The 144,179-nt window shown below is 33.7% G+C and overlaps 1 protein-coding gene across 1 annotated transcript; it reads left to right on the top strand.

Annotated features, from left to right (window-relative positions):
• The first annotated feature begins 32,093 nt into the window (after positions 1-32,093).
• On the top strand, positions 32,094-107,557 carry LOC149807741 (P-selectin-like). Its single transcript, XM_089959839.1, has 7 exons — positions 32,094-32,103; positions 33,898-34,017; positions 36,480-36,671; positions 56,585-56,677; positions 59,170-59,361; positions 104,753-104,872; positions 107,337-107,557. Exons 1-7 carry the CDS (start codon positions 32,094-32,096, stop codon positions 107,555-107,557), a joined length of 948 nt encoding a protein of 315 aa, XP_089815965.1.
• The last annotated feature ends 36,622 nt before the right edge of the window (positions 107,558-144,179 follow it).

A 144,179-nucleotide genomic window follows, 5' to 3' on the forward strand; every position in this document is an offset into this window, starting at 1 on the left:
GAAAATGGTATTGAGGGGATGAGAAAGGCATTCAATTCGACAGTTTTGATGACATGTGCTAAGGGATACCAATCATCTGGAGACACGCTTATGCGTTGCCTTGAGTCTGGATTATGGAACGGATCTCTTGGAAGTTGCACTGGTAAATGCAGTCGTTTTATAATTTCATAATGCTTCCGGTTCCTATCAGTACCAAATGATCCTAAAATCAAATGTATAGAATAAATAATATTTTGTTTGAAATAAAATATTTGTGATTCTTTGAAAATGAACAAAATTGCTGCTGACATACAATCAAAGAACACATTGTAATTACAATAAATATTTCAAGTAAATAAATCCTCTCAAATTAAAACCGGGAAAACTAAATTGATCCCATCAAGACTGATGATACTGTAATCTTATTTGTTATTGAAGAATAACTGCAGAAGGCGTTCTATGCTATTTATTAAATACAAGACATCAATACAGCTTGGAAGGGGAGAAAAGATTGCCCTGAGGGTATATTTACCATGGAACAAAAGCCTGAGTTTGCATCAAGTTTGGTGAAAATCTTTGCACGTGATAGTTTTGCAAGGGAATATTCAACTGATGGTATTGGATGGTTCTCTCTTTTAACCTATTCATTCAGTTTAGGTAGATCAACGCAAATTCTTACCGTACCGTTTGGCTTCGGAACGACAACCATTGCCGAGCACCATTCAGTGGGCTCATCTACTACGAATTTCGAAATAGGAGGGATTCGCGAGGTAATATCATTTTGTCAGAAAGACTTCCACTAAGCACTCGCCTGGTAAATATATATCAGTTGAGTTTACCACGATCTCTTCCACATCTCAAGATGTCACATATTTTAGAAATCAAGTTTCTAAAAACTTTGATCAAAAATCCTTGTCTGATCATCTGTGTATCTATTGCAAGAAGAAAGGACACGTTATTTCTTATTGCTATCAATTGAGAAATAACAAAGAATCAACACAGACCTACTCAAACTGTATTTAGTTCTAAGAGGTGAACGTCACGGGCATATGTTGAAAATAATGCATTTGATTATAGAGAATTATCAACAACTGATGTCTATATCACTCTTCGTTGATTCTACCAACCCAATCCCTGTTAATATTTGAAGGGACACGGAAGATACTCAGAGTATTATGAGAATCCTTATGAGACCAAAACATCCAGTGAGGTAGCTATTGGTTACGGGTGAGAGTTAGCTGCCACAATGTGGCTCAAACATTATGTAGATAGGACGCTCCTTTGGATAGGCAGATAGGGATCAATACAACTTATCACACTATCTTGAATCTCGTATGTACAAAAATAAAAGTGATGTTATAAAAGTTCAAGATCTTGTCATAATTGTTAAATGGTTGAATAACAAACCATTAGATCAAACGGCTGATTTACAGCCTGTTCCTGCATTTGACGAAACAATTATCCGAATAAATGTAGAGTGTTTCTGTCATTTACCGATGAACATATCAATAAACCAATATTTGTTGACCTTAGTCTGTGCATTTATAAGATTTCGAGTAGCAATTCCTGGAATTTTGCGTACCACCTCTAGGATCATCAGTTGACGTATGTATCAGTACGTAACGATTTTGACTCTATAAGAGCATATAACATATATGCCTCCAAAACCACATATGGCATATTTCGAGCAAGTTTGATAAAATTATCTGATGCATTAAAACAAAACACCATTTTGTTTTTAAAGTACACGCTTAACAATCCAATCATTTAGGAGATTAACGGCAGTTTTGGGACCACCATTATTTTCTTCAAAATATGTTAAGACAAACAGATATTCGCCTTTATCTATCTATCTATCTTTCTCTTTCTCTCTGTCTCCCTCTCTCTCTCTGTATATATATATATATATATATATATATATATATATATATATATATATATATATATATATATATATATATATATATATCTGTGGGTCTAGCAGTGAGAGCTTTCCTTTTTAAATCGTTCTTTCAAATTATTGTAATCTGTTTGATCTGAGCTCCTACGATGAAGCGCACAAAGAAACCTCTCATGAACCACATTTATTCCAAACAACAGTCAATAACGATCAGATGTCACTCTAAAACATATATGGTTCATAGATTATGCGTGTCACGTACCGGTCATTGAAATCGACCTTGCATAACCACTTTGAATTATCATGTTCATATTGCACAATATTAGGTTATTAGGGTATTCTAATTGATAAAGAAGAACATGTCTGTGGGGGCGGTGCTTCACTTTTAATTTCTGCGTTTGATAAAAAGACAATTTGGCTTTCGAAACCATTGTCTGTGTAATTACAGTAAATAAAAACTGGCATTTTAGGTTAATACATATTTTGAAAACATGCGAGATACACCTCCTTGTCAGAAGTTAATATCGGAAAAATATTCCATCTTAAATAACCATTTATGAAATTATGCATATCCACAACCCCGTTTAATAATAAGCGGGCGTAATAATGGTTATAGTAAATTTAGGTTTCTTAGTTATTGCCAGAGGGTTCAGTCTAAAAATGTCAAGTATTTTCCAGCATTAGCAAAACAAACTTTGCTATATACAGTGCAGATATCAACTTGGAACTTTCTCGGATGTTGATTAGAAAAGTATAATACTATAGAGAAAGAAAGTTGATAATAAATATTGAACATAGCTGGAATTTTAAAACAAAATGCCACAGAACCGCAACAACAAATCTAACTTTAAAATATCGTTTCAAACACTTGTGTGATCTAGAATATGAACTAAAGAAGTCAAACCCTAATTCAGATTGCATACGTCCTCTTTCACAAGTGCAATGGATGTGTCTTTATACGTCCTCTTTCACAAGTGCAATGGATGTATCTTTTGAAAACGAAATTGGTTTTAGCTTTCTTATTAAATTACACGCATTAAAGAAACATTGTGTCCATTTTCTCCAATCAGCAAGACCTGTTTATACTTAATTAGTACTGTTTGGGTCATTTGCTTTTTTAATGATCAAGATCAATATTTTCAATGTTAAACGGTGATGAGCAATCTCTACTGTGGCGTGTGATAAGCACTGATACTTCGAAAGAATGCAAGAGAGAGTGACAGAGAGATTAATAGAGGATACATCCACTAATTCTTGAGATATTTATCCCATCGTTACATCTTGTCGTTGTGATTAAGAAACAAAGGTAAAACGCCTAGACACAGGTATGCCATGAGATAAGTATTGACTAAATATATGACACCTTTAAAGTGGTATAAATTTGCTCAGTTTAGACATTACTTGCATGTTAGTGGTAAATATGATCCATTTTCACTGAACTTTGAAGCAATATCGAAAGGTTTCTCTTGCTTAGGTCACTTAGACAACTAAATGTAACTACTGAATGATCGTTGTAGGAAACGTTTCATTTTTCGTACAATTTTCTATCTTATTATGCATACTGTTTCTGATCTGCATTGTCGTTATTGTGTTTAGTCAGTTATCCTTTGTGAGTGTTTTTGTCTGTTGAGTGATGATGATGTTAATTATGTCTGCCTTCATACATCCCATTAGCGTTTTCAAACAGGCTTGGCGACTGGTTTCTCTTAGACGTAGAAAACATATATCTAATTGTTTTCTTATATAATGCATTAGAACACAGTCTATACAAATTGATGAAATAAGAACTCCAGATTATTTGATGGATACATTCCCTCCATTAAGATTCTCAAGTGTGTATGTTTTCCTTAACTTGGAGTATTAAATCATTCGTTTACAAGAAATCAGAATCGTGTAAAATTGCATTATCTAAAAGTGTGACGATCATATAGAAAGTACTAACAGATCTTGAATATAGTGAAAAATCAAATTTGAACAGCCATTCCTTCATAAACCACGACAGCTTCAAAGAAGAGTAACAGTGGTTTATATCTATTCTGATTACTAACATAAATTACTGTGGCTATATGTATACCTTAAATATGAAATAAAATTGAAGACCACGAGCTGGTTATTACCAGTAGCTAGTCGTTGAATGACAAAAACAGCCTCAATTCATTGGACCTCTGTACATATTGATTTAAAATATCTTAATGCGATATTCTCCATCATCTTACTGTGTTTCTTCATTTGTCGATTTCGGAGTTTACACACGGGATTTCACTATGACCTTTCCGTTGTACCAATACCTTGTAGTCTATATTATCAGTGTTTTGCTCTTCTTTAGATTCAGATTGGGAGATATGCCAAATGTATTACCAATGTAAGCATTATTACCACCCATAGAACAACATCATTAGCTTAGGTCGCAAACGCTCAACACAACGAACAATTCACTGATAGTAGACAACAAATAGTAGAAACATGTTCGAAGACGGCATCAAAAACATCTACATTATTAACAGAGTATAGTTTAATTTGGCAACAGCTTCAGATGGAATGGTTACAGCAGCTGCTCGTTTAGAAATCAGAAGAATAACAAGACTCTTTCTGGTACGACAAGCGTTTATTATATTTGATACAAGTTTGGTAGAGTTTGTAGCAAAATCTTTCAGTTAAAATCTAGTGGGTAATCAACATTGAAAGTTGTATTATTGGCAAACGCAAAGAAGATTGATATAATGTATACATAAATAAAAACGTAGGGAAAGATTTCCACATAAGCATGTTGTATTATAATAGCAGAAGTAAAAAGGCTAATTTAAAATATATATGTATTAATTTTTGAAACGTTAACTGTTTCCTTTTTTGTAACACAAATGAAAAGAGCCATAATCACAGCTGGGAAACCATACAAATGCTCGTATTTTATAAATCTGTTTGACAACAGGGATGGCAAAGTATAACATTTATTTCAGCGCGTAGCTCTTGTCATCGGTTATTAAGACATTTCATACTATGAGAAACGCAATGTTATATTACAATAATAACAATAATGAAATATACACCATATTCATTTCACCGCTCAGGTGGCCTAGTGGTTAAAGCTTTCGCCTCAGGAACGGGAGGTCGTGGGTTCGATCCCTGGGCGAGTCATACCAAGACGTTCAAAAATGGTACTAACAGCTGACTCGCTTGGCACTCAGTATTAAGAGGTTACTGTTAGGACTAGTCGGCCTGGTGTCAGGATAACATTCCTGGGTGGGACATCATGCTACATGTCTGCGGCATGATGCTAGACATCACTATAAACTGCCACACTGCAGACATCGTAGCGATATGACTGGAACATTGTTAAAGCTACGTTAAAAATCTAAGTCACACACACACACATCATATAAATTCATGGCTGATTGTATGTCTGCGATCAATGAGAGATGGAATGACTGATGCTAAAATAGTCAAATTTATTATTGTTGGGTGTTTAAAACCACATTTTAAAGTTATTGTCATTGATTGTAAATATAAGGCAGACTATATAACACATTACAAATCCTAGTTGGTAGAATTCAATAACTAACCATATCTAGAAGCAATTATTTATTCCGAAACATTTTGTGAAAGGTTCAAGCTTTAAAGTTAAGTATTTTATTAGACAAACAGATGACACCAATAATTACTGCAACGTAACGGGACATATTTGAAAGAGTCGTTCTCTTTTAAACGTTTTCACTTTAATGTTGTATCATATGCCGTAAATACCACATACCAACATGTCCAAAGTGGAAACGTGCATGCGTTGAATATCGGCATTATAAGTGGAGAAATCAAGGCGATAAGTTTCCACAGTAGTAAGGTCAGGCAAATTATTTTTCAGTGTCGCATTTAGTATAGTGAAAGCCGCCATGTTCGGTTTTAAGTTTTTAAAGGGTTCCCGCAAAATTATGCATTAGTGATAAACATATGTGATAAACATAGCATGCAAAATGCGTTTCAAAGTTTGATATGAGCATACTTTTCTATGACAGCTTATGATATAAATATAAACTTTGGTTAGACATTTGAGATGTTGCATTATATGAAACAAAATACAATAACTGAGACCTAAACAACCAACGAATTACACATATAGCAGATGCTATTGAACATTTTGATCCAGTTGGTAAAATAATTATTTCGAAATGGACATGTCCAAATGAAACGCACATGTTTTGAAGGATAATACATTGATAGGTACAAACCAAGAGGAGAGTAAGTTGACAAGACAATATTCTAGAATCAAAAACATAAAATAATCATGACAGAACTGCAGAATCACATCAGTGATCGTGAAGATTGCAGTTATTCAAAATGTATTTATTGAGATATTAATTACTGCCTCCCAGAGCAGTATACGTTTTGCAAACTTTTAATGTGATAAATACCCAAAACATGGCTGTAGGTAAGCAGTGTGATAACTGCCTTAGAGAAGGACATGGATAAAACTGAAATATCTTCTAGGTGTTACAATACGCTGCATGTGAATCTCCAATATCAACAACAAAACTTAAACATGTAGAAAAATAAAAAATGACTAAGGCATTTAAATGTTAGTTGACGACAATACAGCTGGTGCAACAACGTTGGAGATAAACGGGAGGCTAATGTCAATACATAATCGTAGTTACCAAACAAAAGAACACAATATTATAGCAGAGCTAGCCAGAAGGACGGATGACAACCAACAAAAGCACAAAATATGTGTGATTCAATTTATATAAACATCAACAACAACAAATATGACTATGTCAGCTACAAACTCACAAAATATATGTTATTCAATTTATGATAAGATCTAAAATAGGGACTTATGATTTATATATTGCTAATTTGTGTGAGAAAAATATAAACCTTAATGTCAGCCAAATTTAAATATTACAATTGATGTTTTTATTTGATGCACAAAGACTAGCCTTACACTTTCGCCCCAATTAGCCAAATACTGCATTTTACCGAACCATTTGCGAACATTCAGATGTTCGCATAACACATAATTGAAGAGATAAGCAAAGTTATAGCTCAATATCATACAAAAATTCTTCTCTCAAAAATACTAAGATATTGGATGGGTTCTGGAGTTCAGTCTAGATCCATTGATTAACCCATTGGTATCTTTGAATTAAAACACTATCGCTTTTGGTGTTTTCCCTCAACATATTATATCCCTTTTCCTCCTGTGACAAACCTCACATTATCGTCATAAATAGGCCGATTACGTCAACTTTCGATGTTGTGTTTCGACACTTTTGTTTTACATATAACTGAAATGGATACAAGAGATAAGAAAATATATGACCAATTTCCATAACATTTTATTTAAGAAACCACGTGTTTCATTGGTCAAACAAAGGCCGCAGCTCAATCCATGTTATCTACTCAATATATACTCCAAGAAGCTAATTAGAGCTAACATTTTAATGATGACTCAGTTGTTAAAAAAAGGTACTTACAATCCATATTAAGGACGATCAACATGCCTTGTGATTTTAAGTTACAAACTTGTATTATATTATGATATAATGGTACGAAATGTAAAAGTCCTTTAGCATAATGTCTTCAATCATTGCCTCTCATGTACACCGATTATACTAAACTGAGCTGTCATGTCACTTAGCAACGTCTGTGCACAACTACATTGCCCATATATTGTGATATCACTCTCTTAAAAAAGATGGGACATGGGTTATCAGTGGTTAAAATAAGACACAGTCAAACGTCCATCTGAATATCAACGCTAAACAATTTAGTTTTTAATTACTGAAGGTTTATAACATTTGTCAGCTTATGCTAAATATTAGTGCAAAGGAAGTCGTCAAAGATACGTAGTAATTATTGACAGTGATATATATGTGGTCATTAGAAATTTAAAACTAGCATAACCATCACTTCATGATGATATCTTGTTCTAAAACATATATCAATATAGCCACAAAGATAGAAATTTATGTTTGGATGGGACAAAATGTCAAGCATTTTATATAACGCTCCTGACGTGGATTAAGACGAGAAAGAAATGGGTTGAAGTACAAATAAACAACTTTGCAGCTTTATTTACCATAAACAAAACATATTTATTTATACGGATAACATTTGTTACCAATTATACTTTACAAGTATACAGTACTCTCATGGAATAAGACGGAAACTATAGTTTGAAGACAGAAAATGAAGCTCTATTCATATATATTTTTCCAGACGTGGATGAATGCAAACACGGAGACAGTTTTTGTAACAACAACGGAAAATGCATAAATACTCAAGGAAGTTTCAGCTGCGATTGCTATGGAGGTTTCACTGGAAAACATTGTGAAACAGGTGTTATTTTGTCTTTATGCAAACCTTTTTGAGTTAGTTTGAAGTAGTTTCTGGTTGAAGAAAATACGTCTCTGTTGAATTACAGACGTATAAATATATAAACATATAGACATCTGAATTGTAATTAATTAAATCGATATAAACCAGTTGATACGGAAGACAATATTTCTTTTTGATCTTTAATCAATTGAAAAGGTTTTATGTGACAACATTTAAGGTATCCCCTCTTATTTGACTTATACGTTATTAGTGAATTCATTTAGAGCTAAATATTTTCACATAAATAACATTCCATGACTATATTGGGTTAGAAGTGATATCTTTGAAGTACGAAGCTAAATCAATCGTGCTCAGAAACCTACGATTGTATCTAAAGTGGTCTCGACTTCTGGAAATGTAAAATACTGAGACAAATATGTCATACTAGACATAATATATTTATGAAACATTTCATTGTTAGTTTGCATTATTTTGTGTAATATTTCCTAGTTTTGCTATTTAGTTTATCTCCTTGTGTTATTCCTATTTTTTATCTTTTCTTTGACTTGTTTAATATTATGTACGGCTAAATCCATGTATTTGATAATGTAGGAAGAGGAAGAGGTCTATTAAATTATCCTTCTATCTCAAGCGAAACAAAACAATTATATCGCTTAATGTGAAGTTCAAAATAATGTTTATGAAAGTGCATTCCCAGTCTGGCAAGATACGTAAATTTGTAATATTTATCTAAGGTAAAACCGCATAAATGTAAAAAATATCAGAGAAGACACACATGATCGATTATGTATTATTTGACACAAATAACAATGGTTATTATACTTTCTTAATGGATGCTTTTCCTGCCAAACTAAAATCAGATATTTATAAATATGATTAATGGAAAGATGATGGATACATATAAATAGCGTTGATAACTATTAAGTCTATTTTAGCAAATAAATTTGGAATTGATTTATGACATTAAACACCACCAAATCAAGGTAATCTCAAATGCAGAAAAGTTTGAAATGTCATTTAATTTCTTTGCAAATGTGCAGCAGTCTGCAATCATGGACTTGAAAATGATTTTGTGAATAGATGTACACCTTTTTAACGATTTTAATTGTTTTCCTTTCCCTGAAGTGTAATTTTTGTAAATAGGATGAAAGAGACTTCATTGCTGTGCAACTTATTCTAAAGAACAATTATATGAATCGTTAAGGGAATGCTATGCTACTAATGTGTAAATGAGGCCAATATAAATTTAAATAAGAGTACCCCGAATGAATTTAAGCGGAATTCTGAATTAATTCTAATTTGGAATGCATTTATGTCCGAATAATATGACATAGTGTTGACGTAAAAATAGTGCTCGCATATGTTAATAGCATAATCCAAAACGTCATTAAAAACGTTCAAAATAAATCTAAAATATTGATTTAGTCCTAAAATCAAGTAGCACATTGTAATTACATTGAAAAATTTAAATACAAAATCCTCTCAAATTAAAACTGGGACAACTAAAAATAATCACACTAGTAATGATGGGACAATATGGAATGAGTAACTTTGTTTATGACTACCTTTATATACAAAATTAAATATAATGTCAGCAAGAGGGGGAGGGCAATGTTCCAATAAAATTCATTTCCTTAATATTTTACGTTCTAAACAAGGTCAGGTCCCTTACTAAACATTTAGAAAAGAACGTGTAAAACATAGGAAGAGCAGGTATCTCTCATGGATATTACCCATTTCCTTGATTCGGATCCAAGCAAAAATGTTTACCACCATAACAACGGGACGATATTTTCTTTAATAAATATTTTTTAAACGAAATGTCGTTAAAACTTTGATGTAATTTTACACTAGTCGGACTTCATTTTGAGGGCATTAACTGTTATATAATCTATTAATGGACATTTTATAATCTTCGAAGTCGGATATGATTGGAATATTATTTTAATCGTACTTAAGAGCCTCTCCGTTTGAACAGAAAACATCAATACCCACCACTTGAAGACTAGAATTATTATATAACGTGAAAGCTAAACGAACGAATTGTTCATATTACAGACGTTAAAGAAGGTAATGCTAACGCCATGGAATTATGAATTTTCAGACCATACGTATGTCGTTAGAATGCCCGACAAAAACGATATCAACATATCAACTGAATCTTTAGAACCAATGCTTAAAATTAAATAGCACTAGGATACGACCCTAATCATAATAATTACAATTAATACTTTTAGATTATTGAAAATATCACAATTGCTGGGAAATGGTAGTTTTCTTTTTCATTCGGAATGTCTTCACGTTGTTTCATATTAATATTTATTTCAGTATTTCTTCGTGTATTTGTTGAACATTATGTGCACCATTGTTAATGCCTGCACCATGTATCATATAGAACACATAGGAATATAATATTCGTGGTATGTATTTCATTTTAATGAATATATGCATAAAATAATTTAAGCAATACAGTGCATGGATCTAATGGCACCAACTCATGGCAATCTCAGATATGAAAATGGGATTGAGGGGAAGAGAAAGACATTCAATTCGACAGTTCTGATGACATGTGCTAAGGGATACCAATCATTTGGAGACACATTTCTGCGTTGCCTTGAGTCTGGATCATCGAACGGATCTCTTGGACGTTGCACTGGTAAATGCAGTCGTTTTATAATTTCATAATGCTTCGGGTTCCTATCAGTATCAAAATGATCCAAAAAGCAAATTTATAGAATAAATAATATTTTGTTTGAAATAAAATATTTGTGATTCGTTGAAAATGAAAAGAATTGTCGTAATATTCTACGCAGTTCACCCAACACTAAATTTTAGTTTCCTTTTGGTCCAATCGTCACCCAACCGATCCGAAAAAGGAATAATTCTTAAGTACTCGTTTAGAAATCTATTAGAAGCGAAAATTAATTCTTCAAAAGCAAATGCCTAGCATATATGTCACCAACACATTTATTGTCGTACCGATATAAAGGAACACATAAACCTTAATGCCCACAATGCAACTATATTTGTTTTCTTTTCTCAAACAAAGGATCCTAACTCCCACAATGCAGATCATGTTAGAAAACAAGGTTGATAAATCAGCCGGAAAATACATTATTTTAATTTTGCACTGACTTAACCCCCACCCCGTACCTTAGCAGTAACGAAGTATCTTGCGTCTTCTCTTATCAGATGCAATTTTGTAGCATCGTTAAATTAGAAACTGGTCGCATAGACCTTACGAAGTCATATAAAGCAATCCATGCAATGTACATTTTGTTACTACTTTATGGGCTTAAACTAAATAACACAAAGAGCAATCAAGAACAAATTCAAGAAACAACTTACTTATCTTAAATGCAAATTTAAACTTTAAAACGAACTTACTCTATTCTGAATTAATCTCAAATAGTCATAATAGCTATAGCGGAAGTACAACACTATATAGGTACTCCGAATGCATTCTAGCGGAATTCCGAATTAATTCCAATTTAGAATGTGTTTATGTGCAAACAATCTGATATGTTGACTTAATAATAGTGCTACCATATTTAGATGTCATAATCCAAAGCGGCATTGAATACGTTCAAAAAATATAAAACATTGCTTTAGACATACAATCAAAGAGCACATTGTAATTACAGTAAATATTTCAAATAAATAAATCCTCTCAAATTAAAACCGGGAAAACTAAACTGATACCAGTAAGACTGATGATACTGTAATTGTATTTGTTATTGAAGAATAACTGCAGAAGGCGTTCTATACTATTTATAAAATACAAGACGTCAAATACAGCTCGTAAGGGGAGTAAAGACTGCCCTGAGGGTATATTTCCCACAGAACGTAAAGCCTCGTGAATGTATAACATAAACCCATAAACCAGCTGTTGGTGTGGAATATCTGATTACTTTTGCTGTCAAGTGATATTTCAAAGCTAATTAAATTAAGGCTTACACTACATCTCTCCTCCTTGGAAGTTTACATTAAAACGAAACATGATCTGTTAACCACATTTCTAAACAAGCTACATCAGCTTCAATTTTACAAGTTTAGTCTCTCAGGTGGTTTTCACAATCTTCCCGAACACGTGAAATATCCGTTTGGACTAGCTGGCACTGCTTCGCTTTCATCTGAGTCATTCAATGTATCAGTGTTTCATAGTCACTTTTATAGGTTCCGATAATGTAGTAGGCATGTGAATTAAATTTCTCCTATTACGCAACCATTTTCGTCAACAACGTGTCCAATAAACCTAATGGATCGTCTGGAAAATTCACGTTTCAGCGTTCAAAGTGATGCCGGCCTTTTGAATTGATTTCATGACAATTTCTAGTCTTTCGTCATGCTGTTTTTGATTTTCCGCAAAAACAAGAACATCGTCCGTGTGACAGAGTGTTCCGTCATGTCGCTGCAGAGTTTCTGACATCCTTTTCTGAAACAAATTCAGGCGCGGAACTGATTCCGAAAGGAAGGTGATTCAAATAAAACCTACCAAAAGGAGTAATGAAAGTTGTAAAGCGACGTGAATTTTCTGACAGGTTTATCTGCCAAAAGCCTTAGTTTGCATCAAGTTTGGTTAAATACTTTGCACCTGATAGTTTTGCAAGGGAATATTCAACTGATGGTAGTGGGTGGTTCTATCTTTTAACTATTCTTTCAGTTGTGTTAGATCCACGCAAATTCTACCGTTTGGTTTCGGAAAGACAACCATTGCCGCGCACCACTCAGTGGACTCATCTACCTTTGAAATAACACGCATTTTTTCCATTCTATCCAACTCCTCTTGAACTTTATTCAATAAAGGGATATGAACCTTTCTTGGGGTAGGTAAGGCATAAGGTTTGGCATTTTTGTTCCAGAGTTATGTTATATACCCATTTTGTTTTCCCTAGAATTTTAGGCAAATTTAGATATTTCTCGTGATAATCCCTATCTAAATTTATAGATTTATCATGAATTTTACTTGCATTTTGTGAGTTTTTATCTGAGACATTTACTCAAGATATATTTACCTGTTCAATAATATTGAGAGCCTGAATCGCGGGCGTGCGTAAAAGTGCCTGATTCAGTCGCTTTTCAACAAATATGTCTTGTACACTAAACGCATTGTTTGATTCCGGTCCACATGTAAATTTACCCAGCACTTTAAGTTCAGAGTTTCCAGGCCCATACAGTTTTTGGTCTCCGATGTTTTGTAAATCCCTCTCAGGAATTACAGTCACATAAGCTGCACTATTGACAGACAGCGTTTGGCGTAGTTTCCTCTTTTCTTACACTTGTGGTATTCTGCTTCTTTTTCTGGACATTGGTCTCGAGAATGATTAACTTTCTTTCCACATCTCATGCATCCTCTTCTGCTGTCATCATTTTTTTAAACATTTAAGATTCTATGTTGTTGTTTCCCATATTTCAGTGAAGACGATTTTGCTGAATCCATTTCAGTCATTAGTTCTCCACTTGCTCGTATAGTTGTTCGTTGCTTTTTCACATCTTCATATTGTCGAGCTTGACTGACGGTACACTCTAGAGTTAGATTCACATCTAACTGCAATTTTTCTCACAGTTTTGAATCTCGTAGTCCAACTACGACTCGATCTCTAATCATTTCATCATATAGCGGCCCGAAATTACATCTATCTGCTAACACGTAGATAGCTGTAGCAAAACTGTCCACTATTTTCCCTCTTCCTGTTTTCTTTTATTAAATGTTGCCCTTCAAAAATTACATTCCTTTTTGGAATGAAATAGCACACGAACCTATCTGTCACGGGCTTCCACTTATTTTGATCTTCCTCTGTCAGGTTGAACGCAGACCAAATTTAATCAGCCTCACTTCCCATGGAATAAATCAAGGTATTCACCTGAATTTCTTCCTCTTTTTAACCAGGTCCAGACGCTTGACGAAAGCGTTCAAAACGCTGAAACCACTTTTCCCAAGTTTCAGGTCTCGAAAAGTAAAATTTGTCCGGATTTGTAAATTGAAATGAAGCCACTTGCAACTCTGATAATTTTAATCCTGTGCTTTTACTGCTGCCACCATGTAATGTTATTTGCTACTGAAGAATAACTGCAGAAGGCATTCTATACTATTTATTAAATACAAGACATCAATACAACTTGGAAGGGGAGTAAATACTGCCCCGAGAGTATATTTCCCATGTAACTTAAACCCTTAAAACACGGCATGTGTAACTTTGTCAATGATTACCTTTCTATACAAAATAAAATATAAAAACAGCAACTGGTGGACAGTCATTTTCCCTATCATTTCGTTTGCAGAATATTTTACGTTTTAAAAAAGATCAGGTATCTTACTAAACATGTAGCAAAGAACGTGTAAAAGATTAGGGAGAGCAGGTATTTCCCCTGGATATTAGCCATGTCCTTGACTCGGATCCAAGTAAACACGTTTACCTCCAAGTAGTAATCTTAACATATAATCTACAATCATACACGTATATTAGCTATATAATATAATGCATCCAGAAACGACACTAGTCAAGTAGTCAAAATCTCATAAACTCAAATATGGATAAAGTTGATTAACACAATGCAAATTAAAAATACATAACCAAAGACATGAACAAAATCCAAGACATAATACAGATTAAATATGTATACCAAATTATAATGTTCTTTTGTCTACGTCTGCAAATGTAATACCCATATTTCAACGTTAATAATTGTCATCTCACTGACAACTGACAACTATATTCATCATGCACTCAGCTATTATTTGATCAAATGATCATGGTTGGGTGTTTATCGATTTGTAAATTTATCTCATCACTCACAAATGTTAACTTTGTGAGTGATTAGATCAAATGTACACATCGATAAATACCCAGCAATGATAATTTAATACTTATAATTCCAATTCCTTTCTTTCCTCCAATCCACTTATTCCATCAACAATGCATTCCAATTTATGTTGCGCGTACTTTCTTTTCATTCGCCGCTTCACATCGCTCCATAATACATAATCCGTACAGAATCACACGAACATATTGACTACTGTCACAGTTACGTTTATTCAGAAACTTTATATTTTGCATCATGGGCGATGTCTACGATGGTTTCAACACATTTAGTTTATTTACAACAGTCTTGTTCAATTTTCGTATCGTCTGCTACGTCAGATGACCATGACCTTATATAATAAAAGCTAATACGAAACGAACAAGTGTGCTAGATTAAATTTCCAATCAAACCTGAAATAACATTGCATTTTATCAATGAACAACATGGAAATACGAAAACGACGATGCTATCGCTTACTAACATAAAGAAAACAATTAAATAAATTGTATAAATGATTAACATTTTATATCATTCTCAACAGCGTTAATGCTTGTGAAGACCCGTTCAGAGATATAATGTCAAATGAAATTTAACTACTGTCACAGTTACGTTTATTCTACAACTTCATACTTCACATCTAAGCCAATGGTTACCCGTGATGTAAGCACATTTCTTTTCATATAAAACTATCGTTCATTTTTAAATTCAGTATCTCCTAAACAGGAATAAGATGTTATATCTTTTTCATCAGCGCTAACACTTGACAAGACCCTTTCAGTTATCTATATGCAATTGAATGTGCAGTTGTTAAATGTAGAGTTGCTCGCACAACCAGCCATGTTTTGTTTAGTTGCATAGTTGAGTGCTGGAGTGCTGGAAGGAATTAATGACTACAGATCCAAAGTAATTTAAATTAGCGAAACAATCACATTTATGGATTATTATATACATTTTGTAACGGTGTTAAGTCAAATTGGTGGAGATGTTAATTTTACTATTTATAAACCTTATGATGTCTTTGAATAATGGTCTCATAAATATTTGTTTTTAGTTTTGTGTATGTTGTAGTATTTATCATAGAAACAACAGCCGCACACGTTTCGTAAATAAGCGAACAAATTTAAAATAAAAAATAAAACAATACCATTGAAAACGCCAATGCCCCATTTTATGTTTCGTTTAGTAGCCTCTGAGTATTGATTTATTTCAATAGATTTTAAGTTCTTTTCAGATAATTTCTCGAATCTTGGTTTATATCCCTCAGCGGCCTCAAACATAACCGGCCCAGTTCCCATGCTGTTATTGTTGTTGTTGTGTATGGCTAGGCTAAGTGAGCTCATCGGGTGCTGTGTGATTGAATTTTTAATCTTTGGTTGTTCTGTTTCATTTTCAGCGTTTGTAACATCTATCGCATTATTGTCAAGTCCATCTTCATCTGTTTCAATCGCTCCTATTATTTCTTTTAACTCCTTGTCATCTAATTGTTCAAAAATTCCGCTGAAAATTGCAAAATAACCGTAATCGGCCATTTTGCGTGACTATATAGTTAACGAACGCCAAATTGTAAAATATGCATTTCAATCAAAGAATATTTGAAAAAATATAAAAGACGGTATAATATGTATAATTATTTCTAGAATTCAACATTTAAAAGATGAGTCAGTAGTATTACAATTATGGGTCTGCATTGTTTAGGTATATTTCAAAAAGTATAAAAAACGAAAATAGTCTCAGAATTTATCGATGGGTAAAATTTTCAAATCAATATGAGGTGATTGCTTACAGCCAATCGTATTGCAGAAACTCCGTTTCATTTATAAACAAATTGGAATTATTGTTAATTGGAAATAATATATCTATAGTTAAAAAGTAGTGAACTTACCCTTGTGCAACGCAATTCAGCACCCCAGTTAGTAAAGAAATGGCAAAGACATATAAGGAAAATATGTAATGCTGTATGTAATTTGAGATGAATCACGATTTAAATTATGTATTGGAATTACAAAGTGCTGATATAATTGTTTGACCTACACAATATTTTGGGATCATTTTTAGATAATAAATAAAACCGTATACGATTACAAAAGAAAACTCCGTGAAATTACATATCATAAACATGCTAACAATAATAACGGAAGCAAACATTATTAAGTTGAAATGCTTATTACATCAGCATTTTCTTGAACCGGATGTATTCGGAAAGTTCATTCTTTAGGACGTGTGATGTAAGTTTCAGGACTACTTTGGATTTAACCCTCAATACTGGAAGTTCCTCCTAAATTCTCCATTTTATCACCTAGAAAATTAAAATATTTGTCACGTTTTATTAAATTGTTTGGTTTTTCTTATAGTTGTTCCTTATTTTAGGGTCAAAACAATGGGACGATATTTTTAAATAAAAATTGTTTCAACAAAATATCAAATCTTTGATGTAAGTTTACAATAATAGGAATTCATTTTGTTGACATTAACAGATGTATAATCTATTAATGGACATTTTATAATCTTCGACGTTGGGTACGATTTGAAGACTAGAATTATTATATAACGTATAGCTGAACAAATGGATAGTTAATAATACAGACGTTAACGAAGGTAATAATAACACCATGTAAATTATGCATTTTCAGATACACACGTCTATCGTTAGAATACCCGACAAAAGCGATATGAATATATCAGCTGGACCTTTGTAACCAATACTTAAAATGAAACAGGACTAGGATACGACCCTAATCATAATGATTGCAATTAAAACCTGTAGATTATTACAAACATCATAATTGTCCAGGTGCAACACTATAGAGTACTCCGAATGAATTGAAGGGGAATTCTGAATTAATTCCAATTTGGAATGTGTTTATGTGTGGTCATTATAAACTCAAACTTCGCATGACCAACACTTCATGATGATATCTTCGTACTAAAATATATGTTAATATTGCCAAAAAGATAGAAATGTATGGTAATTTGGGACAAGATGTCAAGCAATACCTACTCATGAGACGATCCTGAGGTGGATTAAGTCTGGAACGTATGGGTCGAAGTACAAATAAGCAACTTTGCAGCTTTATTCACCAAATGCAAAAATATATTAATTTGTACGGATAACATTAATTACCAACTATACTTTACAAGTATACAGCAGTCTCAAGATATAAGACAGGAAACATAGCTTGAAGACAGAAAATGAAGCTGTATTTATATTTGTTCTTCCAGACGTAGATGAATTCTGACATGGAAACAGTTTTTGTAACAACAGCGGAAAATGCTATAATACTCAAGGAAGTTTCAGATGCGATTGCTATAGAGGTTTCACTGGAACAAATTGTGAAACAGGTATTATTTTCTCTTTCTGCAAACCTTTTTGAGTTAGTTTGAAGTAGTTTCTGGTTATAGAAAATACGTCTCTGTTGAATTACAGACCTATAAATATATAAACATATAGACATCTGTATTGCAATTAATTAAATCGATATAAACCAGTTGATATGGAAGACAATATTTCTTCTTGAACTTTAATCAATTAAAAAGGCTTCATGTGAGAACATTTAAGGTATCCCCTCTTATTTGACTTATACGTTATTAGTGAATTTATTTAGAGCTAAATATTTTCACATAAATAACATTCCATGACTACTTTGGGTTAGAAGTGATATCTTTGAAATAGGAAGCTACATCAACCATACTCAAAAACCGACGCGAATATCTAAAGTGGTCTCGATGACGTTTGGAATCAACACATGTCGAAACAAACATGTCATACTAGAAAAAATGTATTTAAGAAACATTTCATTGTTAGTTTGCATTATTTTGTGTAACATTTCCTACTTTTACCATTTAGTTGATCTCCTTGTGTTATTCATATTTGTATCTATTCTTTGATGTGTTAAATTTTATGTAATTGCTAAATCCCTGTCTTTTATAATGTAGGAAGAGGAAGAGGGTCTATTAAATTATCCTTCTATCTCAAGCGAAACAAAACAATTATATCTCTTAATGTGAAGTTCAAAATAATGTTTACGATGAAAGTGCATTGCTAATCTTATACGACATTTGCAAGGTATGTACATTTGTATTAATTATAGAAGGCAAAACCGCATAGATTATTTACAAATTATTATCATCACAATCGAAACTTATCTTTCATTTTCCAGACGTGGATGAGTGCAAGGGTCGTTCAAATATCTGTAGCGGACGCGGAAGATGTAGCAACACTTTGGGAAGTTTTACTTGCCATTGCTATGATGGTTACACTGGAGAAATATGTAATGCAGGTAGCAATGGTCATTACACCTTTTATGGATGCTCTTCATGCCAAACTAAAATCAGACACATATAAAACTGTCTAATAGAAACTTGATGGATATATATAAATAGCGTTGATCATAACTAATTAGTCAATTTAGCAAATAAATTTAGAATAAATTTTTTATATTAAACGCCACTAGACCAAGGTAATATCAAATGAAGAAAAGTTTGAAGTGTCATTTAATTTCTTTGCAAATTTGCAGCAGTCCCCAATCATGGACTTGCCAATTTTGTATGGACAGATGTATATATTTTGAACGATTTTGATTGCTTTCCTTTCCCTGTAGTGTAATTCTCGTAACAAGTACGAACGACACTTCATAACTGTGCCACATACCCTAAGGTGCAATTATAAGAATCATTAGGGGAATGCTACAAATGTGCAAATGAGGCAAATATTAATTTGGTAGACATTCATTCATTTATAAATCAGAAAAAGACTTCAAAGAAGCGCTTTGACACATCTTTCCTGCGCAAGAATAAAATAACTATCAGAACCTTTAAGACGAAGTATGATATGAAACCTAGCAAGACAATCGGATTTCTATCAATATCAAAATATTCCACACAAAAAATTTGGAAAACGAACACAGTGTTTCAAATCAAATATGAATGATATTTTGGAAATGTACAATATTAACGTGATTCCACACAGTTCACCAACCACGAATTCTTAGTTTCGTTTTCCAAATACAACGGTCCAATCCCCATCCAACCGATCCAAAAAGTATAATGCTTCAGTACTCGATTATAAATCCATTAGCAGCAAATATTATTCCTTCATGGCAAATGCACGGAATACGTGACACCAGCACCTTTACTGTCATACCGACATAAAGCAACACTGTACCTTAAATGCCCACTATGCAACTATATTTTTTATGTTATCAAACAAATGATCCTAACTCTCACAATGCAAATGATGTTAGATAGTATAGTGCGTGAATCAGCCGCAAAATACCTTATTTAAATTGTGCACTGACATAACACCCTCCCAACACCTTAGCAATAACGAAGTATTTTACGTCTTTATTTGTATCAGTGGCATATCTTTATCATCGCTTAATTAGCGGCTAGTTACATAGCCACCACGTATTTATATTGATAAATATATCCAATGTACAATTTGTTACTACTTCCTCGGCCCAAACTAAATAATGAAAACAACGTAAAAGAACAAATTCAACAAATAAATTATTTAACTTGAATGCACATTTAGACGTTAGAAAGAACTTACACTATTCAGAATTAATCTCAAATAGTCCTAATGCTTATAATGCAAGTGCAACACTATAGAGTAATCGGAATGAATTAAAGCGGAATTCTGAATTAATTCCAATTTGGAATGTGTTTGTATGTGAATAATATGTTGCCGTAAAAATATGTTCATGTATTTCAATGACATAATCCAAAATGTCCATCAAAACGTTCAAAATAATTCTACAATATTGGTTTAATCCTAAATTCAAAGAACAGATTGCAATTCCAGTGAATAATTCAAATAAATTAATTCTCTCAAATCAAACCTGGGACAAATAAAAATGATCCCACTAATAATAATGGACGATATGGAATGAGTAACTTTGTTTATGACTACCTTTATATACAAAATAACATATAATGACAGCAAGAGGGGCAGAGTAATGTTCCCATAAAATTCATTTACATAATATTTTACGTTCTAAACAAGGTCAGGTCCCTTACTAAACATTTAGTAAAGAACATGTAAAACATCAGGAAGATTAGGTATCTCCCATGGATATTACCCATTTCCTTGACTCGGATCCGAGTAAAAATATTTACCACCGTAACAACGGGACGATATTTTCTTTAATAAATATTTTTAAACGTTATGTCGTTAAAATTTGGATGTAAGTTTAAACTAGTCGAACTTCATTTTGAGGGCATTAACGTATATATGATCTATAACAGGACATTTTATATTCTTCGAAGTCGGATTTAATTGGAATATTATTTTCAACGTACTTAATAGTCTGACCGTTTGAACAGAAAACATGAATACCCACCACTTGAAGGCTAGAATTACTATATAACGTGAAAGCTAAACAAATGAATTGTTCATATTACAGACGTTAAAGAAGGTAATGCTAACGCCATGGAATTATGAATTTTCAGACCATACGTATGTCGTTAGAATGCCCGACAAAAACGATATCAACATATCAACTGAATCTTTAGAACCAATGCTTAAAATTAAATAGGACTAGGATACGACCCTGATTATAATAAATGCAATTAATACCTGTAAATTATTGAAAACATCAGAATTGGTGCGAAATGGTAATTTTTCTTTCCATTCGGAATGTCTTCACATTGTTTCATATCAATATTTACTTCAGTATTTCTTCGTGTATATTTTGAACATTATGTGACCAGTGTCAATGTCTCCACCATGTATCATATAGAACACATAGGAATATAATATTCGTGGCATAGAGTTCATTTTATTGAATGTTTCCGTAACACAATTTCAGCAATACAGTGCATGGATCTTGTGACACCAACTAATGGCAATCTAAGATATGAAAATGGTATTGAGGGGATGAGAAAGGCATTCAATTCGACAGTTTTGATGACATGTGCTAAGGGATACCAATCATCTGGAGACACGCTTCTGCGTTGCCTTGAGTCTGGATTATGGAACGGATCTCTTGGAAGTTGCACTGGTAAATGCAGTCGTTTTATAATTTCATAATGCTTCCGGTTCCTAACAGTACCAAATGATCCTAAAAGCAAATGTATATAATAAATAATATTTTGTTTGAAATAAAATATTTGTGATTCTTTGAAAATGAACAAAATTGTCGTAATATTCTACGCAGTTCACCCAACACTAAATCTTAGTTTCCTTTTCCAAATCCAATGGTCCAATCGTCACCCAACCGATTCGAAAAAAGAATAATACTTCATTACTCGTTTAGAAATCGATTAGAAGGGAAAATTAATTCTTCAAAAGCAAATGCCTACCATACATCACACGAGTATCTTTATTCTCGTACCGAAACAAACAACACATAAACCTTAATGCCCACAATGCAAATGTATTTTTTTTATCAAACAACGGACCCTAACTCCAACAATGAAGGACATGTTAGAAAATATGGTTGATGAATCAGCCAGAAAATACATTATTTTAATTTTGCACTGACTTAACTACCACCCCATACCTTAGCAGTAACGAAGTATCTTGCGTCTTCTCTTATCGGTGGCATACTTGTATCATCGTTAAATTAGAAACTGGTCGCATAGACCTTACGAAGCCATATAAAGCAATCCATGCAATGTACATTTTGTTACTACTTTATGGGTTTAAACTAAATAACACAAAGAGCAATCAAGAACAAACTCAAGAGACAACTTACTTATCTTAAATGCAAATTTAAACTTTAAAAAGAACTTACTCTATTCTGAATTAATCTCAAATAGTCAGAATAGCTATGGCGGAAATACAACACTATATAGGTACTCCGAATGCATTCTAGCGGAATTCCGAATTAATTCCAATTTAGAATGTGTTTATGTGCAAACAATCTGATATAATGTTGACTTAATAATAGCGCTGCCATATTTAAATGGCATAATCCGAAATGTCCTTGAATGCGTTCAAAATAAATCTAAAACATTGCTTTAGACATACAATCAAAGAACACATTGTAATTACAGTAAATATTTCAAGTAAATAAATCCTCTCAAATTAAAACCGGGAAAACTAAATTGATCCCATCAAGACTGATGATACTGTAATCTTATTTGTTATTGAAGAATAACTGCAGAAGGCGTTCTATGCTATTTATTAAATACAAGACATCAATACAGCTTGGAAGGGGAGTATATTTACCATGAAACATAAAGCCTAGTGTCTGTATAACATAAACCAGCTGTTGGTTTGGAATATCGGATTACTTTTACTGTCATGTGATATTTCAAAGCTTATTAAATTAAGGTTTACACTACATCTTCCTTCCATAGAAGTTTACAGTTAAACGAAACATGATCTGTAGACTACATTTCTAAACAAGCTTCACGTTTACAAGTTTAGTCCCTCAGGTGGTTTTGAGAATCTTGCCGAAGGCGTGAAATATCAGCTTTCACTGGATGGCACTGCTTTGTTTTCACCTGAGTCAGTCCATGTATCAGGGTTTGATACAGTCAGTATTATAGTCTCTGATAATGTAGTAGGCATGGGAATTAATTTTTTCCTATTAGGCCTTTCGGTGTTTCCATATCAGTTATAGCTTTTACTTTATCCGGATCAGGTCGGCAACCATTTCTGGCAACAACTTGCCCAAGAAACCTAATGGATCGTCTCGAAAATTCACACTTTTCAACGCTTAAAGTGACGCCGGCCTTTTGAATTGATTTCATAACCATTTCTAGTCTTTCGTCATGCTGTTTTTGCCTTTCCCCAAAAACAAGAACATCGTCCATGTGACAGAGCGTACGGTCATGTCGCTCCTGCGTTTCTGACATCCTTTTCTAAAAAATATTCAGGCGCGGAACTGATTCCGAAAGGAAGGTGATTCAAATAAAGCCTACCAAAAGGAGTAATGAAAGTTGTAAGGCGGCGTGAATCTTCTGACAGGTTTACATGCCAAAAGCCTGAGTTTGCATCAAGTTTGGTGAAAATCTTTGCACCTGATAGTTTTGCAAGGGAATATTCAACTGATGGTATTGGATGGTTCTCTCTTTTAACCTATTCATTCAGTTTAGGTAGATCAATGCAAATTCTTACCGTACCGTTTGGCATCGGAACGACAACCATTGCCGAGCACCATTCAGTGGGCTCATCTACTACGAATTTCGAAATAGGAGGGATTCGCGAGGTAATATCATTTTGTCAGAAAGACTTCCACTAAGCACTCGCCAGGTAAATATATATTAATTGAGTTTACCACGATCTCTTCCACATCTCAACATGTCACATATTTTAGAAATCAAGTTTCTAAAAACTTTGATCAGAAATCCTTGTCTGATCATCTGTGTATCTATTGCAAGAAGAAAGGACACGTTATTTCTTATTGCTATCAATTGAGAAATAACAAAGAATCAACACAGACCTACTCAAACTGTATTTAGTTCTAAGAGGTGAACGTCACGGGCATATGTTGAAAATAATGCATTTGATTATAGAGAATTATCAACGACTGATGTCTATATCACTCTTCGTTGATTCTACCAACCCAATCCCTGTTAATATTTGAAGGGACACGGAAGATACTCAGAGTATTATGAGAATCCTTATGAGACCAAAACATCCAGTGAGGTAGGTATTGGTTACGGGTGAGAGTTAGCTGCCACAATGTAGCTCAAACATTATGTAGATAGGACGCTCCTTTGGATAGTCAGATAGGGATCAATACAACTTATCACACTATCTTGAATCTCGTATGTACCAAAATAAAAGTGATGTTATAAAAGTTCAAGATCTTGTCATAATTGTTAAATGGTTGAAAAACAAACCATTAGATCAAACGGCTGATTTACAGCCTGTTCCTGCATTTGACGAAACATTTAGCCGAATAAATGTAGAGTGTTTCTGTCATTTACCGATGAACATATCAATAAACCAATATTTGTTGACCTTGGTCTGTGCATTTATAAGATTTCGAGTAGCAATTCCTTTGATGAATATTACATCTAGAACAATACTATAAACTCTGATAAATTTGTATTGTCCACGATTTGGCCTTCTTAAATCTGTACACGTTAATTACGGGTCAAACCTTATGTCTGGACTTTTCAAGCAAGTTATGCATGAATTGGGCATCCAGCAGTTTGACATATGCCTCTCACCCTAAAAAGCACTGAACTTTAGAAAGATTTCATCTAACTTTGAAAACTAAGATTCGGTCTTATTATCTTGCGATAGAACAGAGTGGGGTGAAGTTGTTCACTTACTGTTGTTTGCTGTTAGGGACTCAGGATTTGGTCCCTTTCGACTAGTTTCTGGAATTACGGACCGTGGAGCATTGAATATGTTGTCAGATAAACTTCTTTTAGATACAGAAAGTAATCTCCTCAGTTGTGTTTCTTATTATAAAGGCAAGTCGCCAAAGGATTGTGAGGCTGCTAGAACTAGTCTACACTGTACGAAGCGAAAAACGAAATTAAGGTATGACAAGACTATGGGTTCGCTATTAGGATTATTAAATTTGCGTGAATCAAGGACATGGTGTTCATCGTGTTCTTTATTAAGATTGTATTAATAGACTTTCCGAATGTAATTAAGATTTTATCTTGTAAACATTGGGAACCTAATTATATTTGTGACTGAGCTCACGCAGAGGACTATACATTCTTGTCCATTGGTAATAGTATTTATTATAGTTATACGATCTCGAAACCGAATTATTGATGTGTCAATAATTTCAATTTTGGTGAAAACTTTTATTCAAAGTATTTAATTCAAGCTCTACTTCCCTTGAAATTGAAAGTTCAGCAATATATTATTATTTCAAAAAGGGACTTCATTCTTTAGTAAAAGTTCAAATAAGGATATATCATTCGGTTGTATTATTGTAATCCCAAAAATACTATTGGTACATCACTCCTACGTGGGTACAAGATGCCAACATTACTAGCGTTATATTTCATTTTGGAATACCGCTAAAGTCTATTCACAACTTTAATATTTATGACGCGTGTTAGTAATTCTAGGATTATTTGGGATTTCAATTCGCAATACCGCAATTTCCTTTAATATTTCTCACTTTGCATTTTAGGGAAAGGAAATGTTTGTTTAATTTTACAAAGCTTGATGTTTCTCACTGTTTCCTGTGACTTATTTTAGAACCATAACTCCATTAATTTTTTGCATTTTTGTCTTATCTGCGATTATCACGCCCAAAACTTCTCACTCTGATGCGAGATAAGTATCAGTTAAATGTATTGAGATAGACTATTCGCTGCAATCTGGCTATTACATTTTATTAGTAGTCTATAATGTGTCAGCGTCCTTTCAAGGACAAATTTATAAGTTCTTCTAGTTCATGATTGGTGGGGATAAGAATATAAAAAGGAGTTGTTCGGTCGTCTTAGTTACGATAAATGTCATAATTTATTCTGTATTCTGCTCCTCCTCATTATTTCTGTTTTGATGCACAAAAAGTATATATGTATCAACTCCTGACCCATATGTTCAACTTGCGTACTGGTTTACAACTCATGATTTTTACGACATAGTGCGATAACCAAATGCGTAATAAGGATAATATGTGATTTAACTCCAGAGTGTAAAAGTGTAAAATCGACGTGATTCAAGGAATCATATTTGCTAATAGTCAAGCGTCTTTGCCTGGTTTTTATGTTTATATGGGATATTTGGCTCTCGAACTCCTAATATACAACAATCGTTTTGAAATTTAAAATCATGTAAATGATTTTGCTGTGCTCATTCTTGCCAATATTCAACAACTTCTGTAGCAATAGCATATGCAATACATTTCTGGTTCATCACCATGTCGGCTATTAACTCCTCAAGCGCACATAATATCGCAAGTATGTCAACTGTTCTTGTACCTCTAGGTATTCCTACATTACTCTTACGTGCAATGTGTATCAGTTGTTGTGCTGTTATTGTATTAGCAACTATTGTTGTATTGGTAACTGATGGTGGAACAAGGCGATCAAGTGCAATTATCGGTCTTATCAATGTCCGATTATTACATACTGAGCAGCATTTGCATCCAATAGTGTAGTTCGATTTTGTTTCAGCTGAAGCACTGTCGGCATCGTCCTATAGACGAGAACTACATCTCTAATCAAGTAGTCCGCCAAGGACTTGATTTTTAATTGTATATTCTACCAGGATCGGAAACAGTGATCGCTTCAATCCTAGTTTGTTTATTTTTGTTACATTTATTTCTGAATCTATTTTATTTATTCCTGTATGTTTTATTTAGTTTGATATCTGTTTTATTTATTCCTGTGCGTGTTCGTGTGATTGGAATTGGAATTTGAATGCTAATGAGCTAGACCTGGAATTTTGCGTACCACCTCTAGGATCATCAGTTGACGTATGTATCAGTACGTAACGATTTTTACTCTATAAGAGCATATAACATATATACCTCCAAAACCACATATCGCATATTTCGAGCAAGTTTGATAAATTTATCTGATGCATTAAAACAAAACACAATTTTGTTTTTAAAGTACACGCTTAACAATCCAATCATTTAGGAGATTAACGGCAGTTTTGGGACCACCATTATTTTCTTCAAAATATGTTAAGACAAACAGATACTCGCCTTTATCTATCTATCTATCTTTCTCTCTCTCTCTCTGTCTCCCTCTCTCTCTCTCTCTCTCTCTCTCTCTCTCTCTCTCTCTCTCTCTCTCTCTCTCTATATATATATATATATATATATATATATTTGTGGGTCTAGCAGTGAGAGCTTTCCTTTTTAAATCGTTCTTTGAAATTATTGTAATCTGTTTGATCTGAGCTCCTACGATGAAGCGCACAAAGGAACCTCTCATGAACCACATTTATTCCAAACAACAGTCAATAACGATCAGATGTCACTGTAAAACATATATGGTTCATGGATTATGCGTGTCACGTACCGGTAATTGAAATCGACCTTGCATAACCACTTTGAATTATCATGTTCATATTGCACAATATTAGGTTATTAGGGTATTCTAATTGATAAAGAAGAACATGTCTGTGAGGGCGGTGCTTCACTTTTTATTTCTGCGTTTGATAAAAAGACAATTTGGCTTTCGAAACCATTGTCTGCGTAATTACAGTAAATAAAAACTGGCATTTTAGGTTAATACATATTTTGAAAACATGCGAGATACACCTCCTTGTAAGAAGTTAATATCGGAAAAATATTCCATCTTAAATAAACATTTATGAAATTATGCATATCCACAACCCCGTTTAATAATAAGCGGGCGTAATAATGGTTATAGTAAATTTAGGTTTCTTAGTTATTGCCAGAGGGTTCAGTCTAAAAATGTCAAGTATTTTCCAGCATTAGCAAAACAAACTTTGCTATATACAGTGCAGATATCAACTTGGAACTTTCTCGGATGTTGATTAGAAAAGTATAATACTATAGAGAAAGAAAGTTGATAATAAATATTGAACTTAGCTGGAATTTTAAAACAAAATGCCACAGAACCGCAACAACAAATCTAACTTTAAAATATCGTTTCAAACACTTGTGTGATCTAGAATATGAATTAAAGAAGTCAAACCCTAATTCAGATTGCATACGTCCTCTTTCACAATTGCAATGGATGTGTCTTTATACGTCCTCTTTCACAAGTGCAATGGATGTATCTTTGAAAACGAAATTGGTTTTAGCTTTTTTATTAAATTACACGCATTAAAGAAACATTGTGTCCATTTTCGCCAATCAGCAAGACCTCTTTATACTTAATTAGTACTGTTTGGGTCATTTGCTTTTTTAATGATCAAGATCAATATTTTCAATGTTAAACGGTGATGAGCAATCTCTACATTGGCGTCTGATAAGCACTGATACTTCCAAAGAATGCAAGAGAGGATGAGAGAGAGATTAATAGAGTATACATCCACTAATTCTTGAGATATTTATCCCATCGTTACATCTTGTCGTTGTGATTAAGAAACAAAGGTAAAACGCCTAGACACAGGTATGCCATGAGATAATTATTGACTAAATATATGACACCTTTAAAGTGGTATAAATTTGCTCAGTTTAGACATTACTTGTATGTTAGTGGCAAATATGACCCATTTTCACTGAACTTTGAAGCAATATCGAAAGGTTTCTCTTGCTTAGGTCACTTAGACAACTAAATGTAACTACTGAATGATCGTTGTAGGAAACGTTTCATTTTTCGTACAATTTTCTAACTTATTATGCATACTGTTTCTGATCTGCATTGTCGTTATTGTGTTTAGTCAGTTATCCTTTGTGAGTGTTTTTGTCTGTTGAGTGATGATGATGTTAATTATGTCTGCCTTCATACATCCCATTAGCGTTTTCAAACAGGCTTGGCGACTGGTTTCTCTTAGACGTAGAAAACATATATCTAATTGTTTTCTTATATAATGCATTAGAACACAGTCTATACAAATTGATGAAATAAGAACTCCAGATTATTTGATGGATACATTCCCTCCATTAAGATTCTCAAGTGTGTATGTTTTCCTTAACTTGGAGTATTAAATCATTCGTTTACAAGAAATCAGAATCGTGTAAAATTGCATTACCTAAAAGTGTGACGATCATATAGAAAGTACTAACAGATCTTGAATATAGTGAAAAATCAAATTTGAACAGATATTCCTTCATAAACCACGACAGCTTCAAAGAAGAGTAACAGTGGTTTATATCTATTCTGATTACTAACATAAATTACTGTGGCTATATGTATACCTTAAATATGAAATAAAATTGAAGACCACGAGCTGGTTATTACCAGTAGGTAGTCGTTGAATTACAAAAACAGCGTCAATTCATTGGACCTCTGTACATATTGATTTAAAATATCTTAATGCGATATTCTCCATCATCTTACCGTGTTTCTTCATTTGTCGATTTCGGAGTTTACACACGGGATTTCACTATGACCTTTCCGTTGTACCAATATCTTGTAGTCTATATTTTCAGTGTTTTGCTCTTCTTTAGATTCAGATTGGGAGATATGCCAAATGTATTACCAATGTAAGCATTATTACCACCCATAGAACAACATCATTAGCTTAGGTCGCAAACGCTCAACACAAAGAACAATTCTCTGATAGTAGACAACAAATAGTAGAAACATGTTCGAAGACGGCATCAAAAACATCTACATTATTAACAGAGTATAGTTTAATTTGGCAACAGCTTCAGATGGAATGGTTACATCAGCTGCTCGTTTAGAAATCGTTTAGAAATCAGAAGAATAACAAGACTCTTTCTGGTACGACAAGCGTTTATTATATTTGATACAAGTTTGATAGAGTTTGTAGCAAAATCTTTCAGTTAAAATCTAGTGGGTAATCAACATTGAAAGTTGTATTATTGGCAAACGCAAAGAAGATTGATATAATGTATACATAAATAAAAACGTAGGGAAAGATTTCCACATAAGCATGTTGTATTATAATAACAGAAGTAAAAAGGCTAATTTAAAATATATATGTATTAATTTTTGAAACATTAACTGTTTCCTTTTTTTGTAACATAAATGAAAAGAGCCATAATCACAGCTGGGAAACCATACAAATGCTCGTATTTTATAAATCTGTTTGACAACAGGGATGGCAAAGTATAACATTTATTTCAGCGCGTAGCTCTTGTCATCGGTTATTAAGACATTTCGTACTATGAGAAACGCAATGTTATATTACAATAATAACAATAATGAAATATACACCATATTCATTTCACCGCCCAGGTGGCCTAGTGGTTAAATCTTTCGTCTCAGGAACGGGAGGTCGTGGGTTCTATCCCTGGGCGAGTCACACCAAGACGTTCAAAAATGGTACTAACAGCTGCCTCGCTTGGCACTCAGCATTAAGAGGTTACTGTTAGGACTAGTCGGCCTGGTGTCAGGATAACATTCCTAGGTGGGACATCATGCTACATGTCTGCGGCATGATGCCCCAGTGCTAGACATCACTATAAACTTTACACTGCAGACATCGTAGCGATATGACTGGAAAATTGTTAAAGCTACGTTAAAAATCTAAGTCACACACACACACATCATATAAATTCATGGCTGATTGTATGGCTCTGAAATGTCTGCGATCAATGAGAGATGGAATGACTGATGCTAAAATAGTCAAATTTATTATTGTTGGGTGTTTAAAACCACATTTTCAAGTTATTGTCATTCATTGTAAATATAAGGCAGACTATATAACGCATTACAAATCCTAGTTGGTAGAATTCAATAACTAACCATATCTAGAAGCAATTATTTATTCCGAAACATTTTGTGAAAGGTTCAAGCTTTAAAGTTAAGGACTTTATTAGACAAACAGATGACACCAATAATTACTGCAACGTAACGGGACATATTTGAAAGAGTAGTTCTCTTTTAAATGTTTTCACTATAATGTTGTATCATATGCCGTAAATACCACATACTAACATGTCCAAAGTGGAAACGTGCATGCGTTGAATATCGGCATTATAAGTGGAGAAATCAAGGCGATAAGTTTCCACAGTAGTAAGGTCAGGCAAATTATTTTTCAGTGTCGCATTTAGTATAGTGAAAGCCGCCATGTTCGGTTTTAAGTTTTTAAAGGGTTCCCGCAAAATCATGCATTAGTGATAAACATATGTGACAAACATAGCATGCAAAATGCGTTTCAAAGTTTGATGTGAGCATACTTTTCTATGACAGTTTATGATATAAATATAAACTTTGGTTAGACATTTGAGATGTTGCATTATATGAAACAAAATACAATAACTGAGACCTAAACAACCAACGAATTACACATATAGCAGATGCTATTGAACATCTTGATCCAGTTGGTAAAATAATTATTTCGAAATGGACATGTCCAAATGAAACGCACATGTTTTGAAGGATAATACATTGATAGGTACAAACCAAGAGGAGAGTAAGTTGACAAGACAATATTCTAGAATCAAAAACATAAAATAATCATGACAGAACTGCAGAATCACATCAGTGATCGTGAAGATTGCAGTTGTTCAAAATGTATTTATTGAGATATTAATTACTGCCTCCCAGAGCAGTATACGTTTTGCAAACTTTTAATGTGATAAATACCCAAAACATGGCTGTAGGTAAGCAGTGTGATAACTGCCTTAGAGACGGACATGGATAAAACTGAAATATCTTCTAGGTGTTACAATACGCTGCATGTGAATCTCCAATATCAACAACAAGACTTAAGCATCTAGAAAAATAAAAAATGACTAAGGCATTTAAATGTTAGTTGACGACAATACAGCTGGTGCAACAACGTTGGAGATAAACGGGCGGCTAATGTCAATACATAATCGTAGTTACCAAACAAAAGAACACAATATTATAGCAGAGCTAGCCAGAAGGACGGATAACAACCAACAAAAGCACAAAATATGTGTGATTCAATTTATATAAACATCAACAACAAAAAAATATGACTATGTCAGCTACAAAATCACAAAATATATGTTATTCAGTTTATGATAAGATCTAAAATAGGGACTTATGATTTATATATTGCTAATTTGTGTGAGAAAAATATAAACGTTAATGTCAGCCAAATTTAAATATTACAATTGATGTTTTTATTTGATGCACAAAGACTAGCCTTACACTTTCGCCCCAATTAGCCAAATACTGCATTTTACCGAACCATTTGCGAACATCGAGATGTTCGCATAACACATAATTGAAGAGATAAGCAAAGTTATAGCTCAATATCATACAAAAATTCTTCTCTCAAAAATACTAAGATATTGGATGGGTTCTGGAGTTCAGTCTAGATCCATTGATTAACCCATTGGTATCTTTGAATTAAAACACTATCGCTTTTGGTGTTTTCCCTCAACATATTATATCCCTTTTCCTCCTGTGACAAACCTCACATTATCGTCATAAATAGGCCGATTACGTCAACTTTCGATATTGTGTTTCGACACTTTTGTTTTACATATAACTGAAATGGATACAAGAGATAAGAAAATATATGACCAATTTCCATAACATTTTATTTAAGAAACCACGTGTTTCATTGGTCAAACAAAGGCCGCAGCTCAATCCATGTTATCTACTCAATATATACTCCAAGAAGCTAATTAGAGCTAACATTTTAATGATGACTCAGTTGTTAAAAAAAGGTACTTACAATCCATATTAAGGACGATCAACATGCCTTGTGATTTTAAGTTACAAACTTGTATTATATTATGATATAATGGTACGAAATGTAAAAGTCCTTTAGCATAATGTCTTCAATCATTGCCTCTCATGTACACCGATTATACTAAACTGAGCTGTCATGTCACTTAGCAACGTCTGTGCACAAGTACATTGCCCATATATTGTGATATCACTCTCTTAAAAAAGATGGGACATGGGTTATCAGTGGTTAAAATAAGACACAGTCAAACGTCCATCTGAATATCAACGCTAAACAATTTAATTTTTAATTACTGAAGGTTTATAACATTTGTCAGCTTATGCTAAATATTAGTGCAAAGGAAGTCGTCAAAGATACGTAGTAATTATTGACAGTGATATATATGTGGTCATTAGAAATTTAAAACTAGCATAACCAGCACTTCATGATGATATCTTGTTCTAAAACATATATCAATATAGCCACAAAGATAGAAATTTATGTTTGTGTGGGACAAAATGTCAAGCATTTTATATAACGCTCCTGACGTGGATTAAGACGAGAAAGAAATGGGTTGAAGTACAAATAAACAACTTTGCAGCTTTATTTACCATAAACAAAATATATTTATTTATACGGATAGCATTTGTTACCAATTATACTTTACAAGTATACAGTACTCTCATGGAATAAGACGGAAACTATAGTTTGAAGACAGAAAATGAAGCTCTATTCATATATATTTTTCCAGACGTGGATGAATGCAAACATGGAGACAGTTATTGTAACAACAACGGAAAATGCATAAATACTCAAGGAAGTTTCAGCTGCGATTGCTATGGAGGTTTCACTGGAAAACATTGTGAAACAGGTGTTATTTTGTCTTTATGCAAACCTTTTTGAGTTAGTTTGAAGTAGTTTCTGGTTGAAGAAAATACGTCTCTGTTGAATTGCAGACGTATAAATATATAAACATATAGACATCTGAATTGCAATTAATTAAATCGATATAAACCAGTTGATACGGAAGACAATATTTCTTTTTGATCTTTAATCAATTGAAAAGGCTTTATGTGAGAACATTTAAGGTATCCCCTCTTATTTGACTTATACGTTATTAGTGAATTCATTTAGAGCTAAATATTTTCACATAAATAACATTCCATGACTATATTGGGTTAGAAGTGATATCTTTGAAGTAGGAAGCTAAATCAATCGTGCTCAGAAACCTACGATTGTATCTAAAGTGGTCTCGACTTCTGGAAATTTAAAATACTGAGACAAATATGTCATACTAGACATAATATATTTATGAAACATTTCATTGTTAGTTTGCATTATTTTGTGTAATATTTCCTAGTTTTACTATTTAGTTTATCTCCTTGTGTTATTCCTATTTTTATCTTTTCTTTGACTTGTTTAATATTATGTACGGCTAAATCCATGTATTTGATAATGTAGGAAGAAGAAGAGGGTCTATTAAATTATCCTTCTATCTCAAGCGAAACAAAACAATTATATCTCTTAATGTGAAGTTCAAAATAATGTTTATGAAAGTACATTCCTAGTCTGGCAAGGTACGTAAATTTGTAATATTTATCTAAGATAAAACCGCATAAATGTAAAAAATATCAGAGAAGACACACATGATCGATTATGTATTATTTGATACAAATAACAATGGTTATTATACTTTCTTAATGGATGCTTTTCCTGCCAAACTAAAATCAGATATTTATAAATATGATTAATAGAAAGATGATGGATACATATAAATAGCGTTGATAACTATTAAGTCTATTTAGCAAATAAATTTGGAATTGATTTATGACATTAAACAACACCAAATCAAGGTAATCTCAAATGCAGAAAAGTTTGAAGTGTCATTTAATTTCTTTGCAAATATGCAGCAGTCTGCAATCATGGACTTGAAAATGATTTTGTGAATAGATGTACACCTTTTGAACGATTTTAATTGTTTTCCTTTTCCTGAAGTGTAATTTTTGTAAATAGGATGAAAGAGACTTCATTGCTGTGCAACGTATTCTAAAGAACAATTATATGAATCGTTAAGGGATAGCTATGCTACTAATGTGTAAATGAGGCCAATATAAATTTAAATAAGAGTACCCCGAATGAATTTAAGCGGAATTCTGAATTAATTCTAATTTGGAATGCATTTATGTCCGAATAATATGACATAGTATTTACGTAAAAATAGTGCTCGCATATGTTAATAGCATAATCCAAAACGTCATTGAAAACGTTCAAAATAAATCTAAAATATTGATTTAGTCCTAAAATCAAGTAGCACATTGTAATTACATTTAAAAATTTAAATACAAAATCCTCTCAAATTAAAACTGGGACAACTAAAAATAATCACACTAGTAATGATGAGACGATATGGAATGAGTAACTTTGTTTATGACTACCTTTATATACAAAATTAAATATAATGTCAGCAAGAGGGGGAGGGCAATGTTCCAATAAAATTCATTTACATAATATTTTACGTTCTAAACAAGGTCAGGTCCCTTACTAAACATTTAGAAAAGAACGTGTAAAACATAGGAAGAGCAGGTATCTCTCATGGATATTACCCATTTCCTTGATTCGGATCCAAGCAAAAATGTTTACCACCATAACAACGGGACGATATTTTCTTTAATAAATATTTTTAAACGAAATGTCGTTAAAACTTTGATGTAATTTTACACTAGTCGGACTTCATTTTGAGGGCATTAACGGTTATATAATCTATTAATGGACATTTTATAATCTTCGAAGTCGGATATGATTGGAATATTATTTTAATCGTACTTAATAGCCTCTCCGTTTGAACAGAAAACATGAATACCCACCACTTGAAGACTAGAATTATTATATAACGTGAAAGCTAAACAAATGAATCGTTCATATTACAGACGTTAAAGAAGGTAATGCTAACGCCATGGAATTATGAATTTTCAGACCATACGTATGTCGTTAGAATGCCCGACAAAAACGATATCAACATATCAACTGAACCTTTAGAACCAATACTTAAAATTCAATAGGACTAGGATACGACCCTAATCATAATAATTGCAATTAATACTTTTAGATTATTGAAAATATCACAATTGCTGGGAAATGGTAGTTTTCTTTTTCATTCGGAATGTCTTCACGTTGTTTCATATTAATATTTATTTCAGTATTTCTTCGTGTATTTGTTGAACATTATGTGCACCATTTTTAATGCCTGCACCATGTATCATATAGAACACATAGGAATATAATATTCGTGGTATGTATTTCATTTTAATGAATATATGCATAAAATAATTTAAGCAATACAGTGCATGGATCTAATGGCACCAACTCATGGCAATCTCAGATATGAAAATGGGATTGAGGGGAAGAGAAAGACATTCAATTCGACAGTTCTGATGACATGTGCTAAGGGATACCAATCATTTGGAGACACACTTCTGCGTTGCCTTGAGTCTGGATTATGGAACGGATCTCTTGGACGTTGCACTGGTAAATGCAGTCGTTTTATAATTTCATAATGCTTCGGGTTCCTATCAGTATCAAAATGATCCAAAAAGGAAATGTATAGAATAAATAATATTTTGTTTGAAATAAAATATTTGTGATTCGTTGAAAATGAAAAGAATTGTCGTAATATTCTACGCAGTTCACCCAACACTAAATTTTAGTTTCCTTTTGGTCCAATCGTCACCCAACCGATCCGAAAAAGGAATAATTCTTAAGTACTCGTTTAGAAATCTATTAGAAGCGAAAATTAATTCTTCAAAAGCAAATGCCTAGCATATATGTCACCAACACATTTATTGTCGTACCGAAATAAAGGAACACATAAACCTTAATGCCCACAATGCAACTATATTTGTTTTCTTTTATCAAACAAAGGATCCTAACTCCCACAATGCAGATCATGTTAGAAAACAAGGTTGATAAATCAGCCGGAAAATACATTATTTTAATTTTGCACTGACTTAACCCCCACCCCGTACCTTAGCAGTAACGAAGTATCTTGCGTATGCTCTTATCAGATGCAATTTTGTAGCATCGTTAAATTAGAAACTGGTCGCATAGACCTTACGAAGTCATATAAAGCAATCCATGCAATGTACATTTTGTTACTACTTTATGGGCTTAAACTAAATAACACAAAGAACAATCAAGAACAAATTCAAGAAACAACTTACTTATCTTAAATGCAAATTTAAACTTTAAAACGAACTTACTCTATTCTGAATTAATCTCAAATAGTCATAATAGCTATAGCGGAAGTACAACACTATATAGGTACTCCGAATGCATTCTAGCGGAATTCCGAATTAATTCCAATTTAGAACGTGTTTATGTGCAAAAAATCTGATATAATGTTGACTTAATAATAGTGCTACCATATTTAGATGGCATAATCCAAAACCGCATTGAATACGTTCAAAAAATATAAAACATTGCTTTAGACATACAATCAAAGAGCACATTGTAATTACAGTAAATATTTCAAATAAATAAATCCTCTCAAATTAAAACCGGGAAAACTAAACTGATACCAGTAAGACTGATGATACTGTAATTGTATTTGTTATTGAAGAATAACTGCAGAAGGCGTTCTATACTATTTATAAAATACAAGACTTCAAATACAGCTCGTAAGGCTGCCCTGAGGATATATTTCCCACAGAACTTAAAACCTCGTGAATGTATAACATAAACCCATAAAGCAACTGTTGGTGTTTAATATCTGATTACTTTTGCTGTCAAGTGATATTTCAAAGCTAATTAAATTAAGGCTTACACTACATCTCTCCTCCTTGGACGTTTACATTAAAACGAAACATGATCTGTTAACCACATTTCTAAACAAGCTACATCAGCTTCAATTTTACAAGTTTAGTCTCTCAGGTGGTTTTCACAATCTTCCCGAACACGTGAAATATCCGTTTGGACTAGCTGGCACTGCTTCGCTTTCATCTGAGTCATTCAATGTATCAGTGTTTCATAGTCACTTTTATAGGTTCCGATAATGTAGTAGGCATGGCAATTAAATTTCTCCTATTATGCAACCATTTTCGTCAACAACGTGTCCAATAAACCTAATGGATCGTCTGGAAAATTCACGTTTCAGCGTTCAAAGCGATCCCGGCTTTTGAATTGATTTCATGACAATTTCTAGTCTTTCGTCATGCTGTTTTTGATTTTCCGCAAAAACAAGAACATCGTCCGTGTGACAGAGTGTTCCGTCATGTCGCTGCAGAGTATCTGACATCCTTTTCTGAAACAAATTCAGGCGCGGAACTGATTCCGAAAGGAAGGTGATTCAAATAAAACCTACCAAAAGGAGTAATGAAAGTTGTAAAGCGACGTGAATTTTCTGACAGGTTTATCTGCCAAAAGCCGTAGTTTGCATCAAGTTTGGTTAAATACTTTGCACCTGATAGTTTTGCAAGGGAATATTCAACTGATGGTAGTGGGTGGTTCTATCTTTTAACTATTCTTTCAGTTTTGTTAGATCCACGCAAATTCTACCGTTTGGTTTCGGAAAGACAACCATTGCCGCGCACCACTCAGTGGACTCATCTACCTTTGAAATAACACGCATTTTTTCCATTCTATCCAACTCCTCTTGAACTTTATTCAATAAAGGGATATGAACCTTTCTTGGGGTAGGTAAGGCATAAGGTTTGGCATTTTTGTTCCAGAGTTATGTTATATACCCATTTTGTTTTCCTTAGAATTTTAGGCAAATTTAGATATTTCTCGTGATAATCCCTATCTAAATTTATAGATTTATCATGAATTTTACTTGCATTTTGTGAGTTTTTATCTGAGACATTTACTCAAGATATATTTACCTGTTCAATAATATTGAGAGCCCGAATCGCGGGCGTGCGTAAAAGTGCCTGATTCAGTCGCTTTTCAACAAATATGTCTTGTACACTAAACGCATTGTTTGATTCCGGTCCACATGTAAATTTACCCAGCACTTTAAGTTCAGAGTTTCCAGGCCCATACAGTTTTTGGTCTCCGATGTTTTGTAAATCCCTCTCAGGAATTACAGTCACATCAGCTGCACTATTGACAGACAGCGTTTTGCGTAGTGTCCTCTTTTCTTACACTTGTGGTATTCTGCTTCTTTTTCTGTACATTGGTCTCGAGAATGATTAACTTTCTTTCCACATATCATGCATCCTCTTCTGCTGTCATCATTTTTTTAAACATTTAAGATTCTATGTTGTTGTTTCCCATATTTCAGTGAAGACGATTTTGCTGAATCCATTTCAGTCATTAGTTCTCCACTTGCTCGTATAGTTGTTCGTTGCTTTTTCACATCTTCATATTGTCGAGCTTGACTGACGGTACACTCTAGAGTTAGATTCACATCTAACTGCAATTTTTCTCACAGTTTTGAATCTCGCAGTCCAACTACGAGTCGATCTCTGATCATTTCATCATATAGCGGCCCGAAATTACATCTATCTGCTAACACGTAGATAGCTGTAGCAAAACTGTCCACTATTTTCCCTCTTCCTGTTTTCTTTGATTAAATGTTGCCCTTTCAAAAATTACATTCCTTTTTGGAATGAAATAGCACACGAACCTATCTGTCACGGGCTTCCACTTATTTTGATCTTCCTCTGTCAGGTTGAACGAAGACCAGATTTAATCAGCCTCACTTCCCATGGAATAAATCAAGGTATTCACCTGAATTTCTTCCTCTTTTTAACCAGGTCCAGACGCTTGACGAAAGCGTTCAAAACGCTGAAACCACTTTTCCCAAGTTTCAGGTCTCGAAAAGTAAAATTTGTCCGGATTTGTAAATTGAAATGAGGCCACTTGCAACTCTGATAATTTTAATCCTGTGCTTTTACTGCTGCCACCATGTAATGTTATTTGCTATTGAAGAATAACTGCAGAAGGCATTCTATACTATTTATTAAATACAAGACATCAATACAACTTGGAAGGGGAGTAAATACTGCCCCGAGAGTATATTTCCCATGTAACTTAAACCCTTAAAACACGGCATGTGTAACTTTGTCAATAATTACCTTTCTATACAAAATAAAATATAAAAACAGCAACTGGTGGACAGTCATTTTCCCTATCATTTCGTTTGCAGAATATTTTACGTTTTAAAAAAGATCAGGTATCTTACTAAACATGTAGCAAAGAACGTGTAAAAGATTAGGGAGAGCAGGTATTTCCCCTGGATATTAGCCATGTCCTTGACTCGGATCCAAGTAAACACGTTTACCTCCAAGTAGTAATCTTAACATATAATCTACAATCATACACGTATATTAGCTATATAATATAATGCATCCAGAAACGACACTAGTCAAGTAGTCAAAATCTCATAAACTCAAATATGGATAAAGTTGATTAACACAATGCAAATTAAAAATACATAACCAAAGACATGAACAAAATCCAAGACATAATACAGATAAAATATGCATACCAAATTATAATGTTCTTTTGTCTACGTCTGCAAATGTAATACCCATATTTCAAAGTTAATAATTGTCATCTCACTGACAACTGACAACTATATTCATCATGCACACAGCTATTATTTGATCAAATGATCATGGTTGGGTGTTTATCGATTTGTAAATTTATCTCATCACTCACAAATGTTAACTTTGTGAGTGATTAGATCAAATGTACACATCGATAAATACCCAGCCATGATAATTTAATACTTATAATTCCAATTCCTTTCTTTCGTCAAATCCACTTATTCCATCAACAATGCATTCCAATTTATGTTGCGCGTACTTTCTTTTCATTCGCCGCTTCACATCGCTCCATAATACATAACCCGTACAGAATCACACGAACATATTGACTACTGTCACAGTTACGTTTATTCAGAAACTTTATATTTTGCATCATGGGCGATGTCTACGATGGTTTCAACACATTTAGTTTATTTACAACAGTCTTGTTCAATTTTCGTATCGTCTGCTACGTCAGATGACCATGACCTTATATAATAAAAGCTAATACGAAACGAACAAGTGTGCTAGATTAAATTTCCAATCAAACCTGAAATAACATTACATTTTATCAATGAACAACATGGAAATACGAAAACGATGATGATATCGCTTACTAACATAAAGAAAACAATTAAATAAATTGTATAAATGATTAACATTTTATATCATTCTCAACAGCGTTAATGCTTGTGAAGACCCGTTCAGAGATATAATGTCAAATGAAATTTAACTACTGTCACATTTACGTTTATTCTACAACTTCATACTTCACATTTTTAAATTCAGTATCTCCTAAACAGGAATAAGATGTTATATCTTTTTCATCACCGCTAACACTTGACAAGACCCTTTCAGTTATCTATATGCAATTGAATGTGCAGTTGTTAAATGTAGAGTTGCTCGCACAACCAGCCATGTTTTGTTTAGTTGCATAGTTGAGTGCTGGAGTGCTGGAAGGAATTAATGACTACAGATCCAAAGTAATTTAAATTAGCGAAACAATCACATTTATGGATTATTATATACATTTTGTAACGGTGTTAAGTCAAATTGGTGGAGATGTTAGTTTTACTATTTATAAACCTTATGATGTCTTTGAATAATGGTCTCATAAATATTTGTTTTTAGTTTTGTGTATGTTGTAGTATTTATCATAGAGATAACAGCCGCACACGTTTCGTAAATAAGCGAACAAATTTAAAATAAAAAATAAAACAATACCATTGAAAACGCCAATGCCCCATTTTATGTTTCGTTTAGTAGCCTCTGAGTATTGATTTATTTCAATAGATTTTAAGTTCTTTTCAGATAATTTCTCGAATCTTGGTTTATATCCCTCAGCGGCCTCAAACATAACCGGCCCAGTTCCCATGCTGTTATTGTTGTTGTTGTGTATGGCTAGGCTAAGTGAGCTCATCGGGTGCTGTGTGATTGAATTTTTAATCTTTGGTTGTTCTGTTTCATTTTCAGCGCTTGTAACATCTATCGCATTATTGTCAAATCCATCTTCATCTGTTTCAATCGCTCCTATTATTTCTTTTAACTCCTTGTCATCTAATTGTTCAAAAATTCCGCTGAAAATTGCAAAATAACCGTAATCGGCCATTTTGCGTGACTATATAGTAAACGAACGCCAAATTGTAAAATATGCATTTCAATCAAAGAATATTTGAAAAAAATATTAAAAAAACGGTATAATATATATAATTATTTTTAGAATACAACATTTAAAAGATGAGTCAGTAGTATTACAATTATGGGTCTGCATTGTTTAGGTATATTTAAAAAAGTATAAAAAACGAAAATAGTCTCAGAATTTATCGATGGGTAAAATTTTCAAATCAATATGAGATGATTGTTTACAGCCAATCGTATTGCAGAAACTCCGTTTCATTTATAAACAAATTGGAATTATTGTTAATTGGAAATAATATATCTATAGTTAAAAAGTAGTGAACTTACCCTTGTGCAACGCAATTCAGCACCCCAGTTCGTAAAGAAATGGCAAAGACATATAAGGAAAATATGTAATGCTGTATGTAATTTGAGATGAATCACGATTTAAATTATGTATTGGAATTACAAAGTGCTGATATAATTGTTTGACCTACACAATATTTTGGGATCATTTTTAGATAATAAATAAAACCGTATACGATTACAAAAGAAAACTCCGTGAAATTACATATCATAAACATGCTAACAATAATAACGGAAGCAAACATTATTAAGTTGAAATGCTTATTACATCAGCATTTTCTTGAACCGGATGTATTCGGAAAGTTCATTCTTTAGGACGTGTGATGTAAGTTTCAGGATTACTTTGGATTTAACTCACAATACTGGAAGTTCCTCCTAAATTCTCCATTTTATCACCTAGAAAATTAAAATATTTGTTACGTTTTATTAAATTGTTTGGTTTTTCTTATTTCAGTTAGTTGATCCTTATTTTAGGGTCAAAACAATGGCACGATATTTTTTTAATAAAAATTGTTTCAACAAAATGTCAAATCTTTGATGTAAGTTTACAATAATAGGAATTCATTTTGTTGACATTAACAGATGTATAATCTATTAATGGACATTTTATAATCTTCCACGTTGGGTACGATTTGAAGACTAGAATTATTATATAATGTATAGCTGAACAAATGGATAGTTAATAATACAGACGTTAACGAAGGTAATAATAACACCATGTAAATTATGCATTTTCAGATACACACGTCTATCGTTAGAATACCCCACAAAAACGATATGAACATATCAGCTGGACCTTTGGAACCAATACTTAAAATGAAACAGGACTAGGATACGACCCTAATCATAATGATTGCAATTAAAACCTGTAAATTATTACAAACATCACAATTGTGCAGGTGCAACACTATAGAGTACTCCGAATGTAATGAAGGGGAATTCTGAATTAATTCCAATTTGGAATGAGTTTATGTGTGGTCATTATAAACTCAAACTTCGCATGACCAGCACTTCATGATGATATCTTCGTACTAAAATATATGTTAATATTGCCAAAAAGATAGAAATGTATGGTAATTTGGGACAAGATGTCAAGCAATACCTACTCATGAGACGATCCTGAGGTGGATTAAGTCTGGAACGTATGGGTCGAAGTACAAATAAGCAACTTTGCAGCTTTATTCACCAAATGCAAAAATATATTAATTTGTACGGATAACATTAATTACCAACTATACTTTGCAAGTATACAGCAGTCTCAAGATATAAGACAGGAAACATAGCTTGAAGACAGAAAATGAAGCTGTATTTATATTTGTTCTTCCAGACGTAGATGAATGCCGACATGGGAACAGTTTTTATAACAACAGTGGAAAATGCTATAATACTCAAGGAAGTTTCAGATGCGATTGCTATAGAGGTTTCACTGGAACAAATTGTGAAACAGGTATTATTTTCTCTTTCTGCAAACCTTTTTGAGTTAGTTTGAAGTAGTTTCTGGTTAAAGAAAATACGTCTCTGTTGAATTACAGACGTATAAATATATAAACATATAGACATCTGAATTGCAATTAATTAAATCGATATAAACCAGTTGATATGGAAGACAATATTTGTTCTTGATCTTTAATCAATTAAAAAGGCTTCATGTGAGAACATTTAAGGTATCCCCTCTTATTTGACTTATACGTTATTAGTGAATTTATTTAGAGCTAAATATTTTCACATAAATAACATTCCATGACTACTTTGGGTTAGAAGCGATATCTTTGAAATAGGAAGCTACACATCAACCATATTCAAAAATCGACGCGAATATCTAAAGTGGTCTCGATGACGTTTGGAATCAACACATGTCGATAAAAACATGTCATACTAGAAAAAATGTATTTAAGAAACATTTCATTGTTTGTTTGCATTATTTTGTGTAACATTTCCTACTTTTACCATTTAGTTGATCTCCTTGTGTTATTCATATTTGTATCTATTCTTTGATGTGTTAAATCTTATGTAATTGCTAAATCCCTGTCTTTTATAATGTAGGAAGAGGAAGAGGGTCTATTAAATTATCCTTCTATCTCAAGCGAAACAAAACAATTATATCTCTTAATGTGAAGTTCAAAATAATGTTTACGATGAAAGTGCATTGCTAATCTTATACGACATTTGCAAGGTATATACATTTGTATTAATTATATAAGGCAAAACCGCATAGATTATTTACAAATTATTATTATCACAATCGAAACTTATCTTTCATTTTCCAGACGTGGATGAGTGCAAGGGTCGTTCAAATATCTGTAGCGGACGCGGAAGATGTAGCAACACTTTGGGAAGTTTTACTTGCCATTGCTATGATGGTTACACTGGAGAAATATGTAATGCAGGTAGCAATGGTCATTACACTTTTTATGGATGCTCTTCATGCCAAACTAAAATCAGACACATATAAAACTGTCTAATAGAAACTTGATGGATACATATAAATAGCGTTGATCATAACTAATTAGTCAATTTAGCAAATAAATTTAGAATAAATTTTTTATATTAAACGCCACTAGACCAAGGTAATATCAAATGAAGAAAAGTTTGAAGTGTCATTTCATTTCTTTGCAAATTTGCAGCAGTCCGCAATCATGGACTTGCCAATTTTGTATGGACAGATGTATATATTTTGAACGATTTTGATTGCTTTCCTTTCCTTGTAGTGTAATTCTCGTAACTAGTATGAACGACACTTCATAACTGTGCCACATACCCTAAGGTGCAATTATAGGAATCATTAAGGGAATGCTACAAATGTGCAAATGAGGCCAATATTAATTTGGTAGATATTCATTCATTTATAAATCAGAAAAAGACTTCAAAGAAGCGCTTTGACACATCTTTCCTGCGCAAGAATAAAATAACTATCAGAGCCTTTAAGACGAAGTATGATATGAAACCTAGCAAGACAATCAGATTTCTATCAATATCAAAATATTCCACACAAAAAATTTGGAAAACGAACACAGTGTTTCAAATCAAATATGAATGATATTTTGAAAATGTACAATATTAACGTGATTCCACACAATTCACCAACCACGAATTCTTAGTTTCTTTTTCCAAATACAACGGTCCAATCCCCATCCAACCGATCCAAAAAGTATAATACTTCAGTACTCGATTATAAATCCATTAGCAGCAAATATTATTCCTTCATGGCAAATGCACGGAATACGTGACACCAGCACCTTTACTGTCATACCGACATAAAGCAACATTGTACCTTAAATGCCCACTATGCAACTATATTTTTTATGTTATCAAACAAAGGATCCTAACTCTCACAATGCAAATGATGTTAGATAGTATAGTGCGTGAATCAGCCGCAAAATACCTTATTTAAATTGTGCACTGACATAACACCCTCCCAACACCTTAGCAATAACGAAGTATTTTGCGTCTTTATTTGTATCAGTGGCATATCTTTATCATCGCTTAATTAGCGGCTAGTTACATAGCCACCACGTATTTATATTGATACATATATCCAATGTACAATTTGTTACTACTTCCTCGGCCTAAACTAAATAATGAAAAGAACGTAAAAGAACAAATTCAACAAATAAATTATTTAACTTGAATGCACATTTAGACGTTAGAAAGAACTTACACTATTCAGAATTAATCTCAAATAGTCCTAATGCTTATAATGCAAGTGCAACACTATGGAGTAATCGGAATGAATTAAAGCGGAATTCTGAATTAATTCCAATTTGGAATGTGTTTGTATGTGAATAATATGTTGCCGTAAAAATATGTTCATGTATTTCAATGACATAGTCCAAAATGTCCATCAAAACGTTCAAAATAATTCTACAATATTGGTTTAATCCTAAATTCAAAGAAAAAATTGCAATTCCAGTGAATAATTCAAATAAATTAATTCTCTCAAATCAAACCTGGGACAAATAAAAATGATCCCACTAATAATAATGGACGATATGGAATGAGTAACTTTGTTTATGACTACCTTTCTATACAAAATAACATATAATGACAGCAAGAGGGGCAGAGTAATGTTCCCATAAAATCCATTTCCTTGACTCGGATCCGAGTAAAAATATTTACCACCGTAACAACGGGACGATATTTTCTTTAATAAATATTTTTAAACGTTATGTCGTTAAAATTTGGATGTAAGTTTAAACTAGTCGAACTTCATTTTGAGGGCATTAACGTATATATGATCTATAACAGGACATTTTATATTCTTCGAAGTCGGATTTAACTGGAATATTATTTTCAACGTACTTAATAGTCTGACCGTTTGAACAGAAAACATGAATACCCACCACTTGAAGGCTAGAATTACTATATAACGTGAAAGCTAAACAAATGAATTGTTCATATTACAGACGTTAAAAAAGGTAATGCTAACGCCATGGAATTATGAATTTTCAGACCATACGTATGTCGTTAGAATGCCCGACAAAAACGATATCAACATATCAACTGAATCTTTAGAACCAATGCTTAAAATTAAATAGGACTAGGATACGACCCTGATTATAATAATTGCAATTAATACCTGTAAATTATTGAAAACATCAGAATTGGTGCGAAATGGTAATTTTTCTTTCCATTCGGAATGTCTTCACATTGTTTCATATCAATATTTACTTCAGTATTTCTTCGTGTATATTTTGAACATTATGTGCACCAGTGTCAATGTCTCCACCATGTATCATATAGAACACATAGGAATATAATATTCGTGGCATAGAGTTCATTTTATTGAATATTTCCGTAACACAATTTCAGCAATACAGTGCGTGGATCTTGTGACACCAACTAATGGCAATCTAAGATATGAAAATGGTATTGAGGGGATGAGAAAGGCATTCAATTCGACAGTTTTGATGACATGTGCTAAGGGATACCAATCATCTGGAGACACGCTTCTGCGTTGCCTTGAGTCTGGATTATGGAACGGATCTCTTGGAAGTTGCACTGGTAAATGCAGTCGTTTTATAATTTCATAATGCTTCCGGTTCCTATCAGTACCAAATGATCCTAAAAGCAAATGTATATAATAAATAATATTTTGTTTGAAATAAAATATTTGTGATTCTTTGAAAATGAACAAAATTGTCGTAATATTCTACGCAGTTCACCCAACACTAAATCTTAGTTTCCTTTTCCAAATCCAATGGTCCAATCGTCACCCAACCGATTCGAAAAAAAAATAATACTTCATTACTCGTTTAGAAATCCATTAGAAGCGAAAATTAATTCTTCAAAAGCAAATGAATACCATACATCACACGAGTATCTTTATTCTCGTACCGAAACAAACAACACATAAACCTTAATGCCCACAATGCAAATATATTTTTTTTTATCAAACAACGGATCCTAACTCCAACAATGGAGGACATGTTAGAAAATATGGTTGATGAATCAGCCAGAAAATACATTATTTTAATTTTGCACTGACTTAACTACCACCCCATACCTTAGCAGTAACGAAGTATCTTGCGTCTTCTCTTATCGGTGGCATATTTGTATCATCGTTAAATTAGAAACTGGTCGCATAGACCTTACGAAGCCATATAAAGCAATCCATGCAATGTACATTTTGTTACTACTTTATGGGCTTAAACTAAATAACACAAAGAGCAATCAAGAACAAATTCAAGAGATAACTTACTTATCTTAAATGCAAATTTAAACTTTAAAAAGAACTTGCTCTATTCTGAATTAATCTCAAATAGTCAGAATAGCTATAGCGGAAGTACAACACTATATAGGTACTCCGAATGCATTCTAGCGGAATTCCGAATTAATTCCAATTTAGAATGTGTTTATGTGCAAACAATCTGATATAATGTTGACTTAATAATAGCGCTGCCATATTTAAATGGCATAATCCGAAACGTCCTTGAATGCGTTCAAAATAAATCTAAAACATTGCTTTAGACATACAATCAAAGAACACATTGTAATTACAGTAAATATTTCAAGTAAATAAATCCTCTTAAATTAAAACCGGGAAAACTAAATTGATCCCATCAAGACTGATGATACTGTAATCTTATTTGTTATTGAAGAATAACTGCAGAAGGCGTTCTATGCTATTTATTAAATACAAGACATCAATACAGCTTGGAAGGGGAGTAAAGACTGCCCTGAGGGTATATTTACCATGGAACATAAAGCCTAGTGTCTGTATAACATAAACCATCTGTTGGTTTGGAATATCGGATTACTTTTACTGTCATGTGATATTTCAAAGCTTATTAAATTAAGGTTTACACTACATCTCCCTTCCATATTCGCTGCAATCTGGCTATTACATTTTATTAGTAGTCAATAATGTGTCAGCGACCTTTCAAGAACAAATTTATAAGTTCTTCTAGTTCATGATTGGTGGGGATAAGAATATAAAAAGGAGTTGTTCGGTCGTCTTAGTTACGATAAATGTCATAATTTATTCTGTATTCTGCTCCTCCTCATTATTTCTGTTTTGATGCACAAAAGTATATATGTATCAACTCCTGACCCATATGTTCAACTTGCGTACTGGTTTACAACTCATGATTTTTACGACATAGTGAGATAACCAAATGCGTAATAAGGATAATATGTGATTTAACTCCAGAGTGTAAAAGTGTAAAATCGACGTGATTCAAGGAATCATATTTGCTAATAGTCAAGCGTCTTTGCCTGGTTTTTATGTTTATATGGGATATTTGGCTCTCGAACTCCTAATATACAACAATCGTTTTGAAATTTAAAATCATGTAAATGATTTTGCTGTGCTCATTCTTGCCAATATTCAACAACTTCTGTAGCAATAGCATATGCAATACATTTCTGGTTCATCACCATGTCGGCTATTAACTCCTCAAGCGCACATAATATCGCAAGTATGTCAACTGTTCTTGTACTTCTTGGTATTCCTACATTACTCTTACGTGCAATGTGTATCAGTTGTTGTGCTGTTATTGTATTAGCAACTATTGTTGTATTGGTAACTGATGGTGGAACAAAGCGATCAAGTGCAATTATCGGTCTTATCAATGTCCGATTATTACATACTGAGCAGCACTGGCATCCAATAGTGTACTTCGAGTTTGTTTCAGCTGAAGCACTGTCGGCATCGTCCTATAGACGAGAACTACATCTCTAATCAAGTAGTCCGCCAAGGACTTGATTTTTAATTGTATATTCTACCAGGATCGGAAACAGTGATCGCTTCAATCCTAGTTTGTTTATTTTTGTTACATTTATTTCTGAATCTATTTTATTTATTCCTGTATGTTTTATTTAGTTTGATATCTGTTTTATTTATTCCTGTGCGTGTTCGTGTGATTGGAATTGGAATTTGAATGCTAATAAGCTAGACCTGGAATTTTGCGTACCACCTCTAGGATCATCAGTTGACGTATGTATCAGTACGTAACGATTATGATTCTATAAGAGCATATAACATATATGCCTCCAAAACCACATATCGCATATTTCGAGCAAGTTTGATAAATTTATCTGATGCAATAAAACAAAACACGCTTAACAATCCAATCATTTAGGAGATTAACGGCAGTTTTGGGACCACCATTATTTTCTTCAAAATATGTTAAGACAAACAGATATTCGCCTTTATCTATCTATCTATCTATCTATCTTTCTTTCTCTCTCTGTCTCCCTATTTCTCTCTCTCTCTCTCTCTCTCTGTATATATATATATATATATATATATATATATATATATATATATATCTCTGAGGGTCTAGCAGTGAGAGCTTTCCTTTTTAAATCGTTCTTTGAAATTATTGTAATCTGTTTGATCTGAGCTCCTACGATGAAGGGCACAAACGAACCTCTCATTTAACCACATTTATTCCAAACAACAGTCAATAACGATCAGATGTCACTGTAAAACATATATGGTTCATGGATTATGCGTGTCACGTACCGGTAATTGAAATCGACCTTGCATAACCAACTTGAATTATGATGTTCATATTGCACAATATTAGGTTATTAGGGTATTCTAATTGATAAAGAAGAACATGTCTGTGGGGGGGGGTGCTTCATGTTTTATTTCTGCGTTTGATAAAAAGACAATTTGGCTTTCGAAACCATTGTCTGTGTAATTACAGTAAATAAAAACTGGCATTTTAGGTTAATACATATTTTGAAAACATGTGAGATACACCGCCTTGTAAGAAGTTAATATCGGAAAAATATTCCATCTTAAATAACCATTTATGAAATTATGCGTATCCACAACCCCGTTTAATAATAAGCGGGCGTAATAATGGTCATAGTAAATTTAGGTTTATTAGTTATTGACAAAGTGTTCAGTCTAGAAACGTCAAGTATTTTCCAGCATTAGCAAAACAAACTTTGCTATATACAGTGCAGATATCAACTTGCAAATTTCTCGGATGTTGATTTGAAAAGTATAATACTATAAAGAAAGAAAGTTGATAATAAATATTGAACATAGCTGGAATTTTAAAACAAAATGCCACAGAACCGCAACAACAAATCTAACTTTAAAATATCGTTTCAAACACATGCATGATCTAGAATATGAATTAAAGAAGTCAAACCCTAATTCAGATTGCATACGTCCTCTTTCACAAGTGCAATGGATGTGTCTTTATACGTCCTCTTTCACAAGTGCAATGGATGTATCTTTGAAAACGAAATTGGTTTTAGCTTTTTTATTAAATTACACGCATTAAAGAAACATTGTGTCCATTTTCGCCAATCAGCAAGTCCTCTTTATACTTAATTAGTACTGTTTGGGTCATTTGCTTTTTTAATGATCAAGATGAATATTTTCAGTGTTAAACGGTGATGAGCAATCTCTACTGTGGCGTCTGATAAGCACTGATACTTCCAAAGAATGCAAGAGAGGATGAGAGAGAGATTAATAGAGTATACATCCACTAATTCTTGAGATATTTATCCCATCGTTACATCTTGTCGTTGTGATTAAGAAACAAAGGTAAAACGCCTAGACACAGGTATGCCATGAGATAATTATTGACTAAATATATGACACCTTTAAAGTGGTATAAATTTGCTCAGTTTAGACATTACTTGTATGTTAGTGGTAAATATGATCCATTTTCACTGAACTTTGAAGCAATATCGAAAGGTTTCTCTTGCTTAGGTCACTTAGACAACTAAATGTAACTACTGAATGATCGTTGTAGGAAACGTTTCATTTTTCGTACAATTTTCTAACTTATTATGCATACTGTTTCTGATCTGCATTGTCGTTATTGTGTTTAGTCAGCTATCCTTTTTTGAGTGTTTTTGTCTGTTGAGTGATGATGATGTTAATTATGTCTGCCTTCATATATCCCATTAGCGTTTTCAAACAGGCTTGGCGACTGGTTTCTCTTAGACGTAGAAAACATATATCTAATTGTTTTCTTATATAATGCATTAGAACACAGTCTATACAAATTGATGAAATAAGAACTCCAGATTATTTGATGGATACATTCCCTCCATTAAGATTCTCAAGTGTGTATGTTTTCCTTAACTTGGAGTATTAAATCATTCGTTTACAAGAAATCAGAATCGTGTAAAATTGCATTACCTAAAAGTGTGACGATCATATAGAAAGTACTAACAGATCTTGAATATAGTGAAAAATCAAATTTGAACAGCCATTCCTTCATAAACCACGACAGCTTCAAAGAAGAGTAACAGTGGTTTATATCTATTCTGATTACTAACATAAATTACTGTGGCTATATGTATACCTTAAATATGAAATAAAATTGAAGACCACGAGCTGGTTATTACCAGTAGCTAGTCGTTGAATTACAAAAACAGCGTCAATTCATTGGACCTCTGTACATATTGATTTAAAATATCTTAATGCGATATTCTCCATCATCTTACCGTGTTTCTTCATTTGTCGATTTCGGAGTTTACACACGGGATTTCACTATGACCTTTCCGTTGTACCAATATCTTGTAGTCTATATTATCAGTGTTTTGCTCTTCTTTAGATTCAGATTGGGAGATATGCCAAATGTATTACCAATGTAAGCATTATTACCACCCATAGAACAACATCATTAGCTTAGGTCGCAAACGCTCAACACAACGAACAATTCTCTGATAGTAGACAACAAATAGTAGAAACATGTTCGAAGACGGCATCAAAAACATCTACATTATTAACAGAGTATAGTTTAATTTGGCAACAGCTTCAGATGGAATGGTTACAGCAGCTGCTCGTTTAGAAATCAGAAGAATAACAAGACTCTTTCTGGCACGACAAGCGTTTATTATATTTGATACAAGTTTGGTAGAGTTTGTAGCAAAATCTTTCAGTTAAAATCTAGTGGGTAATCAACATTGAAAGTTGTGTTATCGGCAAACGCAAAGAAGATTGATATAATGTATACATAAATAAAAACGTAGGGAAAGATTTCCACATAAGCATGTTGTATTATAATAGCAGAAGTAAAAAGGCTAATTTAAAATATATATGTATTAATTTTTGAAACGTTAACTGTTTCCTTTTTTGTAACATAAATGAAAAGAGCCATAATCACAGCTGGGAAACCATACAAATGCTCGCATTTTATAAATCTGTTTGACAACAGGGATGGCAAAGTATAACATTTATTTCAGCGCGTAGCTCTTGTCATCGGTTATTAAGACATTTCATACTATGAGAAACGCAACGTTATATTACAATAATAACAATAATGAAATATACACCATATTCATTTCACCGCTCAGGTGGCCTAGTGGTTAAAGCTTTCGCCTCAGGAACGGGAGGTCGTGGGTTCGATCCCTGGGCGAGCCATACCAAGACGTTCAATAATGGTACTAACAGCTGCCTCGCTTGGCACTCAGCATTAAGAGGTTACTGTTAGGACTAGTCGGCCTGGTGTCAGGATAACATTCCTGGGTGGGACATCATGCTACATGTCTGCGGCATGATGCCCCAGTGCTAGACATCACTATAAACTGCCACACTGCAGACATCGTAGCGATATGACTGGAAAATTGTTAAAGCTACGTTAAAAATCTAAGTCACACACACACACACATCATATAAATTCATGGCTGATTGTATGACTCTGAAATGTCTGCGATCAATGAGAGATGGAATGACTGATGCTGAAATAGTCAAATTTATTATTGTTGGGTGTTTAAAACCACATTTTAAAGTTATTGTCATTCATTGTAAATATAAGGCAGACTATATAACGCATTACAAATCCTAGTTGGTAGAATTCAATAACTAACCATATGTAGAAGCAGTTATTTATTCCGAAACATTTTGTGAAAGGTTCAAGCTTTAAAGTTAAGTACTTTATTAGACAAACAGATGACACCAATAATTACTGCAACGTAACGGGACATATTTGAAAGAGTCGTTCTCTTTTAAATGTTTTCACTATAATGTTGTATCATATGCCGTAAATACCACATACCAACATGTCCAAAGTGGAAACGTGCATGCGTTGAATATCGGCATTATAAGTGGAGAAATCAAGGCGATAAGTTTCCACCGTAGTAAGGTCAGGCAAATTATTTTTCAGTGTCGCATTTAGTATAGTGAAAGCCGCCATGTTCGGTTTTAAGTTTTTAAAGGGTTCCCGCAAAATTATGCATTAGTGATAAACATATGTGATAAACATAGCATGCAAAATGCGTTTCAAAGTTTGATGTAAGCATACTTTTCTATGACAGTTTATGATATAACTTTGGTTAGACATTTGAGATGTTGCATTATATGAAACAAAATACAATAAATGAGACCTAAACAACCAACGAATTACACATATAGCAGATGCTATTGAACATTTTGATCCAGTTGGTAAAATAATTATTTCGAAATGGACATGTCCAAATGAAACGCACATGTTTTGAAGGATAATACATTGATAGGTACAAACCAAGAGGAGAGTAAGTTGACAAGACAATATTCTAGAATCAAAAACATAAAATAATCATGACAGAACTGCAGAATCACATCAGTGATCGTGAAGATTGCAGTTATTCAAAATGTATTTATTGAGATATTAATTACTGCCTCCCAGAGCAGTATACGTTTTGCAAACTTTTAATGTGATAAATACCCAAAACATGGCTGTAGGTAAGCAGTGTGATAACTGCCTTAGAGACGGACATGGATAAAACTGAAATATCTTCTAGGTGTTACAATACGCTCATGTGAATCTCCAATATCAACAACAAGACTTAAACATCTAGAAAAATAAAAAATGACTAAGGCATTTAAGTGTTAGTTGACGACAATACAGCTGGTGCAAAAACGTTGGAGATAAACGGGCGGCTAATGTCAATACATAATCGTAGTTGCCAAACAAAAGAACACAATATTATAGCAGAGCTAGCCAGAAGGACGGATGACAAGCAACAAAAGCACAAAATATGTGTGATTAAATTTATATAAACATCAACAACAAAAAAATATGACTAAGTCAGCTACAAAATCACAAAATATGTTACTCAGTTTATGATAAGATCTAAAATAGGGACTTATGATTTATATATTGCTAATTTGTGTGAGAAAAATATAAACGTTAATGTCAGCCAAATTTAAATATTACAATTGATTTTTTATTTGATTCCCAAAGACTAGCCTTACACTTTCGCCCCAATTAGCCAAATACTGCATTTTACCGAACCATTTGCGAACATTAAGATGTTCGCATAACACATAATTGAAGAGATAAGCAAAGTTATAGCTCAATATCATACAAAAATTCTTCTCTCAAAAATACTAAGATATTGGATGGGTTCTGGAGTTCAGTCTAGATCCATTGATTAACCCATTGGTATCTTTGAATTAAAACACTATCGCTTTTGGTGTTTTCCCTCAACATATTATATTCCTTTTCCTCCTGTGACAAACCTCACATTATCGTCATAAAAAGGCCGATTACGTCAACTTTCGATGTTGTGTTTCGACACTTTTGTTTTACATATAACTGAAATGGATACAAGAGATAAGAAAATATATGACCAATTTCCATAACATTTTATTTAAGAAACCACGCGTTTCATTGGTCAAACAAAGGCCGCAGCTCAATCCATGTTATCTACTCAATATATACTCCAAGAAGCTAATTAGAGCTAACATTTTAATGATGACTCAGTTGTTAAAAAAAGGTACTTACAATCCATATTAAGGACGATCAACATGCCTTGTGATTTTAAGTTACAAACTTGTATTATATTATGATATAATGGTACGAAATGTAAAAGTTCTTTAGCATAATGTCTTCAATCATTGCCTCTCATGTACACCGATTATACTAAACTGAGCTGTCATGTCACTTAGCAACGTCTGTGCACAAGTACATTGCCCATATTTTGTGATATCACTCTCTTAAAAAAGATGGGACATGGGTTATCAGTGGTTAAAATAAGACACAGTCAAACGTCCATCTGAATATCAACGCTAAACAATTTAGTTTTTAATTACTGAAGGTTTATAACATTTGTCAGCTTATGCTAAATATTAGTGCAAAGGAAGTCGTCAAAGATACGTAGTAATTATTGACAGTGATATATATGTGGTCATTAGAAATTTAAAACTAGCATAACCAGCACTTCATGATGATATCTTGTTCTAAAACATATATCAATATAGCCACAAAGATATAAATTTATGTTTGTGTGGGACAAAATGTCAAGCATTGTATATAACGCTCCTGACGTGGATTAAGACGAGAAAGAAATGGGTTGAAGTACAAATAAACAACTTTGCAGCTTTATTTACCATAAACAAAATATATTTATTTATACGGATAGCATTTGTTACCAATTATACTTTACAAGTATACAGTACTCTCATGGAATAAGACGGAAACTATAGTTTGAAGACAGAAAATGAAGCAATATTCATATATATTTTTCCAGACGTGGATGAATGCAAACATGGAGACAGTTTTTGTAACAACAACGGAAAATGCATAAATACTCAAGGAAGTTTCAGCTGCGATTGCTATGGAGGTTTCACTGGAAAACATTGTGAAACAGGTGTTATTTTGTCTTTATGCAAACCTTTTTGAGTTTGTTTGAAGTAGTTTCTGGTTGAAGAAAATACGTCTCTGTTGAACTACAGACGTATAAATATATAAACATATAGACATCTGAATTGCAATTAATTAAATCGATATAGACCAGTTGATACGGAAGACAATATTTCTTTTTGATCTTTAATCAATTGAAAAGGCTTCATGTGAGAACATTTAAGGTATCCCCTCTTATTTGACTTATACGTTATTAGTGAATTCATTTAGAGCTAAATATTTTCACATAAATAACATTCCATGACTATATTGGGTTAGAAGTGATATCTTTGAAGTAGGAAGCTAAATCAATCGTGCTCAGAAACCTACGATTGTATCTAAAGTGGTCTCGACTTCTAGAAATTTAAAATACTGAGACAAATATGTCATACTAGACATAATATATTTATGAAATATTTCATTGTTAGTTTGCATTATTTTGTGTAATATTTCCTAGTTTTACTATTTAGTTTATCTCCTTGTGTTATTCCTATTTTTTATCTTTTCTTTGACTTGTTTAATATTATGTACGGCTAAATCCATGTATTTGATAATGTAGGAAGAGGAAGAGGGTCTATTAAATTATCCTTCTATCTCAAGCGAAACAAAACAATTATATCGCTTAATGTGAAGTTCAAAGTAATGTTTATGAAAGTACATTCCTAGTCTGGCAAGGTACGTAAATTTGTAATATTTATCTAAGGTAAAACCGCATAAATGTAAAATATATCAGAGAAGACACACATGATCGATTATTTATTATTTGACACAAATAGCAATGGTTATTATACTTTCTTAATGGATTCTTTTCCTGCCAAACTAAAATCAGATATTTATAAATATGATTAATAGTAAGATGATGGATACATATAAATAGCGTTGATAACTATTAAGTCTATTTAGCACATAAATTTGGAATTGATTTATGACATTAAACACCACCAAATCAAGGTAATCTCAAATGCAGAAAAGTTTGAAATGTCATTTTAATTTCTTTGCAAATGTGCAGCAGTCTGCAATCATGGACTTGAAAATGATTTTGTGAATAGATGTACACCTTTTGAACGATTTTAATTGTTTTCCTTTCCCTGAAGTGTAAGTTTTGTAAATAGGATGAAAGAAACTTCATTGCTGTGCAACGTATTCTAAAGAACAATTATATGAATCGTTAAGGGAATGCTATGCTACTAATGTGTAAATGAGGCCAATATAAATTTAAATAAGAGTACCCCGAATGAATTTAAGCGGAATTCTGAATTAACTCTAATTTGGAATGTATTTATGTCCGAATAATATGACATAGTGTTGACGTAAAAATAGTGTTCGCATATGTTAATAGCTTAATCCAAAACGTCATTGAAAACGTTCAAAATAAATCTAAAATATTGATTTAGTCCTAAAATCAAGTAGCACATTGTAATTACATTTAAAAATTTAAATACAAAATCCTCTCAAATTAAAACTGAGACAACTAAAAATAATCACACTAGTAATGATGAGACGATATGGAATGAGTAACTTTTTTATGACTACCTTTATATACAAAATTAAATATAATGTAAGCAAGAGCGGGAAGGGCAATGTTCCAATAAAATTCATTTACATAATATTTTACGTTCTAAACAAGGTCAGGTCCCTTACTAAACATTTAGAAAAGAACGTGTAAAACATAGGAAGAGCAGGTATCTCTCATGGATATTACCCATTTCCTTGATTCAGATCCAAGCAAAAATGTTTACTACCATAACAACGGGACGATATTTTCTTTAATAAATATTTTTTAAACGAAATGTCGTTAAAACTTTGATGTAATTTTACACTAGTCGGACTTCATTTTGAGGGCATTAACGGTTATATAATCTATTAATGGACATTTTATAATCTTCGAAGTCGGATATGATTGGAATATTATTTTACACGTACTTAATAGCCTCTCCGTTTGAACAGAAAACATGAATACCCACCACTTGAAGACTAGAATTATTATATAACGTGAAAGTTAAACAAATGAATTGTTCATATTACAGACGTTAAAGAAGGTAATGCTAACGCCATGGAATTATCAATTTTCAGACCGCACGTATGTCGTTAGAATGCTCGACAAAAAGGATATCAACATATCAACTGAACCTTTAGAACCAATACTTAAAATTCAATAGGACTAGGATACGACCCTAATCATAATAATTGCAATTAATACTTTTAGATTATTGAAAATATCACAATTGCTGGGAAATGGTAGTTTTCTTTTTCATTCGGAATGTCTTCACGTTGTTTCATATTAATATTTATTTCAGTATTTCTTCGTGTATTTGTTGAACATTATATGCACCATTGTTAATGCCTGCACCATGTATCATATAGAACACATAGGAATATAATATTCGTGGTATGTATTTCATTTTAATGAATATATGCATAAAATAATTTAAGCAATACAGTGCATGGATCTAATGGCACCAACTCATGGCAATCTCAGATATGAAAATGGGATTGAGGGGAAGAGAAAGACATTCAATTCGACAGTTCTGATGACATGTGCTAAGGGATACCAATCATTTGGAGACACATTTCTGCGTTGCCTTGAGTCTGGATCATGGAACGGAACTCTTGGACGTTGCACTGGTAAATGCAGTCGTTTTATAATTTCATAATGCTTCGGCTTCCTATCGGTATCAAAATGATCCAAAAAGCAAATGTATAGAATAAATAATATTTTGTTTGAAATAGAATATTTGTGATTCGTTGAAAATGAATAAAATTATCGTAATATTCTACGCAGTTCACCCAACACTAAATTTTAGTTTCCTTTTGGTCCAATCGTCACCCAACCGATCCGAAAAAGGAATAATTCTTAAGCACTCGTTTAGAAATCTATTAGAAGCGAAAATTAATTCTTCAAAAGCAAATGCCTAGCATATATGTCACCAACACCTTTATTGTCGTACCGATATAAAGGAACACATAAACCTTAATGCCCACAATGCAACTATATTTGTTTTCTTTTATCAAACAAAGGATACTAACTCCCACAATGCAGATCATGTTAGAAAACAAGGTTGATAAATCAGCCGGAAAATACATTATTTTAATTTTGCAATGACTTAACCCCCACCCCGTACCTTAGCAGTAACGAAGTATCTTGCGTCTTCTCTTATCAGATGCAATTTTGTAGCATCGTTAAATTAGAAACTGGTCGTATAGACCTTACGAAGTCATACTAAGCAATCCATACAATTTACATTTTGTTGCTACTTTTTGGGCTTAATTTAACTAACACAAAGAGCGAACAAGAACAAAGTCAAGAAATAATTTACTTACCTTAAATGCAGATTTAAACTTTAAAAAGAACTTACTCTATTCTGAATCAATCTCAAATAGTCATAATAGCTAAAGCGGAAGTACAACACTATATAGGTACTCCGAATGCATTCTAGCGGAATTCCAAATTAATTCCAATTTAGAATGTGTTTATGTGCAAACAATCTGATATAATGTTGACTTAATAATAGTGCTACCATATTTAGATGGCATAATCCAAAACGGCATTGAATACGTTCAAAAAATATAAAACATTGCTTTAGTCATACAATCAAAGAGCACATTGTAATTACAGTAAATATTTCAAATAAATAAATCCTCTCAAATTAAAACCGGGAAAACTAAACTGTTACCAGTAAGACTGATGATACTGTAATTGTATTTGTTATTGAAGAATAACTGCAGAAGGCGTTCTATACTATTTATAAAATACAAGACGTCAAATACAGCTCGTAAGGGGAGTATAGACTGCCTGAGGGTATATTTCCCATAGAACTTAAAGCCTGGTGAATGTATAACATAAACCCATAAACCAGCTGTTGGTGTGGAATATCTGATTACTTTTGCTGTCAAGTGATATTTCGAAGCTAATTAAATTAAGGCTTACACTACATCTCTCTTCCTTGGAAGTTTACATTAAAACGAAACATGATCTGTTAACCACATTTCTAAACAAGCTACATCAGCTTCAATTTTACAAGTTTAGTCTCTCAGGTGGTTTTCACAATCTTCCCGAACACGTGAAATATCCGTTTGGACTAGCTGGCACTGCTTTGTTTTCATCTGAGTCATTCAATGTATCAGTGTTTGATAGTAACTTTTATTGGTTCCGATAATGTAGTAGGCATGGGAATTAAATTTCTCTTATTACGCCTTTCGGTGTTTCCATTTCAGCTGCACTATTGACAGACAGCGTTTTGCGTAGTGTCCTCTTTTCTTACACTTGTGGTATTCTGCTTCTTTTTCTGGACATTGGTCTCGAGAATGATTAACTTTCTTTCCACATCTCATGCATCCTCTTCTGCTGTCATCATTTTTTTAAACATTTAAGATTCTATGTTGTTGTTTCCCATATTTCAGTGAAGACGATTTTGCTGAATCCATTTCAGTCATTAGTTCTCCACTTGCTCGTATAGTTGTTCGTTGCTTTTTCACATCTTCATATTGTCGAGCTTGACTGACGGTACACTCTAGAGTTAGATTCACATCTAACTGCAATTTTTCTCACAGTTTTGAATCTCGCAGTCCAACTACAAGTCGATCTCTGATCATTTCATCATATAACGGCCCGAAATTACATCTATCTGCTAACACGTAGATAGCTGTAGCAAAACTGTCCACTATTTTTCCCTCTTCCTGTTTTCTTTGATTAAATGTTGCCCTTTCAAAAATTACATTCCTTTTTGGAATGAAATAGCACACGAACCTATCTGCCACGGGCTTCCACTTATTTTGATCTTCCTCTGTCAGGTTGAACGAAGACAAAATTAATCAGCCTCACTTCCCATGGAATAAATCAAGGTATTCGCCTGAATTTCTTCCTCTTTTTAACCAGGTCCAGACGCTTGACGAAAGCGTTCAAAACGCTGAAACCACTTTTCCCCAGTTTCAGGTCTCGAAAAGTAAAATTTGTCCGGATTTGTAAATTGAAATGAAGCCTCTTGCACTCTGATAATTTTAATCCTGTGTTTTTACCGCTGCCACCATGTAATGTTATTTGCTATTTAAGAATAACTGCAGAAGGCATTCTATACTAAATGACTGTCAGAATAAAAAAAGAATTGCTTGCTTGTCCTTTTTAAAGGAATTTTAAACCCTGTACATACAATATCAAGTTTAATAAGAAGAAGCACAAGAAGTTGTAAAGTGAATCATGTTGTACTAGTAAACGTACTAGTAACAATACTACATGGTTAATTCCCAAAGATATGCATTAACAATACCCTATTTCCCACCACTGATTTTGTGATCTCTAAAACCTGATGTAGCAACAATACTACATAGCTCTCCACCAAAGTCATGTAGTAACAATACCCTATTTCTAGGCATTGATTTGTTTTCTTCAAAATCTGATGTAGTAACAATACTACATAGCCTTCCACCAAACCCATGTAGTAACAATACCCTATTTCTAGGCACTGATTTTGTGATCTCCAAAGCCTGATGTAGTAACAATACTACATGGCTCTCCACCATACCCATGTAGTAACAATACCCTATTTCTAGTGCACTGGTTTTGCGATTTACAAACCTGACGTAGTAACAATACTACATAGCCTTCCACCAAACCCATGTAGTAACAATACCCTATTTCTTGGGCACTGGTTTTGTGATTTCCAAGCCTGATGCAGTAACAATACTACACAGCCATCCACCAAACCCATGTAGTAACATTACCCTATTTCTAGGCACTGATTCTGTGATCTCTAAAACCTGACGTAGCAACAATAGAAGATAGCTCTCCACCAGACCCATGTAGTAACAATACCCTATTTCTAGGCACTGATTTGTTTTCTTCAAAATCTGATGTAGTAACAATGCTACATAGCCTTCCACCAAACCCATGTAGTAGCAATACCCTATTTCTAGGGCACTGGTTTTGTGATTTCCAAGCCTGATGTAGTAACAATACTGCATAGCCTTCCACCAAACCCATGTAGTAACAGTACCCTATTTCTAGGCACTGATTTTGTGATCCCAAAGCCTGATGTAGTAACAATACCACATAGCTCTCCACCAAACCCATCTAGTAATATTACCCTATTTACATGTGACATTGTAAAGCAGAGTCTGTGATCTCCAAAATATGATGTAGTAACATGCTACATTGTCAATCACCAAATTTGTGTAGTAAGATTACTTTATTTCAAGGTCACATTGTAAAACTGATTGTCTTTATTTCCAAAACTTGATGTAGAGATAATACTACATTGTTCATTTAGTTGTATTACCCTATTTCCATTTAACAGTGTAACACTAACTTATTTGATTTGCAAAACCTGGTGTAGTAAAAATACTATATCGTTAATTCCAAAGCACAAATAGCAACATTACCCTATTTGCATTGGAACAGTATACCATTCATTTGGTTGTTTAAAATATCTGATGTAAGATTACTAGATCTATGCCTCACACTGCCTTCAGAATATAAAAAAATTATTTGTTGTTATTCCTATATAACTTGAACTTTGTGTTTAATATTAGTTGTAAATGCTTATTATATTATATTACTCTACTGATTATCAAATGTACTACCCTCCCAAGTGGAGACTGCCCATGGTAGTAATAATAGAATCCATCATATGCCTATGTTAAATTATGAAAATTCCATCCTTGGCTCAGAATTTAAAGTGGTACACAAGGTTGTGCTGAGTGTTTGATGCAGATCTGTAATCCCAAGGGGAAATTTTTTATCCCAGATCAAAGCACATCGATTATTATTTTCTGACACATTTTAATCAAAATGGGAGTCCATGTCAAAAAGGCATACTGTTAATATTGCAGCAACTTTGAAACATTCATTACCTAATGATAGAGCTTAAAAAGTTAGATTTACACTGAACTATTCAGTGGAAACTTTCAGTGATGTTCCTTTTAGCTTTCAAAGAACACAAACAGTAGTTACATGATACACATATGAAGAGGTCACAAAAATAAGTCCACTTTTATTGATAAGATTAATCAAGATGGACAAAAATAATGACATAGTTCTCATTCAACTTTGAGATACAATTGATTTACCCTTCAGAAAAGATACAATAAGAATGTATATTTTATAAACAAAACAACAATTACAACAGCAGCTTTTTCAGCTTAAAATGCTTGTTTTTACTGGGAAAATATGTTCAGGTGATGATGCAAATGAAGACATATTTGATATTTTGTGTGCTCCCAGTAAATGTTGTTGTTGTTGTAGGGTTTAATGCCATTTTTCAGCACACGATAGGCTATACATGGCGGCCAGTATTAATGGTGGAGGAAGAACCCGGGAAATCCCCGGAAAGAACCACCGACCCTCAAGAACCTACTGGCAAGCTTTCTCACATACCCACATTGGCCGCCCAGTAAATGTGTATATGAATGTGATAATATCACTATATTGCCAAACATACCATATACCTAATTAAATTTAAGGTGATTCCTGAATACATTTACATATCATTTGATATTTGCTTATACCAAGAGGTGCTAATGTTAAATGTGACTAGTTATAGATTTTATTTTGAAATAATATCTGGATACAAAGAAAGATGTCACCCCTACATCAAGTTTGTCATCCTGAAGATCATGCTAAGCCTTCTTTCCATGATCAATGCATAGATAGATACCTGACAAGTGTGTCACTTTAAACTGAATAATGAACATTTGTTCCAGATAATAAGGGCTGTTCCATTAAAACATATGTGGGACAAAGGGAAGGCACTTTTAAAGTGGGGTACTCACCCATAGATGATATTTAGAAATTTCTTATAATTTTAATATGAACTCGTTGAAATCAAAGTACCATGACATATATTTTTTAAAAACTGCCTTCCCTGGGTACCATGTATGTTTAAATGGAAAAGCCCTAATGGTTATAATAGCGCAATCATATCTTTGTAAAGAAGCAACCAGTAACAAGTGTGCATAAACTGTCTTCACAAAATAGTACAAAATACTTCCTATAGAGATTGTCATAAGTTTAATATTTTAGCATTAAAGATTGAAAAAGTTTGTAAGTTTTGTTCAAAATAGTGATGTCTTGAAACAATCAAATCGGTCTCAAAAGGAAAATAAATAACACAGATCGTACAGCAATTTACTTTTGTCATATGACTAATATTAATTTTGTAGTTTTGTGCCACAGCGACAAGATTGTTAGACTTATTTTAAATAATTTTTTATTCTAGTTTCCAGCCACTTCTTGTTAATATTTTTCATTGAAATTATATCTTTGGTGACATGTCCAAACAATTTACATGCTAGATAAGCTGTATATATAATATGTTTGCCTTTTTTATCTAGCTTCATTGACATTTTGCTGTATGCCAATTTCTTTTTTTGCACTTTTGCTATTGGTTCTTTACAAAATATAAAGTGTTTTCATCTGAAAAAATGGCCAGATACAAAAAATTGTGGGTGTATTCAACAAGAGCTAACTCTTGGTCTGTGCTTTCTGATCCTTTTCCTTCCTGCAATCAAAGATAGAAAAAAATTAATTTGTTACTTCTAATCTAAAAACCAACTGCATAAAATCTGTGAAGATGAAATAATTAAGGATATAATCTTGAGAAACATACACTTTAAAGCATATAAATGTTGAATTTTCGGTCACAAATGTCCTAAAGACAGAAGGCTCATAGACCCACTACATGAATGAGTAAACCTCTGTAAACTTTACATCGGCATAAAGATACATATCATGGGGATAAATGTTAGGCCTTATTGATTTGTATTGAACTGTACAATGGAATTTAATAAAGTTAGTCAGAATCATGCCAAAAAGTCACTAACATTTATTTGCAAAATTATAGGCAAAATAATGTGTGCATTTGGAATTAAGCTAACAAAGTACACCGCTCCCTCTATAACTCATGCCCTGATAACTTGCAAACCTGCATATTATTAATTCCAATTAATTAATTCATAACACGTGATAGGTTGTTGAAACCAGTTGGAACGATCTTTCATATGTTGGACATTTTGAAAATAAATGTTATTTAAACAGAATAAAGAACAACTTCATTAGAAAAAGCACGTTATTAAAAATTAATATCGACATGATTGTAAAATGAGGAATTGGTCAATAAACAGAACAGTTCCATAACACTGCCCCTCCCCCCCCCCAGTTTTCTTGATATCAAAGGGATTTTTTTTCCCAATTTTTGGAGTTCCCTTGGTAACTCACATCCTGCTTAAAGTGTGGTCTATGTTTGTGGACCTCGTTATGAAGTACTTTTATAATCATTTATCCAATATATAAAAAATTATGTCTTTTGTATTCTTCCTACCAGTGTCCAATATTCATAGCATATATTGAAGAGGTTCTTTTTTACTTAATTCTCCACAAGTGCTTCAAATATGAATAAATATATGGTCGAAGTATTTAACATTACCGGACTTGCAACTGTGTATCTTTCATAATGACCAAATGGAGAATATCTTCCAACTCTTATTACCCAGCCTAATGATGTTATTGTCTTTTAGACTAAAGGTCTGTTTGGGTTATTATTGTGGTACTAGTCACAATACATCAAATTCGTATATAAAATACCTTGAAAGAATATTTACTGACATATATAAGGCCATTCTTAAGCTTAAACTCAATCTGCAACTCAGTTAAAACCAACACATTTTACATACATAACTGATATAGCTAATCACATTTACTGTATAAATTGAAAACAAAAAGTATGACTTGGAAAATCTCATATAAAATATTCATCCATCTTTAAAAGAAAGTAATTTACTAGTTTATAATTAACAAGTTTGATGTCATTTTGTTTATGGAAATTACATTATATAAGATTAAAAAGTCAACTGAAAATATAACTATCAAATTAAAAGAAAATATTCAATCAATTGTCAAATATCATGACATTGAAAACATACCTTTGCATGTTGTCTGACTGCTGTTGCATATATTGGAAGTATCTTCTTTTCTGTCATCAATACATCTTTCAAAACAAAAATATTGTCTTTTATCCCCCACTTATCTTTCTGTGCCATTTGGCTCTGCTGTTTATTGGTGTGATCCCTCTCATACTTGTATCAAAGAAGGGCCCCCCTATGTCACTTCACTAAGGATGGAGTTTCAGAAATGACCAGACAAAATGATATCAGTTTGCCTTTTATGAGAAACCCAATTACTGGACTGGAGGACATGAAGGCTATCATATTTCAGACTATCGATGTCAGTTTGTTGGAATCCAATTGACTGTAATTGCTACAAAGAGAAACCTGTTCATTATTGGCTATGTATGTATTTATGTAAATGTGTTGTAACTGTGTATGGGAAAGACTATATGTATGTATGTATGTATGTATGTATGTATGTATGTATGTATGTGTGCATGTGTGTGTATGTGTGTGTGTGTATGTATGGATGGATGGATAGATGAATGGAAGAATGGATGGATGGATGGATGTATGTATTTGTGTATGTATGTATGTATGGATAGATAGATGGAAGAATGGATGCATATATGTATGTATATGTGTGTGTGTGTGTGTGTGTTTGTGTGTAATTTCACCTAGTAAAACAACCTGTGATGGCTCATTTCATAGAGAATCAGACTCATAATCCTAGCATTCAAGCTTTGACAGTCTGCTCAAGCCAGCATTGGGCTAACCGCTTTAGTGTGTCCTTGGGAAAACTATTTGGTTATAATGGTGCTGACAAAACCAACAAAAGCAAAACACAAAAAAATCCGGCTCTGTCGGTCAACAATATAATAACTAATGAAGCAGACTCCAAGAACAAATACTTACATTAACAAGGAAAACAAAATTAACCTCTGGGTTTTTATCAACTCATTATAGTACCTACCTTGATATATAAAATCAAGTTATTGTATGTCATGCCCTGTCTTATCACTGTGAACATCATTTCATAGTCAAGATAACTTGTATATGAATTTTTCTACTTCAAAATTCTTGTTCCCAATTGCATTTAGAGATTACTTTTCCAAAAGATTTGCAATGATAGTTATATTGATTATTCTCTGGCTCATGTAAAGTTACAAATGGTTACATTGTTCAAGACCGCTCTCATGGCCTAGTGGTTAGAGCATCTGCTTTGGATGCGGGAGGTCATGGGTTCGATCCCAGGCCAAGTCATACCAAAGACTTACAAAATTGGTACTAACAGGTGCTTCGCTTGGCACTCAGCATTAAGAGGCTAGTGTTAGGACTGGTTGACCTGGTGTCAGGATAACGTGACTGGGTGGGACGTCATGCTACATGTCTGCGTCATGGTGCTGCAGTGCTAGACATCGCTATAAACTGCCACACTGCAGACATCATACATCATAGCGATATGACTGAAAAATTGTTAAAGCTATGTTAAAAATTCAAATCACACACACATAATTTGTCACACCAGCATAAGTTGTCAGCTGAGTGATATACCATACCTTATCTTCATTCTATATTCAGAGTGATGCTCTTTTCATATGGAGAGGGTTAACATAAGAGGCAGAATGGTTCAAACACTGACTCTGTTCAACACTGACCCATGGGAATTAGTTAATGAAGATATCCTTGACACACAGGGTGTTAGGCTGAAAATTATTTCAGCTGTTAGTACAAGTATCAACCAGAGTTATCTCTAATCTGTGTTACTAAATATATTTGCTGGTCCTGATTGTCCAATGATACATCAATCTCTGTTAATTATCAGAGCACCTGCCTTAGTTGCATGGTTTTCAAAGCATCAGTGGTTGTAGTTCCCAGTCAGCCTTTGTTTAGAGAAGATGACAATAAAGATCTAAACATAATGAACAATTTCATGTGCATGACTCCCCTATACTTGTATAAACGTGTACAATAAATAACAGATTGGAACTTGCTGTTTAGTAAAGGCATTCAAGTAAAAGCTATCAGAACCATATTGAATTATTTTCAAGCAAGTATGTCAGGCATAACCACTTACATACAGAACCATGTCTAGTCTAATATGATTGTCATACCAAAATGAATTTTAAGCCAAAAAACACTCAGCCCTCACAAGTTTTGTGTACCCATTCCTCTCTCTCTCTCTCTGATTGATTTATGCTCCAGTATAAACAAAATAAGCATTGTACTCAAATTTATAATGCTGTAGCTATTATTTTTTCAAACTGTATGACATTTTCTGCATCAGTGTGCTTCTAGCAAACACGCTTGCAGACAACAATATCTTGCTACAATAAATGATTATGTAAAGTAACAATATAGTAATTTTGATTGGTTCAGTTTATTTAATGCAATTACATGTAGCAAACAGTATCTTTTCCTCTAAACAGTGCTGATGTCATAAACTATCCTAACAAATAGGTTTAAGATTGTGTCTTGTCAGTTTTGCAAACAAATCATAGATCACTTCTCTATCAAAATGTAAAAATTATATGAAAATATATCCAAGAAGGTCAGTCTCATGATAGCTTATAACTATGTTTTAAAAAAAAAATTTCTGATGCATTTAAAGGTTTGAACAGACATCTAATCTCAATTTCCTCTAACCTCTCTATCTTGAACCCAAATAACATTCAATTCTAAATGTTTTGGGTTTTTTGATGGCTATTTTATGTCATATGTATTAGTACTGTATTGATTACCTGGAATGACTGCTGATCATTCAGATATTATTGCTAATCGTATAAAAAATTGGCAACAGTGAGTTACCCCTCAACCTTACTTCATAACACTAAGCATATTTAGCTAGCTGTACAAATTGTACATACAGATTGAAAATTTGCATAAAATGTCTCGCTCACAGTCTGGATTTCTTCAAAAGCCTGTGATGAAATGAAGCGTCTAATTAATATATCTGCCATGGATAAAGCCAAATGCATTAGATGTCCCATTGTCTGCTACTCTTAGATATAATACAGATTAATATTAATACTATGTTTGCTCATACTGTATGCAATGGTAACATTATATCTTATGGTTTGTGTGTCTACTAGTCATTATACAACTAAACAGGCACAAGTTGTCAAACTTTGCAGTCATTCTGAAAATCTCTGTATCATTGTTACTTATTATTGCATGCAATGGTGGATAAAACAGCGAACTAATTCTTAGGTATGATACAGAGTAATATTAATAATATTAATAATATATTTGCTCATACTGTATGCAGCAGTATGTAGTAATATGATATCTTAAGGTTTGTGTGTCTACTAGTCATTTTAAAACTAGACATGCACAAGTGTTATAACTTTGCAGTGATTCTGAAAATCATGGTATCATTGTTACTGATTATTGAATACAATGGTGGATAAAACGGCGAACTAATTAAAGGTATTATACATGCCTGAAATTCATGCAAACACAAGAGTATATTACATTTGTGTCAGCAGGAGTAACATATGTTTCACTTCATTTTAGAAATTGAATTTGTTGTAATTCTCACCATTTTACAGTCTGTACATGTTTTTTAGATTGCAATTAACCATTTATTGTTTTCTAATGAATTATGGACTTCCACTTAAGTAATTTACTGCAAGCTGACTGTTACTCTTAGTACAGTGTGACTCACTCTTTACTGCACACTGCTCCGATGGCCTAGTGGTAAGAGCATCCGTCTTGGATGCGGGAGGTCATGGGTTAAATCCCCAGCCGAGTCAAACCAAAGACTTACAAAAATAGTTCTAACAGCTGCTTCACTTGGCTCTCAGCATTAAGAGGTTAGTGATAGGACTAGTTGGCCTGGTGTCAGGATAATGTGACATGATGCCCCACTGCTAGTCATCACTATAAACTGCTACACTACAGACATCATAGCGGCATGACTGGAAAATTGTTAAAGCTACATTAAAAATCCAAATCACACACACACACACACTTTAGTGCAATGTGACTTTCACTCTTTACTCCAATGTGACTGTCACTCTTTACTTCAAGGAGACTTGCTCTTTACTGCAGTTTGACCATCACTTTTTAATAAGTGTGACTGTCACTTCTGGTTCAATGTGACTGTCACTTTTTACTGCAGTTTGACCCACTCTTGGTGCAGTGTGACTGTCACTCTTTACAGCAGTGTGACATACACCCTTGGTGCAATGTAACTGTCACTCCTAAGCTGTAATGTGACTGTCAATCTTTACTGCAATGTGACTGTCACTTTTGGTGAAATGTGTCACTCTTTACTGCAGTGTGACTGTCACTCTTGGTGAAATGTGTCACTCTTTACTGCAGTGTGACTGTCACTTTTGGTGAAATGTGTCACTCTTTACTGCAGTGTGACTGTCACTCTTGGTGAAATGTGAGTGTCACTCTTTACTGTAGTGTGACTGTCAATCTTTACTGCAATGTGACTGTCATTCTTGTTGAAATGTGACTGTCACTCTTTACTACAATGTGACTGTCACTCTTGGTGCAATGTGTCACTCTTTACTGCAGTGTGACTGTCACTCTTGGTGAAATGTGTCACTCTTTACTGCAGTGTGCCTGTCACTTTTGGTGAAATGTGTCACTCTTTACTGCAGTGTGACTGTCACTCTTGGTGAAATGTGGGCATCACTCTTTACTGTAGTGTGACTGTCAATCTTTACTGCAATGTGACTGTCATTCTTGTTGAAATGTGACTGTCACTCTTTACTGCAATGTGACTGTCACTCTTGGTGCAATGAGAGTGTCTCTTTTGGCAGATACACATACCTGGTCATACATTTACTTAAAATAGCTATCATTTACTTATGAAAATTACAGAATTCATAGAATGTATGCTCTGTGTTGCATTCTTTAAGGTCAATAAAAACAAAAACAAAAACTGAAACAAGAACATCAGTGGCACTATTACATTCATATCTACTAATGGAATACCATCTTTATTATGCTTTAATTAGATCTGTATATATGTATGTTAACACAAAAATCATTGTGTCCATTAAGTTATTATTAGTCCTAGGTTCAACAAAATGAGACTACAGTTCAGCCAAAACTTGATAAAATATAACCATTGTGCACATTTTTTCCAAGGAGAATCAATCTGGTTTGTATTTGAAATTTTCTCAAGTTTTAAACTTCCGTGCAGGTTTTATCAGGAGTATATTGAGTATGTGTGTACAATGAGGAATCACTAACAAAGATAACACCCATATGTATACATTAAGTAATTTCTTGCATGATTGTTTCAGCCATGTATAAATATTTTGATAGTTTGAGTACCTTTTGTGATACTGTATTAGATTTAATTCAGTTTTCTTTGAATTAAATGTAGCCAACCAAATTTGGGACCATTCCTATATCCTTACACATTAACTGAGTTTAAGTTTCAAAACAGTGATTTCTTTTATTCAGGAAGGAGAGACTTTTTCAGTTAAAATCTACTGAAATGAAATGATTAAGTTTAGTGGATTGGGCTATCTCTATACTAAATTCAAGTTCCTCCCAAGCAGCTATGTTATAATTAGGTGATCATCATATTCATGCAGCTACTACCTTCTTCCCTGTATTATTTAGTTCTAACCATGTACATTCAAGGTCAGAAATGTCCAAGTCACACTTTAGAACAGTCTGAATGTTGTTTTTCTTTAATGCTTGCATCACATTCAAGTGTAACCTTTCCTTCCTGTATTTCATCATTTAGAATAATATGCTTAAGCCACATCTCAGCAACAATCACTACATTAGGCAAGAAAAGGTAAATATGTGTGTTTCTGGTTGGCTGACCATCTCTGTTTTTTGTTGCTGACCCCTATCACTTTTTCCCCCTGGAGTATTTTTTTAAAATCCCAAAAATATATATATATATATATATATATATATATATATATATATATATATATATATATATATATATATATATATAATAGTGCAATATTAAATATACATTTTGGGCCTCAGACATTATTGTCTATATCATGGTAACATAGGGTGGCATAGGCCGGTATCCAACCTGCAAACTATGCTCTCCCTCTGTATCAAATCTATGTTACATCATAGATGGTGTACATTAAAGTACATAATATTACAATAATTTCAATATGTTTGCGAACTGGGCTTAGGTTATATCAATGTCAACAAAAGTAAGATCCTAATAAAAAAATACATTACTATGACAATAAAAAGAAACATTACTGGTATAGAATGACCTATGTAAAAATAAGTTTATGTGCTTCAGATCAAATAACCAAACACATGGTAGGTAACATTTGGCATTACAATGTGCTGATCACATTATATAATTTTAAAATATATTAAATAGTTAATATGAATAATAATAACAGGATTGTAAATATTGTCCTAAGATAGGCATCCGAATACATGTAGTATCCAAGCTAAAATCTTGCATTACAAAATTTCAAAACTGTTGTATGCATCTGTGAAAGTTGATTTGCACAAATGTCATACAACCTTATGCCAACAATTCTAACAGAACAATTTGGGAAAACACCACTGCCATAAAAGAAAGGGTCATATGTTTTTATATTTCCCTGAACATAGACTACAGTTGTTCAGGGAACCATCTGACGGACTACATCATAATTCATTGTGGCACATTACTTTACAGGGAGTACTGGTTAACACTACTATATAGCATTATATTCTAAGCCCAATACAGAACTTAATATTTGCTACTGTACAGAAGGAAAAAGAAAGAGGGAGACAAATATGTCAGTCTCTTAAGGAAAGAGAGTGCAAAACAAAAAGAAGAGTGAGAGTGACAAAAAGAGCATATGTTTATTATAAGCATTTTCTACATGTACACATATTTAGCATACAAACATATATCAACACAAACACTTAGACAATATACACACATATACTTATATGGTCATGCACATTTGCATGTTATCACTAGACTAAACATTTGCTTGTTATTACAAGCTTTATAAAGTTGACAATATTTGCATTCTGTTACTATTTTAAATAATTATTTTCCCTTATTACTAATCTCATATGAGACAAAGAGCACTTTAACAATTTACTACATTATTACCTTTGAAATTACTCTACTTTACTGACGTGTATATACAACTGCTAAATGTTTCTTTTCCTTTCAACAAAAGCATTAGGGGCCCTGAGTGGCTGAATGGTCTAAAGTGCTCTCCCTTATGGATCACTGCCATCTCACCTCTGTTTGCGTGGGTTCAAGTCTCGGATTAAGCTAATGTGGGTATGTGAGAAAGCTTGCCAATAGCTTCTCGTGGGTCGGTGGTTCTTTTCAGGGTTTTTCCCGGTTCTTCCTCCACCATTAATCCTGGCCACCATCTATAGCCTACCATGTGTTGAAAAATTTCTTTAAACCCTACAAAAACAACAACAACAACAACAACAACAAAAGCATCAAATAAACAAGGCCATACCGACAACTGTAAAAGTAAATATTTAACTTCTCTGAATTTGCTTTCATAATTAAGCTTGACCATATTGTCTAACTCTATTGAGAATGTAATACATGTACCTACATACCTAAAATAAGATGTATTCCAATCTAAATGATATTCTTCACAGTACCTTATTGTACTTTATATAAATACACATTTAGTTTTTTTCCACTATTTATACAGTCCAGAAAATTTACAATATTAGTAGATAACATACAGAGTTGACTTAAGGGACTTTGAAAAGTCATCCAGGGTGAGAGTGGTGTCATCTGCATACTGTGAAACTATATATTCTTTGTTTATATACCTGTGATTGTTAGCTGAAATATCTAAAACTATCTTGTTGCCATTTACATCTGCTTTTACTCTGTGTATGGAAAACTGAAAGTTATTGTTTAGTAAAAGCAAATGTATTCCCCTTGAGCTGGATGCAAAGGAATTGAAGATACATTCATAAACCAAACATGATCTAATATGTCTCCCATCGTTTTATAATATGCAAATCTTGCAATAGACATATTAAGTATTGCATTCTTTTCAGATTTTTGAAACATCCTTTTTGACTGGGCTTCCCAAACCTATGGAGGCAATTCTCAATAACTCATCCATTGTCCCTCTCTTAAACTTAATGATATTTGACATTGCTGAGTACTTTATTTCTGTATTTGCATAGACAGTCTTCTCCAAAACTGCAATAGTGAACATTTTATTTGTTATTCTTTGGTTACATATAAAACAAAGTTTCATACTGTCAATAAGATACTGAGAAAAGAGGAAAGACAAGAAGCAAACAAAGTCACAGGTGATACCTAAAACACAAATTGTCCATGTTGTTAAGTGAACTATCTAAATGTTTTTAAAATGGTAAAACCAATGCCCAGTATTTTAATTAGAGTATTTTTGACTTGTTTGTCACTTATTTTTTAACTTTGCTTTTTTTAATTTCTTTTTATCTAAAATATCTCAGCAATCCAAATGATGCAACCTGTGTAGTCTGCTTCGTTGCTGTTCATTTAGTATTAGTGAAAAATCTTGCTTTTGGTTTACCAATGGTTACCCTTCATCGCCCCCCCCCCCCAATCCCACCCTCAAGGTATTAAAGATGCAGTGGACATGGCAAATTTCTTAACTTAAGGCTGTAGTGTGACTTTTTTTAAAAATATTATTGTTTAATAATTAAAGATATGGATATATTTGTTAATTAGGTCTTTTAGATTTGTGGTTTTTTTTTTAAACTGATGTGAGGCATGTACACCTCATATAATCACTGCACAGTAAGTAGCCAATGAAACACCCATAGTCATCTAGGAAACAGAGCTAGCCAGTTATAGCAGTAGACATGTTGGTTCAAGGCAAGTAGAATATCTCAAAAACTGCTTGGATGACAAAATATTTTGACTTGCATCAAGCTATTAAGTAGGCAATGTTCTTCAGAATTATTAACCAGGGAAAGGGCTGGTGTTTGCACTGTGAGCATCACAAAACATTGCTCTCAAAAATGGCAGGCCTTCGAAGATGAAAATGCATGTAAAAATTTGGGGATAAGGTGCAAAAACATTTTATTCTGTGAATTTCCATTGACTTATCAGGCCAAGTGAATGATATTCTTATGTTTTGCTTTATTATGCCTATCCAAAATTATGGCCCTCTTTGACCTCAGTGATGTATTTTTTAATTTAAAAAATTTATTTGACAGGTTTATGCAACATTACATTTTATCATAAAAACTGTCCCTTGCACCCATGACCAGTTTTCGTAATACATGATCAGCATCAAAGAAGTGGATTTTAATTGCTCTCCAGTCTGACAGTAAGCCTTTAGACGATTTGTAGAAACAAAAGCAGACTGGTTTTCTAACTCTGCTTGTAAGTACACAAGCTAGAACTCCAATTATACTAAATAATGATTTCAAAAAATAAGTAATTTGGGGACATCCATTACAGTTTTGCATGGTTAACAATAGGTATCTTCCTTGTCAAGATAGAAAGAAGGCTAAATGTGTGAGTGTGTGTGATTTGGATTTTTAACATAGCTTTTTTAAAAAAAATCAGTAATATCACTATGATGTCTGCAGTGTGGCATTTAATAGGGATGTATATCACTAGGGCATCATACAGTAGACATGAAGCATGATGTCTCACCCAGTCACATTATCCGGACACTTAAGGCCAACCAGTCCTATCACTAACCTGTTCATGCTGAGTACCTAGCAAGGCAGCTGTCAGTACCATTTTTAGAAGTGTTTGGTATGACTTGTCCAGAGTTCAAACCTGCGACCTCCCTCATTGGAGGCAGATGCTCTAACAACTAGTGGTTAAATAGGTAAAAAAGCTATTTTACAAACAATTTAATTTAATATCAAACGTAAGACAAATATTGTAGGAAAGGAACACTTCCATATATTAAATTTTAAAAAGTTATATGATACTAATTTATAAGTTTACTTACATACTTGGTCTGATTGCACTATGCTGTAAGATTTTACTTGGGAATGTGGTCTTTTAGTTTTGACAGGTTTGCTCTCATCTAGAATCTGAGTTTTTTATCATTATTCATGTTCCCATTATTCTTCCATTACAAAAATGAGTTTACAAAGATTCATGTTTTACTTTTACCGTGAAGTCATATGTTGCCTTCATTATATCTTCCTTAACCACATAGTTCGAGCCCTTAAAAGTCTTCCTTGTGCCTTTTTATTTTGCTTGTGTCCTTCAGGAAATTTCTGTCCTTATATCCGTATATCAGTATGCCGATTCCAAATCCACTTTAGTGTGATGGCAAAAAATTGTTCAACTAAGAATGATTAAAATTATATACATTTGAAATTTTCCAACACGCTGACGTGATGGAAAATATGCTAATCAGAAGAGTTTCTGGTGTAATTTTACTAGCCAGTCCTTAGAAGGCTTTCCATAGACAAGATGATTTTTCTTATGCAATTTTTTGCTTGAAGGTGGTCTGACGTCCTCTCAGCCAGCACATCCTGAGATGGCTTTTCCAGGGAGATATACTATGTTGTTTTTGTTGTCCTGGGTATCAATGTTTTTATTGCAGGCAAGGTAAAGAAAATTCTGGTTTCAAAAGTTTCATTTGTTCTTATTTCGCCCTATGTTTAAGAATTAGTTTGTAATTAGTGCTCTATTTCTTGGTTATTTTCTGTTAATTCTCCCCTGTGGTATTTTGCATGACTCACTCGTATATGTCCTAATGTTAGATCCTTCTGTGTTTATCATTCATCATTAGGTTGCGTGTTTATGTGGGCGCACTTATCAGTCTTGTTTGGTAATTTGATTTTGGCTTCACCGCCTGCTGTCTTCCATCTGTCATCAGCTGGCGGGATTTCGGCCCACTTTCTCCTGCACATTGTGTTAGAGGCACTATGTGTCTAAATTAGTTTCTAATGATCTTTTTTTAAGCATACAGTTACATCACAACACACCGCTCTGGTGGCCTAGTGGTTAGAGCGTCCGGCTCGGATGCGGGAGGTCGTGGGTTCGATCCCCGGCCGAGTCATACCAAGGACTTACAAAAATGGTACTAACAGCTGCCTCGCTTGGCGCTCAGCATTAAGAGGTTAGTGTTAGGACTGGTCGGCCCGGTGTCAGGATCATGTGACTGGGTGGGACATCATGCTACATGTCTGCGGCATGATGCCCCAGTGTTAGACATCACTATAAATTGCCACATTGCAGACATCGTAGCGATATGACTGAACAATTGCTAAAGCTACGTTAAAAATCAAAATCACATAACACATAACATAACATCACAACACACACAAACAGCACCACACCGGACTTTAATGACTATGGCAGTTCACTTCAAAATAATAATGATAACAAAATGGGGATGGGAGCGGAAACTTTAACCCTGGACTTCTGCAAACGAAAAAGGAGTTCGATCCTAAGTTTCATGCATGTTGTTGTTGTTGTTGTAGTGTTTTATGTCATTTTTCAGCACACGATAGGCTTTACATGGTGGCCAGTATTAATGGTGGAGGAAGAACCTGAGACAAAACCCGGAAAGAACCACCAGCCCACAAGAAGCTACTGGCAAGCTTTCTCACATACCCACATTGGCCGAATCTGAGACTTGAACCCATGCTAACAGAGGTGAGATGGCAGTGATATGTAACATAGAGCACTTTAGACCACTCGGCCACTCCGGGCCCCTTTATGCATGTAAGGTTCAAGGCAAGAAAACGCTCACAAGCACTAGTGTTTGCAAGTATTGACCTGATAATGGAAACTGACCTACGTACCGGGTGGTAATGGAGTAGATCTCACAACCAGCATGCAGGGACAACTAAAAAAATATGACAAAATGAAACAAAGAACAACCTGACATGAAGGAAAAAAATGCATACATGAAATTCAAAATTGGGAGAACGGGGAATACATAAATTACAAACCATGACCTTTAGAAACGAACAACAGTGTGACACCTCCAACTCTTTACCAGCAAATGCCGGAACGGAGTCATGGGGTGCTAATATAACTTTAATACATGTGTTTGGGTTTGTTGGGTTTTAAATAGCGAATTTGGGCCAATGCATGTTGGGGGGGGGGGGGGGGTAGCTGTTTGTGTCCTTATTACTAGCTCATTGTAAATGGCTTCTCACAGGTGGGGGAGGGGTAGTTTCTTAGAGTTATTTGGTTTCTTTTTCTGGTGCAGTTTTGCTAGCTGCATATTGGCTTTCCAGAGTATAAATATTAGTTCAGTAATCCAAACCTGCTTTCTTCTACTTTCCATAGCATTATAAATGAAGTCTCCATACAAAACTTTGTTTTTGTATGGGTATAAAGAAGATTTTTGGGCTCAAACACGCTATCACTGTAAACATCTGATCCATGCACTCTCCTTACTGAGGAATTTGCTAACTGTGAGCTCATAATTGTTTAGCATGCTGATGATGTTAGCAAAACACAGTTGGATGCACAGCAGGTGTTAACAACCAATGAGGCCTTTATATTAAATATCTGGCCAATCAAATAATGTAGAGAGAGAGAGAGAGAGTGAGTTGTAAATATTTTTAGCATGATGAGAATAAACTATTTTCTAATTTAAAGACAAAATGGTAGACATTAATATGATAATGCTTTCCACAAATTTATATAGTGAACCAACTTGTTATCCATATGTTTAGAAAAAAGGGCTGGGATTATTTAAAGATTAACATGAAGAGCATACACCATATTGTTCTCTTCCAAAATAGAAAGTAATATCAACATGGGATTTCCACCAAAAGACTTCTTATGATGTCTTGTTGGTCCTAAATAATAATGATGCCAATATGGATTCCAATATGTCCACCATAGCAGTTAAATTGAAAATGGCGTTATTGTTGAAGAATATCAGAGATGGTTACCACATTCAGCAGTTAAAAAGAAGTAACCAAATTGATTTCAAAACAAAATTTCAGCCTAGAGACCGTGACTGCCTTCATGAGAATATTTGTTCGATGTTTTTTTTACACATTTACCTTTTCAACATATATTTTATAAGAAAAATATTTTAGCAAGATTATTTGAAAAAGATTAAAATTTATTTTAAAATCATATATTTTTAAATAAATTTGTTGCTTTGCTGGCCTTAGTTCCAGCAGAAGTGTGTGAAAAACCACTAGAGTTGAAATATATTCTTAATGAGAGAGAGAGAGAGAGAGAGAGAGAGAGAGAGAGAGAGAGAGAGAGAGAGATTTGTAAAGTGTAAGAACAAGAGCACTTTCTGAATGAACAAATATATGTCCAGACTTGGAAAAGTTACTGTTTTCCAAAACAAAAACACAAAGTAAATCTACTAGTTATCTTGAGTATTTTGATGAAAGTTTAGGGATTATACAATCCTGGATATATGGATGAGTTGATTTATTAATAATATTGCACATGTCCTCCAAACATTTCTTGTCTCTAGGCTTTGAAGTTTAGGATATGATTGGAGATGGTCTACCTATGTGTATAATAGTTTTAGCATGATGAACCAACCCTGACTATTAGGGCTTGATATTGAGTTTGGAAGTTGTTTCAAATACAATTTAAATATACATTCTATCAGTCCTAAGAGCACCCACATAAATTTACTCAAATCTGAGAGTGGATTATCTACCTCATCAGTTACAATTATCAGCAAATTAAACTTAACAAATATTACTAACTAATTAACCTGGCTCTGTGTGGTGGCTATGATAGTGCAGATGTGCCATTGTTGCTGTTTTTGTTGTTGTAGGGTTTAACGCCATTTTTCAGCACATGATAGGTTATACATGGCGGCCAGTATTAATTATTTAATTAATTAATTAATCGACCCACGAGAAGCTACTGGCAGATGTGCCATGGATGCATGCATACATACATACATACATACATACATACTCAAAGTTCTTGTCCATATGATGTAATCATTATTCTGTAGGACAGAAATGCAACCCCATTTCTGTCTACATCTGTTGTAAAAAATATTCCATCTTAAATATACTTCTAATCAGAGTGCATGCAAGGAAATTGAGTGTTTCAAGAATAAAGGAAAGCATATCCCCCTCCCACTTGTATTATGGAGAAAACTCAGGTTTGGTAAAGTTATTTTATAATTACTTCAAATGGAGAGACAAATCCCTTGTGTGAAAAGATCAAAGTTTACAGCTGTTGAGATAGCAGTTACAGAGAATGGCAGAGCAGTTCTTTTGCCTGACATAGCAAGACACATGTGGGTTATGTTGGACTATATTTGTACAATTAACTAGTGTCTGAGAACTGATGATAGGAGTATCAAACTAAATGTCAGCACCTGTTGGGTAATGAATGGGATCCCAATTGGCTCTCTAGTTGTAAAACAATTCAGAAGGGTAAAGACTGGATAAAATCCAATTACTCACATTAGCTATGCTATATGTGATTCATGCAATGCCCAATGCTTGTATTTTAACTGCTAATATCTAGCAGTAAATGTAAACATATGGCTTATTAAATGGGTTAGTATTATAAGCTGCCTGAAGTAAATCCTTGAATGTATTGCCATATAACACTGAAATGGTCAGTGAAACAGACTTGGACTTTGATGAAGTAGGCAATTCCATGGAAAACAATTATGAAACTGAAAGTAATAATGCTTTAGGAACCTCATTAATGGAAAATTATGTGTGGCAGGATAATGCTATATCCAAAAGTATTGAAGTTCTGGGTACAGCACTTATTGACAAATTGGGAAGTTCTTTGCAATAAGATCTGTCAAAAAGTCATGATGCTTCAGATACATCAATTGCAGAGGAACACAACACTTTTCAAGATGACAACATGACTAAGAAAGATGATGTTGATAGATTTGGATCATCAATAACTTCTACAAAACCAGCATATTCAAGAAGTTGCTTCATGTATATCCAGATGGAAAACCCATCATTTACTGAAGGTATCAAGGTATGTAGCATCTTAAATGTTATACCACAAAATATTTATAAACCTTAAAATAAATGCAATGTATTTGAGGATTTTATCTATTCTGCTTGTAATTAATTGTAATATCTACCATTTTTTTTTCTTCAGATGTAACAGTTAGCAGTTACATTATTTTATATGATTCTTCAATATCCTACTTCTGATTAAAATTTAGTATAATTTATTGTTTAACCAGGTGGTGTGGAACAATACATTTTGTAGATGTAGGTATGTGTAGAATTTGTACAGTTCTTATTGTGCCATTAATATAAGCACATCACAGCAATACAGAAATAAATGTTAGTCTGTTGATGCAGCTTCCAATTCTAGCATGCAATTTAAGCCTCAAAACGGGGAGAGTGACACAAATGAATGCACTTATCCACTTAAATGTTCACTTCATCATATAAAGATGTTCATGATCTTAGTTATCCTTAGTTTTCATGTGACATCAAATGTATGCAAGTTGCCGAGTGGTCGTAAGCGCTCTCCGTTACGGATCACTGCCATCTCACCCCGTCTGTGTGGGTTCAAGTCTTGGATTCGGCTAATGTGGGTATGTGTGAAAGCTTGCCAGTAGCTTCTTGTGGGTCGGTGGTTCTTACCAGGGTTTTTCCGGGTTCTTCCTCCACCATTAATACTGGCCACCATGTATAGCCTTTCATGTGCTGAAAAATGGCATTAAACCCAACAACAAATGTATGCACTTTATCCAGAATTGCATTTTAGCAAGAAATATGTTTCTTAATTAGTTATGACATTATTTGCAGCTGGAAGATAGGACATGTGCTGATGCTCAGGGTTTTAGTGTCATTTAAAAAAGCCGAAACAATTCTAATTTTCTTGTATTTTGAAGATAAAATGTTCATTGTTGAATCATTATAGCTATAAAGTGTGTTTCACTGATGTTTATGTTCTTGTACCAAAATATGAAGTAAAATAAAAGAACAAAAAACAAATTTAAACTTATACATTTTATAACACAATTTAACTCTAAAGCCTACGATTTAAGCATATAAATCTATGATTTAAGCATATATAATTACACCTTTGATGATGCATGCAAATCGAATAAGAGCAAACAATTAAGAACTTACAGTAACTCCAAGCTGCTGGGAAAAGCTATGCAAAATGTAACAACATTCTTACAGAAGGCAAAACAATGTGTGAATTACTGTCTAAAAATGATAACAGAAACTGATATCAAACAAGCAAGATATTGATACTGAACAATTGTTTTGAAAGCAGAGTTGAGTGCTTTTTTTGACAAAATAGCTGATGGGAAGGACAAAAAAGGAATGTTTCTTATTTTACTGATGGTGGAAAACGTGTGTGTATGTGTGATTTGCATTTTTAACATAGCTTTAACACTTTTTCAGTCCTATCGCTACGAGACAGTTTATAGTGATGTTTATCACTGGGGCATCATGCCGCAGACATGTTGCATGATGTCCCCACCCAGTCACAGTAACCTGGCATGCAGGCCGACCAGTCGCAACACTAACATCTTTATGCTGATCGCCAAGCAAGGCAGATGTTAGTACTGTACCATATTTGTAAGTCTTTGGTATGACTCTACCGGGGATCGAACCCACGACCTCCCGTATATGAGGCAGATGCTTTAACCACTAGACCACCAGAGCGGTTGATGGAAAGCGTGTTTGTGGATTTGCTTCAGATGTTTGTATAGGATTGACAAACATTTCTATTACAAATACATAAAGAAATCTAAGGGTGGCACAATTTCAGCTGGATACAGAAAAGAGAGTGGTAAAGGACAAGGAAGAGAACATGCAATATCTTGGCTTCAGGAATATGCATACCACCATGCTGACATAATGACAGTTAATGGTGATATGATGCTGCCTTACAAATCTAAAAAATTAACAATATACGAGCAGAATCTGCATGGAAAAACAAATGATCCATGCTATTAGTCGGTCAACATTTTTGGACATGTGGAATCAAAGTTTTCATCAATGAAGTTAAAACAGGTTAGGAAAGTTTCTTAGACCATGATTTAATTAACTTGACTTGTTGTATAATTGCCATAGTTCATATGCAGATTATGTGATAAATCATCACTGCAATGACTCTAACTCTCACATAAAATGTTCATCATGAGAGTATGGACATTACTGTCCATGTGAAAGCTGAAGTCTATTGGCCTTAATATCAAGTGTTGTTTTGCAATTGCATGCAGTTTAATGTTTATTATTACTATAAAGTAGTCAGGAACTTGACACAATCTTTCAACTTCTGGTCTAACAGATACTGAATGTAAACTGGGTAAATCAAATAATTTAATATTAAATCGATCAAGGCCATCTTGAAAATATTCTCACTACTAAATATTTCAAAATATTTTAGAAGTTTATATTTAGTTTTCATAATAAATGTATTATTCTGCTTTTTGTAAAGGCAGATATTGTATGATCCTCCCATGACATTAAGAGGTTAGTGTTAAGACTGCTTGATCTGGTGTCAGGATAATGTGACTGGGTGGGACATGATGCCCCAACATCTATATAAACTGCCACACTGTGGGCATTGTAGCGATATGACTGCAAAATGGTTAAAGCTACTTTAAAAATCCAAATCACACACACACATTTACGATCCAGCCTGTCCATCCATCTATATGTATGCTGATACATACATACTTAATGTAGGTTCTTAAGAAATGCAGGTGGAGATCTGAAAGATGGCATACGTAATAGGCTTATAACTACACACTTGGGTCTTCCCATTCTCCAGTGATGCCCTTGGGTAAGCTCCTGGAAGCTGTTGAGAGCACCCTATAACCATATATTGTGTTAAAGGTCATATTGTATGCTATGTGCATGGTGGATCAAAATAGCATTAACAAAATTTCCATGCTAGTGTCTGCAATGTTTTCAAATAAACTATTTTATCTTTTCAGAAAACTGACGAGGACAAAATTCTGTATTAGTGGAGACAATGACTCAATGCGTAAGCTATATGTTTGATAAGAGATTGATGGAAGAGCAGAACAGAATTTATATGAAACTAACAGCCTCCTAAGGAAAGAATTACCCAAATATCTGCCTTATATGGAAGAACTACCAGAAATAACAGCATGAGATGCTAGTGACATTTTAATTCTATTACATGAGAAAGAAATTGTGCATTACATTACTGTTGAAAATATCTATATTTCATGATGATTAAAATGTTGTGTACAAGTACTTCAATATACTGAATGTCTTTTAAGTTCTATAAATAGCACCTTCAACATTCTAAACTAGATTGTATTATTACTGGCCATACTATTAAACCAGGCTTGTTGATGACAGCTTCAGAAAAATGCAGTCTCCTAGGAACAACATTTTTACAAAAGGATTTCAAATATAACAATGTAGAAATGCTACATTTGCAAGTAATATTATGTCATCAGAGAGCAATTTAGTATTGTTACTATATCAGGTTTGGAAATCACCAAATCAGTGCCCTAGAAATAGGGTATTGTTACTACATGTGTTTGGGGGGTAGCTATGTAGTATTGTTACTACATCTGGCTTGGAAATCACAAAACCAGTGCCCTAGAAATAGGGTATTGTTACTACATGGGTTTGGGGGAAGGCTATGTAGTATTGTTACTACATCAGATTTTGAAGAAAACAAATCAATGACTAGAAATAGGGTATTGTTACTACATGGGTTTGGTGGAAGGCTATGTAGTATTGTTACTACATCAGATTATGAAGAAAACAAATCAATGCCTAGAGATAGGGTATTGTTACTACATTGGTTTGGTGGAAGGCTATGTAGTATTGTTACTACATCAGATTATGAAGAAAACAAATCAATGCCTAGAAATAGGGTATTGTTACTACATGGGTTTGGTGGAAGGCTATGTAGTATTGTTACTACATCAGATTATGAAGAAAACAAATCAATGCCTAGAAATAGGGTATTGTTACTACATGGGTTTGGTGGAAGGCTATGTAGTATTGTTGCTACATCAGGTTTTAGAGATCACAAAATCAGTGGTGGGAAATAGGATATTGTCAATGGATATGTTTGGGAATTAACTATGTAATATTGTTACTAGTACGTTTACTAGTACAACATGATTCACTTTACAACTTCTTGTGCTTCTTCTTATTAAACTTGATATTGTATGTACAGGGTTTAAAATTCCTTTAAAAAGGACAAGCAAGCAATTCCTTTTTTATTCTGACAGCCATTACTATTTATTAAATACAAGACATCAATACAGCCTAGAAGGGGAGTAAATACTGCCCCGAGAGTATATTTCCCATGTAACTTAAACCCTTAAAACACGTCATGTGTAACTTTGTCAATGATTACCTTTCTATACAAAATAAAATATAAAAACAGCAACTGGTGGACAGTCATTTTCCCTGTCATTTCGTTTGCAGAATATTTTACGTTTTAAAAAAGATCAGGTATCTTACTAAACATGTAGCAAAGAACGTGTAAATGATTAGGGAGAGCAGGTATTTCCCCTGGATATTAGCCATGTCCTTGACTCGGATCCAAGTAAACACGTTTACCTCCAAGTAGTAATCTTAATATATAATCTACAATCATATACGTATATTAACGATATAATATATTGCATCCAGAAACGACACTAGTCAAGTAGTCAAAATCTCATAAACTCAAATATGGATAAAGTTGATTAACACAATGCAAATTAAAAATACATAACCAAAGACATGAACAAAATCCAAGACATAATACAGATTAAATATGCATACCAAATTATAATGTTCTTTTGTCTACGTCTGCAAATGTAATACCCATATCTCAAAGTTAATAATTGTCACCTCAGTGACAACTGACAACTATATTCATTATGCACTCAGCTATTATTTGATCCAATGATCATGGTTGGGTATCTATCGATTTGTAAATGTATCTCATCACTCAAAAATGTTAAATTTGTGAGTGATTAGATCAAATTTACACATCGATAAATACCCAACCATGATAATTTAATACTTATAATTCCAATTCCTTTCTTTCGTCAAATCCACTTATTCCATCAACAATGCATTCCAATTTATGTTGCGCGTACTTTCTTTTCATTCGCCGCTTCACATCGCTCCATAATACATAACCCGTACAGAATCACACGAACATATTGACTACTGTCACAGTTACGTTTATTCAGAAACTTTATATTTTGCATCATGGGCGATGTCTACGATGGTTTCAACACATTTAGTTTATTTACAACAGTCTTGTTCAATTTTCGTATCGTCTGCTACGTTAGATGACCATGACCTTATATAATAAAAGCTAATACGAAACGAACAAGTGTGCTAGATTAAATTTTAAATCAAACCTGAAATAACATTGCATTTTATCAATGAACAACATGGAAATACGAAAACGATGATGCTATCGCTTACTAACATAAAGAAAACAATTAAATAAATTGTATAAATGATTAACATTTTATATCATTCTCAACAGCGTTAATGCTTGTGAAGACCCGTTCAGAGATATAATGTCAAATGAAATTTAACTACTGTCACATTTACGTTTATTCTACAACTTCATACTTCACATCTAAGCCAATGGTTACCCGTGATGTAAGCACATTTCTTTTCATATAAAACTATCGTTCATTTTTAAATTCAGTATCTCCTAAACAGGAATAAGATGTTATATCTTTTTCATCACCGCTAACACTTGACAAGACCCTTTCAGTTATCTATATGCAATTGAATGTGCAGTTGTTAAATGTAGAGTTGCTCGCACAACCAGCCATGTTTTGTTTAGTTGCATAGTTGAGTGCTGGAGTGCTGGAAGGAATTAATGACTGCAGATCCAAAGTAATTTAAATTAGCGAAACAATCACATTTATGGATTATTATATACATTTTGTAACGGTGTTAAGTCAAATTGGTGGAGATGTTAGTTTTACTATTTATAAACCTTATGATGTCTTTGAATAATGGTCTCATAAATATTTGTTTTTGGTTTTGTGTATGTTGTAGTATTTATCATAGAGATAACAGTCGCACACGTTTCGTAAATAAGCGAACAAATTTAAAATAAAAAATAAAACAATACCATTGAAAACGCCAATGCCCCATTTTATGTTTCGTTTAGTAGCCTCTGAGTATTGATTTATTTCAATAGATTTTAAGTTCTTTTCAGATAATTTCTCGAATCTTGGTTTATATCCCTCAGCGGCCTCAAACATAACCGGCCCAGTTCCCACGCTGTTATTGTTGTTGTTGTGTATGGCTTGGCTAAGTGAGCTCATCGGGTGCTGTGTGATTGAATTTTTAATCTTTGGTTGTTCTGTTTCACTTTCAGCGTTTGTAACATCTATCGCATTGTTGTCAAATCCATCTTCATCTGTTTCAATCGCTCCTATTATTTCTTTTAACTCCTTGTCATCTAATTGTTCAAAAATTCCGCTGAAAATTGCAAAATAACCGTAATCGGCCATTTTGCGTGACTATATAGTAAACGAACGCCAAATTGTAAAATATGCATTTCAATCAAAGAATATTTAAAAAAATATAAAAAACGGTATAATATATATTATTATTTTTAGAATACAACATTTAAAAGATGAGTCAGTAGTATTACAATTATGGGTCTGCATTGTTTAGGTATATTTCAAAAAGTATAAAAAACGAAAATAGTCTCAGAATTTATCGATGGGTAAAATTTTCAAATCAATATGAGGTGATTGTTTACAGCCAATCGTATTGCAGAAACTCCGTTTCATTTATAAACAAATTGGAATTATTGTTAATTGGAAATAATATATCTATAGTTAAAAAGTAGTGAATTTACTCTTGTGCAACGCAATTCAGCACCCCAGTTAGTAAACAAATGGCAAAGACATATAAGGAAAATATGTAATGCTGTATGTAATTTGAGATGAATCACGATTTAAATTATGTATTGGAATTACAAAGTGCTATATAATTGTTTGACCTACACAATATTTTGGGATCATTTTTAGATATTAAATAAAACCGTATACGATTACAAAAGAAAACTCCGTGAAATTACATATCATAAATATGCTAACAATAATAACGGAAGCAAACATTATTAAGTTGAAATGCTTATTACATCAGCATTTTCTTGAACCGGATGTATTCGGAAAGTTCATTCTTTAGGACGTGTGATGTAAGTTTCAGGATTACTTTGGATTTAACTCACAATACTGGAAGTTCCTCCTAAATTCTCCATTTTATCACCTAGAAAATTAAAATATTTGTTACGTTTTATTAAATTGTTTGGTTTTTCTTATTTCAGTTAGTTGTTCCTTATTTTAGGGTCAAAACAATGGCACGATATTTTTTTAATAAAAATTGTTTCAACAAAATGTCAAATCTTTGATGTAAGTTTACAATAATAGGAATTCATTTTGTTGACATTAACAGATGTATAATCTATTAATGGACATTTTATAATCTTCCACGTTGGGTACGATTTGAAGACTAGAATTATTATATAATGTATAGCTGAACAAATGGATAGTTAATAATACAGACGTTAACGAAGGTAATAATAACACCATGTAAATTATGCATTTTCAGATACACACGTCTATCGTTAGAATACCCCACAAAAACGATATGAACATATCAGCTGGACCTTTGGAACCAATACTTAAAATGAAACAGGACTAGGATACGACCCTAATCATAATGATTGCAATTAAAACCTGTAAATTATTACAAACATCACAATTGTGCAGGTGCAACACTATAGAGTACTCCGAATGTAATGAAGGGGAATTCTGAATTAATTCCAATTTGGAATGAGTTTATGTGTGGTCATTATAAACTCAAATTTCGCATGACCAGCACTTCATGATGATATCTTCGTACTAAAATATATGTTAATATTGCCAAAAAGATAGAAATGTATGGTAATTTGGGACAAGATGTCAAGCAATACCTACTCATGAGACGATCCTGAGGTGGATTAAGTCTGGAACGTATGGGTCGAAGTACAAATAAGCAACTTTACAGCTTTATTCACCAAATGCAAAAATATATTAATTTGTACGGATAACATTAATTACCAACTATACTTTACAAGTATACAGCTGTCTCAAGATATAAGACAGGAAACATAGTTTGAAGACAGAAAATGAAGCTGTATTTATATTTGTTCTTCCAGACGTAGATGAATGCCGACATGGAAACAGTTTTTGTAACAACAGCGGAAAATGCTATAGTACTCAAGGAAGTTTCAGATGCGATTGCTATAGAGGTTTCACTGGAACAAATTGTGAAACAGGTATTATTTTCTCTTTCTGCAAACCTTTTTGAGTTAGTTTGAAGTAGTTTCTGGTTAAAGAAAATACGTCTCTGTTGAATTACAGACCTATAAATATATAAACATATAGACATCTGAATTGTAATTAATTAAATCGATATAAACCAGTTGATATGGAAGACAATATTTCTTCTTGATCTTTAATCAATTAAAAAGGCTTCATGTGAGAACATTTAAGGTATCCCCTCTTATTTGACTTATACGTTATTAGTGAATTTATTTAGAGCTAAATATTTTCACATAAATAACATTCGATGACTATTTTGGGTTAGAAGTGATATCTTTGAAATAGGAAGCTACAGCAACCATACTCAAAAATCGACGCGAATATCTAAAGTGGTCTCGATGACGTTTGGAATCAACACATGTCGAGACAAACATGTCATAATAGAAAAAATGTATTTAAGAAACATTTCATTGTTAGTTTGCACTATTTTGTGTAACATTTCCTACTTTTACCATTTAGTTGATCTCCTTGATCTCTTCATATTTTTATCTATTCTTTGATGTGTTAAATCTTATGTAATTGCTGAATCCCTGTCTTTTATAATGTAGGAAGAGGAAGAGGGTCTATTAAATTATCCTTCTATCTCAAGCGAAACAAAACAATTATATCTCTTAATGTGAAGTTCAAAATAATGTTTACGATGAAAGTGCATTGCTAATCTTATACGACATTTGCAAGGTATGTACATTTGTATTAATTATATAAGGCAAAACCGCATAGATTATTTACAAATTATTATTATCACAATCGAAACTTATCTTTCATTTTCCAGACGTGGATGAGTGCAAGGGTCGTTCAAATATCTGTAGCGGACGCGGAAGATGTAGCAACACTTTGGGAAGTTTTACTTGCCATTGCTATGATGGTTACACTGGAGAAATATGTAATGCAGGTAGCAATGGTCATTACACTTTTTTATGGATGCTCTTCATGCCAAACTAAAATCAGACACATATAAAACTATCTAATAGAAACTTGATGGATACATATAAATAGCGTTGATCATAACTAATTAGTCAATTTAGCAAATAAATTTAGAATAAATTTTTGACATTAAACGCCACTAGACCAAGGTAATATCAAATGAAGAAAAGTTTGAAGTGTCATTTAATTTCTTTGCAAATTTGCAGCAGTCCGCAATCATGGACTTGTCAATTTTATATGGACAGATGTACATATTTTGAACGATTTTGATTGCTTTCCTTTCCTTGTAGTGTAATTCTCGTAACTAGTATGAACGACACTTCATAACTGTGCCACATACCCTAAGGTGCAATTATAGGAATCATTAGGGGAATGCTACAAATGTGCAAATGAGGCCAATATTAATTTGGTAGACATTCATTCATTTATAAATCAGAAAAAGACTTCAAAGAAGCGCTTTGACACATCTTTCCTGCGCAAGAATAAAATAACTATCAGAACCTTTAAGACGAAGTATGATATGAAACCTAGCAAGACAATCGGATTTCTATCAATATCAAAATATTCCACACAAAAAATTTGGAAAACGAACACAGTGTTTCAAATCAAATATGAATGATATTTTGAAAATGTACAATATTAACGTGATTCCACACAGTTCACCAACCACGAATTCTTAGTTTCGTTTTCCAAATACAACGGTCCAATCCCCATCCAACCGATCCAAAAAGTATAATACTTCAGTACTCGATTATAAATCCATTAGCAGCAAATATTATTCCTTCATGGCAAATGCACGGAATACGTGACACCAGCACCTTTACTGTCATACCGACATAAAGCAACATTGTACCTTAAATGCCCACTATGCAACTATATTTTTTATGTTATCAAACAAAGGATCCTAACTCTCACAATGCAAATGATGTTAGATAGTATAGTGCGTGAATCAGCCGCAAAATACCTTATTTAAATTGTGCACTGACATAACACCCTCCCAACACCTTAGCAATAACGAAGTATTTTACGTCTTTATTTGTATCAGTGGCATATCTTTATCATCGCTTATTTAGCGGCTAGTTACATAGCCACCACGTATTTATATTGATAAATATATCCAATGTACAATTTGTTACTACTTCCTCGGCCTAAACTAAATAATAAAAAGAACGTAAAAGAACAAATTCAACAAATAACTTATTTAACTTGAATGCACATATAGACGTTAGAAAGAACTTACACTATTCAGAATTAATATCAAATAGTCCTAATGCTTATAATGCAAGTGCAACACTATAGAGTAATCGGAATGAATTAAAGCGGAATTCTGCATTAATTCCAATTTGGAATGTGTTGGTGTGTGAATAATATGTTGCCGTAAAAATATGTTCATGTATTTCAATGACATAATCCGAAATGTCCATCAAAACGTTCAAAATAATTCTACAATAATTGTTTAATCCTAAATTCAAAGAACAGATTGCAATTCCAGTGAATAATTCAAATAAATTAATTCTCTCAAATCAAACCTGGGACAAATAAAAATGATCCCACTAATAATAATGGACGATATGGAATGAGTAACTTTGTTTATGACTACCTTTATATACAAAATAACATATAATGACAGCAAGAGGGGCAGAGTAATGTTCCCATAAAATTCATTTACATAATATTTTACGTTCTAAACAAGGTCAGGTCCCTTACTAAACATTTAGTAAAGAACATGTAAAACATCAGGAAGATTAGGTATCTCCCATGGATATTACCCATTTCATTGACTCGGATCCGAGTAAAAATATTTACCACCGTAACAACGGGACGATATTTTCTTTAATAAATATTTTTAAACGTTATGTCGTTAAAATTTGGATGTAAGTTTAAACTAGTCGAACTTCATTTTGAGGGCATTAACGTATATATGATCTATAACAGGACATTTTATATTCTTCGAAGTCGGATTTAATTGGAATATTATTTTCAACGTACTTAATAGTCTGACCGTTTGAACAGAAAACATGAATACCCACCACTTGAAGGCTAGAATTACTATATAACGTGAAAGCTAAACAAATGAATTGTTCATATTACAGACGTTAAAGAAGGTAATGCTAACGCCATGGAATTATTAATTTTCAGACCGTACGTATGTCGTTAGAATGCCCGACAAAAACGACATCAACATATCAACTGAATCTTTAGAACCAATGCTTAAAATTAAATAGGACTAAGATACGACCCTGATTATAATAATTGCAACTAATACCTGTAAATTATTGAAAACATCAGAATTGGTGCGAAATGGTAATTTTTCTTTCCATTCGGAATGTCTTCACATTGTTTCATATCAATATTTACTTCAGTATTTCTTCGTGTATATTTTGAACATTATGTGCACCAGTGTCAATGTCTCCACCATGTATCATATAGAACACATAGGAATATAATATTCGTGGCATAGAGTTCATTTTATTCAATATTTCCGTAACACAATTTCAGCAATACAGTGCGCGGATCTTGTGACACCAACTAATGGCAATCTAAGATATGAAAATGGTATTGAGGGGATGAGAAAGGCATTCAATTCGACAGTTTTGATGACATGTGCTAAGGGATACCAATCATCTGGAGACACGCTTCTGCGTTGCCTTGAGTCTGGATTATGGAACGGATCTCTTGGAAGTTGCACTGGTAAATGCAGTCGTTTTATAATTTCATAATGCTTCCGGTTCCTCTCAGTACCAAATGATCCTAAAAGCAAATGTATATAATAAATAATATTTTGTTTGAAATAAAATATTTGTGATTCTTTGAAAATGAACAAAATTGTCATAATATTCTACGCAGTTCACCCAACACTAAATCTTAGTTTCCTTTTCCAAATCCAATGGTCCAATCGTCACCCAACCGATTCGAAAAAAGAATAATACTTCAGTGTTTGTTTAGAAATCGATTAGAAGCGAAAATTAATTCTTCAAAAGCAAATGCCTACCATACATCACACGAGTATCTTTATTCTCGTACCGAAACAAACAACACATAAACCTTAATGCCCACAATGCAAATGTATTTTTCTCTTTTATCAAACAACGGATCCTAACTCCAACAATGCAGGACATGTTAGAAAATATGGTTGATGAATCAGCCAGAAAATACATTATTTTAATTTTGCACTGACTTAACTACCACCCCATACCTTAGCAATAACGAAGTATCTTGCGTCTTCTCTTATCGGTGGCATATTTGTATCATCGTTAAATTAGAAACTAGTCGCATAGACCTTACGAAGCCATATAAAGCAATCCATGCAATGTACATTTTGTTACTACTTTATGGGCTTTAACTAAATAACACAAAGAGCAATCAATAACAAATTCAAGAAATAACTTACTTATCTTAAATGCAAATTTAAACTTTAAAACGAACTTACTCTATTCTGAATTAATCTCAAATAGTCATGATAGCTATAGCGGAAGTACAACACTATACAGGTACTCCGAATGCATTCTAGCGGAATTCCGAATTAATTCCAATTTAGAATGTGTTTATGTGCAAACAATCTGACATAATGTTGACTTAATAATAGCGCTGCCATATTTAAATGGCATAATCCGAAATGTCCTTGAATGCGTTCAAAATAAATCTAAAACATTGCTTTAGACATACAATCAAAGAACACATTGTAATTACAGTAAATATTTCAAGTAAATAAATCCTCTCAAATTAAAACCGGGAAAACTAAATTGATCCCATCAAGACTGATGATACTGTAATCTTATTTGTTTTTGAAGAATAACTACAGAAGGCGTTCTATGCTATTTATTAAATACAAGACATCAATACAGCTTGGAAGGGGAGTAAAGACTGCCCTGAGGGTATATTTACCATGGAACATAAAGCCTAGTGTCTGTATAACATAAACCAGCTGTTGGTTTGGAATATCGGATTACTTTTACTATCATGTGATATTTCAAAGCTTATTAAATTAAGGCTTACACTACATCTCCCTTCCATAGAAGTTTACATTTAAACGAAACATGATCTGTTGACTACATTTCTAAACAAGCTTCACGTTTACAAGTTTAGTCCCTCAGGTGGTTTTGAGAATCTTGCCGAAGGCGTGAAATATCCGCTTTCACTATCTGGCACTGCTTTGTTTTCATCTGAGTCAGTCCATGTGTCAGGGTTTGATACAGTCAGTATTATAGTCTCTGATAATGTAGTAGGCATGGGAATTAAACTTTTCCTATTAGGCCTTTCGGTGTTTCCATATCAGTTATAGCTTTTACTTTATCCGGATCAGGTCGGCAACCATTTTTGGCAACAACTTGCCCAAGAAACCTAATGGATCGTCTCGAAAATTCACACTTTTCAACGCTTAAAGTGACGCCGGCCTTTTGAATTGATTTCATAACCATTTCTAGTCTTTCGTCATGCTGTTTTTGCCTTTCCCCAAAAACAAGAACATCGTCCATGTGACAGAGTGTACGGTCATGTCGCTCCTGCGTTTCTGACATCCTTTTCTAAAAAATAATCAGGCGCGGAACTGATTCCGAAAGGAAGGTGATTCAAATAAAGCCTACCAAAAGGAGTAATGAAAGTTGTAAGGCGGCGTGAATCTTCTGACAGGTTTACATGCCAAAAGCCTGAGTTTGCATCAAGTTTGGTGAAAAACTTTGCACCTGATAGTTTTGCAAGGGAATATTCAACTGATGGTAGTGGGTGGTTCTCTCTTTTAACCTATTCATTCAGTTTAGGTAGATCAACGCAAATTCTTACCGTACCGTTTGGTTTCGGAACGACAACCATTGCCGAGCACCATTCAGTGGGCTCATCTACTACAAAATTCGAAATAGGAGGGATTCGCGAGGTAATATCATTTTGTCAGAAAGACTTCCACTAAGCACTCGCCTGGTAAATATATATCAGTTGAGTTTACCACGATCTCTTCCACATCTCAACATGTCACATATTTTAGAAATCAAGTTTCTAAAAACTTTGATCAGAAATCCTTGTCTGATCATCTGTGTATCTATTGCAAGAAGAAAGGGCACGTTATTTCTTATTGCTATCAATTGAGAAATAACAAAGAATCAACACAGACCTACTCAAACTGTACTTAGTTCTAAGAGGTGAACGTCACGGGCATATGTTGAAAATAATGCATTTGTTGGGTTAAACATATCCCAGTTTTATTATAGAGAATTATCAACGACTGATGTCTATATCACTCTTCGTTGATTCTACGAACCCAATCCCTGTTAATATTTGAAGGGACACAGACGTTATTTCTTATTGCTATCAATTGAGAAATAACAAAGAATCAACACAGACCTACTCAAACTGTAGTTCTAAGAGGTGAACGTCACGGGCATATGTTGAAAATAATGCATTTGATTATAGAGAATTATCAACGACTGATGTCTATATCACTCTTCGTTGATTCTACCAACCCAATCCCTGTTAATATTTGAAGGGACACGGAAGATACTCAGAGTATTATGAGAATCCTTATGAGACCAAAACATCCAGTGAGGTAGCTATTGGTTACGGATGAGAGTTAGCTGCCACAATGTAGCTCAAACATTATGTAGATAGGACGCTGCTTTGGATAGGCAGATAGGGATCAATACAACTTATCACACTATCTTGAATCTCGTATGTACCAAAATAAAAGTGATGTTATAAAAGTTCAAGATCTTGTCATAATTATTACATGGTTGAAAAACAAACCATTAGATCAAACGGCTGATTTACAGCCTGTTCCTGCATTTGACGAAACATTTAGCCAAATAAATGTAGAGTGTGTATGTCATTTACCGATGAACATATCAATAAACCAATATTTGTTGACCTTAGTCTGTGCATTTATAAGATTTCGAGTAGCAATTCCTTTGATGAATATTACATCTAGAACAATACTATAAACTCTGATAAATTTGTATTGCCCACGATTTGGCCTTCTTAAATCTGTACACGTTAAACCTTATGTCTGGACTTTTCAAGCAAGTTATGCATGAATTGGGCATCCAGCAGTTTGACATATGCCTCTCACCCTAAAAGGCACTGAACTTTAGAAAGATTTCATCTAACTTTGCTGTTAGGGACTCAGGATTTGGTCCCTTTCGACTAGTTTCTGGAATTACGGACCGTGGAGCATTGAATATGTTGTCAGATAAACTTCTTTTGAATACAGAAAGTAATCTCCTCAGTTGTGTTTCTAATTATAAAGGCAAGTCGCCAAAGGATTGTGAGGCTGCTAGAACTAGTCTACACTGTACGAAGCGAAAAACGAAATTAAGGTATGACAAGACTATGGGTTCGCTATTAGGATTATTAAATTTGCGGGACTCAAGGACATGGTGTTCATCGTGTTCTTTATTAAGATTGTATTAATAGACTTTCTAAATGTAATTAAGATTTTATCTTGTAAACATTGGGAACCTAATTATATTTGTGACTGAGCTCATGCAGAGGACTATACAATCTTGTCCATTGGTAATATTATTTATTATAGTTATACGATCTCGAAACCGAATTATTGATGTGTCCATAATTTCAATTTTGGTGAAAACTTTTATTCAAAGTATTTAATTCAAGCTCTACTTCTCTTGAAATTGAAAGTTCAGCAATATATTATTATTTCAAAAAGGGACTTCATTTTTTATTAAAAGTTCAAATAAGGATATATCATTCGGTTGTATTATTGTAATCCCAAAAATACTATTGCTATATCACTCTTACGTGGGTACAAGATGCCAACATTACTAGCGTTATATTTCATTTTGGAATACCGCTAAAGTCTATTCACAACTTTAATATTTATGACGCGTGTTAGTAATTCTAGGATTATTTGGGATTTCAATTCGCAATACCGCAATTTCCTTTTATATTTCTCACTTTGCATTTTAGGGAAAGGAAATGTTTGTTTAATTTTACAAAGCTTGATGTTTCTCACTGTTTCCTGTGACTTATTTTAGAACCATAACTCCATTAATTTTTTGCATTTTTGTCCTATCTGCGATTATCACGCCCAAAACTTCTCACTCTGATGCGAGATAAGTATCAGTTAAATGTATTGAGATAGACTATTCGCTGCAATCTGGCTATTACATTTTATTAGTAGTCAATAATGTGTCAGCGACCTTTCAAGAACAAATTTATAAGTTCTTCTAGTTCATGATTGGTGGGGATAAGAATATAAAAAGGAGTTGTTCGGTCGTCTTAGTTACGATAAATGTCATAATTTATTCTGTATTCTGCTCCTCCTCATCGTTTCTGTTTTGATGCACAAAAAGTATATATGTATCAACTCCTGACCCATATGTTCAACTTGCGTACTGGTTTACAACCCATGATTTTTACGACATAGTGAGATAACCAAATGCGTAATAAGGATAATATGTGATTTAACTCCAGAGTGTAAAAGTGTAAAATCGACGTGATTCAAGGAATCATATTTGCTAATAGTCAAGCGTCTTTGCCTGGTTTTTATGTTTATATGGGATATTTGGCTCTCGAACTCCTAATATACAACAATCGTTTTGAAATTTAAAATCATGTAAATGATATTGCTGTGCTCATTCTTGCCAATATTCAACAACTTCTGTAGCAATAGCATATGCAGTACATTTCTGGTTCATCACCATGTCGGCTATTAACTCCTCAAGCGTACATAATATCGCAAGTATGTCAACTGTTCTTGTACGTACCTCTAGGTATTCCTACATTACTCTTACGTGCAATGTGTATCAGTTGTTGTGCTGTTATTGTATTAGCAACTATTGTTGTATTGGTAACTGATGGTGGAACAAAGCGATCAAGTGCAATTATCGGTCTTATCAATGTCCGATTATTACATACTGAGCAGCACTGGCATCCAATAGTATATATATATTATTGTAATCTGTTTGATCTGAGCTCCTACGATGAAGCGCACAAAGGAACCTCTCATGAACCACATTTATTCCAAACAACAGTCAATAACGATCAGATGTCACTGTAAAACATATATGGTTCATGGATTATGCGTGTCACGTACCGGTAATTGAAATCGACCTTGCATAACCAACTTGAATTATGATGTTCATATTGCACAATATTAGGTTATTAGGGTATTCTAACTGATAAAGAAGAACATGTCTGTGTGGTCGGTGCTTCACTTTTTATTTCTGCGTTTGATAAAAAGACAATTTGGCTTTCGAAACCATTGTCTGTGTAATTACAGTAAATAAAAACTGGCATTTTAGGTTAATACATATTTTGAAAACATGCGAGATACACCTCCCTGTAAGAAGTTAATATCGGAAAAATATTCCATCTTAAATAACCATTTATGAAATTATGCGTATCCACAACTCGGTTTAATAATAAGCGGGCGTAATAATGGTCATAGTAAATTTAGGTTTATTAGTTATTGCCAGAGTGTTCAGTCTAAAAATGCCAAGTATTTTCCAGCATTAGCAAAACAAACTTTGCTATATACAGTGCAGATATCAACTTGCAACTTTCTCGGATGTTGATTTGAAAAGTATAATACTATAAAGAAAGAATGTTGATAATAAATATTGAACTTAGCTGGAATTTTAAAACAAAATGCCACAGAACCGCAACAACAAATCTAACTTTAAAATATCGTTTCAAACACTTGCGTGATCTAGAATATGAATTAAAGAAGTCAAACCCTAATTCAGATTGCATACGTCCTCTTTCACAAGTGCAATGGATGTGTCTTTATACGTCCTCTTTCACAAGTGCAATGGATGTATCTTTGAAAACGAAATTGGTTTTAGCTTTTTTATTAAATTACACGCATTAAAGAAACATTGTGTCCATTTTCGCCAATCAGCAAGACCTCTTTATACTTAATTAGTACTGTTTGGGTCATTTGCTTTTTTAATGATCAAGATCAATATTTTCAGTGTTAAACGGTGATGAGCAATCTCTACTGTGGCGTCTGATAAGCACAGATACTTCCAAAGAATGCAAGAGAGGGTGAGAGAGAGATTAATAGAGTATACATCCACTCATTCTTGAGATATTTATCCCATCGTTACATCTTGTCGTTGTGATTAAGAAACAAAGGTAAAACGCCTAGACACAGGTATGCCATGAGATAATTATTGACTAAATATATGACACCTTTAAAGTGGTATAAATTTGCTCAGTTTAGACATTACTTGTACGTTAGTGGTAAATATGATCCATTTTCACTGAACTTTGAAGCAATATCGAAAGGTTTCTCTTGCTTAGGTCACTTAGACAACTAAATGTAACTACTGAATGAACTACTGAATGATCGTTGTAGGAAACGTTTCATTTTTCGTACAATTTTCTAACTTATTATGCATACTGTTTCTGATCTGCATTGTCGTTATTGTGTTTAGTCAGCTATCCTTTGTGAGTGTTTTTGTCTGTTGAGTGATGATGATGTTAATTATGTCTGCCTTCATACATCCCATTAGCGTTTTCAAACAGGCTTGGCGACTGGTTTCTCTTAGACGTAGAAAACATATATCTAATTGTTTTCTTATATAATGCATTAGAACACAGTCTATACAAATTGATGAAATAAGAACTCCAGATTATTTGATGGATACATTCCCTCCATTAAGATTCTCAAGTGTGTATATTTTCCTTAACTTGGAGCATTAAATCATTCGTTTACAAGAAATCAGAATCGTGTAAAATTGCATTACCTAAAAGTGTGACGATCATATAGAAAGTACTAACAGATCTTGAATATAGTGAAAAATCAAATTTCAACAGCCATTCCTTCATAAACCACGACAGCTTCAAAGAAGAGTAACAGTGGTTTATATCTATTCTGATTACTAACATAAATCACTGTGGCTATATGTATACCTTAAATATGAAATAAAATTGAAGACCACGAGCTGGTTATTACCAGTAGGTAGTCGTTGAATTACAAAAACAGCGTCAATTCATTGGACCTCTGTACATATTGATTTAAAATATCTTAATGCGATATTCTCCATCATCTTACCGTGTTTCTTCATTTGTCGATTTCGGAGTTTACACACGGGATTTCACTATGACCTTTCCGTTGTACCAATATCTTGTAGTCTATATTATCAGTGTTTTGCTCTTCTTTAGATTCAGATTGGGAGATATGCCAAATGTATTACCAATGTAAGCATTATTACCACCCATAGAACAACATCATTAGCTTAGGTCTCAAACGCTCAACACAACGAAGAATTCTCTGATAGTAGACAACAAATAGTAGAAACATGTTCGAAGACGGCATCAAAGACATCTACATTATTAACAGAGTATAGTTTAATTTGGCAACAGCTTCAGATGGAATGGTTACAGCAACTGCTTGTTTAGAAATCAGAAGAATAACAAGACTCTTTCTGGTACGACAAGCGTTTATTATATTTGATACAAGTTTGGTAGAGTTTGTAGCAAAATCTTTCAGTTAAAATCTAGTGGGTAATCAACATTGTATTATTGGCAAACGCAAAGAAGATTGATATAATGTATACATAAATAAAAACGTAGGGAAAGATTTCCACATAAGCATGTTGTATTATAATAGCAGAAGTAAACAGGCTAATTTAAAATATATATGTATTAATTTTTGAAACGTTAACTGTTTCCTTTTTTGTAACATAAATGAAAAGAGCCATAATCACAGCTGGGAAACCATACAAATGCTCGTATTTTATAAATCTGTTTGACAACAGGGATGGCAAAGTATAACATTTATTTCAGCGCGTAGCTCTTGTCATCGGTTATTAAGACATTTCATACTATGAGAAACGCAACGTTATATTACAATAATAACAATAATGAAATATACACCATATTCATTTCACCGCTCAGGTGGCCTAGTGGTTAAAGCTTTCGCCTCAGGAACGGGAGGTCGTGGGTTCGATCCCTGGGCGAGTCATACCAAGACGTTCAAAAATGGTACTAACAGCTGCCTCGCTTGGCACTCAGCATTAAGAGGTTACTGTTAGGACTAGTCGGCCTGGTGTCAGGATAACATTCCTGGGTGGGACATCATGCTACATGTCTGCGGCATGATGCCCCAGTGCTAGACATCACTATAAACTGCCACACTGCAGACATCGTAGCGATATGACTGGAAAATTGTTAAAGCTACGTTAAAAATCTAAGTCACACACACACACATCATATAAATTCATGGCTGATTGTATGACTCTGAAATGTCTGCGATCAATGAGAGATGGAACGACTGATGCTGAAATAGTCAAATTTATTATTGTTGGGTGTTTAAAACCACATTTTCAAGTTATTGTCATTCATTGTAAATATAAGGCAGACTATATAACGCATTACAAATCCTAGTTGGTAGAATTCAATAACTAACCATATCTAGAAGCAATTATTTATTCCGAAACATTTTGTGAAAGGTTCAAGCTTTAAAGTTAAGTACTTTATTAGACAAACAGATGACACCAATAATTACTGCAACGTAACGGGACATATTTGAAAGAGTCGTTCTCTTTTAAATGTTTTCACTATAATGTTGTATCATATGCCGTAAATACCACATACCAACATGTCCAAAGTGGAAACGTGCATGCGTTGAATATCGGCATTATAAGTGGAGAAATCAAGGCGATAAGTTTCCACCGTAGTAAGGTCAGGCAAATTATTTTTCAGTGTCGCATTTAGTATAGTGAAAGCCGCCATGTTCGGTTTTAAGTTTTTAAAGGGTTCCCGCAAAATTATGCATTAGTGATAAACATGTGATAAACATAGCATGCAAAATGCGTTTCAAAGTTTGATGTAAGCATACTTTTCTATGACAGTTTATGATATAACTTTGGTTAGACATTTGAGATGTTGCCTTATATGAAACAAAATACAATAACTGAGACCTAAACAACCAACGAATTACACATATAGCAGATGCTATTGAACATTTTGATCCAGTTGGTAAAATAATTATTTCGAAATGGACATGTCCAAATGAAACGCACATGTTTTGAAGGATAATACATTGATAGGTACAAACCAAGAGGAGAGTAAGTTGACAAGACAATATTCTAGAATCAAAAACATAAAATAATCATGACAGAACTGCAGAATCACATCAGTCATCGTGAAGATTGCAGTTATTCAAAATGTATTTATTGAGATATTAATTACTGCCTCCCAGAGCAGTATACGTTTTGCAAACTTTTAATGTGATAAATACCCAAAACATGGCTGTAGGTAAGCAGTGTGATAACTGCCTTAGAGACGGACATGGATAAAACTGAAATATCTTCTAGGTGTTACAATACGCTCATGTGAATCTCCAATATCAACAACAAGACTTAAACATCTAGAAAAATAAAAAATGACTAAGGCATTTAAATGTTAGTTGACGACAATACAGCTGGTGCAAAAACGTTGGAGATAAACGGGCGGCTAATGTCAATACATAATCGTAGTTACCAAACAAAAGAACACAATATTATAGCAGAGCTAGCCAGAAGGACGGATGACAACCAACAAAAGCACAAAATATGTGTGATTAAATTTATATAAACATCAACAACAAAAAAATATGACTAAGTCAGCTACAAAATCACAAAATATATGTTATTCAGTTTATGATAAGATCTAAAATAGGGACTTATGATTTATATATTGCTAACTTGTGTGAGAAAAATATAAACGTTAATGTCATCCAAATTTAAATATTACAATTGATGTTTTTATTTGATGCGCAAAGACTAGCCTTACACTTTCGCCCCAATTAGCCAAATATTGCATTTTACCGAACCATTTGCGAACATTAAGATGTTCGCATAACACATGATTGAAGAGATAAGCAAAGTTATAGCTCAATATCATACAAAAATTCTTCTCTCAAAAATACTAAGATATTGGATGGGTTCTGGAGTTCAGTCTAGATCCATTGATTAACCCATTGGTATCTTTGAATTAAAACACTATCGCTTTTGGTGTTTTCCCTCAACATATTATATCCCTTTTCCTCCTGTGACAAACCTCACATTATCGTCATAAATAGGTAGATTACGTCAACTTTCGATGTTGTGTTTCGACACTTTTGTTTTACATATAACTGAAATGGATACAAGAGATAAGAAAATATATGACCAATTTCCATAACATTTTATTTAAGAAACCACGTGTTTCATTGGTCAAACAAAGGCCGCAACTCAATCCATGTTATCTACTCAATATATACTCCAAGAAGCTAATTAGAGCTAACATTTTAATGATGACTCAGTTGTTAAAAAAAGGTACTTACAATCCATATTAAGGACGATCAACATGCCTTGTGATTTTAAGTTACAAACTTGTATTATATTATGATATAATGGTACGAAATGTAAAAGTCCTTTAGCATAATGTCTTCAATCATTGCCTCTCATGCACACCGATTATACTAAACTGAGCTGTCATGTCACTTAGCAACGTCTGTGCACAACTACATTGCCCATATTTTGTGATATCACTCTCTTAAAAAAGATGGGACATGGGTTATCAGTGGTTAAAATAAGACACAGTCAAACGTCCATCTGAATATCAACGCTAAACAATTTAGTTTTTAATTACTGAAGGTTTATAACATTTGTCAGCTTATGCTAAATATTAGTGCAAAGGAAGTGGTCAAAGATACGCAGTAATTATTAACAGTGATATATATGTGGTCATTAGAAATTTAAAACTAGCATAACCAGCACTTCATGATGATATCTTGTTCTAAAACATATATCAATATAGCCACAAAGATATAAATTTATGTTTGTGTGGGACAAAATGTCAAGCATTGTATATAACGCTCCTGACGTGGATTAAGACGAGAAAGAAATGGGTTGAAGTACAAATAAACAACTTTGCAGCTTTATTTACCATAAACAAAATATATTTATTTATACGGATAACATTTGTTACCGCTTATACTTTACAAGTATACAGTACTCTCATGGAATAAGACGGAAAATATAGTTTGAAGACAGAAAATGAAGCTCTATTCATATATATTTTTCCAGACGTGGATGAATGCAAACATGGAGACAGTTATTGTAACAACAATGGAAAATGCATAAATACTCAAGGAAGTTTCAGCTGCGATTGCTATGGAGGTTTCACTGGAAAATATTGTGAAACAGGTGTTATTTTTTCTTTATGCAAACCTTTTTGAGTTAGTTTGAAGTAGTTTCTGGTTAAAGAAAATACGTCTCTGTTGAATTACAGACGTATAAATATATAAACATATAGACATCTGAATTGCAATTAATTAAATCGATATAAACCAGTTGATACGGAAGACAATATTTCTTTTTGATCTTTAATCAGTTGAAAAGGCTTTATGTGAGAACATTTAAGGTATCCCCTCTTATTTGACTTATACGTTATTAGTGAATTCATTTAGAGCTAAATATTTTCACATAAATATCATTCCATGACTATATTGGGTTAGAAGTGATATCTTTGAAGTAGGAAGCTAAATCAATCGTGCTCAGAAACCTACGATTGTATCTCAAGTGGTCTCGACTTCTATAAATTTAAAATACTGAGACAAATATGTCATACTAGACATAATATATTTATGAAACATTTCATTGTTAGTTTGCATTATTTTGTGTAATATTTCCTAGTTTTACTATTTAGTTTATCTCCTTGTGTTATTCCTATTTTTTATCTTTTCTTTGACTTGTTTAATATTATGTATGGCTAAATCCATGTATTTGAAAATGTAGGAAGAGGAAGAGGGTCTATTAAATTATCCTTCTATCTCAAGCGAAACAAAACAATTATATCGCTGAATGTGAAGTTCAAAGTAATGTTTATGAAAGTACATTCCTAGTCTGGCAAGGTACGTAAATTTGTAATATTTATCTAAGGTAAAACCGCATAAATGTAAAAAATATCAGAGAAGACACACATGATCGATTATGTATTATTTGACACAAATAGCAATGGTTATTATACTTTCTTAATGGATGCTTTTCCTGCCAAACTAAAATCAGATATTTATAAATATGATTAATAGTGAGATGATGGATACATATAAATAGCGTTGATAACTATTAAGTCTATTTAGCAAATAAATTTGGAATTGATTTATGACATTAAACACCACCAAATCAAGGTAATCTCAAATGCAGAAAAAATTGAAATGTCATTTAATTTCTTTGCAAATGTGCAGCAGTCTGCAATCATGGACTTGAAAATGATTTTGTGAATAGATGTACACCTTTTGAACGATTTTAATTGTTTTCCTTTCCCTGAAGTGTAATTTTTGTAAATAGGATGAAAGAGACTTCATTGCTGTGCAACGTATTCTAAAGAACAATTATATGAATCGTTAAGGGAATGCTATGCTACTAATGTGTAAATGAGGCCAATATAAATTTAAATAAGAGTACCCCGAATGAATTTAAGCGGAATTCTGAATTAATTCTAATCTGGAATGTATTTATGTCCGAATAATATGACATAGTGTTGACGTAAAAATAGTGCTCGTATATGTTAATAGCATAATCCAAAACGTCATTGAAAACGTTCAAAATAAATCTAAAATATTGATTTAGTCCTAAAATCAAGTAGCACATTGTAATTACATTTAAAAATTTAAATACAAAATCCTCTCAAATTAAAACTGGGACAACTAAAAATAATCACACTAGTAATGATGAGACGATATGGCATGAGTAACTTTGTTTATGACTACCTTTATATACAAAATTAAATATAATGTCAGCAAGAGGGCAAGAGCAATGTTCCAATAAAATTCATTTACATAATATTTTACGTTCTAAACAAGGTCAGGTCCCTTACTAAACATTTAGAAAAGAACGTGTAAAACATAGGAAGAGCAGGTATCTCTCATGGATATTGCCCATTTCCTTGATTCGGATCCAAGCAAAAATGTTTACCACCATAACAACGGGACGATATTTTCTTTAATAAATATTTTTTAAACGAAATGTCGTTAAAACTTTGATGTAATTTTACACTAGTCGGACTTCATTTTGAGGGCATTAACGGTTATATAATCTATTAATGGACATTTTATAATCTTCGAAGTCGGATATGATTGGAATATTATTTTACACGTACTTAATAGCCTCTCCGTTTGAACAAAAAACATGAATACCCACCATTTGAAGACTAGAATTATTATATAACGTGAAAGCTAAACAAATGAATTGTTCATATTACGGACGTTAAAGAAGGTAATGCTAACGCCATGGAATTATGAATTTTCAGACCGCACGTATGTCGTTAGAATGCCCGACAAAAACGATATCAACATATCAACTGAACCTTTAGAACCAATACTTAAAATTCAATAGGACTAGGATACGACCCTAATCATAATAATTGCAATTAATACTTTTAGATTATTGAAAATATCACAATTGCTGGGAAATGGTAGTTTTCTTTTTCATTCGGAATGTCTTCACGTTGTTTCATATTAATATTTATTTCAGTATTTCTTCGTGTATTTGTTGAACATTATATGCACCATTGTTAATGCCTACACCATGTATCATATAGAACACATAGGAATATAATATTCGTGGTATGTATTTCATTTTAATGAATATATGCATAAAATAATTTAAGCAATACAGTGCATGGATCTAATGGCACCAACTCATGGCAATCTCAGATATGAAAATGGGATTGAGGGGAAGAGAAAGACATTCAATTCGACAGTTCTGATGACATGTGCTAAGGGATACCAATCATTTGGAGACACATTTCTGCGTTGCCTTGAGTCTGGATCATGGAACGGATCTCTTGGACGTTGCACTGGTAAATGCAGTCGTTTTATAATTTCATAATGCTTCGGCTTCCTATCGGTATCAAAATGATCCAAAAAGCAAATGTATAGAATAAATAATATTTTGTTTGAAATGGAATATTTGTGATTCGTTGAAAATGAAAAAAATTATCGTAATATTCTACGCAGTTCACCCAACACTAAATTTTAGTTTCCTTTTGGTCCAATCGTCACCCAACCGATCCGAAAAAGGAATAATTCTTAAGTACTCGTTTATAAATCTATTAGAAGCGAAAATTAATTCTTCAAAAGCAAATGCCTAGCATATATGTCACCAACACATTTATTGTCGTACCGAAATAAAGGAACACATAAACCTTAATGCCCACAATGCAACTATATTAGTTTTCTTTTATCAAACAAAGGATCCTAACTCCCAGAATGCAGATCATGTTAGAAAACAAGGTTGATAAATCAGCCGGAAAATACATTATTTTAATTTTGCACTGACTTAACCCCCACCCCGTACCTTAGCAGTAACGAAGTATCTTGCGTCTTCTCTTATCAGATGCAATTTTGTAGCATCGTTAAATTAGAAACTGGTCGTATAGACCTTACGAAGTCGTACTAAGCAATCCATACAATTTACATTTTGTTACTACTTTTTGGGCTTAATTTAACTAACACAAAGCGCGAACAAGAACAAAGCAAGAAATAATTTACTTACCTTAAATGCAGATTTAAACTTTAAAAAGAACTTACTCTATTCTGAATCAATCTCAGATAGTCATAATAGCTAAAGCGGAAGTACAACACTATATAGGTACTCCGAATGCATTCTAGCGGAATTCCAAATTAATTCCAATTTAGAATGTGTTTATGTGCAAACAGTCTGATATAATGTTGACTTAATAATAGCGCTACCATATTTAGATGGCATAATCCAAAACGGCATTGAATACGTTCAAAAAATATAAAACATTGCTTTAGTCATACAATCAAAGAGCACATTGTAATTACAGTAAATATTTCAAATAAATAAATCCTCTCAAATTAAAACCGGGAAAACTAAACTGATACCAGTAAGACTGATGATACTGTAATTGTATTTGTTATTGAAGAATAACTGCAGAACGCGTTCTATACTATTTATAAAATACAAGACGTCAAATACAGCTCGTAAGGGGAGTATAGACTGCCTGAGGGTATATTTTCCATAGAACTTAAAGCCTGGTGAATGTATAACATAAACCCATAAACCAGCTGTTGGTGTGGAATATCTGATTACTTTTGCTGTCAAGTGATATTTCGAAGCTAATTAAATTAAGGCTTACACTACATCTCTCTTCCTTGGAAGTTTACATTAAAACGAAACATGATCTGTTAACCACATTTCTAAACAAGCTACATCAGCTTCAATTTTACAAGTTTAGTCTCTCAGGTGGTTTTCACAATCTTCCCGAACACGTGAAATATCCGTTTGGACTAGCTGGCACTGCTTTGCTTTCATCTGAGTCATTCAATGTATCAGTGTTTGATAGTAACTTTTATTGGTTCCGATAATGTAGTAGGCATGGGAATTAAATTTCTCCTATTACGCCTTTCGGTGTTTCCATTTCACCTGCACTATTGACAGACAGCGTTTTGCGTAGTGTCCTCATTTCTTACACTTGTGGTATTCTGCTTCTTTTTCTGGACATTGGTCTCGAGAATGATTAACTTTCTTTCCACATCTCATGCATCCTCTTCTGCTGTCATCATTTTTTTAAACATTTAAGATTTTATGTTGTTGTTTCTCATATTTCAGTGAAGACGATTTTGCTGAATCCATTTCAGTCATTAGTTCTCCACTTGCTCGTATAGTTGTTCGTTGCTTTTTCACATCTTCATATTGTCGAGCTTGACTGACGGTACACTCTAGAGTTAGATTCACATCTAACTGCAATTTTTCTCACAGTTTTGAATCTCGCAGTCCAACTACAAGTCGATCTCTGATCATTTCATCATATAACGGCCCGAAATTACATCTATCTGCTAACACGTAGATAGCTGTAGCAAAACTGTCCACTATTTTTCCCTCTTCCTGTTTTCTTTGATTAAATGTTGCCCTTTCAAAAATTACATTCCTTTTTTGAATGAAATAGCACACGAACCTATTTGTCACGGGCTTCCACTTATTTTGATCTTCCTCTGTCAGGTTGAACGAAGACAAAGTTAATCAGCCTCACTTCCCATGGAATAAATCAAGGTATTCACCTGAATTTCTTCCTCTTTTTAACCAGGTCCAGACGCTTGACGAAAGCGTTCAAAACGCTGAAACCACTTTTCCCAGTTTCAGGTCTCGAAAAGTAAAATTTGTCCGGATTTGTAAATTGAAATGAAGCCTCTTGCAACTCTCATAATTTTAATCCTGTGCTTTTACCGCTGCCACCATGTAATGTTATTTGCTATTTAAGAATAACTGCAGAAGGCATTCTATACTATTTATTAAATACAACACATCAATACAGCTTGGAAGGGGAGTAAATACTGCCCCGAGAGTATATTTCCCATGTAACTTAAACCCTTAAAACACGTCATGTGTAACTTTGTCAATGATTACCTTTCTATACAAAATAAAATATAAAAACAGCAACTGGTGGACAGTCATTTTCCCTATCATTTCGTTTGCAGAATATTTTACGTTTTAAAAAAGATCAGGTATCTTACTAAACATGTAGCAAAGAACGTGTAAAAGATTAGGGAGAGCAGGTATTTCCCCTGGATATTAGCCATGTCCTTGACTCGGATCCAAGTAAACACGTTTACCTCCAAGTAGTAATCTTAATATATAATCTACAATCATATACGTATATTAACGATATAATATATTGCATCCAGAAACGACACTAGTCAAGTAGTCAAAATCTCATAAATTCAAATATGGATAAAGTTGATTAACACAATGCAAATTAAAAATACATAACCAAAGACATGAACAAAATCCAAGACATAATACAGATTAAATATGTATAGCAAATTATAATGTTCTTTTGTCTACGTCTGCAAATGTAATACCCATATCTCAAAGTTAATAATTGTCACCTCAGTGACAACTGACAACTATATTCATTATGCACTCAGCTATTATTTGATCAAGTGATCATGGTTGGGTATCTATCGATTTGTAAATTTATCTCATCACTCACAAATGTTAACTTTGTGAGTGATTAGATCAAATTTACACATCGATAAATACCCAACCATGATAATTTAATACTTATAATTCCAATTCCTTTCTTTCGTCAAATCCACTTATTCCATCAACAATGCATTCCAATTTATGTTGCGCGTACTTTCTTTTCATTCGCCGCTTCACATCGCTCCATAATGCATAACCCGTACAGAATCACACGAACATATTGACTACTGTCACAGTTACGTTTATTCAGAAACTTTATATTTTGCATCATGGGCGATGTCTACGATGATTTCAACACATTTAGTTTATTTACAACAGTCTTGTTCAATTTTCGTATCGTCTGCTACGTCAGATGACCATGACCTTATATAATAAAAGCTAATACGAAACGAACAAGTGTGCTAGATTAAATTTTAAATCAAACCTGAAATAACATTGCATTTTATCAATGAACAACATGGAAATACGAAAACGATGATGCTATCGCTTGCTAACATAAAGAAAACAATTAAATACATTGTATAAATGATTAACATTTTATATCATTCTCAACAGCGTTAATGCTTGTGAAGACCCGTTCAGAGATATAATGTCAAATGAAATTTAACTACTGTCACATTTACGTTTATTCTACAACTTCATACTTCACATCTAAGCCAATGGTTACCCGTGATGTAAGCACATTTCTTTTCATATAAAACTATCGTTCATTTTCAAATTCAGTATCTCCTAAACAGGAATAAGATGTTATATCTTTTCATCAGCGCTAACACTTGACAAGACCCTTTCAGTTATCTATATGCATTTGAATGTGCAGTTGTTAAATGTAGAGTTGCTCGCACAACCAGCCATGTTTTGTTTAGTTGCATAGTTGAGTGCTGGAGTGCTGGATGGAATTAATGACTGCAGATCCAAAGTAATTTAAATTAGCGAAACAATCACATTTATTGATTAGTATATCCATTTTGTAACGGTGTTAAGTCAAATTGGTGGAGATGTTAGTTTTACTATTTATAAACCTTATGATGTCTTTGAATAATGGTCTCATAAATATTTGTTTTTGGTTTTGTGTATGTTGTAGTATTTATCATAGAAATAACAGCCGCACACGTTCCGTAAATAAACGAATAAATTTAAAATAAAAAATAAAACAATACCATTGAAAACGCCAATGCCCCATTTTATGTTTCGTTTAGTAGCTTCTGAGTATTGATTTATTTCAATAGATTTTAAGTTCTTTTCAGATAATTTCTCGAATCTTGGTTTATATCCCTCAGCGGCCTCAAACATAACCGGCCCAGTTCCCACGCTGTTATTGTTGTTGTTGTGTATGGCTAGGCTAAGTGAGCTCATCGGGTGCTGTGTGATTGAATTTTTAATCTTTGGTTGTTCTGTTTCACTTTCAGCGTTTGTAACATCTATCGCATTATTGTCAAATCCATCTTCATCTGTTTCAATCGCTCCTATTATTTCTTTTAACTCCTTGTCATCTAATTGTTCAAAAATTCCGCTGAAAATTGCAAAATAACCGTAATCGGCCATTTTGCGTGACTATATAGTAAACGAAAGCCAAATTGTAAAATATGCATTTCAATCAAAGAATATTTGAAAAATATAAAAAACGGTATAATATATATTATTATTTTTAGAATACAACATTTAAAAGATGAGTCAGTAGTATTACAATTATGGGTCTGTATTGTTTAGGTATATTTCAAAAAGTATAAAAAACGAAAATAGTCTCAGAATTTATCGATGGGTAAAATTTTCAAATCAATATGAGGTGATTGTTTACAGCCAATCGTATTGCAGAAACTCCGTTTCATTTATAAACAAATTGGAATTATTGTTAATTGGAAATAATATATCTATAGTTAAAAAGTAGTGAATTTACTCTTCTACAACGCAATTCAGCACCCCAGTTAGTAAACAAATGGCAAAGACATATAAGGAAAATATGTAATTCTGTATGTAATTTGAGATGAATCACGATTTAAATTATGTATTGGAATTACAAAGTGCTATATAATTGTTTGACCTACACAATATTTTGGGATCATTTTTAGATAATAAATAAAACCGTATACGATTACAAAAGAAAACTCCGTGAAATTACATATCATAAACATGCTAACAATAATAACGGAAGCAAACATTATTAAGTTGAAATGCTTATTACATCAGCATTTTCATGAACCGGATGTATTCGGAAAGTTCATTCTTTAGGACGTGTGATGTAAGTTTCAGGATTACTTTGGATTTAACTCACAATACTGGAAGTTCCTCCTAAATTCTCCATTTTATCACCTAGAAAATTAAAATATTTGTTACGTTTTATTAAATTGTTTGGTTTTTCTTATTTCAGTTAGTTGTTCCTTATTTTAGGGTCAAAACAATGGGACGATATTTTTTTAATAAAAATTGTTTCAACAAAATGTCAAATCTTTGATGTAAGTTTACAATAATAGGAATTCATTTTGTTGACATTAACAGATGTATAATCTATTAATGGACATTTTATAATCTTCCACGTTGGGTACGATTTGAAGACTAGAATTATTATATAATGTATAGCTGAACAAATGGATAGTTAATAATACAGACGTTAACGAAGGTAATAATAACACCATGTAAATTATGCATTTTCAGATACACACGTCTATCGTTAGAATACCCCACAAAAACGATATGAACATATCAGCTGGACCTTTGGAACCAATACTTAAAATGAAACAGGACTAGGATACGACCCTAATCATAATGATTGCAATTAAAACCTGTAAATTATTACAAACATCACAATTGTGCAGGTGCAACACTATAGAGTACTCCGAATGAATTGAAGGGGAATTCTGAATTAATTCCAATTTGGAATGTGTTTATGTGTGGTCATTATAAACTCAAATTTCGCATGACCAGCACTTCATGATGATATCTTCGTACTAAAATATATGTTAATATTGCCAAAAAGATAGAAATGTATGGTAATTTGGGACAAGATGTCAAGCAATACCTACTCATGAGACGATCCTGAGGTGGATTAAGTCTGGAACGTATGGGTCGAAGTGCAAATAAGCAACTTAGCAGCTTTATTCACCAAATGCAAAAAATATATTAATTTGTACGGATAACATTAATTACCAACTATAATTTACAAGTATACAGCAGTCTCAAGATATAAGACAGGAAACATAGTTTGAAGACAGAAAATGAAGCTGTATTTATATTTGTTCATCCAGACGTAGATGAATGCCGACATGGAAACAGTTTTTGTAACAACAGCGGAAAATGCTATAATACTCAAGGAAGTTTCAGATGCGATTGCTATAGAGGTTTCACTGGAACAAATTGTGAAACATGTATTATTTTGTCTGCATGCAAACCTATGTTAGTTAGTCTGAAGTAGTTTCTGGTTAAAGCAAATATATAATGGATGAATTACAGACGTATAAATGTGTAAAAATATAGACATATGAATTTCAATTAATTAAATCGATATAAACCATTTGATATGGAAAACAATATCTCTTCTAGATCTTTAATCAATTAAAAAGGCTTCATGTGAGAACATTCAAGGCATGCGCTCTTATTTGACTTATACGTTATTAGTGAAGAAATTTAGAGCTAACTATTTTCACATAATTATCATTCGTTGATAAAATTGATTTATAGTGATATCTTTGAAGTAGGAAGGTACAGCAACCATGCTCAGAAACCAACGCGAATATCTAAAGTGGTCTCGATGACGTTTGGAAGTAACACATGTTGAGACAAACATGTCATGCTAGAAAAAAATATATTTAAGAAACATTTCATTGTTAGTTTGTATTATTTTGTGTAACATTTCCTAGTTGTACCATTTAGTTGATCTCCTTGTGTTATTCCTATTTTTATCTTTTCTTTGACTTGAATATTATGTACGGCTAATCTATGTATTTGATAATGTAGGAAGAGGAAGAGGGTCTATTAAATTATCCTTCTATCTCAAGCGAAACAAAACAATTATATCGCTTAATGTGAAGTTCAAAATAATGTTTACGATGAAAGTGCATTGCTAATCTTATACGACATTTGCAAGGTATGTACATTTGTATTAATTATATAATGTCAAACCGCATAGATTATTTACAAATTATTATTTTCACAATCGAAACTTATCGTTCATTTTCCAGACGTGGATGAGTGCAAGGGTCGTTCAAATATCTGTAGCGGACGCGGAAGATGTAGCAACACTTTGGGAAGTTATATTTGCCGTTGCTATGATGGTTACACTGGAGAAATATGTAATACAGGTAGTAATGGTCATTACACTTTCTTTATGGATGCTCTTCATGCCAAACTAAAATCAGACACATATAAAACTGTCTAATAGAAACTTGATGGATACATATAAATAGCGTTGATCATAACTAATTAGTCAATTTAGCAAATAAATTTGGAATTAATTTATGACACTAAACGTCACCAGACCAAGGTAATATCAAATGCAGAAAAGTTTGAAGTGTCATTTCATGTCTTTGCAAATTTGCAGCAGTCCGCAATCATGGACTTGCCAATTTTGTATGGATCGATGTACACCTTTTGAATGATTTTGATTGCTTTTCTTTCCCTGAAGTGTAGTTCTCGTAACTAGTATGAACGAGACTTCATAGCTGTGCACCCTACCCTAAGATACAATAATAGGAATCATTAGGGGAATGCTACAAATGCGCAAATGAGGCCAACATTAATTTGGTAGATATTCATTCATTTATAAATCAGAAAAAGACCTCAAGTAACGCTATGACACATCTTTCCTGCGCAATAATAAAATAACTATCACAGCCCTTACCTAGCAAGACAATCGGATTTCTATCAATTTCAAAATGTTCCAAGAAGATATTTGGAAAACGAATACAGTGTTTGAAATCAGATATGTATGATATTTTGAAAATGAGTAATATTAACGTGATTCTACACCGTTCACAAGCAATGAAGTCTAGTCCAACCGATCCGACAACATAATACTTCCGTACTCGATTACAAACCCATTAGAAGCGAAACTTGGTTCTTCCTAGCAAATGCATGGAATACGTGACACAAGCCCTTTACTGTACACCAAGGAAAAAGCAACACTGTACCCTAAATTCCAACAATGCCACTTTATTTTTATCTTTTATCAAAAAGGGATCCTAACTCTCACAATGCAAATGATGTTAGATAGTATAGTGCGTGAATCAGCTGCAAAATAACTTTTTTAATTTGTGCACTGACATAACACCCTCCAAACACCTTAGCAGTAACGAAGTATCTTGCGTCTTTATTTTTGTCAGTGGCATATCTTTATCATCGCTAAATTAGCGGCTAGTCACATAGCCAAAACGTATTTATATTTGATAAATATATACAAAGTACAATTTTTTACTACTTCCTCGGCCTAAACTAAATAATTAAAATAACATAAAAGAACAAATTCAACAAATAACTTATTTAACTTGAATGCAAATTTAGACGTTAAAAAGAACTTACACTATTCAGAGTCAATCTCAAATAGTCCTAATTCGTATAGTGCAAGTGCAACACTATAGAGTAATCGGAATGAATTCAAGCGGAGTTTTGAATCGATCCCAATTTGGAATCTGTGTGAATAATATGACGTAGTGTTGACGTAAAAATAGTGCTCACTTATTTCAATGGTATAATCCAAAACGTCCTTGAAAACGTTCAAAATAAATCTAAAATATTGGTTTAGTCTTAAACTGAAAGAACACATTTTAATTCCAGTGATTAATTAAAATATATTAATCCTCTCAAATCAAATCTGGGACCACTAAAATTGATCCTACTAATAATGATGATAAGATAAGGAATGAGTAACGTTGTCTATGACTAACTTTATATGCACAATAACATATAATGACAGCAGAAGGCGGAGAGTAATTTTCCAATAAAATTCATTTGCAGAATAATTTACGTTCTAAACAAGGTCAGGACATTTACTAAACATTTAGTAAAGAACGTGTAAAAGATCGGGAAGAGCAGGTATTTCAAATGGATATTAAACATTTCCATGACTCGGATCAAGAAAAAATGTTTACCACCATAGCAGCAGGACGCTATTTTCATTAATAAATATTTTTTTAACGAAATGTCGTTAAAACTTTGATGTAAGTTTAATCTGGTCGGACTTCGTTCTAGGGGCATTAACGGATATATACTCTATTACTGGAGATTTTTTAATCTTCTGTGTCGGGTATAATTGGAATATTATCTTAAACGTACTTAATAGTCTGACCGATTGAACAGAAAACACGAATAACCACTACTTGAGCACTAGAATTATTATATAACGCAAAAGATAAACAAATGAATTGTTCATATTAAAGACGTTAACGAAGATAATAATAACGGCATGTAATTATGCATTTTAAGATACACGCGACATTCGTTAGAATGCCCGATAAAAATGATATGAACACATCAAATGAAACTTTGAAACCAATACTTAAAACTAAAGGGGACTAAGATACGATCTAAATAATAATGACTGCATTGAGTACCTGTAGATTATTGCAAACATCACAATTGCTGGGAAATGGTAATGTTTTCCTTTTGGAATATCTTGATGTTTTTCATATTAATATTTATTTGAGTATTTCTTCGGTATTGTTTTAACATTATGTGCACCAATGTCAATGTCTCCACCAGGTATCATACAAAACACATATGCATCTAATATTCGTGGTATAGATTTCATTTTAATGAATACCTGCATAACACAATTTATTTCAGCAATACAGTGCATGGATCTTGTGACACCAACTAATGGCAATCTAAGATATGAAAATGGGATTGACGGGAAGATAAACACATTCAATTCGACAGTTTTAATGACATGTGCTAAGGGATACCAGTCATATGGAGACACACTTCTGCGTTGCCTTGAGTCTGGATTATGGAACGGATCTCTTGGACGTTGCACTGGTAAATGCAGTCTGTTTATAAATGTTGGGTAATTTAAACTGTTGTCAAGTTATTATACAACAGAACGTATAATTTCATAATGCTTCCTAAATTTTATTTGATTGAAATTTATTGTATTTCTTTATCGTATATTTACATTAAACTTCGTCGAGTAAGTTTGTCTTAAACTGTTTCTTACGTTCAGATTATTACCGCAACAGTCTACTCGGGCTTTTATATTTGTTGTTGAGGGTTTAATCTCTCATTCATATGTGGCATGGATACTTGTTATTTATATGTGTTCAGTGTTTGTCTGGGTATTGTGTGTTCTTTTTTTCCGTCTTAAATCATTTGAAGGTTTTCATGTTGTCGTTGATGGGGTTTTATATTTAGGCTATGCAAGGTTTAATACACTACTCCAGAACGAACATCATCAAATATTATTAGTTTTCACATATCGATAGTTGGTCGTTTTTGAACAATTTCGTATTTAAAGCAGTATTTCTGTGACACGTTGATTGTATAGAAGGCATTATATATGAACAGCAGCCGACATATCTACTATTATATACAGACAAGTACACCCACGCATAGATGTATGTATTTATACATACATACATACATACATAGGTCATTTAGTGTATTTCATTTTACAATTATTTTACATATTATATCCCTTTGCGGTATGTGACAAAGCTGACATTATCGTTCAGTTAGGCCAGTTATGGCAACCTTTGAAACTGAGTTTCGGCACTTTTATACATATAACTGAAATCGATATAACAGATAAGAAACTATATGACACATTTCCACAGCAGCTCAATCCATGCTATCTACCAATATATCCTCCAAGAAGCTAGTTAGGGCTAACATCGTAATGATGACGCAGTGGTTGAAAAATAGGTGCCTACAATCCATATTAAGGAAGATAAAGATGCCTTATAATTGTAAGTTTACAAATTGTAGCATATAATGAAATACTGATACAAGATGTTAAAGTCCGTTAGCATAATGTATTGAATCGTGGCCTCTCATGAAAACAGATTATATTAAGCTGAGCTGTCATGTCACTGAGCAACGTCTGTGCACAACTACAATACCGATAGTTTGTGAAATCACACTCACACAAAAGATAGGATATGGGCTGTCGGAGGTTAAAATAAAAACTTTTAATCGACCATGTGAATAATATCGCTAAACTATTTAGTTTTTAACTACTAAAGATTTTGAACATTTATCAGCTCATGCCAAATATTATTGTAAAGGAAGTCTGCAAAGCTACGTCGTAATTATAAACATTGATATATGTGTGGTCATTGCAAATTAAAAACTAGCATGACCAGCACTTCATGGTGATATCTTTGTACTAAAATATATATTAATATTGCCACAAAGATAGAAATTTATGTTTATTTTTAACAAATGTTAAGCAATACTTACTCATATGATGCTCCTAACATGGATTAAGGCAAGAAAGGAATGGGTCGAAGTACAAATAAGCAACTTAGCAGGTTTATTTACCAAGTTCCAAAATATATTAATTTCTATGGATAACATTAATTACTACTAATACTTTACAAGTATACAGGATTCTCAAGGAATAAGACAGGAAATATAGTTTGAGGACAGAAAATGAAGCTGTATTCATATTTGTTTTTCCAGACGTAGATGAATGCATACATGGAGACAGTTTTTGCAACAAGAACGGAAAATGTTATAATACTCAAGGAAGTTTCTACTGCGATTGCTATCAAGGTTTGACTGGAACAAATTGTGAAACAGGTATTACTTTGTCTTCGTGCAAGTTAGTTCGAAGTAGTTTCTTGTTAAAGAAAATACATCACATTTGACTTTAATTAAATCGATATAAACCATGTGATAAGAAAGACAATATTTCTTCTAGATCTTTAATCAATTACAAAGACTTCATGTGAGATAATTTAAGATATCACCTCATATTTGACTTATACGTTAGTAGTGAAGAAATTTAGAGCTTAATATTTACAAAATAATGTTTACGATGAAAGTACATTGTTTGTCTGACACGACATTTGCAAGGTATGTAAATTTGTATTAATTATCTGAGGAAAAACTGCAGACAATATCAGAGGAGACACACATGATGAATTGTATACAAAATATTAATATCACAATCGAACTTTCTCTTTCGTTTTCCAGACGTAGATGAGTGCAAGGGTCGTAGGAATATTGTAGCGGACGCGGAATATGTATCAACAGTTTCGGAAGTTTTATTTGCCAGTGCCATGATGGATACACCGGACAAATATGCGACACAGGTATCATTTGTGCAAGTGCCAGTATAAGCTTGGAAGACATTCATTCATTTATGAATCAGAAAAATACATGAAAAAGAGTTTTGACACATCTTCCCTGCTCAAGAGTAAAATGACTATCAGAGCCCTTAACACGAAGTATAAGTAATAAGAAATCGAGCAAAACAATCGAATTTCTATCAAGATCAAAATGTTCCAAAACTATTCGGAAAACGAATACAGTGTTTGAAATCAAATATGTATTACATTTTGAAAATGAAACATATTAACGTGTAAACCAACCGCGAAATCTAAGTTTCGTTTTCCAAATCCAACGGTCCAATCCTCATCCAACCAGTCCGAAAAAATAATCATACTTTAGTACCCGTTTACAAACCCATTAGAAGCAAAAAGTAGCATATGTGACACCAGACTACACTCTGTCATACAGAGAAAAAGCAACACTATAACCTAAACGATAGCAATGCAACTATATTTTTTCTTTTAACAAGCAAAGGATCCTAACTCACACAAAGTAAATGATGTTAAATGGTCTGGTTGGAGAATCAGCAGCAAAATTCCTCATTTTAATTTTGCAATTACATAGCTCCCACCCTACACCTTAGAAGTAACGAAGTACCTTGCTTCTTCTCTTATCAGTGGCATATCTTTATCATCACTAAATTAGAGGCTGGTTGCATAGAATTTAAAAAGTCATACTAAACATTACATACAATGTACAATTTGTTACTACTTTATAGGTTTAAACTAAACAACAACAAAAAAGCGAAAACGAACAAATTTAACAAATAACTTATTTACCTTGAATGCAATTTATACTTTACATAAAACTTACACTGTTCTAAATAAATATAAAATAGTCCTAATAATTCTGGAGCAATTGCAACACTATAGATTAATCCGATTGAATTCAACCGGAATTCCGAAGTAATTCCATGATAGAATGCTTTTATGTGCGAATAATGTGATATAGCATCCACGCATTAATAGTGCTGACGTATTTTAATTGAACAATCCAAAACGTCTTTGAATACGTTCAAACTAAATCCAAAATATTGGTTTAGTCCTAAAATCTAAGAACACATTGTTATTCAAGTGAATAATTCAAATAAATAAATCATCTCAAATTAAAACTGAGACAACTAAAGTTGATCCCACTTAAACGATGAAAAGATATGGAATAAGTAACTCTGTCTTTGACTAAATTTATATACAAAATAATATATAATAACAGCAACTGGGAGAGAGTTATTTTCCCATCTAATTTATTTGCAGAATATTTTACGTTATAAACAAGGTCAGATCATCTTGTAAACATTTAGTAAAGAAATTGTTTAACATCAGGAAGAGCATGTATTTCTTATGCATATCACCCATTTTCTTGATTGGGATCCAAGTAAAATTGTTTAACTTCGAGTAATATTCTTAATATATAATCAACAATTACGGGCAAGTATTAGCTATGCAACTTATTCCTTGCAAAAACGACATTGGTCAGGAAGTAAAAAATGTTATTAGGATACTTTAAGGCTGTAGATACCTCATCACATTAAATACCAATGGTACAAAATAGACAATAATAAAGTGGACTTGGTGCAACACCTATTCTTTAGAAGCTATATGCGCGTTACAATATTAGATAACACGTAAAACATGTAGAACAACACGATTACAAAAGAAAGCTTTATGAAATTACAAAATCAAAAACATGCTAACAATAATAAGGGAAGTATACATTATTAAGTTTAAATGCTTATTATAGCAGCATTTTTAAGAACCGTAATTTATTCGGAACGATCATTCTTGAGGACGTGTGATGTAAGTTTCAGGATTACTTTGGATTTAACTCATAATGATGGAAATGCCTCTTAATTTCTTTATTTTATCACTTAGAAAATTAAATTATTTGCTACATTTTACTATATTGGATCGTTTATTTTCTTAATATAGGGTTATAACAACGGGGAGATATTTTCTTTGATAAATATTGTTTAAACGAAATGTTGTTAAAATTTTGATGTAAGCTTACAATAGTCGGACTTCATTTTGAGGGCATTAACGGATAAATAATCTATTACTGGACATTTTATAACCTTTGAAGTCGCGTATGATTGAAATATTATTTTGAATGTACTTAATAGCGTGACAATTTGAACAGAAAACACGTATAACAACCACTTGAAGTCTGGAATTATTATATTACGTCAAAGTTGAACAAATGGATTGTTCATATTATAGACGTTAACGAAGGTAATACTAACGCCATGTAAATTATGTATTTTCAGATATACACATCTGTTGTTAGAATGCCCGACAAAATCGTTATCAACATGTCCACTGAGCCTTTGGAACCAACATTTACAATTAAATAGGAGTAAGATACGACTCTAATCATAATGATTGCAATGAATACATCCAGATTAGTGCAAATATCGCAACTGCTAAGAAATGGTAATATTTTTTACCACTGGTTATGTCTTGATATTGTTTCATATTCATATTTATTTCATCCATATTCGTATATTTGTTGAACATTATGTGCACCAATGTCAATGTCCCCACCAAGTATCATACATAACACATGGGAGTCTAATACCCGTGGTATACGTTTCATTTAATGAATATATGCCTAAAACAATTTCAGCAATACAGTGTATGGATCTTGTGGCACCAACCCATGGTAATCTAAGATATAAAAATGGGATTGAAGGGAAGACAACAACATTCAATTCGACGGTTTTAATGACATGTGCTAAGGGATACCAATCATTTGGAGACACACTTCTGCGTTGCCTTGAGTCTGGACTATGGAGCGGATCTCCTGGACATTGCGTTGGTAAATACAGTCTTTTATCCCTGATGGGTAGTTTAAACTGTTGCCAAGTTATTATATAACAGAACGTATAATTTAATAAAGCTTCATTAAATTTGTATTTGCACGAAGTTTATTGTATTTCGATATAGCACATTTTCATACTAAATTTCGTAGAGTATGTTTGGCGTAAACTATTTTTTTACGTTCAGTTTATTGCCGCAATAATTAACTAGCGTTTGTATATGTCTCGTTAAGGGTTTGATCTCTGATTCCTATGTAGCTCGTTGTTTGTCTGGGGATTTGCTGTTCTTTTCTACGTCTTAGATCATGTAAAGGTTGACGCTTTGTCGTTGATGGTGTATTATACTTAGGCAGTGCAGGGTTTGATACCTTTTTCCATAACGAACATTATCAAATATGGTTAGTTGTTACATATCCATCGTTGGTCGTTTCATAATATTTCACATTTAGGGCAGGCCTTCTGTGATACATTGATTGCATACATGGCATTATATATGAACAGCAGCCGACAAATCTACTTTAATATAGATAAAAGTACATGCGCGCATGCGTACATACATACATACATACATACATACATACATACATACATACATACATACATACATGCATACATACATTCATAGGTCAGTTCATTTTATTTTACAATTATAATGTTTTGCTTTGAAGATGGTACTGTCTTTATTTGTATAGATCCAGTACGGTATACCTCGCATTCTACGCGCATAGTTTCGACAAAAATCATCCTCTATTCTGATATCGCAACGATGGAAGCACATCTGTTCAGTACATTACTATAATCATCTTGTCTGTTTAATGGAATATATAATTCTAAGCACGATTCAAAATGAATTCGTGTCTTTATTAAAGGATATCCGTGCATTACCCGCTTAACACTGATGACTCGAAGCAATATGAAGAAAAGGAAGCGATAAGAAGAATATGATTTGTGTCCTTAGGTCTCATTAAAATACATATTAAGTTTCTGACCATGAAACGTAATTCGCCAACTTATGTGCTACTTACAAATTGAAATGTAGACAGTCTTCTGCTACGGCTGTTACAAGCATTACATCATGTTCAGCGTTACAATATATGATGTAATTGTGTTCTGATCTTGATGGTCAGGCGTGATGGCATATGGAATTATTGCAAGTCACATGATGATGATAAAATAATTAACGCTACATCAGTTTCTTTTGCGTCCTTGTTTAAATTACCAGCGATATTAATCGGCCTAATGGTGAATGTCCAATGAAACACTGGGTGCTGATTCCTTTGAAACAAATATTGAATAAGAGATCAGTTTTCATGACTGTGGTATAGTAGCTTTGAATTGTATTTTATTGATGTTTTTGAAGCATACTGTAAATTTTGAACAGGTACCCAATTTCAACCCGTTGAATTGATATGCAAAGTCTAAGCCTGTTATCAATTTCGTGTCGGTTTAAAATTTTCTGGTAGCAATAACAGTTAACGTTTTGTTTTAAGTGTCGGTTGCATGGAAAGTGCAAATTAAAATTTCGTTAATGATCTTTTCTGGGTAAGAACACGCTGTATTATAAATTTCCCATTTGCTTTTTTTTGTACATCACTACCTCATTGTGGTGTAAATCAATTGTTCTCTTAGTATAAACCATCTGCCAACATATCCTGACCAGTATGCTTGAGAAATAAGCCTGCATTACGTCTCTATAAAGTTTTAGTATATTATGCATTGACATGTATAATTTTTTTATATAAAGAACATGCTGTTTCCTTATTAAATAAACTGAGTGATAAAAGAGGAAATTTAAACCTGACGTATTTGATAACGGAGGGTAGTAGTAAAACAATTGCACTAAACAAGCTTGAATCTTTGATATCTAAAGTAGATTTACGTGGGATTAGAAAACACAAATAACGCTGAGGCTACTAAAAGCATTTTGTTTTATATTTGGTGTTGCTGGCTCTTTGCTTCTGACAAATGCTTCATTTCGTCCAATCGTCATTTTTTTTTTGTAATCTGAACCCATTGTATACTTATTGAGGGAAGAGTGATCACATTAGTCTATTATTCATCTAGCCTATTTCGTAGAGGCTATAAATATGAATTTTAAGTATTTTATTACAATGATTCATATGATAAGGCATGCCTCAAACGAAAAGGAAAGGTTTGGGTAAAAACATAAACACAGCAGATCCATTATCAGTGCGTGAATCAGGAACAGACCATGCAGCGCAGGGCTACTGGTTCTTTTTTCTCCTTTATCAGTTGATTCCTATGTCTTTCATTACAGATGACCCATATTGCGGAAGTTTTATTTGAATCTATATTTCGTCTAAATATTTATGTTAAAAACGTTGGACATAATCTTATATATACTTTTTAAACATTATTGTGTAAAAATTGGAATACATGTATGCAAACTATGGTAACGTACAAACATTTGTCTTTCTATACAGTTTTATTAGCCACAAACATCGTATTTGCCAAAATTGCTTTTTTTTCTGATAATGTACGGGAGGGTATTGCACAAGTCACGAAAGAAAATCTTCTCATCACAAGGATCCCTTATTTCGAGCAGCACTTAAATTTTTCATGAAATGCTTGATGATCAATATACGCTAAATAAATGCACAAAAAACCAAAAGGTAAATAAACAGACAGCAGCGGCTACAGATGCGAACCCATATATGGAGGCAAGAAATATAATATAATGTTTTCCAGGGTAAATTTATCATAATACAACATGGAGTTGTAAATTAACGTAAAGTTGTGCGATCTTCTCATTTCATATTATACTTACACCTATAATCAAGCTAAAAAATATTGTAGAATCCATCCAAGCTGTTATTTCATATTACCAAGTAAGAGGAAAACTAATTTCCTTTATTGTTTTAAGTCGCCACATATATCTCATTTACCATGGCTAATGAGTTCTGTTTTATTATTGTTTTCATCTTAGCATGAAGGTAAATCTCCCATTGCACTTTGTACACCTTTGTACCAGGGAGATGGAGGATGAGAGATGGAATAAAAGAGCCATGTCGCAGTCGAATCTAATTTTGCTCAAGGATATTCTGACACCTTGTCTGGTATCGGTCATATAAATGCCCTACCTTGTGTAAGCAACAGCACGTGCCCCAAACAGTGATCTCGTTTTAATGAAATAATGAGCTCTGAGTATTCGGCACCTTGAAATCAGGAATGGCAAACTGAAATAGAAATTCATTTGCATTTCCCTGTACTATTGGACCCAAAATAAAATTGCACCGGATGGTGCTTGCAAATATGCAAGATGCGCTGGCCTTAAATGTTATTGCACGTGATAGTTCTCGTGCAATGCCTTCTATTCAGAATTTTGTTTCAGACTATCAGAGACACCAGATGTTTGTAAGACACCGCAAGCTTTTCAGAGCTTGTTTGGAAAGGCTTTCAGAACTGCATCCCACTGACTTATCATACCACATTTATCTTCATGAGGCAGTTCAATAATTAAGACAATATTGTTCAGCCAAGGAAGCATTGGTTAATTTTAAGTAATATTGTTTCCCTTTGTAAAACCTTTTGTTTCGATCTCTATAGAATGGCTGAAACTGAATTTAGTAGCATGTCATACATTCCTTGTTAAATACACGTTTTTGTGAAGGTTACATTTCATAAACAAACAATTAGTTTTCAACTGTATTTGATGGCTTTATGTGACAGGTGACTCCCAATATGTCTATACAATCAAGCACTGCACATAAATGCATGCTTTGTATGCGTACCTGCATATTCATATATGTGCGTTTTCATCTGTGTGTTTGTGTGAGTTCGCGTGTGTGTGTGTAAGAATGAGTGCTTGCAAGGGTATAATTGTTGATAAAGTATAGGTATTCAACTTTGTTACAAAAGGAAAGTTAAAACATTAATTTAAATACAATGGAATGATGCTTTCGTCCTGAAATGAGAGACCATATTATATCGATCAGTACTGACGATATTCAGTGTACAATTTTAACATCAAGTGTGTATTTAAACTTTAAATACATTACATCACACTAAATGTATTCCATTCGTGTCATTGACCTCACTCTTTTTAAACATGTTGGGGATTCAGATAATACCCTTGACCTAGCTAGGATAAAAAAAAAATATTTTGACATCATGTATGTACTAGGAGCATCCAGGAAAAACATGATTACTTGTAAAGTATTGAACTGTCTCAGTTTAGTGTGTAGTGTTTAGTGTTTTGGCGAAACACATCTGAAGTCTAGAATCCATGTGTTTAATTTAAACCGTTTAATATACACATAAATTGTCCACCATGGCATAGTAATTTGAAAACTAAGAAACAAATGTCCGATTTATTTGAGCTTTTCAGGCCATATGATTGAACCTATGTGGATTCAGACTATGTTAGCTTGGTATAAAGTAGCCGATGGTGTAGTATACAGGTCAAATTACTTTGTTTCTGGGAATGGTTGGAAACTTCAAAGTGACACGGCTTCTTTGTTGCTAATGTATCTGAAATAATCTCAAGATACTGTCGAAGAAACAGTACAATACATTCTAAACGTAATAACCTTTAATACCAAAACCTTCATTAATCCAGTATTTTCAAGTCGTGGTGTAACTATATTAGGAACTGATATTTGAAAAATTGACAAATAATGTTGTGACCATGAAGCTCCTAGTGCATGAATCAGTATTAATGGCATCATCCAGGCGGCCTCTAAGTACTGTGTCCAGATTTATAACAATTCTTCTAAAGGACCTTAATGAAAATAAATCTCCAGATAAAATGGACCATTGAATCACAAAAATATTTAATTACATTCATGACATACAGGAATATGTGATCACATAATCACATTAATGACCTCTTAACTATTAAATACATTACAGATTTAATACAAAAAGGGGCAGCAATACAGTCAGTTATATATTGCCTTTAAAACTTCGGCTTTGAATAGTATTTTGTAACTTATGTAATTAGACATTCTATAATCATTTTCATATCAACATATTTATGATTAAAAACTATTGTATCTGACTTTTAGCCAATGTTGTTGTAGCAAATGCATGGCTGAAAGTTTGAATTTATCAATAATAACGAACATATTTATTGTATATTTTGCATAAGAAAGTGAAATATTTATTACAAAAAGGTTTTATATCTGCATAAGTCATTTATTTCAGTGATAACTTGTACTAAACAGCTTGCTCAACCAGACCACAGTGAACTCACTTACACTGGGGGCGTTGAGGGCAGTAGAACTTACAATACGGTAGTAACAGCCAGATGCAAGGAAGGCTATAATCTGAGGGACATATTCCAGATTCATTGCAATGAACAGGGAGAATGGGAAGGACCAAGCGGAACTTGCTCGGGTAAATACAGTTTATACGCATTTGTACACATATCATTTGAGCAAAAGTTGTTAAATGAAAAGAAAAGAAAAGCATATCTTATAACTATTGAGGAAACTACAATAACTTGCTTTCTTTGCCTTTGTAGAAAGTTAATTCCAGTTTCCGTAACAATATCACGATTGTATACTTGCGCATATATATATATATTTATATACTTTTTGTCAAATAGACATAAGCATAACAATTATGGTTCGGTACGCTAATAACACGTGTTACTTATAGGTCATTTAAACAGAAATACGTCACTGGGTATTCACATGTTGTATGAATCAGTGCCCCGAAGAGTTACGGTAGGTCGTAGTGGTTAAAAGATACGGTACATTACTATATATACTGAGATATTGTCTATCCACTGACCCGTGATGTGAAATTAAATCAGTTGTGCTAATAGCAGAATGATTGATTTTGCGCTAACAATGGAATTTCGAACATCTAAGCTAGGACGACAACGACTACAGTAACTTAGAAAAAATATGTCGGGGATTCATGCTTCTATTAATTTTCAACTGCAACAACATCACGAAACTCAAGTGGTATTTACAGTAGGCATAGAGCAGTCATTTTAACCAATTGACGAGCCAACCCGAAATATTCTTGCAACAATCGAGGCAACACAAAAATATGTTACGTTACCCTGGGATAGTGCTGATGGTCTTCAACTCAGGCTATAATGGATGCAATTACCAACGATTACTACAGTGATTCATGAGTTAGATCGGCGATAACAAAATCACATGCTTTTACACAATGTTCACCTTGGACATGGAATGGCCAGGATGATCAATTCACGATTGCCAGTATGTACAATTATCTACGGAGATGAGATTGGTAATGTTGTTCAAGGTTTATTTAGAAGGAGCCCCAAAAGAGATAACGATTGCAAAACAATTAGGCCATTGTTCGTACTAAGGGTTTTTGCGACTTTGGTGATGCCACTGGTTAAGCATTCTAGTCGATCAGAGAGACTTACGAGATTAATACGACGTAAGATTAATACGACGAAAAATTAATACGACGAAAGATTAATATGACGAAAATCTCAGTCACAGCACCAAAGTGCTACGAGCAAGTGTCAGTAAAATAATAAGTCAAGCCGCAAATGAGCGGCTGAAAGAATTAGTTGGCGTGATGTCACTTAGTCTGCCACTGACAAAACAAGCTGCTGAGATATAAAAACAATACTTGCAATCCTATTAGCGGGAATTGGCCTGGCTCAAGGTCATTAAAACAAAAAATAGAAATGTAATAAAATATACAAGCTTGTGTCTGATCTCGATTTTGTCTTGGACGTTCCGGCACTTACCGACGAGTCGTTTGTGTGATCATCAATATTATTGTAAACAAGTCGACATGGCTGATAATTACCAATGACTCAGTTACAAGCACATCACATTTATGTGCATGGCACATAGCAGCTCAACAGGTAATTTCAGCACCACGACATACATTCGTTGCATTTCAAGCGAACGTAATATTGCAATATCAAGTATGAAACCCCATGTATTTTTTGCGGTTTAAGGGTGTCTACGATTTCAATAAGAATAAACGGAAACCAGCAACCATCCGAAGACAAAATATTGAATTTCGAATACAACAAAGTAGCTCGTGCGTGCAATACTTAGATGCAATGTATTTGGTGTTATCAAAAATTTATACTGGTCTGCAGATATCTTAGCGCGATTCCTCATCTTTGTATTGAATCTGTCATTTATGACTGGAATATTTCGATTTTTTCAGACAATCTGTCGTTGACTTACACGTGCGAGATACTGTTGATGATATACCGCTTAGTCTTGGTGGTGATAGCGCAATAGCTGTCATATTATCAGACAACACAATAAACAATATAGTTCGAATTCGTTGGTGGACGAAAGAGGGCCGTAGAAGCAACAGTATAGAATATATGATTTCACCGTCGACATTGTAATTCAGTTAGTCATACTTATATAATTAATATTATTAAGCCATATAAAAAGTCAATATCACCCTGACACTTGGTCAGGTTTAAAAAGCTACAATCGGCATTAAAGAGAATTGTGTAACAACGATGTCGCTTAAATCAACGGAGTTGCTAAACCCTAATGTAATGTGGCTTACCTGACGTCAGCTCAAACACTACATTGACTCCAAGAAATTAATGGATGGCGTGCGATGTCCGATACAACAAAGATTGGTGGTATATTTTCAGTTCTGGCGGCGATATCAGCGCTGATAGCTGCTAAAGCCTCACCTTTTAATAAAGCAGCCTCACTCGGTGCATTTGGAACCACAACCAACAATGCATTAAAAATTGACTGGAAACGGGTTAAAAAATCAAAAACAAGGACGGGGTTTTAGATTACAATGAACACGGTACGGCCAATTTCCATGACTGCCAGGAACGTTTCGCTGTAACTCCCCATGTCTAATTTTGATTTAGTTGATGCTGCGAGGCTAATAAGCATAAAAAAATTCAGAATTGTTTCATGCGTGATCCGATGTAGAAAGAACTAAACTCTGTTGTTGCTGTTATAATGAATCTCGACGGCCGTCCTGGTCCAGGTGCTCAGTTACTTACAGACGCGGTTGATCCGTGTGGTGTAGCTTATTTTGATTCGTATGGATCGGCGCCACCGAGAGAATTTTTAAAATATGTCAGTGGTACTGCCCCCTACCCGAACTGGTATTCAATATTACTAACGCATACATTAACGGATAGACCCATATGCGGTCCAGAAGTACTTACTGTGCTTTCCGCCCTGTCATTGTCATCAGCGCCGCAGTATAATATCAGCTGTCGTTTGAATCAGACTAGGAGTTTATAATGATAAATGTTTACAGAAGATCTGATAAAAGCAAGGTCTCCCGGTGACTTTGTTTTGTCAGCGTATGACACACGAGATGAACTTCCTGATCTTATGATCGGAGTTGATCGGGGTGATGTTGTTGAGTTTCAGTATCAACATGGGAGATAAAGAGGGGCAATATTACGTGGTGCGACCAGCAATAATTTCCCGGTGTAGACTGATAGTGGAAATTTCAAAGTCTCAAACATCAATCTCAGCGATCCGCAATGAGATCAGAGATGATGTCAGTAAAAGCTTTGCTAAACCATGCAATACAACGACTGGTGAACTCAACATGAAAGGAATTATAATTGTTATTCTAAGAGAACCAACTTCGTACCATCACGACGTTGTTACAAAGACATACATAATCAATACTATCTTAACGAGTGATACAAATAACGACGCTGGGATCTGAATTTGATGATGATTCAAGATTGTTTTCGAGTATTCCAATCAACTCTAATAGAATGGGTATAGTAGCTAATGAGTTATTTAGATTCCAAAATGTCGTTGACTTTAAGCTTACTGAAATTCGCATACAACTCATTGACAACGCCGAAAAAATCAAAACGATTATTGCTGATATTATTCATACCGGTCCGTTCATCAACGCGTTATACATGGTGGTGTCCGAATCAGCAATATGGTCAAAACAGAGTAGCACGAGCAAGCATACCGCTGAGGTCTTGGTGTATTACTCGACGAAATTTAGCTAATTTACCAAGTGAACATGGCGTCTTTCCACCTATAGATTTTCCAGAATCATATTCGTCGTGTTGAATCAAAATATCGAAAACTTTTCATTCTGGATCCGAAAGACAAATACTTAGCCTCAGCGACGTATTGGTGGTGTCTGGAAATCTTAGCGCAAAGACCTCAATTGTTTAATTAATAGCATACATAGCGACGATGAATCCCACACAATCTTACAGATGTAATCAAGCATGTGCGTGTAAGGCATCGCATACAAAATAATAGACGAGCACACGACAAAAAAAGAAGTACAGCAGACGATAATCATCATCGACAATATTGTACATGCGGTGCCTTCACTGGTAGTTGGTGCAACGAAGTTAATATGTACGTTATCAGCGACGCCCGTGATATTGCCTGTGATTGGAATCGTTGTCGATCTTTTGTCAGTGTTGACTGTGTCCTTATTATTAAGACGAAAATCAATGAACTAGTGCTCGTAAGAAATTAAATGAACACACAGAAATATCGTGGGCGGCGATGCACGCATGTAAAAATGTATCATCGATACACTCAAGGGGTTTAAACGATGGTGTAATACTAAATAGTGAATTTGCTGCAATTGGTTATAATTATTATATGTATCACAAGATAGACGTCAGCGGAAATGTCTTCGAGGAGACAACGTTGCCAGATTTAAAATCCGTAAGAATAAAATCAAGACCGCAGACATAACTACCCAACATGAGGTAGATTATCGCTAATACAACAAAGCCGAGAACCACGATGATATCAGTGACATAAATACAGCCGGAATTCGATACTGGTTTCCAGCTCCGATAGAGGCACATAGTTTTCGGGCCTTGAGATCGCACCGGCATAAGTATGATTATTATAGTTGGCCAAATATCAGATCAAACACAATTGACATATCAGACGCTTAGAATTGACTGGTATTTGCGTATAGGAGTCGAGAGGGATCCAATTATCCACCGGCCTTGAATGTGGTGTGATGTGATGTGATTTTTATTTTTAACTTAGCTTTAACAATTTTTCAGTCATATCGCTACGATGTCTGCAATGTGGCAGTTTATAGTGATGTCTAGCACTGGGGCATCATGCCGCAGACATGTAGCATGATGTCCCACCCAGTCACATTATCCTGACACCAGGCCGACCAGATCTAACACTAACCTCTTAATGCTGAACGCCAAGCGAGGCAGCTGTTAGTACCATGTTTTAAGTCTCTGGTATGACTCAGCCGGGGATCGAACCCACGACCTCCTGCATCCGAGGCGGACGCTCTAACCACTAGGCCACCGGCGCGGTGAGAATGTCGTGTGAATTTCAACATGATTATATCAAATCGAACAAATCAGTGATGAATTTCAGCGCGGAATTAAATCTATAATGGGAAGAGAATCAAACGACTCTCTCAAAGTACATGAGCCAACTCTAATCTCCTCCACTGAAACATCAGCGCCGGAATCCGATAATTCCTACTGAGCTGTTGACATATATAGGTCGTCGATTCGAACTGTCTTTGGGAGGCCTATGGTAGCACTGGCTTTTGTTGGACCACCACAATCAGAACGATCTGATTATTTATCGGGCAAGCCAATAAGCATAAGAATTTCAGAGTATATATGACGACATCTGCAGTAGATAACTAGGGAGAACCGTAATATATGGGTGATGTTTATATCACAATGTAAGAATGACGGAATCACAATTAGGCGAAACACATATGCTAGCCGTTTCTAATAAAATATTTATCGATACAATAGTTCAAGAGCAAACAAAAACACAAGATGATCTGAAAACGTTGCCCTAGCGGTATATAGTTCACCATTCGAACGATGATTTTAAAATAAAGATCATTAAGACAGCAGAATATCTGAACCTAGTGAAATCTGATGCAGAATTCGTTAATACATTTTTGCTAGACATAGTAATTCAGAAGGGTAATGTTAGGATAGTAAGAAGCATAGTATGACATAGAAAGTTACTTCTTGACTTGTGACCAAAATTCAACCACCTACGTTCAAACTACCCCATCTGGATATAGATAAAATGCAGCAAGATCTCAATAACATAATTTACGAATATTGTCTGAAGATCTTTGAGGCATTGGATAAAATAAGAGGATCTACATATATTCTCCGACAACGATCCGACAAGTCGCCGGGCATAGTTATTACAAAGTTGATGATTTATGAGAAGCACGGTTGTGATGCTATAGTTGGTAACTATACCTTCGGTGGGGGGCTTGCCCAGCAAGGATATGTTCCTTTTAGCGTTTCTCTAGAGATTCCACCCCGAGACATTTGATTGTATCGGTGTTTAGTAATCTTGCTTATTTACGATGTCATATCCGTCGTTGTCATTAATATGATTTAGCCTGACAGACCAAGCTTTCCACTGCTTGACACCCGTGGGAAGGTACAGACGTCAATGTGTATCTGAGTGACAAGCCGTGAAAAAATAATATAACGTATCCTGTTTTATATCGAATCATATTTTTGACGTAGCGATTCAACATCGTTTGATATGGATGCGGAATTCAAGCAACCCGCCACAGGTAGTCTTAGCTGTCATGTGATAATTATACCTTCTGCCGCTAGTGTATATCAACCTTCTTCCATTCACTGAGGTATCATTTCAAAGTCTTCGTTAATTTTGCTAAGATTAACTTGACAAGCGAGACCGACTTGTAATTTCGCACTCATGTAGATATTTGTGTTAATATTGTCTTGAATCTTTATACAGTAAAATATTTTTTTAATAAAGAGAGACTCTCACCACAGAGGGCTCAGACAAATATTATAACGTTACCTCTGCGATAAACGTGTTTTGTGATCATGTAACTGGTTGTAATGAATCGATGTGGAGTTCTCTGAGCGTGTGCAAATACGTTTTTAAACGTATTAGTGTTTGTGTCAGCGAGACAACAAGTCTAAGGAATATTTCGCAGTGTATGTTCATAAACGCCATTGAAGATTACCACAAAGGTGCAGTTATCTCTGATCAGTTTGGGAATCTGTGTGTACCGCTGTGTAACTTAAATGATAGCTGTGTTTCTATGTCTGCCTCGAGAAATTATTCTTGCTGAATTTCTGTGATAAGCATGACATCATCAAAATCCATAGGATTATTAATGCTGGCATTAAGACCTTTGATCGATGGTGCGACATTGATGCCGGTGATAAATTCGACAGTACCTGAATTTTCCGATTCTTCATTGAAATTATTAAGGTTTTCATAACATCACTGGTCGTCTGTGGAACGCGCTACTATATAAAGTGTGTCCCGTTTGAGCCACCTCATTATCACGTTGAGCAGAAATGGACTTTTAATAGACCCTGACGGCCCAATGATAATGACTTGAATACAATTTGGTAACGCGGACGATGTTTGACGGCAGCTTGTTTGAACCTTCAATTACGTTCATATTGGAGGAATATATATTATTAATGGTCATAAATATATATAGTGTTTCATGCAAGGCTGTGTCACAGAAACGACTACGTTAAGAGCAACATCGACGAGGAATAAAAGGAGAGCTATTATATTCAAGTGTGTACAATGTGACTTAAAAATATAAGTTTGTACGCGGCGAAGAAAAACCACCGGTACCAGTTGGTGATATCCGCGCGACACTCGGAAAATTGCCAGGAACTGCATGGTTTTGTATTCTGGTGAGAAACATGTTCCGGGAGATAATTACTATGATCCTGGAACCCGACTTGATATCAGACTTGACGAAAAGAATCAACCAAACGCAGGCAAATTTCCAGTAAATGCGATTGATCAAACGACTCATGCTCATAATATCGCGTAGAAAAGTCATAGTCTGCAACAACGACATACAGCTGATGTCAAGTTGATTCATTCGTCAAAGTGGATAAATAATAAATCATGCGTATATAGGTCACTAACTGGTTGATGAGATCAGCTATGGCCTCGGGGGCAGGGAAATAATTGTCCGATAATTTTACTAATGGAACAGATTTGTTATAGAAAATTCAGAAAAAGGATGATGGAAAGTTACAGTAGCGATTATCAAACTCACTGTTGCCTCAGGGCTCTCTCTCGACGTTGCAATCAGATACAAACTAGCTGAACCGCTATCGACTAATGCATCAAGTGAAATCTCCACCGCGTTTGAACAAATATATTACCGTTCACTCGGGCTTCCTGTCAGACTTCTGGTCATTATTGCTGCAGGTTGATCAGGGCAAAAACTTTATTGGTGCAGTATCATCGCTGATGCAACAACATAACATTGCAATCAAAGGCGGACACGCCACCAGACATCTTGATCAGGCAAATGGTGAAAACTTTAAGCAAACACTTTTTGAAAGATTGTTTGGAAATCATTACGCTCAGGAATTACTGAGCGACGACAGATTTCGTGAATGGGTTGCGAGATTACATCGCTTTATAACTGCGTAAGCCAACAAAGACACGTGAGGAACTGCAATGGAATCATCGATGCAATCGCGTCAAGAAACACATACCGGCTAAACGTCGATACTCGCGGGTGATATCTGTGCCTCGCAGCAATGTGACAATCAGATATTTATGCGAAATTGTAAAGTTGCTGTGGTAGAAAAGAACAATCGATCCTATTTGGAGAATAACCACGCATTCAATTTCCAGCCTGGTAAGAAGTTCGTTAGGTCCGCAATCCACAGCCTAGATTTGGCGGATCATCATGGTGGATTTGACATTGAACACTTGCAGATAATTCCTGAAAACGCACTATTACCCCATATTGGATTCACTATAGCAACAAAGGACACTAGCTAATGCATGTAGGTTACACTCAAGATATGACAGAGATACATTTTTGAGTGTGGCCAAGTCTACTATGGCGTCTGTCTACGGTAAATTGCCGTGGATCATGACGAAAAATAATCCCACTACACTATAGTAGGAGCAGTGATTATTTGTAGGTGCTTCAGCGTCATGATTAATTCAGCATCAAGGTCAAACTCCAATTTATTTGTTTTGTCATGTTGCTGATAGACTTGTTGATAATTATATTAGTGGGATTATACGCCATCTTGGCAATTGTTTGAAGCGTTGACTTTCTGTAACTCTCGATAATCTCTGTTACGTGTTTATGCTCGAATAAACGGTAACACAGAAAGAGTGAAAACAACAAACCTTTTAAAATTTAACAAATAATTTATTTCCATGGAAATATTCTGTGAAAATGAAAAATACGAACTTACGATTTCAAGAATCAAATCCAAAAGTAATCTAAGAATAATCCAGGAATTACTTTGCAAAATAATAGTAACAAATGTTATAGTAATTTCAAGTTCGAATCCTAATGGAAAATCCAAGATGGATGACGATGACTTATGTTGTAGTCGGTGCTGTGCTTATCTACAGTTCATTGCAGAAATCGAAATAAAATTTGTAAGCAATATCTTTCCAAATTTCTGTGTGAGCACTCCTCAAAATATTTCCAGAGAAAAAAGAATGAATCCTTTTGAAATCCAACTGATCTGAATAAAGTCATAACTTAACATCTCGCTACAAGAAACTACCTTGACATCAGCGTGAAAAGCCCAAAACTGATCTCTCTCTCTCTAAAAGAAAGATTATATTGTATTATGAGACGCACTTTCGAAATTCCCCCAAGTTGCCAAATCAGAAGGGGGGTGTCACGTGAAAATGTTTTTATCACGTACACAGAATATGGCCTTTAAGAAATAAAAAATAAATAAAGATGTTTACATTTTAAACCCAAAGCCCTATCATTACCTTGACAGCAACCAATCATTTTAAAATAAAAATATAACTTTATTTACTAATTTTCAATCAAGGTCAGCATCCATGCCAACACCTGGTGTTTATGAAAAGAATGATTCAGGTCAACCAGTTTTCTGGAACAATATCATCTCCAGTGAATAAATTTACATTATAATAGCATATAATAGAATACAGAATTTAGAAGTGACAAACAATTAAATTAAAATAAGTATGAATTAAATCAGATATACGTAACATCTCAGACACACAAACTTTGTCCATTCGACACGATCATGGACAATCCAAACATTAGTATCTGAAATTGTTAATCCATGCGATGAACGAAATTTCATTTCATCTCCCTATGGGACCAGTAAGTTGGTTGTTGTGCCAGAGCCTGGTCACCAGTCACCACGGGAACAACAACTATGTCATTAAGGACTAAATTTTTAAGGGTTCCAGTTCCTGTAATATCAATACGATTATTCTGGCGACGAGTATCCTCTGACCGATAACATAGTGGGACTACCAAGGTGGGAAATCTTTCCCGATGGATCTCAAATAGTCTTCGTTTCTGGATGCAACTATCAGATCATTAGGGTGCCATGAGTTCCAGAAGTCATTGGTCGACGTCTATCGAATTACACTGCGCATTATCTCATACTGAATCTTTTCGGCTGAATTCTAATTAACGCTTTTAGTTCTCGTAATGTTTTATCACTGGATCGGTGATCAGTCAAAATTTCCTCGTAATAATTAACATGTCTTGATTAGCCAGCTGTGTGGCGATTCTCCCGTAAACGGAGGAGGTCGCCCAGTGTCGCCGAGCACGATAGCACCATTTTGCTTCGTTTCTAAAAAAGCAATAAAATATTTCTAACATTTCTTTGGGAATAAACATATTTCGTCCCAAATGATGATTTTGGGAATATGTTTCTCACCCATCCGAGTTGGTGTCCACGCACCTCCCTTCCATCTTAAGACGCTGTGATACTTGTGAGATTTAACATCTCTATGTTTCATCTCCATGACAAACCGGTGAGTTGGTGCTAGCACTATCATATCGGAATTTATAAATGATTTTAACACACGCGTTGTTTAACCAGAACCAGCAGGACCATTAAGATGTATCTCTATATGTCGTGAAATGCGAACATGACGGTTGTGATAATTTACGGTTACAGTAATACTCAAGATTAAGATTATAATCTGCAAACTTAGAAATATTACGTATAACTTGATGAATGTTTGCTGCAAACTCAATTTCATGTGCTAGATGAACAAACCGTGAGAAATACGGCTCACATTCACCAACTCCAGAAAAAGTAGCGGGCACATAACATCAACTGAAAGTACATCAATGGGATAATATTTTTTGTTCCAAAGGACTCCTTGCCAAAATTAAATACATGAACACGATTTATCATCATGTAATCTCCGCGCTGTTTAGCGATATGAATTGTGTTTTTTCGGCCACACGAGCAACCATGGACGAAATTGTTAAACAATTATTCATCAAAACATCTGCGACATTTATGTCGTCAGTGTATTTTAGAGCCCCTGTTTAATTTGATCAGGGGGAGATTCTTCGCGATAAAGTTTACTTGACGAAACAGGAATTGATCAAACCAAGGTGTGAATCCTGATTCCGATTCTGGATCAGTCTGAAACAGCCGGACTGATACAGTATCTTGCTGAATAATATTATAAATTTACTCAAAAGTATTACCACGTGGTTAATTCTAGTAGTTTATTTTTCGACGAATATTGTGGTACGCTTGCCGTCCACGCATGAGCGTTCTGGTCAACTAACACAATCTGGGCGCCTGTACTTTGATAGCTGTCGGAATAGTACAAACCCTCATCGGTTATTGTTTGAACTACTATCAGAAACTGTAATCGCTTTTCAAAAATTTCGATGTCTTCCATGCGAGCGTCATTCTCGTTAACACGATATATCCATTCGTTTATATTTTCGTGTTTCTGTTAGTCCATTTCCATTTCATCGTAAGGCGTTCATAATATGTTATGTGATCATTTGAGCCACACTTTAAGTTCGTATCGGTTGAAGAGCACTAATATTATGATACTATTCATTCCATTTGCTTTTGGTACAGTAAACCTGCCCTTTGTATAATTAAGGTAAGTTTTGTCCAAAAGTGATCATTATCACCGAATATTTCATAATGTTACGAGCCAAAAATACGTGTAAGCGGCTTATGATTGTATTGAAAACAACGTGCTAAAAAGATGTTTTAATGCGTTTTGTATATCTCATTTAGCGAGTGTCGGGCGAATAAGTTTAGGGCAACAACTATGAACGAAATGCGGTATTGGGGTGAGGGAAAAATCCAAACTTTGCATTCCTTGTAGAGGTAGAAAATACAGAGCGCTAAAACGATACTATGAACGACGAAGAACCACAACAAAAGAAGTTCATGATTATCTTATTTGAAACTTATTTTTCATGCTTAGAAACCGGTCTTATTAATTACCACAAAAAATATCGAAACGGTATAATCAAAAAGGATGATTTCAGTATAGACATGCAATAAACCGTATATGTTTACTTACTAAACGACCTACTGGAACATCTTGCGAATAATTTTATATGACACTTTCAATAACTAAAGAAATTACCCAGATGTGCGTATCCGGTTCAATGACTTCTCGAGGCTAAAAATAGCACATGTCATTATCAGCGCAGTGGTATTGTCCGATACAAACAGATGTACTGATAAAAGCTGGGTTATGAAAACACTAATAAATCACAGTGATATATACACATATGTGTTCGAATAACATCTTAATTCAGTGAATCACGTTTGAAACATACATATTGTGTTAATGACGCCGTAGGTGTCTATATGAATCTCAAAATATATTTCTTACAACTAGCTAGTTTAACAACTTTGGAAGTTTTTTTCAGCGCGACTTTGGTCGCCATGTGGAAACTGTGTTTGTGTTACAGTCAAGGGACAGATAATTTGTCAGCGTTTCTCAAAATAAATATTATAATTTGGTGGATAGCAGTGCTCGGCTGAGAAGATGTTAACATATCAGTGGGCGGGTAATTGTAAAACACATTATTTAGCCCAGGTGAAACTTGCACAGGTCTCCCCCAACCCAATAGGATGTTCATTTTGCACCCTTGGTTCACTTAGGCTGGTGATTGATTGCAAATTAATAATTATAGAAAATTAACAATAAATGCAACAAGTAGTCGTGAAATAGATTATGAAACCTCATTCAGTTGGGCGTGGTCATTTAGTTTTGCCAATTAATTATGTTTGTTTTTGTTTTGTATCCAGCCAAGCTTGCATACGAGACCAGGAGTGACTAATAGCAATTAAAAAATCAACATATCCCATGGAACGGATTGGCGTGGGGATGAACTTTGGCCCGGGATGGGTGGGGTTTCGCCCCGATAAAAGACCGGCGGACACATCCCACAAACCCCTGCTCCTCGTGTGTATGATTTTAACATTTCTAACGTTTGAGCTTCTTTACGTTTTTCAACTTAAAATTTGATGAAGGTAAATTAAGGCTCCAACCAGTCGGTAATCCAGTCAAACATTCTGTATTAATTCCACTTATTATGTGTATTGTACGATATATTAGTAATTTTGCAATCTCATTTCAGTGATATTTTGCGAAGGGCTTTTACGGCCAAATAATAGCATACTTTCCATAAATGGAGGTATTGAAGGCAACTGGACATATAATACAACCGCTACTATTGCATGCGACCAGGGTTATACTCTGATGGGAAACAAAACGGTTCGTTGTGCCCGTTCCAGTCAGTGGAATGGGCCTATCGGCTACTGCGTAGGTACGTATGGTGTATTGTTTGACAGCGTATTGCATGCATACTATAATAGAGGTGTTGCTGTTGTAAACCACGAAATAGGATCAGGATATATCGTTTGTTTTTACAAATGTTTATACTTCGTTCTAACCATATCTGCTTACTTATTATCTATGCTCGATATCATGGTGATTGTAGTTCAATTATGACAAGATAGCCGAGCGAAAAGCAGAAACTTATAAAAAAATTTTTTAAGTCCATTGCTATCTGACACTTTGCTTAATTTAAGGTCTCACACAACGTGTATTCGTAGTGGGAAATATACTGAACTTACTATATTCGTAAACAGTTGCTATAATTGTGCCTTTCCTTTTTTAAACGGGACTCCTTCGTATCTGTACCACAGTCGAAATGCCCCAAATGTTAATATTCTTTCACAAATCGATATGCATAACAACCCTGTACAATCAATAGGGATTTAACTGCTACAAACAGTCATTCTGATTAGAGTCAAAAGTTTCAACACACGCTTAAAGGCACAATAGTGTAGCTGAGGCTGAAATTTTTATGATCGTATTGTGACATTTATGTAAATTAATTGATTAAATATTATGTAAATGCGAAATTGTGATTAATATGAAGTACTTAGAGCTTCTCATTATGAAATACAAGTGATCAGATATCTTCATAAGTAGAATTAACAAATACATCGTCTCCATCTTCATCCTCGCGCCCGGCAATGATCGGCAGATTCGGGGAAGAATGATTGTAACCTAAATGTGCATATTTATATGCTATATATTGTGTACACCGAAGCCGATGACGTACAAAACAACCACGCTACCAAACCCCGAAACATGTCAACAACGGTGAGTACGATATTCTTTTGTTTCTGATTCCGCTCTTATTTACTTATCATTTTGAGAGGAAGCATTGAAATTTATTTAGTAGTAATTTTCATAGTTATAATTAAATAAATTTGTCTGGTACGAGGCTTTGTAATATTTCAACAAATCTATTGTTACTCAATTTGTTATTGTCTTCCAGAACATTCCATATGCCAGCAAGGTCGGCTCATTTAACACCAAATTAATCAGAAATCATGTGAGCCCAAAATCTCCTAACAGGAAACCCATGACCTGAATTCAGATCCATTGAAATTCGACAACAAGATTAAATTTTCACCATGAAGGTTCTAAGGCATCAAAAACATATTTACTCAAATGACATTGCCTCATCCGAAAATAAAATCTCCAGTGGACACAATTAGCTTTTTAATATATTGTTCACTCAATGACCCATACAATCTGTATTCATAAAATTTATTACATAATATCGGCATGCATAATAGTACTTGAAGCTGTCCATCTTAACGTAAACTGTTGTGATGGAACTCGCAATACTCATATCAAAATAACAACTTTGTGCAATTTGAATCACATATATTGATCCATGTTTATTTTAAAGTAGCATCTTATGAACGAAAATGAACAAAATTTGAATAAGTGCATATTTCTATTATTGGTTTTATTTATAATGTTTTATATTTTATGAATATCATATTAAAGCGTAATAATTCTTTAGTATTTTCAAGTACTCATCCTGGATTGGGCTCTCCTTGCCATAGCAAGTGTGTATTGATGGGATACTCTAGTCGTAGATGATGCGGTTGTTATGATGAGGAACAATAGTCATGCTTCCTATAGGCAGTTCGTACTACGACAGCATGATAGGCTTTGGCTTGGAGAACCTGTAATTCTCTCATGCTGTGCCAAGCAGATACGTGACAAATATCCTGATGCTTTGGGACAGTACCCTGGTTTCTCCCCATCTAGGGTCGCATGAAAATTTTCACTTTTGTGTTTAAGAATTTGTATACAAATAAACACAAGTGACATTTTTTGTTCTGTTGTAACTGCACATAATATTACCTCTTTATTGCATCAAACAATAACGCTTTCATTCAGATGTTATAAAACATTAGTCTATTTCTGCCTAAAACAATGTGAGCAACAAGGTCAGAAACAATCAATATATAAAGCTTTCAGTCATTGCCAATACTAAGTAATACGTTTTGTTGAACTGCTGTTATTTTACAGATATAATGTTAAGAATAATCTGCCGTAGCAGACACAATTTAAACCTGTATGTAGCTAATGTCAAAATCAAAATATCTTAACAAAAACTAAGGTTGATGGCAGTTCCTGAGTCGCCAGTTTTTAGTAATTCTCATGTGATCACGCCCCTTGCCTTCCATTGTCCATCTCATACCCTGCTTGTCCCCAAGTAGAGAGATATTTCAATTCTGTATAACTTACCAAATGTGAGATTGTTTTATTCTTTTTGCAGACAATTTGCCACTTTTACTGTTATAGCATCGATGATACCTGTTTGAAAGAGAATAATATCTCTTTTACGTTTGTCACAAATATCCTTGTGTCGACTCATAATGACTTTTCACACAAAACTTTGTGATGATTAAATATGTAAGAAATACGTATTAACATAATTCAGAAGACACAAATTACCAAATATAACTTGTTTTTAATGCAAGACATATTATATCAGTATCAGCTTGAAAACGTTTACATTTGTCTGTTCAAAATACAAGGAGAGAAATCTCGCCAAAGATTGTTCATAGCTAGTGACAGTCTTTCATAAAAACTAAAAATGGTTTGCGATGTCTTTTGACCATTGTAACCATTGGAAAGAGGAAGATAAAATAAAGTAGAGATTGCGTGGACAGCAACCACGACGACATAAATATTCTTCCAATTGCAACAACTTTGTCAAAGGAATAAATGCCATTCTATACAACTACTGGTTTGCTCAGTTAACCAATACGCGCTGCAATTGCCTACAAATATGGTCATAAAAGGGCCAACGAAAAAATCAGTCTCTTCTTTTCGACAGTTCTGATCTTATGGTGATTAT

The sequence above is a fragment of the Sinohyriopsis cumingii genome, chromosome 1, assembly GCF_028554795.1.
Source record: "Sinohyriopsis cumingii isolate HCF-2022 chromosome 1, ASM2855479v2, whole genome shotgun sequence".
Taxonomy (NCBI): Eukaryota; Metazoa; Mollusca; class Bivalvia; order Unionida; family Unionidae; genus Sinohyriopsis; species Sinohyriopsis cumingii.

What these genes read in the sequence shown, in the direction of transcription:
- LOC149807741 (XM_089959839.1), top strand. An exon ending in ATCTCTTGGACGTTGCACTG is followed by an intron (nt 36,672 to 56,584) that starts GTAAATGCAGTC and finishes ATATTTTTCCAG; the next exon opens with ACGTGGATGAATGCAAACAT. An exon ending in CAGCTGCGATTGCTATGGAG is followed by an intron (nt 56,678 to 59,169) that starts GTTTCACTGGAA and finishes AAATAATTTAAG; the next exon opens with CAATACAGTGCATGGATCTA.